General features: G+C 40.5%; 1 protein-coding gene across 1 annotated transcript; it reads right to left on the bottom strand.

Moving 5' to 3' along the window:
• Positions 1 to 75,334: 75,334 nt before the first annotated feature.
• LOC126273250 (ankyrin-1-like) lies at positions 75,335 to 119,804 on the bottom strand (the record flags this gene model as incomplete). Its single annotated transcript, XM_049976795.1, has 6 exons — positions 75,335 to 75,984; positions 82,241 to 82,390; positions 84,764 to 84,857; positions 97,761 to 97,808; positions 97,932 to 98,008; positions 119,746 to 119,804. Coding segments are annotated over 6 exons (1,008 nt in total), but the record flags the coding sequence as incomplete, so codon positions are not given.
• Positions 119,805 to 144,179: the final 24,375 nt, after the last annotated feature.

The following is a 144,179-nucleotide window of genomic DNA, read 5'->3' as shown; positions in this document are numbered from 1 at the left end:
ACACACACACACACACACACACACACACACACACACACACACAAATTTTCTCAAGGTCAAATGATATGTGTCACAGTTTTTGTCGGGGCACAAAATCCAGTGACAGGTTTCTTTCTGCTGGAATTACGACTTTCTCTGGTTGTCAACAATGTGCATCGCCAGTTCATTGACTGTTGCTCAGTTTGAGTTACCTCATGTAACGATGAGGTCCAAAAAATTTATTTTGTTCCTCATTTGGTGCAAAATTAAATGCTATGAAATACAGACCAGTCAGTAGCTCCCTGGTCACAAGTCTTGAAACCCCCCAAGAACAAAATTTTCTGTAATTCAGTTCCTTTGAAATGTTGTACAACCTGTGGAAATTCTGTTCATAATTTTGATCCACTTAAAGTTTGCTTACATCACAAACCAAATCTTGAGAAATCAGAGGTGGTTATCCAGGACAACTTTCTATTGCTGCCGAACACTCCATTATATTACAGATGGTATTTCGTAGATATAATAAACTCCTAAAACTTGGCACACAGATGTAGCAGCTGCAAATGGTGTCTAAACATGTTCAAAGCATGCTGGGAGTAGACATTTATTCACAATGAAGTGATTGTGTAAAGTTAAATTTTTACAAATGGACTTTATTTAAAAGATAGCCCCATAAAATAAAAATGAATTGATGGTTACTTTAATGCAGAAGATGGAATGTATTATCAAAATAAATTAATTAGTAGTAAGAAGTTAAATTTATTAAAACAATATGAGGCAAGGGATGGTCTCCTCCTTTCACAAGCATATTTTGCATGCACCTCATTGTGTGGACAACATTCTGAGACCTTTACCTTACTGAAAATGTATCTTAATTATCTTAGGTGATTACTGCAATGTAGCAAATGTACCCTAATCAGAGGACTGGCCAAACATTTCATGAAGTGTGAACTGTAACTGCGAAGTTAATTATTTCCAGGTGGAGAATCGCTCTAAAGATGCTGGCTGCAGCGGTATTTATACGCTGATGCCTAACAGATCTTACATGTGTCTGCCATGTCAACAAGGAAGTTGGTTTTGATCATCATTCGTGCAGAGGTGAGATGTAAGGAAGTTAAAAGACAACTTGTATGGTAGTTAAATCTGCAATTTTTAATTGCAGTGATACCACTGACAGCTTTAAGCTTGCAGTTAAACTAGCTTAGTGTGTGCTGCTTCACTTGTGCATGCTATACAGTCTGCACAGATTTAGTTTTTACATAATTGTATTTTTGTTTACAGATTGTAACTCCTTCTAAACTTCTCTCATTGATGAAGAACATAGAATCATAGTATTTTCTCAGTGTGCTTCTGACCTAAAGATTCTAGTAGCTGGAGTCAAAAGTTCTTGTTAATCATGCATTTTGCATTCTTGTAAAGATGTTTCCATAGAAACTTCAATCCCCAACACAGATTTCTATATATCTGAGAAGTGAAATAACATTTTCAATAGTATTAACTTTGAAAATTGTGCAATATAACAATTTTCTTGCAATGGAAAATCCACGATGGTATGTAACATTATGAAAAAGATAGTTGCTATTCGCCATGAGTGGATGTGTTGAGCTGCAGATAGGTACAACAAAAAGACTGTTATTTTTGCTGTGTCTATCTGCGACTCAACATCTCTGCTATATGGTGAGTAACAACTACCCTTTTCATGTTGTTAATTATTTTCTTAAATTTTTATCCCCTATGTAACCCTGTTAGGGGTTGAACTTCCAAAAACAGTGACACACATTTTTTATATCTAACAGAAGTCAAGTACCAGCTTCCATAGATGGAGATTTAATAACACTTAAATAGATTTTAATTGTGTGAAAACCTTTATCCACCATTACACTCACACAGGTATTAAATTTCAAAACAACTACATAAATACATTCTTAATTTCTGACTGAGAAACCAAATACAAATTTTCATAGGTCATCTTGAAAGCTGCCTAAATAGTGACATATTTTAAAAAATATTTCATCACTATTCCAACTTCTTAGGGGGTGGAATTTCACAACATCCCATCTTAGACACCTGCAGTGAAAAATAAACACCCTCTGCAAATTTAAAGTTTTTCCTTAGTGGTTTGGGCTGTGCAGTCAGTCAGGACATCACCTTCATATATAGATGGGATTGCCACAGTGTGAACAAGCCACTGTATACTACCTGGTGCCTACAACAGCTTGTAACTGTTTCAACTGTGCTAAAGGAGGAATTGGTGGTGGCAGTGGTTGGGAACCACATAATCCAAGTGGTGCGCTGGCTGCCAGGCTGGCAGGCCCAATCCGTCATGCTGGCCAGGAGTGTCCGCTATGCCCATGCAGCCGTCTACATCTCCATTCTTAAAAGATAATGTGTGGATACCAATATCCTAAAGCAGTATGGTAGAATTAAATACTTGACAAATTTTATTAAAATGAAATTTTTTATACTTAACAGCATCAAATGTTAAAATAAATTCTTACTGTACTTGAGTGGTGTCCACACACTGAATGTCAAAACCTGTATGAATGAATATGGGGCAAGTCCATAAAGTACCTTTCTTACAAGAAGAGGCCATGACATTGATTACCGATTTTCTTCACATTCTGTGCTCTTTTTATTAGTCAATTAGGACAACATAATGTGAAAGTAGAAGGGCATACTAATGGATGTGGTGGAGAAAATTGCAATAGAAGTTTTGTGTGTCAGTGATGTACTAGCACATGGCGACCGTGAGTGTGAGGTGGCAGTGGTTGTGTGGTTAGCATTAAAGCTCTGCAATCAGTTGATTGTTGATCAATTCCCACTCTCAGTTTTTATTTTTTCAACTCTAAGTCATATTATTTCATCCATACGACATTTGAAAGATACTACGACACATGTATTTGCGTGAACATACTACTGAATTTTCAATTTTATTTGGTCATTTGCTAATTTTTATCACAACAAACACAGATGTCACCATCATGATTCTGTATACAGATTCATCCAAAAAAAGGACGTTTTGCCATTCATGCACACAGGTTCGTCGTTGAGTACACCATTGCAGGTGCTCCTTTCTGTGATGCAGCATCAAGGGTAGCAATTTTAATGGCCAGTAGTGTATATTGAGAGGCCAATGTCAAAATACCCAGATTCGTGAACAGGAGTTGACAGGAGGTTTGTGAACTTACACAACTTATTGCCCAAACTGCCTATTTATGAACCAAAAATATCCTTTTAGAATGGAAAGAGTTACCCAAAAATATAATACCATATGATATAAACGAATGAAGATAACCAAAGTAGACCAATTTTCGTGTTGAACGATCAGTCACTTCTGATACCGTTCGAATAGTAAAAATGGCAGTATTAAGTCTTTGAACAAGATCCTGAATGTGGGCTTACCATATACAGCTTGCTATCTATCTGAACACCTAGGAGTTTGAACTATTCAGTTTCACTAATCATATTCCCATTCTGTGAAATTAAAACGTCAGGTTTTGTTGAATTATGCGTTAGAAACTGTAAAAACTGGGTCTTACTGGGATTTAGCATTAGTTTATTTTCTACAAGCCATGAACTTTGGTCATGTACTGCACTATTTGAAACCGAGCCAGTGTTGCACACAACATCCTTCACTATCAATCTGGTGTCATCAGCAAACAGAAATATTTTAGAGTTACCCGTAATACTAGAGGGCATATCATTTATATAAATAAGGAACAGGAGTGGCCGCAACACTGATCCCTCGGGCTCCCTCCACTTAAAAGTACCCCACTCAGACCCCACATCACAGCCGTTATCAACATTGTGAATAATGACCTTTTGCTGCCTGTTGCTAAAGTAAGAGGTGAAACAATTGTGAGCTACTTCCCATATTCCGTAATGGTCCAACTTCTGGAGCAGCCCATCCAGTACCTCACAGAGAAAAGAGAATACAGCATTTTCAGTTGTTAAACGACTTCTAAAGCCAAACTGTACATGTGATAGCAAATCGTGTGAAATAAAATGATCAATTAGCTTTACATACACAGCCTTTTCAATAACTTTTGCAAATACTGATGGCATAGAAATAGGTCTAAAATTGTCTACATTATCCCTTTCTCCCTTTTTATAAAGCGGCTTTACTACTGAGTACTTTAATCACTCGGGAAACTGATCTTTCCTAAAGGAAAAATATATCCCAAAAAGGAAAAAAAATCTCATCCACTGTTCATGTCTCATTTTAAATTCCTTCAGAATTGCCTAATTCAATTACTCAGTTATGCCAGTTTAAGTTTATTTTGTGTTCATTTTACAAATTGTTTCCAAGAGACTATCCATTCTGTTCAGTTCAGACTTCAGAACTGCAGAGTGTATTAAGGTAAATGTGATTCAAACATTTTATAACTTAAAAAATTTGTGCAGCTAGCTAATTTGTGTAATAATGCTAGTAATGAAGTTAACCTAAAGAGTTGCTCTTAATTGAAGTAAGTTAATATGTAATAGCACTGTATTCCAGTTTACCAACTTGAGTGAATGTTGGATGATGTAGTGCCAAGGATAAAGATTCTGGGTTTATAGACTACACTTTAGTTGGTGTACTGAGGCCAGGTACAGCCACTTTTTATGGTCCACATGAAATCCTGCTACTAAATGAACACAAATTTTCATTCAAATTACTCCACCTTCTTGGAGATGCTGCTTCATGGTGGGATTTATAGAACAAATCACGTACTTTAAATCAGGAGTGGCCACTATAGGGTAAGTCCATGAAACAATTACTAACCAGTTAGGCATATTGTTCATATCTTCAGGGGTAACAATGAAGATTATTTACAGATCACTTTATCTGTCTGTATATAAGGAGAAAAACAGCTAACTGAGAACAGAAAACCCTGCTGCTTGTCATCTCAGCATTTGTCTTGTATAAGTGGTATTTATCTATAGAAATTATCTTTGGTGGAAACACATTCTTCTAGTCCAAATTTTGAGTACTTTGAGGAGTAACAGGTAATAAAGTATCCCTTTCAGTTCTTCTGGATATCTGGGACTTTTGTCTGGTATCTTCTGGGAACCTTGTGCTCTTATGCACTCGGTTAGGAAGGTCCACTGCCAGTTCTAGTTTGGAGTGAAAAAGTTTTATGGGAATTACTTCTGCCTCTTAAAAGGGTTTCCGTTAACTGCTTTGTCAATGGCATTGAAACCTCTTGGAAGTTAATATTGAATAAGTGTGGAGGAATATATTTCTCACTGTCACTTTATTAATTGGGTAACAAAATTTAACACAGCCTTTTCCAATTGAATAGCAAGCATGTAATAGGACAAAGTGTGATTAACATCTCTTGCTACTTCAGAATCTAGCACCTCAGAAGCTCTTTGTTCATGGGAAACCCAGTAAAATGGAACCTCACACAGGAGGAACTCCATGCCAACACACATTTAGAGACACTGTCAGTGTTGTAAGCACATCAGGTAGCAGTCTTGTGGTGCTGCATAATATCCCTGCAGGATGTTCAGCATCAGAGAACACAAACCAAATGCAGAATAGCATTAAATACGTTACTTATTTATTCTAACAAAACCTATGTGCCACTGAGTGTGATTACTTAGTTATTTAAAATGTTGTTGGTACAGGCATTCTCCCTATCCATTCCAGAATTATAATTTTGTGCCCTTACACTACAGTTCATTGATTGTGAATAGGTGAGTTCATCACTAAGCCCCTTGTTTATCATATACCATTAGGGAGTACATATTAGCATTTAAGTTTAAGGAGGCTATTGCAAGATGCCTTGTTATCAACTTTCAGGAAATTAGGACTAATGAAATAACATTGCAAAACACAATTGGGAGGAGGTATGTGAAAATAATCTTGTCATGTATGATTGGCATTCTGGAGTAGTTCACAAAGTGTGAGAAGTTTTCTCCTAACTCCTTATATATTGTAAGAGTAAGCATTTTCATGAGATATTAATACAGAATGAATGCAACACTTTAAACATAACTGGCTTCTTTCTTTGACACTAAGACCAACATTTCCATTCTAACGTCTTGTCATATAATAACAGGATTTACTATATTGTTCCACAGATCAGTGTGAAAGAAGCCTTAACATCTTGCATGGTCAGTCACGATTCATGCTGCTAGTTTTCAACCCTTAGATATGATTAGTACATGTGATTGATAATGATTAGATTTTAAATTCAGAGGTTGTTTTCTTCCTTTTTCTATGTGGTAGTTCATAAAATTTTGTACCAGAAATGCCCAGATATTGCCTGATAATTTCTTAAAAGGTTCATTGTTTCAAAAGTGAAGGGTACATGCTCATTGTTAGTGTGCCCTGTCAGGTCTGTTGACTATCGATCCTGTTTCGCAACATTTAGCTTATTACATTAACCTAAAGCGTGGACCATACTTAAATTCAACTAAGCAGGTGCCAAGATGGAGTGTGTAGGTTCCTTATTGAATTTGTGTTGCGAGATATATTAACCCATAGCAAAGATATTGAAAGTGAATGCACAAAATTTAACCTTAGCATTACTGCTTCTAGAGGTTCTGATAATGACTGAAAGTGAAGAGAAGAAATTGTTCTCGATAGTGATGTCTACTAATCTAATTAGATCACTTCTTGAGAAAGGAATTGGGAAGATTATGAGCTTGTCATATGGTGAGTAGTGTGAACAGTTGCACTGTGGTGGTGTAAGTAAATGCCACATTATTCTAACAAGTGGCATTTACAGATCCATGTCATAACAAAGTATACTGGACAGATGCTGAGCTCACAGCAGTGAACGCAATGAGCATGAACAGCAAGACAATCGCTGTGTTGTTGAGAAGCATGGGGACCAAACAGCCACTGAGTGTAACAGTCATCCCAGATTAGTGGTATGTGCTAGCTGTGGGGCTGAAAAGATTAACCAGTCTTAGTATAAAGAGCTGTCCACAAGGCAGTTTGCTTTGTCTGCTTGTAAACATAAATGTGATTTAACACATGCATTGTTGGCCAGTACAAACCTTCATTTGAATAGTATGTGTTTGTATATATGGCTATGGGCAGTTCTGATTTTGCCTCCTTGAAGGCAATTTTTGGTCAGAAGTCCATAACTTTATACTTACCATGAGTGAATTTTTGTTTTTGTCATCTAGCAGTAGCAAGATCTTGTCATTGGCTGTTTGAATACTACTTTGCCACTTTGAATTCTGACTTAACAGGCCCTACCATCATAAAACCAGAATACTATAACTTAATCCTGTTTATAGATCATACAAGTACATATTCATAAGTTGCAGAGGTGTTTTGTGATGTTCTCAATGTTTACCACTTCATAAATTTAGACTTGTTCCAGGGATTGGTTTAATGATAGCAATGTATTACTCTAGTTGGGTATAGAAACTTCTGATCTAGAGGTCCCAAACGTTCTTAAAAGCTGGTATTAATTCAGCCTGGTGTGAATGTTCCACTTTACACTACATCATTTCTAAAGTGTCATCTCCATGTAACTTGTATCTTAAATGTTGCTCACTCACCATTGTAAAATTTTTCCCTAATTAATGCTATATACAGTACTATTAATGCTTGGCATTCTTTTAATTACTAGTTACTCCAGAGGTATGAATCAACATGATTTGTCTTACTGCCAGGACAGCCCTTTGTGGGAAAGGGCAGTCACAGCATTAAATCTGTTAATAGCTTTTAAGTGCTTGCAGTGACAATATTATGGTTTTCTCAATCATAAGTGCTATAATGGACTAACACACTAGTCTGCTATAGATTGCCATTTGAATTTATATGCTTCACAGTCACACAGGCAATTTAAAAAGCCACACTGTCTTTGTTTGTTCTTCAGCTGAGCATTGGAGTGTGTGATAGATTTTTTGTAGCCTGTATTCTTACCTCTGGGGTTTGTACAAGTTTTAAATACTGCAACTGTGGCTTTACTATGCCAGCTTTCCCCCACTGTGCAGAAATAAGTGGCACTTGGTGTGTAGTGCACACTAAAATAAAAATACTGTTGTTTCTCATGTACAACACATAAAAATAGAACGTAACACACTGCTATAGGTGTAGGGATATTATTCCCTCACCTGGCAGTTAATGTTTGAATAATTCGATAACTTCTTCTTGGTTAAAATAAGGTGTGTAAAATTCTGTGTACAGTCTTCATCTGACTTGAAATTACCATTTATGTTAGCAGTACACTGTTGGTTCCTATCGTATTAGCACTGCTATGGTCGGCCAACCACCGTCACACTCTGTGTGGTTTTACTTTGTTTTGTCTGTTCTTTGTCTGAGTATCTCTTGTCCTGTGTCGTCTGCCATCTTTCCTGTTGTTTGTTTTTCTTCTCTTTGGGTGGTTTTAGTTTTTTGGAAAAAGGGACCGATGACCATAGCAGTCTGGTCCATTTAATCCCCCAAACCAACCAATATTAGCACTGCTCATTCATGAATGTCCTTACGTCAGAAGTGTCTGTGTTAGTTGGTAACTACTATACTGGTTTGTTCAGTGAATCACTCCACATCTCGTGAATTAAGAGGGCTTATTAACAGACTGAGATTGGTTTCATTGACAAATGTTTGTTGCTCCATTTCAGGATTATTGTCTTTCTCTAAGTACTCCCCTCCTACTGAAATGGAGTTTTTATAGAAACCCTGACAGTACATAGTGCAGACCATTTATTTGTCACGTCCTTGAAAATCGTCACTTCTTGATCATTACTTAGAGTTCTAAAATCAGATGGTCCAAAGTTTTGCCTTTAGCGATAGGACTTTTTTTTTTTTTTTTTTTTAGAGAAGACTTGGTACAAGATTGCTGCTGTAAGGTGGCTGCAGTACACAGGTAATGTTGAACTGAACCAGAAACCAAAGACTTCATTTGTGACTTGAAGCTGCACATTGTCATGAAGTTTCCATCCAGTTTGAGAAACTTCTGGTCTTTTCTTGCAATGTGCTTAATCAGTTTAGCCAATACTGATGTTTAGTATGCTGCTGTAACATTAGTGTGAGGAACTGCATGCTAGTAAATCATTCCATGACTGTAAAAAAGGAATGTTATCATCACTTTTCCTGCAGATGGTAAAACTGCCATCTATCTTTTGGTGTGGGAAATTGGAGCAGTTTCCACACAGTGCTGTCTAGTATCCCTCCAGGATCATAATTATGCATCAGAGCCATGACTTATCACTGGTGATATTAGATTCCAGAGACAAAGCCTCTATATAAACAAAGAGATGCTGCACCTCATGGCTTGTCTACTGGCACAGCATTTTATTTGGAAGATGTGACACCCAACAGGAACAAGCATGGTTTATGGAAATATGATCCCGCATAATTGTAAAGACACTCCTGTATGAAACTTTGGTAACTGTAAGGTTAAAATGAACACAGAATTTTATTGCACCATACTGCTTCTCTTGTATCACCTCCAGTGTCCGGTGCATATGAAATGCAAAGAATAACAACAAAATAGAGTACTACTGTTTGCAATTATTTATGATACATATAGCAAACTGTCACAGAAGCAACAGGAAAGTCTTTGTTGATCAGCCCGTGTAGAACTCGTAACTGTTGGATGCTAAGTATGACAACTGATTTACCAATCTGTTAAAGGGAAACAGAAAGTGCTGGAAGTCTATAAGCATGTAGCACCAGGAACTGTCTTTACACTTTGATTGGGTTTGAGAGTGCTTGTTGAAAGAAACCCTGTATTTTGTGAAAATAGGGTTGCAGAGCTTTGTGGGTATATAGAACATGATACTAAACTTCAGCTTTAACCCATTACCTGATTTGAGTTATGTGGTTTCATCCACACAGACATATCCCTGGTGATAATTTTCCTCCTGTATTTTGTGAAATGAAAGTGGTGGTGAGAAATCTGTAGCATGGGCCTAGGTCTCCGTAATATTAATAGGTGACAATTTGGTTGGATTAGATTAGATTAGATTAATTATTCATTCCATAGACCAACAAAAGAGGGAATCCTTCTGGGTGTGGAACATGTCAGGTAAACACATTACAAAAATGAAATTAGAAAAACTTGGGTTTCATTAATTTTAATGATCGTCAGTCAATAAACAGTAAAATTATGTACATGAATTAAAATTAAACTTCTAATATTTACAGGTTTAATACTTACATCTGCTTTCATTAAATCCCTCATTCACACAGTTGTTAGTGACTTGGTTATTACAACCAAGTATTGCCAAAAATTAAAATATAATACATTTTCATTAAAATGGTATACAGCACTTGTTGAGAAATTCATGGATGGAATAAGAGATGGCCACCAAAAATTCTTTTAAATTATATTTAAATTGTGCCTTGTCTGAAACTAAACTCTTAATGGTTGCTGATAACTTATTGAAAATATGTGTTGCTGAATACTGGGCTCCTTTCTGGGCAAGAAAAAGTGATTTTAAATCTTTATGTATATTGTTCTTATTCCTAACACTGATACTGTGCACTAAGCAGTTAGTTGAAAAAAGAACTGTATTATTTACAACAAACCGCATTAAGGAATTAATATACTGAGAAGCTGTGTTTAGTATGCCCAATTCTTTGAATAGGTATCAACATGATGGTCTTGGATTTACACTACACATTACTCTTATTATACGCTTCTGTACTCTAAAAAGTTTTTCTCAGTTTGTGGAGTTACCCCAAAATATGATACCATATGATGTAATGGAGTGAAAATAAGCAAAATATTCCAGTTTTTTTATATTTATATCTTCTATGTCTGACATCATTCGCATTGCAAACACAAACTTGTTTAGGTGTTTTAGCAGTTCGTTAGTATGTTGCTCCCAACTGAATTTATTATCAAGTTGAAATCCTAAGAATTTCACTCTCTCAACTTCTCCTATTTCCATGCATTCATATTTTATACACACACTAGAAGTAAATCTCTTAAAAGTTCTGAACTGCATGAAGTGAGTCTTTTCAAAGTTTAATGACAGTGAATTGGCTGTGAACCACTTATTAATGTCAATAAAAATTTGATTAGCTGCTCTTTCTGAATTTATATTTGATTTACTATTTATTGCAATGTTTGTAACTGATTGTGTAAATAAAATGCAAAAGAGATGGCTGCAGACATTTTAATTTTGTAAGTTAATTATGTTGCAGTAGCAGTTGTTGTGTGGACTGATGAAGCACTGCATATTTAGACAGTCCTAAATCTCTGTACTGCTAAGTGAACAGCATAATGTATACTGCAATGGTTAGATAAAAATGCTGTACACGCAGTGGATCAGTGTGGTCACAACTGTGCCTTAGATACCTGTGCGTTGCCCTGTTATCCTAGAGAGCACATGTAAAATCTGTTATGCTCTGAAAGTCATACAGTTGTACAATTTTTGCAGTGATTTTAGGCTGTGTAGAACTTAATTGTTCCCCATAATGAGGTGTGCAATATGGCAGGGTCCAGACTTATAGTGTCAGTTTTAATGCAGCTAGAGAGTCAATCCATTGGCCTCAAAATTGTTCCGTGCAGAAACTCATGTACCTGAATAGTGAAGTGTGCTGATTTAACAGTGGCCCATCCATCCCTTGTCATTAGCCTGAGGTATCAACAATGTCTCGAGCATATCTGAATTAAAAAATTCCATTAATGTAGACTTCATAAGTGAAAGTATGGTGACATCCTGCTCTATATTATGAGAGGTGGGTTCCTTTCTGACTCTTGCTCATAATGATTGCCCTTGGGTCAAAAAACGTCATTCCTCCTGTGTGAATTGCAATAGGTCACACATAATGTATAATGTAAAATTAGTAACAGCTATACTTTTAAGAATATGTAAAATGTATTTTGATGATGTCAATTGCATGTTAAATATACTGAACAGTAAATAAATAAACATGAAACATTTGTCAGAAAATAACACTATTGAGCTAGGTTTGGAATTTGGAAATTATGCCAACAAAGCATTGCAGGCGACAACTTCCTGCTTGCAGGTAATTAAAACACATTTCAGTATCCTTAGATTTTCAAATATTTAATGTCACTTGCATTTCTGGCCTGAGTACTTGTTCAGCTGACATATTCCATTGGCAACTGCTCAGTCGGTTGAACAATGGTGGCATGTGTTTCCTCTCTTATGTATGCCATACAAGCTGTTTGACACTGCCTGTATCAAAAGGAAGTATATCCAAATTGAATAAGGGTGCTTTCATGTGGTTCTGAAAGAGCAGTATCTATAAAATTTACATCCTTTTGCCCTTTCTGTAGATACTTGTGCACCCAGACACATGGCATTAGTGACTACTGAAGAGTGCAAATGTATCAGCTCAGTGTAAATGTGTTGGCTTCATAACTGAAACAGTAAAATATCATGCATTACAATGAAGCCGGAAATGCTTTTTCTAGACTTTAGTGTGGGTATACCTGCAAAAGAGGTATTTATTTGCACATCTGTAAAAGGTCAGGAGGGGACAAGGACATCAGATATGCTTAAATTGATAATGTGTAAGTTGTGTGTGTTGCAGTAACCTGGAAGATTTCAGTGCACATTTCATGTGTGAACAGGTGGACAACTGTGGTAAAGACCCAATAGTATTAGACTCTGGGACTGTGGTTCATCTGTCTTAAGATTTCTCAGAGGCTTACATTCAGTGAGCACAAGTTTGCTAATACCAGGAAACTTGGACTCCTTGTACACAGAAAGCATGCAGAATTTGTGGTTCCTGCTGTGTTCAGAATTGCACCATGTATTAATGTTAATTTAGTACCTCATCTGCAGTGCTGTATTCCTAACAAAAATGGGACTTGCCAAAGATCCCATGACTTGAAGTATCACACACAGCTGCACATGTAGATTAGACTGTCTGAAATGGTTATCTTCAGCATGCCTCATTTCATCCCTACTCTGATGTAATTTTTGTGGTTCCATATATGTAGCAGAGGTGCCACAACTGAAATAAATATTACAGTAGATTGGAAAAAAAGTGAATTACAGTGTTGTCATAACTGTGTGGAAGTCTCTTTTTCTGACACACTATAGGGAGTGCATTACCACAAACAAACTGGTTTCAGGTTTTCAGGAATGTTCTCCACACTGTTCACATACTGTCTGAAACCTTCAGTTACATTTGAAACTTCTCACTTATTCTTAGATTTTCTTACTGTACAGAATATGGATACTTCATGAAGGATTTGAAGTTGTCACTTGAAATGAGCCTTTTCACTAATGCTCTGACAGTACTGTTTTCTATTCATTTGCGGAGTCGTTTTGCTTGATACTCTTCTAGGAAGTGCTCTTGTGAAATAGCTTTCTCTGCTCCCTTTATCTGAGCACATGACATTTTCTTAAATTGTTCAGTGGATCTTACTGATTTCATAATTGCTGGATGTGATGGAATTCAGCAACGTCTTTACAGAGGTACTGAGAAAATACCAATCTCCAAAAATGTTAGAAAGTGGTACCTTGTTGTACACAAACTTGGGGCTTCATAGTGTTTTCTGCAAGCTACCCTCATGCTTCATTTTTACTCAAGTCATTTGAGCATCTGTTAAAATAAGTGTTTAGAGCTCAGTAGGACTCCCTTACTGCTTGTAGCTCTCTAAAACTTGAGACCACTCAACACACTGACAGTACTTCAGATATCTTCTTATGATATGCACCTAACTCCTGTGGAACAGCTGGTAGTTCGTGTTGAGGTTTTGGAGACTGATGGTCCATTGCTTGTAGCTTGTTAAAAACCTGATTCATATCAGGAACTTAAATTGCATCACTCATCAACTCAATGCATTGGCACAATGCTATTCAAACAGCTTGTTGTACTTGTGGTTACATAGCTATAAAACACTAAAATTCCTACCTGGCATTACACTAAAACCATCACTGTGTGGTCCACTTAAGCTATCATACAAATTACTTGAGGAAAAACCTTAGAGAGAAATTTTAAAAGTTCAGCTTCTATTGTTTCTGCAGAGCTTCTTCTTCAGGAAGTCCAAATATGTTAAGTTTCTTGCTACAAAAGTGCTGTGTACACAACTACAGATATTTTGTCATACATTTTCCATCTAATGTTGTTACAACAAATGGGACAGTTCAATGTTTTCAGACTCCAAATAACAAGGAATTACTTAATATGGTTAGTTTGTATCTTGAACACCACATGTTCCTGTGATATTATTCATGTAAGCTGTAGGTGGGCTGCTGCCAGTTTCACATTGTTTTGAACCATGCTATCAATCTGGTGCAGTCAAGACCCTGAAACTTGGTGAAATAATCTGCTATACTGTTTCATACTGAAAAATGACACCTTTAAATTACTAAGACATTTTGCACACTTATCTCTTAATGTAATACGCCAAGTTTTCGGAAGTTACACACTGAACTACAGAAGTAAACAGAACTGTTTGCTACAGTGCCTATCTCTTCACTGAGAAGAAAATTGAAACACAGTACTTGTCCCATCCTGCCATGCCATGACTAATGATTAAAGCTATCAATTAGGCTGTAAATGCACAAATGAAAGGCACAATGGCTGAAGATAAATAGCTCTACTACTTACTACATAACTTCGTAGTAGAGTAAAGAATGCAACATCAGTGTAAGAAAGCACTGAGAAGGCAGTTGTCATGACATTTTCATGGATCATATTACACGATGAGTATCTAAAGTGACAATGTACATGAGTGCAGCATATACTCAATGCAGAAAATAGATGTCAAAGCCCGAATAGTACAATAGTACTGGCAGATGTAGTAGAAGACATAGGTACAACAAAAGGAAAGTTGCTGTAAGCATCAATGACTATCAACCAGTGGGTGTCCCAATATGAACACACTGCCAAGGCACAGTAGGAGTCAGCCACACAAAGAAACGCTGACAGGGAGCAGATTGATGCTCCGCACAAGAGCGACAATTATAAAACAAATTCTCAATTTGTTTATCAGTGCTGATCCAAGTGCAGTGACAACATGCTAATTGCTTCATCTGCACTATACCCAAATGACCAGCATGCGTTGTTTCTAAATTCTAATTTCCTTGTCCTGTTCCAGACCTCACGCCAGCCTGCGTGAGCTAAATCGCGTGCCTTTCGGCCTCCTCTAGTAACACGGTGTTGGCTCTCCTGCCAACCACAATACTGATGACCTCAGATGTTAAGTCCCATAGTGCTCAGAGCCATTTGAACCGTTTGGCATTGTAAAAGCCTAGTCTGATTCACAATGATACAAAAGCAATTTAATGTAAAAGACATAACATAAATGTTGCAATCACTAATAGATATCAGTAAATGGTAGAGTCAGCATTGAATGTATGACAAAAGGATTTCAGTAACTCATATATGGAAGTCTAAACTATAGTGGAAAAATATAATTGTATGTGTTATGAGTCAGAATAGTGCTGTTTAATATGGCACTGAACACCAAAATAAAAACATAAAAGAAGCTGCTGTAAAAGAAACGACATAACTTGGAAGAAATATCACACAATAAAGGAAAGTTTAATTTGCTAACAACTGGTAAAATTGGTATCTTATTGATACACAACCAGTTTCACAGCCTAAGGCCACTTCATCAGTTGCAAAGATGTTAAAAGGTCATAGGTGTACTCAGCACTGCTAGTCAAGATACATTATTCTGTGAATATTATCTACATTCCATTGACAAATGGGGTTGACAAAGATGTGATATTTCAATTGCATTAAAATTATTGCTGAATGGATCATGTAATTAAAGACCTTTGTATTAAGATTTGCCTTCATTGGTATGATGGCAGTGCAACCTAGTGTTGCGAAGAGAAGCAGCAGCCTGCACAAGTGATTAAGTTCGTCTAGATTGTAACCCGCTCCCCTTTCCAGAGGTCTTAGAATTAGTTACAGCTTTGAAGGAGGAAATAATTTCTGGATTTTGTCATAGCTGTAAGTAATTAATTCCTTGAACAGACTGCCACACTGCACTTATATGGGACCAATATGATAATCTTTTCAGAGAGTGACCTAAATTGATGCCTGATCCTCATGAGATGCAACTCTATTGTCACTTACATGGTAGCAGTAGTGACATATTTATGGCAGTTCTGGCCTCCCTATATGTGATATGGGAGATGCAATAACATTTTAAAAATGTGGATACACATTTTTGCTGCAATCAGCAGACCACAGATGTTTACACACTAACATAAAGCATTCCTTTATTTCTGCATACAGGTTTTTGGGTCAATATCTGGGTAATGTGTTAGATGAGGAGCAGTTTAGCTTTAGGAAAGGGAAAAGCACCAGAGAGGCAGTTCTGGTATTTCCATTGATAATGGAAGCAAGACTGAAAAGAAAGAGATGTTAATAGCATTTGTCACCCTGGAAAAAGCATTCAACAAGTCAGCTGGTGCAAGATGTTTGAAATTCTGACAGAAATAGGGGTAAGATATAGGGAAAGTTGAGTAACATAACAAGAGGGAACAATAAGGTTGGAAGATAAAGAATGAAGTGAAGTGTTCAGATGACAGGGGTGTAGTCTTTCACCTTTACTGCTCAATCTATACATCAAGGAAGCATTGACAGAAACAAAGAAATATTCATGAGTGGAATTAAAATTCAAGGTGAAAGGATATCAATCCTAAGATTCAATGACAACATTTCTATCCTCATTGTAAGTGAAGAATAATTGCAGTATTTGCTTAATGGAATGAGCACCCTAATGAGTATAGAATATGGACTGAGAAAGATGAATATAATGAGAAGAAGCAGATTTCAGAACAGTGAGAAACTTAACTTCAGGATTGGTGATCATTAAGTAGATCAAGTTAAGGAATTCTTCTACCTAGGCAGTATTATGGGTAGAGCATGGAGTACATAAAAAGCAGACTAGCACTGGAGGGCATTCCTGCTCTAAACCACCCTACTAGTGTCAAACATAAGCCTGAGTTTGAGGGAGAAATTTCTGAGAATGTACATATGGGGCACAGCATTGTGTCTCCATGTACATCTACACTCTGCAAACCAACATGAGGTGCACGGCAGAGCGTATGTCCTATTCTACTGGTTATTAAGGTCTCTTTGTGTTCCATTCATGTTTGGAGCATAGGAAGAATGATTGTTTGAATGCCTCTGTGCCTGCAGTAATGATTCTAATCTTATTCTCATTATCACCATATGAGTGATACCTCAAGAACTCTATATTCATAGAGTAAAACAAATACTAACAAAGAGATAGAGCGGCTGGCCAGTACTTACCTCAGTTCAGCTGATAGATACACAAAAAAGAACCGAAAATTTACGTTCCTAGCTTTCGGAATAAATGTTCCTTCATCAGGGAGGAGAGAGGGGAAAGAAAGGGAAGAAGGGAAAGTGGATCTAGTCACTCACAACCCAGGTTATGAAGCAACAGGGAAAGGAAAACAGGGAGGGTATCAAGGATGGAGGAATGGTTGTCAGAGAGAAGCCAAAGATATTCTATTGTAAGTACTGTGCCAGCTTCAAACCATAGAGGATGCATACAGAAGTAAAGAGGTATATAGTATAAAGATGTAGGATGAAAATATGTATGAATGGCTAAAGAGGATAGGGAAAGAGGAGAAGACTGAAGAGTAAATGGGAGTGAGGTTGTTTAACATAGGTTCAGTCCAGGGGAATGGCGGGACGAAAGGATGTGTTGGAGTGCAAGTTCCCATCTCCGCAGTTCAGAGGGACTGGTGTTGGGTGGGAGAAGCCAATTATTATGCTGGAGGGCATGCTCCGCTACTGGGTATTGGACGTCTCCTAGGCGGACAGTTCGTCTGTGTCCGTTCATGTGCTCAGCCAGTTTAGTTGTTGTCATACCAATGTAAAAGGCTGTGCAGTGCAGGCATGTCAGCTGATAAATGACATGTGTAGTTTCACATGTGGCCCTGCCTTGAATTGTGTATGTTTTACCAGTAGCGGGGCTGGAGTAGGTGGTTGTGGGGGGATGCATGGGGCAGGTTTTGCAGCAGGGTCGGTTACAGGGGTAGGAACCGCTGGGTAGAGAAGGTAGTCTGGGAATATTGTAGGGTTTAACAAGGATGTTACGGATGTTAGGGGGGTGACGAAAGGCAACTCTGGGTGGTGTGGGGAGAATTTTGTCAAGGGATCATCTCATTTCAGGGGTTGTCTTGAGAAAGTCATATCCCTTGCGGAGTAATTTATTGATGTATTCGAGGCCAGGATAATATTGGGTGACAATGGGGATGCTTCTGTGTGGTCTGAGGGTAGGAACATTGTTGTTGGACAGGGAGGAACATATTGCTCGGCAGATCTGTTTGTCGACAAGGTCTGCAGGATAGTTGCATGAGAGGAAAGCACTGGTCAGGTTATTGGTGTAATTGTTGAGGGATTTGTCACTGGAGCAGATATGTTTGCCATGAATACCTAGGCTGTAGGGAAGGGAGTGTTTGATGTGGAATGGATGGCAGCTATCAAAGTGAAGGTACTGTTGTTTGTTTGTGGGCTTGATATGGACCGAGATGTGGATGTGAGCTTCAACAAGATGAAGGTCAACATACAGGAAGGTGGCTTGGGTTTTGGAGAAGGACCAGGTGAAATTCAGATTCGAAAAGGAGTTGAGGTTATGGAGAAAATTAAGGAGTGTTTTTTCTCCATGAGTCCAGACCACAAAGATGTCATCTATAAATCTATACCAGGCCAGGGGAAGCAGCTGTTGGTTCTTCAGGAAAGCCTCCTCCATGCGGCCCATGAAGAGGTTGGCATAGGATGGAGCCATCCTGGTTCCCATGGTCGTTCCCCTGATTTGTTTGTAGGTCTGGTCTTCAAAAGTGAAGTAATTATGGGTGAGGATGAAGTTGGTAAGTGTGATAAGGAACAAGGTTTTTGGAAGATCTTCGGGTGGGCGTTGGGAGAGGTAGTGCTCAAGGGCAGAGAGACCATGGGTGTGTGGGATGTTTGTGTAAAGGGATGTAGCATCTATGGTGACAAGAAAGGTTGCAGGTGGGAGAGGAGTGGGAATGGATTTGAGGCGTTCTAGGAAGTGGTTTGTGTCCTTGATGTAGGATGGGAGTCTGCGGGTGATATGTTGGAGGTGTTGATCTACCAGAGCTGAGATACGTTCTGTTGGGGCTTTGAAGCCTGCTACAATGGGACGACCAGGATGGTTCTCTTTGTGGATTTTGGGTAATAGGTAGAAGGTAGGGGTACATGGCTCAGGTGGAGTGAGTAAGTCTATGGAAGCCATTGTGAGGCCTTATGAGGGACCTTGGATTTTTAGGATTTTCTACAGCTCAGTCTGGATGGAGGGAATGGGATCCTGGGTAACAGCTTTGTAGGTTGAGGTGTCGGAGAGTTGACACATTCCTTCTGCCACATACTCCACTTCCCCACTATTCTACCAACAAACCAAAGTCTAACACCTGCTATACCCATGACTGAACCTATGTGATAATTCCATTTTACATCTATATAAATTGATACATTCATGTATTTATATGAGTTGGCTGATTCTGTTAGTGACTCATTCCTTTTATTGCCATAGGTTACAGTGTTTTCTTTTTCATTTTTTGAAGTGCGAAATTTTACATCTCTGAACGTTTAGAGCAAGTTGCCAATCTCTGCACAACGTTGAAATTTTATCAAGACCTGACTGAATATGCAACTTGTTTCAGATAGTAACTTCATTATATACAACTGTAGTATCTGCAAAAAGCCTGATTTAATATTGCCTGCAAGTTTGTTAATATACAACATGAACAGCAAGGGCCCAAACACACTTCCCCAGGCCATATCCAGTGTTACTTCTACATCTGACGAGATAACTTACTGTGTCTTCCAGCCCTCAGTCCAGTCACAAATTTCACTTGATACCCCATATGATTGTACTTGTGACAGTAACCAGAGGCTTGATACTGAATCAATTGCTTTTTTGAAATTAAGAAATACTGCACTTACCTGGTGGCCTTTGTCCAAAGCTTTCAGTAAGTCATGTGAGAAATGTGTGAGTTGCCTTTTTCAAAATCCATCTTAGTTGGCATTGAGGAGGTCATTCTGTTCAAAACACCTCATTACATTTGAGCTCAGAATGTGTTCTAAGATTCTACAACAAATTGCTGTTAAAGATAATGGGCAGTAGTTTTGTGGCGCACTTCCTGTAGACAGGTGTGACCTGTGCCTTTTTCAAAGACCTGGGCACAGTATTTTGTTCAAGGGACCTGCAACAGATTACAGTTAGAAGAGGGGATAACTCTACTAACTGCAAATTCTGTACAGAATCTGACAGGGATTCCATCGGGTCCTGGAGCTTTGTTCACTTTTAACTATTTCAACTGTTTCTCATCACCACTGATACTAACAGTATTACTTATTTCATTCAAACAATGGAAAATCCAGGATGGAATGTAGCAAATGCAAACACAAACACAACTTGCACACGCGTCTGCAGTCTCTCTCTCTCTCTCTCTCTCTCTCTCTCTCTCTCTCTCTCTCTCTCTCTCTCTCTCTCTCTCTCTCTCTTTCATTCATCTTTTCAGTAATACGAGGATTAAATTTAGGCAATTATCATGGGTTTTCCTTTGTAGAGGAATGTTTGAAAAAGGAAGTAAGTAAGCATTTCGATTTTTGCTTTGCTACCCCCAATTTCAGTTCCTGTCTCGTTTGCTAGGATCTGATCACTAACTTTAGTGCTGCTAACAGCCTTTACATATGACCAGAATAACTTTGGGTTCTGTGAAAGATCAGTTGACGATATTCTGCTATGATAGTCACTGAAGAATTCATGCAGCCAAATGCGTTTCATTCATCATCTCTCTATCTACAGCCCTGCACTTTGTTTCACACCTATTATGCAGTAATCTCTGTTTCTTTAGAAGTTCCATTATGGTGACTGTAACCCATGGAGTTTCCCTCTCATTATGAACTGTTCTACTGGGTACATATCTATCTAGTGCATGGTCAACTTTTATTTTAAACATGAGCCAGAGTTCCTCTATATGCTCTTGCCCTGAGCTGAAAGTTTCAAGTTTCTCACTGAGATATGACACCACTGATTTTTTATCTAGTTTACTGAACATATATGTCTTTATGCTTGTTTTAATTGTTCTTTGTACTTTGGTAATCATTGTTGTAATAACTGCATCATGCTCATTGACACCAGTTTTGATGGGGACATCCTCAAAGAGGTCAGGTCTATTTGTTGCCATTACATCAAATAAATTTCCATCACGAGTGAGGCTCCTATCTGTTGCAGGTAGTTTTCAGAGAAGGTGCTTAGTAAAGTTGCACAGGATGTCTTATCATGTCCACCACTGACAAAACTGTAATTTTCGCAATTGTATGGTATTGAAACATGGATGGTGGGAAAATCTGAACAGAAGAGAACTGAAGCATTTGAGTCATGGTGCAATGGAAGATTGTTGAAAATTAGGTAGACTGAGAAGGTAAGGAATGAGAAGGTTTTTCAAAGAATTGGCAAGGATAGTAATACACAGGAAACACAAACAAGAAGAAAGGAGAAGACGGTGGGACATCTGGTAAGACATGACAGAATAATTTCCATGGTACTAGAGGGAGCTGTAGAAAATGAAACTATACAGGAAAACAAAGACTGGAATACATGCAGCAAATAATTGAGGAGTAGATTGCAAGCCTTACTCTAAGATGAAGTGGTGGGCACAGGAGAGGAATCTGTGGTGAGCGAGGTCAAACCACTCAGAAGACTGAAGACTGGTGCAGCAGGGAGGGGGGGGGGGGGGGGAGAAAATCCTGGCAACTAAATTTTCCCCAAATATTTTACTGCATACAGTATTTTATTTGCTTCATGGATGAAGTCTACTTTACATGGATAATATTGTACTGCTACAAAGATAGTAAACAGACCTTACAATGTGTCAGCTATTACATCAGGTCCTTTCATATAAATGTTTGCTGGTGCTCTGCCTTGCTGTATCCACATCTGATGATGCACGTGACATGGTGCATACTTCAACTTCAGAAGTTACTGAACTTATGGCACATGTATACTGATTTCCTTGTTCCTGACATTCTAAAAAAATAATTGGCTCATGATTACTACCAAGACCATAAGTATCTATTTCAAAGTTGTTCTACTTTGCCTTCTTCATCATCTTCTTCAATTTTTACGTAACCTCTTCAGTCACCCTATATATTCTTCTATTGTAGCCATCATCAACATGGAAGTAGTCAGGCTTAATACTGCTGTAACAGAGCCCATTAGGATCCTCTCACATCATTCCTTTGTGCTATGTAGTGCTGGAAAAGTGTGGAATCCTTGTTATTACCCCCCCCCCCTTTTTCCAGTTTCTGACCACCTTGTTCTCCACAACAAAACAGCACATCTTAGAGAACATCAGTTGTTAACTTAGTTTCTCTCCTATCATTTCATTACTGAAGCAACAGAAGACTGTCTTCAAACCATCTCACAGGTAAACTATGGTATGGAAATAGAAATTTATGGCATTTACCAGGCTCAGCACTTCTGATTTTGAAAACACTAAGTGTATCGTCATGTTTCAATCATAATACTTATTATTTCTATCAGTAATCATCTTGCAGGGCTCAAACACTCCTACTGCATCCCTATTAATCAGGTTTAGCACAGAAGGGAACAGTACAATTTCACACAGCTATAAATGATAACTCAGTCACATTATCCAGCTAGCATTTTCTGCACAATATGAGGGCATGCTCAGAAGTAGTACCTTGGAATTTTTATTGTGAAGACTCTTCAAGCTTTTTAAATGAAACAATTGTTAATCACATTCTACACCTTTATTCTTCACATCTACACATTTATTTCTCAACATAGTCACCCTGGAAATGAATACATTTCTTCCAATGAGATGGAGCCCCAACCACATCACTGCTTGCACCGCATCGTCACTATCAAAGTGAAGTCCTTGAAGGTGTTCTTTAAGTTCTCGAAACAGAATAAAATTGTATGGGGCCAAGTCAGGACTGTAAGGAGGATATTAAGTGACATTGAACCAAAGGTGATGGATTGCTGCAGACATTGCTGTGCTCATGTCTGACATTCTCTTTCTGAAAAAGAGGGTGTTCCATGTGGGGACAAACTCTTTGGATTCAGAAGTTGATTACAGCACGCTATTTCTCACACTCTGCCATAGTTATGTTACACACTGCCATATTACATGCTACTGTCTGGAACCCTTTATTTACAGAAGGCTGCAGATATATAGTCATGAAGAATACAGATTTAGAATATTAATAACATTTGTTTTGTTTAAAAGCTTTAAGAATTTTCACATAAAAACCTTGGAGCATGCTGTAGAAGGACTTAGTGAGGGGCACTTTATGAACTATTCGATATCACCCAAGATAGATTTTTTGGTATACCACTCAATCCACATTACACAGATCACATCATCATTACACAGAACACAGTATGTAATGAAACATCTTTTGTTTCATAATTTGTGATCATATGGTAATGCATACATTATGCATGTGATGTATTATAATTAATTAGCTTACCAGCATGCAGGGTAAAAATAATTAACCAGAATCTGCAATTACCAGAAATACATTATTTTGGAGTCAAACTTGATAATGGTATGGGAAATCTAATTATGTAACTCTTGAAAACAATAAGTGAAGATGTCGTGATCATGTTAGCATCAAATTCCAGCTTGTGACAAATCAGCAAAATAATCACTAAAATTCGATTATCTCATGTAGAGCCAAGTTAACAATTTGAAATTTTTGATGACACCAGATTAATTAAACTGACTCAGGACCTTAGGGAATCATGTTATGAAAGATGCCAGACTCAGAACGCCTGTAATTAGATTTGTAATTACACCTTTTAGAAATTTCCAATATAAACAAATGGCGATTTTGAGGTTATGACAAAACAAAATTTTTGCATAAAATGTAAAGCTTGTAACCTTATTCTGTAGCCTCTAAAGTTCAGCAATTTATGTTAGGATAAGCAGTTACTCAGTAATTAATAAGAAATCTGTAATTTTGTGATGACTATTGTTAACTGCATTTCATCACCTTACTAACTGTAACTTGGTAAAACCTTTATATCAACAATGAGACCAAAACAGCATGTGTTGTCAAGAAAGTATATAAGGAGTGCTGTATGTTGAAATAAGAAAGTGAAAAGAGAAAGAAAGAGTTCAGGTTGCATTGTTGTTCTGTGACAGAAGATCTGTGGAACTATGTTGTTTCAGAAAATATATGAACACTGGACCTTGCCGTTGGTGAGGAGGCTTGTATGTCTCAGCGATACAAATACCATAGGTGCAACCACAATGGAGGGGTATCTGTTGAGAGGCCAGACATACAAGTGGTTCCTGAAGAGCAGCCTTTTCAGTAGTTGCTGGGGCAACAGTCTGGATGATTGACTGATCTGGACTTGTAACATTAACCAAAAAGGCCTTTCCATGCTGGTACTGCTAACAGCTGAAAGCCAGGGCAAACTACAGCTGTAGTTTTCCCTGACAGCATGAAGCTACACTGTATGGTAAAATGATGACAGCATCTTCTTGGGCAAAATATTTTGGAGGTAAAATAGTCTCCCATTCAGATCTCCAGGCAGGGACTACTCAGGAGGACTTTGTTATCAGGAGAAAGAAAACTGGCATTGTACAGATAGGAGCATGGAATCTCAGGTCCCTTAATCAGGCAGGTAGGTTAGAAAATTAAAAAAGGGAATGGATAGGTTAAAGCTAGATATAGTGGGAATTAGTGAACTTCGGTGGCAGGAGGAACAACACTTCTGGTAAAGTAAATACAGGGTTACAAATACAAAATTGAATAGGGGCAATGCAGGAGTAGCTTTAATAATGAATAAAAAGAGTAGGAGCATTTGTAAGCTTCAATGAACAACATAGTGAACACATTACTGTAGCCAAGACAGACACAAAGCCCACACCTACCACAATAGTTAAAGTTTATATGCCAACTAGCTCCACAGATGAAGAGATTGAAGAAATGTATGATGAAATAAAAGTAATTTATTCAGATAGTTAAGGGAGATGAAAATGTAATAGTCATGGGGGACTGGAAATCAGTAGTAGGAAAAGTAGTAGATGAATACGGAATGGGCGTAAGGAATGAAAGAGGAAGCCACCTGGTAGAATTTTGCTTAGAGCATAACTTAATCATAGCTAACACTTGGTTTAAGAATCATGAAAGAAGATTGTATATGTGGATGAGGCCTGGAGACACTGGAAGTTTCAGATAGATTATGTAATGGTTAGAGAGAGATTTAGAAACCAGTTTTAAATTGCAAGACATTTCCAGGGGCAGATGTGAAATCTGACCACAATCTATTGATTATGAACTTTACTATTTTATCACACAATATGCACTTTGTAGACACTAAATACTCATAGTTTACTGAGCGATTTATTACTACATCAGCACGCGCCACCATCTTGATACGCTTCAGACACATTCAGATATATTTTCAAAATGCAAAAAAGGCAATATGCATAATATGTAATCTAAGACATAATGAATCATGCAGACAACATTTCAAAACAAATGGCATTATGACACTGCCCTCTGCTTACATTTATAATATTGTCTCATTTGTCAAGTCATACCTGTTAAACAATGACTGCCCACTAAAATTCAATGGAGATATTCATAACTATGCAACAAGGCAGCAATCTGACCTACATATGATTGAGTCCAGAACTACCTGCTACCAAAAAAGTGTTTTAAATGTTGGGATACAAGTGTATAATAATTTACCCAATGAAATCAAAGCAACAAAGAACCCAAGAGCCTTCACACAAAAGTTAAAAAAATATCTCTTGGACCATTGCTTTTATGCAGTTGATCAATTTTTCTAAAGGGGTTAAAAATGTAAACAATATGATAAATGTTCAATTAGGTCTGAAAATTATATACTGTGCAAGTCTATGAAATATACTGGATTATTATATACTGTGCATGTCTATGAAATACACTGGACTACTTTACATTTGTATTGGCTGTTTATATTTTACCACACAACATTTGTATTTACTGTTTTGTTAATGACAGCTAACTTCCTCATTGTAAAATAATGTAAAATCAATTTATTAAAAATTACTTGCAAATATGTTCTCTTGACCTGTCCAATATCGTATGTACAACCTTACAATTCTATGATTTGTATAAACTGTTTTGTTTAAGATAGGTAATTTCTCTGCTACAAAATAATGTAAAAATCAATTTGTAAAAATTACTTGTAAATAGCTCTCTTGACCTGTCCAGTATCATATGTACAGCTGTACAATACTATGATTGCCTGGATCAATAAAAATACAGGGTGATTCAAAAAGAATACCACAACTTTAGGAATTTAAAACTCTGCAACGACAAAAGGCAGAGCTAAGCACTATCTGTCAGCGAATTAAGGGAGCTATAAAGTTTCATTTAGTTGTAAATTTGTTCGCTTGAGGCGCTGTTGACTAGGCATCAGCATCAGTTGATGCTAAGATGGCGACTGCTCAACAGAAAGCTTTTTGTGTTATTGAGTACGGCAGAAGTGAATCAACGACAGTTGTTCAGCGTGCATTTTGAACTAAGTATGTTGTTAAACCTCCTGATAGGTGGTGTATTAAACGTTGGTATAAACAGTTTACAGAGAGTGGGTGTTTGTGCAAAGGGAAAAGTTCTGGACAGCCGAGAACGAGTAATGAAAATGTAGCATGCATCCAGCAAGCATTTGTTCGCAGCCCAGGAAAATCAACTCACAGAGCTAGCAGAGAACTGTAAATTCCACAATCAACTGTATGGAGAGTCCTACGAAAAAAGTTAGTTATGAAACCTTATCGTCTGAAATTGGTTCAAGCACTGTCTGCAGCTGTTAAGATTAAAAGAATCGATTTCTGTGATTTTATCCTTGCTCAAATGGAAACAGATGAATCTTTCGTTTCAAAGATTGTGTTTAGTGATGAAGCAACTTTCCACACTAACGGGAAAGTCAACCGTCACAATGTCTGTTTATGGGGCACTGAGAATCTGCGGGAAACAACTCAGTATGAACGTGATTCACCTAAGGTGAACGTTTTCTGTGCCATTTCAGCCAATAGTTTTTGGTCCCTTTTTCTTCGAAGGTGCTACTGTAACTGGAGATGTTAGAGAATTGGCTGTTCCCTCAGCTCGAACAAGAAGCACAACAATTCATATTTCAGCAGGATGGAGCGCCCCACATTGGCACTTATCTGTCCGTAACTACCTGAACGTCAACTACCCGAGGTGATGGATCGGCCGCCAGGCAGCCCATGACAGAGCACTTCACCACTGGCCTCCAAGAAGCCCTGATCGTACCCCCTGCGATTTTTTCTTATGGGGTATGTTAAGGATATGGTGTTTCGGCCACCTCTCCCAGCCACCATTGATGATTTGAAACGAGAAATAACAGCAGCTATCCAAACTGTTATGCCTCGTATGCTACAGAGAGTGTGGAACGAGTTGGAGTATCGGGTTGATATTGCTCGAGTGTCTGGAAGGGGCCATATTGAACATCTCTGAACTTGTTTTTGAGTGAAAAAAAACCTTTTTAAATACTCTTTGTAATGATGTATAACAGAAGGTTATATTATGTTTCTTTCATTAAATACACATTTTTAAAGTTGTGGTATTCGTTTTGAATCACCCTGTACAATACAATACAGTACAATACAATACATTAAAGCTGAAAAAATGGCAAAAAGGCGGGAATTTATGGCGATTTTTTAAATTTAATAATCAAGAGTTCTAGGCTAACACCCTCCAAGCAGCTATTTCAACAGCTAAATATTTCACCTTTACTATGAATCTACATATACAAAAGTATTACTGACACAAAAAGGTGCATTGAAAATTTCAAAACCAACTTAGATCAAAGTCATATATATATATTAAGAACAAAGATTCCAAGACTTACCAAGCGGGAAAGCGCCGGCAGACAGGCACATGAACAAAACACACAAACACACACACAGAATTACGAGCTTTCGCAACTGGCAGTTGCTTCGTCAGGAAAGAGGGAAGGAGAGGGAAAAATGAAAGGCTGTGGGTTTTAAGGGAGAGGGTAAGGAGTCATTCCAATCCCGGGAGCGGAAAGACTTCCCTTAGGGGAAAAAAAGGACAGGTGTACACACGCGCACACACACACACACACACACACACACACACACACACACACACACACACACACACACACATATATCCATCCGCACATACACAGACACAAGCAGACATAAATATGTCTGCTTGTGTCTGTGTATGTGCGGATGGATATGTGTGTGTGTGTGTGTGTGTGTGTGTGTGTGTGTGTGTGTGTGTGTGTGTGTGCGCGAGTGTACACCTCTCCTTTTTTCCCCCTAAGGGAAGTCTTTCCGCTCCCGGGATTGGAATGACTCCTTACCCTCTCCCTTAAAACCCACATCCTTTCATTTTTCCCTCTCCTTCCCTCTTTCCTGACGAAGCAACTGCCAGTTGCGAAAGCTCGTAATTCTGTGTGTGTGTTTTGTTCATGTGCCTCTCTGCCGGCGCTTTCCGGCTTGGTAAGTCTTGGAATCTTAGTTTTTAATATATATATATATATATATATATATATATATATATATATATATATATATATATATATATATATGTGTGTGTGTGTGTGTGTGTGTGTGTGTTGACAGTCATGTTGTTGTTATTGTTGTGGTCTTCAGTTTAGAGACTGGTTTGACACAGCTCTCCATGCTATTCTATCCTGTGCAAGCTACTTCATCTCTAAGTAACTACTGCAGTCTACATCCTTCTGAATCTGCTTAGTGTATTCATCTCTTGGCCTCCCTCTATCATTTTTCCCTTCCACACTGCCCTCCAATACTAAATTGGTGATCCCTTGATGCCTCAGAACATGTCCTAGCGACCATTTCCTTCTTCTAGTCAGGTTGTGCCACAAATTCCTGTTCCCCTCAATTCCATTCAGTAACTCGTCATTAGTTACATTATCTACCCATCTAATCTTCAGCATTCTTCTGTAGCACCACATTTCGAAAGCTGCTATTCTCTTTTTGTCTAAACTATTTATCATCCATGTTTCACTACCATACATGGCTACACTACAAACAAATACTTTCAGAAATGACTTCCTGACACTTAAATCTATACTTGATGTTAACAAATTTCTCTTCTTCAGAAATGCTTTCCTTCCCATCACCAGTCTACATTTTATATCGTCTCTACTTAGACCATCATCAGTTATTTTGTTCCCCAAATAGCAAAACTCCTTTACTACTTTAAGCGGCTCATTCCCTAATCTAATTCCCTCAGCATCACCCGACTTAATTCGACTACATTCCATTATCCTTGGTTTGCTTTTGTTGATGTTCATCTCATATTCTCCTTTCAAGACACTGTCCATTCCGTTCAACTGCTCTTCCAAGTCCTTTGCTGTCTCTGACAGAATTACAATGTCATTGGCAGACCTCAAAGTTTTTATTTCTTCTCCATGGATTTTAATACCTACTCCAAATTTTTCTTTTGTTTCCTTTACTGCTTGCTCAATATACAGATTGAATAACATTGGGGAGAGGCTACAAACCTGTTTCACTCCCTTCCCAACCACTGCTTCCTTTTCATGCCCCTCGACTCTTATAATTGCCATCTTGTTTCTGTACAAATTGTAAATAGACTTTTTCTCCCTGTATTTTATCCCTGCCACCTTTAGAATTTGAAAGAGAGTATTCCAGTCAACATTGTCAAATGTTTTCTCTAAGTGTAGAAATGTTAGAAACGTAGATCTGCCTTTCTTTAATGTTTCTTCTAAGATAAGTTGTAAGGTCAGTGTTGCCTCATGCATTTCCAACATTTCTATGGAATCCAAACTGATCTTTGGATTCTACCAATTATTCCACTTGTCTGTAAATAATTCGCGTTAGTATTTTGCAGCTGTGACTTATTAAACTGATAGTTCGGTAATTTTCACATCTGTCAACACCTGCCTTCTTTGGGATTGGAATTATTATATTCTTCTTCTAGTCTGATGGTATTTTGCCTGTCTCATACATCTTGCTCACTAGATGGTAGAGTTTTGTCAGGACTGGCTCCAATAGTTCTAATGGAATGTTGTCTACTCCCGGAGCCTTGTTTCGACTCAGGTCTTTCAGTGCCCTGTCAAACTCTTCATGCAGTATCATATCTCCCATTTCATCTTCATCTACATCCTGTCCCATTTCCATAATATTGTCCTCAAGTACATCACCCTGGTATAGATCCTATATACAGGGTGTTACAAAAAGATACGGCCAAACTTGGAGGAATCATTCCTCACTCACAAATAAAGAAAAGATGTTATGTGGACATATTTCTGGAAACACTTAATTTCAGTGTCAGAGCTCATTTTAGTTTTGTCGTCCACCTACGCTCAATGGAGCACGTTATCATGATTTCATACGGGATACTCTACCTGTGCTGCTAGAACATATGCCTTTACAACTACGACACAACATGTGGTTCATGCGCGATGGAGCTCCTGCACATTTCAGTCGAAGTGTTCGTACGCTTCTCAACAACAGATCCGGTGACCGATGGATTGGTAGAGGTGGACCAATTCCATGGCCTCCCTCCTCTCCTGACCTCAACCCTCTTGACTTTCATTTATGGGGGCATTTGAAAGCTCTTGTCTACGCAACCCCGGTACCAAATGTAGAGGCTCTTCATGCTCGTATTGTGGACGGCTGCGATACAATACGCCATTCTTCAGGGCTGCATCAGCGCATCAGGGATACCATGCGACGGAGGGTGGATGCATGTATCCTCGCTAACGGAGGACATTATGAACATTTCCTGTAACAAACTGTTTGAAGTCACGCTGGTACGTTCTGTTGCTGTGTGTTTCCATTCCATGATTAATGTGATTTGAAGAGAAGTAATAAAATGAGCTCTAACATAGAAAGTAAGCGTTTCCGGACACATGTCCACATAACATATTTTCTTTCTTTGTGTGTGAGGAATGTTTCCTGAAAATTTAGCCATACCTTTTTGTAACACCCTGTATACTCCTTCCACTTTTCTGCTTACCCTTTTTTGCTTAGAACTGGCTTTCCATCTGAGCTCTTGATATTCATACAAATGGTTCTTTTTTCTTCAAAGGTCTCTTTAATTTTCCTGTAGGCAGTATCTATATTGCCCCTAGTAGGATAAGCCTCTACATCCTTACATTTGTCCTCTAGCCATCCCTGCTTAGCCATTTTGCACTTCCTGTTGATCTCATTTTAAGACATTTGTATTCCTTTTTGCCTGCTTCTTTTACTGCATTTTTATATTTTCTCCTTCCATCAATTAAATTCAATATTTCTTCTGTTACCCAAGGATTTCTACTAGCCCTCATCTTTTCCCTGCTTGATTCTCTGCTGCCTTCACTACTTCATCCCTCAGAGCTACCCATTCTTCTTCTGCTGTATTTCTTTCCCCCATTTCTGTCAATTGTTCCCTTATGCTCTCCCTGAAACTCTGTACAACCTCTGGTTTAGTCAGTTTATCCAGGTCTCATCTCCTTAAATTCCCACCTCTTTGCAGTTTCTTCAGTTTTAATCTACAGTTCATAACCAATAGATTGTGGTCAGAATCCACATCTGCCCCTGGAAATGTCTTACAGTTTAAAACCTGGTTCCTAAATCTCTGTATTACCATTATATAACCTATCTGATACTGTATAGCATCTTCAGTATTCTTCCATGTATACACCTTTCTTTTATGATTCTTTAACAAAGTGTTAGCTATGATTAAGTTATGCTCTGTGCAAAATTCTACCAGACAGCTTTCTTTTTCATATTTTACCACCAATCCATATTCACCTACTATGTTTCCTTCTCTCTATGTTTCCTACTAGCCAAACTACACACATGTTACACAAGATTTATTGCTTCAGTCATACTATGCCTTCTTTCATTGCCATCTACAATATGGCATTCTTTTATGGGGTAACTCTCCAGGAGCCAAAAAAATTTTCACTTGGCAGAAGAAAGCAATTGGACATATTTACGGAATCACTGACAACAAGACCTCATGTAGACCTTATTTTAGAGACTTAAAAATTCTCATAGTCCCATCTCTTTACATATATTGTTGCCTATTAAACATAAAAGAAAACTTAAACCACTACACTATAAGGAAATTAGTTCATCAACACAATACTTGACAAACAAATATGATTGATATACCCACAACCAGGCTTAAGAAAACCCAATCTAGCTATGAATACATAGGCATAAAATTATTCAACACTTTACCCGTACAGGCTCAATTAGTTTCAACAGATATTTTCAAAACTAAAACCAAAGTGTGGATGAAGAAAAATACTTTCTACAGTGTAGAAGAATTTCAGAATAATTGTGAAGATGATCTAATTTATTGATAAACTAAGGCTTACTGTTATGTATAGTTATGGATGTAGAGGCAGCTAGCTATAAGCTAATAGGGTACAACACTGTCTTTTTTTTCTCCATGTAATATTTTTGTTATATAATGTACAAATAGCTATAATACTTCTGACAACATTGATTGCATGTTAATGCTGATAAATTATGGCTTACTGTTATGTATAGATCTAGGTGTAGAGGCTGTTGTAAGCTAATACTTTACAACATTGCTATATTTTTACTATGTAATATTTTGGTATGTAAAACATAATGTACAAATAGCTGTAACTCTTCTGACGACATCGATTGCATGTTAATGCTGAAAGATGGATAAAATAAATAAATAAAGAAATAAATACTCTCAAATTCCAGTCACCCCCCACTACCTGAATAATTTCTTATATCTCATCACATATTTCATCAATTTCTTCAACATCTGCAGAGCTAGTTGGCATATGAACTTGTACTACTGTAGTAGGCATGGGCTTTGTGTCTATCTTGGCCACAATAATGAATTCAATATGCTTTTTCGTAGTAGCTTACCAACACTCCTATTTTTTTATTCATTATTAAATCTACTCCTGCATTACCCCTATTTAATTTTGTATATATAACCCTGTATTCACCTGACCAAAAGTCTTGTTCTTCCTGCCATCGAACTTCACTAATTCCCACTATATCTAACTTTAACCTATCCATTTCCCTTTTCAAATTTTCTAACCTACTGATCTGATTAAGGGATCTGACATTCCACACTCCAATCCATAGAACACCAGTTTTCTTTCTCCTGATAATGACGTCCTCTTGAGGAGTCCCTGCCCGGATATCCAAATGGGGGACTATTTTACCTCCAGACTAACTTACCCAAGAGGTCGCCATCATCATTTAACCATACAGTAATGCTGCATGCCCCCGGGAAAAATTATGCCTGTAGTTTCCCCTTGCTTTCAGCCATTCGCAGTACCAGCACAGCAAGACCGTTTTGGGTACCATTACAAGGCCAGATCAGTCAATCATAGGAGACTGTTGCCCCTGCAGTTACTGAAAAGGCTGCTTTCCCTCTTCAGGAACCACACATTTGTCTGGCCTCTCAACAGATACCCCTCCGTTGTGGTGCACCTACGATATGGCCATCTGTATCGCTGAGGCACGCAAGCCTCCCCACCAATGGCACAAGGTTCATGGTTCATGGGGGGGGGGGGGGGGGGGGGCACCTTAACATAGCCTACCAAGTTCTTGTCTTTTTTTTTTTTTATTTGACTGAGATATTTTAGAGTTTGGCTAGATACTCTGATATCAGGTGATATCCACTGGCTGCTGTTCCCTGGCATGACACAGATTTTTGTAAGCTTTTTTGGAGTACAGATCTCAAATAGGGACATGAAAGTGGTAGAAAAGTATTGTATGAGTCATTGGTTGTTATTTCCGAAAATACAGGGCATTCCAAAATGAATGTATGGATCTGAAGGCTTTGTAGCATTTACTACATTCAACATACAGTTATAAATATTACATCAAATGAAAGAGCAGCTGAAACAGTTTTTCTTACAAATGTTCACTTAGGTGAAATGTCAGGTCATCACCGAAGACAACATGATCCATAATATCTTCGTCATGCAGCAACGTTTCGTTTGCAAGGGTGACACACAAACTGTATCTGTAGACTTTTTACAGCTTGTAACAACTGCAGACGGTAAGGATGTAGTTGCAAGATTCTACTTTAAGGTCTCCACAGAGACATCACTGGAAATACTAAATTACGACTAGTCATCAAAACTGATTTCTTGGTGCTATGTGTGAAAGGCTGCCACTCATTCAACACATTCTTCAATCACTCCAGTCTCTTCCCTTTGTGTACACATGAACAAACAAAACTGTTTGAGTTGCTCTTTCATTTGATGTATTATTTACATTTGTAATAAATGCTACAAAGCCTTAAAATCTGTATATTCATTTCGAAAGACCCTGTACATTTTGTCAGGACTCATTTGCTAATATCTGAATAAAAGTATTTACTTTTTCTATGCAAAAGTGTCTTTTATATTCCCACTTGCACTTTATTCCTTGAGTATAGAAGAATTTACACATGTGACAAATGTGTTGTAATCCGAAGGACTTAAGTTTCCATTTTGTGCCTCAGTGGTACCATTTTTCATGTCTGTGAAGATATTACTTAATAGGGAAGATGAGAAATCTGTTATTCAACTGAGGTCTGTAAAGAGCAATTTCATGTAAAGGCTGTTTAGGATACTGAGAAGCTGTCTTTTCTTCACTTATAGCCTTCCATTGGGTGCAGCTGTTCAAATCGATGCACGTCAATATTTTCTGTAAATTATTTGTTAACAATTGCATTACAGCACCTTCTCACTAGTAGCTTCCCTTCTCCAAATGCCTTCCATTGTTGTGTGCTTCAGTATCAATGCAATTGCTCTGTTGTTGAGATATTTGCTGACTGCTCAGTTTGGTACACGGTGCCCATTCCCATTACATTGCAGCAGGTAATTTATTTGATTATCAACATAATTTAGTAGTAAGTAGTAGAAAGCTAATTTAGAACGTAAAATGTACTTATATTCTTTTTGGAACATTTTGTCATCTTTTACAGTTGTCTGAATATCAAGTATGTAATAGGATTTTTATGATTTTAGGTGGGATATACTACATGATGGCAGGCTACAGTATGACATATAACCTCCTCGATGCAAATCATGTTGCAGAAATCTAAAAGATGCTATTCAAAGATTATAGTAATGAATTTCAAGAGGGTTTTGAAGACTAAATGGACACAGATGTTGATGTAGTTGAAGTCTGGTCCAGAGGATTCATAAACAGAGAAAGATGACGAGGAAGTACTTGAGGCAAATAGCCATTACTATATTGGAAAGGACAAATGTACAAAATGGAATAAAGTTCCACCATGGCAGAGAGTATGATTCAGGGGTCTCAATATTACTCAGAAGTTACCTGGACCTATAGGAGTGATAAAATCAGCAAGAATGCATTTGGAATGTTGTAATTACATCATAGATGACAATACTTTGTCTATTGTAGTTTTGTGTACAAATCAATATATTGAGAGTGTCAAAGCTTCATTCCAGAGACGTAAAACAAATAGACATTACTAAATTGAAAGCCTTCATCGGTCTCTTATTTTTAGCTGGAGTAAACAAAAGTAACAGACGAAACTTAGAGGATCTGTGGGGAACTGATGTGGATGGCACTGAGAAATTTCACCTTGTAATGAACATAAAATGTTTCAGAATCATTTTGATCTGTCTTAGATTTGACAATCGTGCAACTCATGATGAAAGGAGACAATTAGACAAGATAACAGTGATTCGGGAAATATTTTCTATATTTGTACAGAACTGCCAGAAATCCTATACTCTCAGAGAAAATGTTACAGTAGATGAGAAACTGGAAGGATTCTATGGAAGGTGCAGTTTTCGCCAATATATACCTAGAAAACCAAACAAATATGGGATTAAGATATATGCTCTTGTGGATTCCCAAGTATTTTACCTGTATAATTTGGAAGTATACATTGGGTTGCAACTAGAAGGATTATATCACATAAGCAATAAACCTCCCGATGTTGTTCTGTGACTATGTGAAACTATTTATCAGTGGGGTTGAAATGTGACCACAGACAACTGGTTTACTAGTATTAGCTTGATAGAAGAATTATGAAGGAAAAATCTGTCTTTTGTTGGAAATATGAAGAGAAACAAGTGCGAGATTCCTCCAGAGTTTCCTGCCAGTAAAAGAAGTGCTGCCAACAGTTCACTATTTGGCTTCAAGAAAGAACATTTCCTGTGTTCCTAGAAAGAGGAAGTGTGTGACATAGCATCAAGTTTGCATGATGATTATTCAATAGATGCTGACACTGGAGATATACCAAACCCATGAGACAGCAGCAAATTTATTTAAAGGTACTTCTAAACCTAACACTTAGTTCTTGAGGTGCTGTGTATTTTAATGCATTATCCTGAACATTATGGGAGTATTTTTATTTTTGCCATTACCTGTCAATGTGCTGCTTTTTTCCTGATGTTTTTCATTTATCTGAAAGTGTAGGCTTATTTCTCACAGTCTTTCCATTTTCTGGGTTTACAGCCAGAAAAAAGACACTTAAGTGGAGTTGATGTATGTTGCATTTGGCTCTTACTTAAGCAGTTCTATGCTCCTACAACTTTTGTTGTTGCTGTTGATTCTGATGCAGATATAATTCTTTGGACTGTAGCTGTCTTTGCTTCTGTTACTGATGCTGCTGGTACTGCTGAATTTGGATTTGCTGTTTTTGCTGATTTTGGTTTGTTGCCCATACTGGTGACTATTCCAGTATTTTTGTTGAATCTGCTGCTGCTGATGGTGTTGTTGTTGTTGTTGTTGTTGTTGTTGTTGTTGCTGCTGCTTCTGTTGTTGTTAGTGGTGGCTGTGGTGTGGTTGTATCAGGTTCTTGATACGGCAGATGCTTGTTTGTGCCTATTGATCTCTTCCAATAATTTCTACACTACAATTTGTTCCTTAGGTCATTCAACTGGATACAATGTTTAGTGTGAAATCTGTTCCCAATGATATTAAAGTCAATAACATACACATTTTGAACTGTTTGTATGTACTTGAAAAATGCTCATTAGCAGCACTAATCTCCTTGTTTACTCAAGCCCAATGCAGCAAACCATAGCTGTGTGGCATATTCATAAAGAGAATGTTTGTTTTAGACAAATGTGCTGGGTGCTTCTCTAATTCGGTGCAAGCTGTTGATGTTCCATTCTTGTATACATCAGATTGTCACATTTTGAGTTCTCAGGTCCATCTGGAAGTGGATGAAGCACGCAAATGTAGAATTTCTGTTGTGTGGTGGAGATTTCTGTTATAAAAGTTATGTAGTTAGCCTTCTAAAGTTTACTTGAATGGACAGAAACTTGTTATAAAGTTAATAAATTTACTTAAGTGGAAGTTTTCAGCAAAGTTTAACTGATTAATCAGAAGGTGGCAATGTTAGAAGTTCTGGGAACAGCTGGGATAAATGATAAATGTGTGTGGATCTGTTATTAATTTGAAACTGTTTCAGGTATAATTTTACCAAGCAGAGTTTGTAATTCTAAATGGAATCTGAGAATCAAGTGCACACAATTAAAAGTAAGCAAGTGGACCGAAAAGCAACTTGGCAAAAATATTATCCCACAATAAAGCTTTGGGGACTTGATTCTGGACTTCAGGTACTGTGCAAAGATATGTACTGTATTTTTTTACTATGTTATCAGAAACATTGTTTTATATTTCTAAAGAGTACCGAGTGTGTCTATTCAAAGTGAACAAACACGGAAGTGAGTAAATGTAGATTCGGGGTTCAATCAGAGTTTCAGTGATGGATCATCAACTGTAGACACTAGCTATCTGTTAGTAGAAGCAGAGGTTATTACTAGCTCTCTGATAGTAGGAGCAAATGTAGCCATGAATAATTTATAAACAGAAGCAGGTGGAGACATAGACACAGTATTTAAATAAATTTTCCAGCACTTAAATACAAAAGTCCAAAGTTTACATTCCCAATTAGGACAACAGATGACATGCGAAATGGAGGTAGCAAAAAACAACTAAAAACTGATACAGGAAATCAGATTAACAAGAAGATGAAATGGGCTATCTTGGAACTAAAGGTTCAGATAACAGCAAACTGAATTCATGTTGCAGAGATATGAGAGGAACTATTTGCACTTCAGTCCAGTCTGGGCATGAATAGCTTAGTACTCATGTGGAAACAGCAGAAGGTAGATTAGAAGCTGAAGAGGCAAATTTGGCACTTGAGATTTTGAAAACTTATGAAAAGTTAGAGAATATGATGACTTTTGTTAAATAAGGAAATTCTCAGTTGAGAGTAGAAGTAGTTCAGATGAAATGGTTTTTTGAGAAGAAATTCAAAAATTTTAAAGATAAATCCAACTAGTTGTTGTGTTAGTAACATCATAGAGCAGTTTTAGTTCATCACAGGCTATGATAGTACATACTGACCAGATTAGTGACTGTGGCAGGACTCTTACTGATGAGCTTGTGCAACAAAACGGACTCTATTGAACTTATGTAATAGCTTCCTGTTCTTGTAAATAAAGAATTGTATTAATCCACCAGTACATTTGTGTTGTGCAAAGGAGATACTGGCCACCCATAACAAGATCTTCCCCTTGCTTGCTTGTGGTAGAAAAAAACTGGTTCAAATGGCTCTGAGCACTACGGGACTTAACTTCTGAGGTCATCAGTCCCCTAGAACTTAGAACTACTTAAACATAACTAATCTAAGGGCATCACACATATCCATGCCCGAGGCAGGATTCGAACCTGCGACTGTAACGGTTGCGTGGTTCCCGACTGTAGGGCCTATAACTGCTCGGCCACTCCGGCCGGCTGTGGTAAAAGATTCTGCAGTAGCAAATGAGGGTAATTCAGTGCAATTGAAAATAATCAACTTGACCAGAGGTTTTACTTGCTTCTCTTGTGTTTTAGCTTGCAGGTGTGATTGTGTTTAACTGTTTTTATTTGCTAATTTTTTACTGTGCTATTGCTTATATTCCAGGAGAGGAGCCACAGTACTAATCAAATTTCTTTTTAGAGGCTTGGCTTGCTTCTTGATACAATGTATTTGGGTAAACCATGAATCCCCACTCTTTCCACCCCCTGCCCCCCATCCCTCAGCAGCAAATGACCAATGTGATGGATCTAACATAAATTTTTCGGTTTCAGAACCAACAAATTGCTACCTTACTGGCCACAGTACAACAACCACTGGCTGCACAAGCTGCATCAGCCACACAACCGCAGCCAACCAGCCCAACAAGTGCTGCCGACCAGTATACCAACATTCTGGCAATTTAAGAAAATTGAATACTTGACTCAATTCCAAGCACATTGTCAAGTTCGTCGTGTTCAAGATTCTGTGAAGTTACAATACTTCTTTTTGACTGTGGGATTGCCAGTGTTCAAGTTAATGCAAAAAACTATTGCCAACCACATCTCCTGATGAAGTCAGCTATGACCAAGTAATTGCTGCATTAACTCGATACTGTGACCAAAAAGTCCTAGGAGCTGCAGCTAGATATCAGTTCTTTTGCTTGCCAAAAAAGCCAGAACAGACATACCACCAGGGGTACACAGAACTAACAGGCATGACTAGGAAATGTAAATTTAAGTGTAGTTGGTAGCTACTTTTACAGTCGTTTAATGATACATGATGCAATAACATTCAGTGTCCCAGATAGTAGAATATGGGAACAGATTTTAAAGTAGTCTGATCCATCACTTCCTCAAGTATTGCCAATCTTAGAGCAATATGATTTGGGTGCCATAGCAGCCAATAAGATTGACCAGGCCTCAATTTTTCATGTCAAGTCACCAAGTCACACCTTGTTCATGACCACCCAAAGTAGCCACAACAATGAGTATGTACACAGCCATGCAGACATGTAAACAGGCCTGCGCATTAAGTGAAGTCTTGCCCTAGATGTTTTGCTTGCTATAAAAGACAGGATTGCCCATCACATAATACGACATGATACATGTGTGGAAAAATGCCATTTCCAAGCAGTTATACCCACTTCCAGAAAAAAAACAGGCCAGTGCACATGCAGTGAACACTGTGTTTTCAAAACCTACGACAGGTTCTGAAAACAGTAAGATTAAGGTTGTGCTGCCTCCTCACCCTCATGCTGTACAATGACATTCTAACAAACTATTTGTCTCACTATGAATTGCCGGCCATTGTGTAAACTTTTGGTTAGACACAGGTGCCTCATAACTTTATTTAATCATGCCGTGTATGAACAGTTAGGCTCACCACAGCTTTCTAAATCTAGCAAGCACCTCATTGCTGAAACAGGACAGGCAATTCCAGTGCTTAGATTGTGTAGTTTGTCTGCACTTACAAATCTCACACTAGGATGGTGAATTTTACTGTACTGAAATCAAGAGACAGTGAGAAAATACTCTTAGATGCTTTTAATTTGTTTGGACTTAGCATCTAAGACATTATACTTTCAATGACTGCTTTTAATCTGAAATACAATGTAACTAGATTGCTTAAAGAATTTCCTGAACTATTGTCAGATGGAATGGGAGAAGCCAATAACTTTGTAGAACACATGCTACATTGAAAGACAATGCACAGCCTAAGTTTTTCCGGGCCCACCCCATTCCAATTGCTTTAAGAGACATAGTAGCCAGTGAATTGAAAGAACCGCAAGATAATGGTGTAATTCCTCTTGTTCAAACTAGTCATTGGGCAAGTCCTCTTGCTTGTTGCGTCTTCAAACCAATCTTCAAATGTTGTTCAATTCACTCTTACATGGAAATGGGAATTTGCTGTCTACATAAACTGTTCTGTAAGGCCAACATTCATCACTTAATTTAAATAATAGGAGTAAAAATATAACACCGGCCCCCATACTAAAAATGCGGGTAATGATATATTCAAAAACAACAAACGGTTCAATCCAAATGGATTACTATTTAATTTTGACAAGACTCAGTACATACAGTTCATTACTCACAGAACTTCCTAAGCTACAGAAAGTAAGTTCCTCAAGCAAGGGAATAAAGCAAAAAGTTCAGCTTTTGAGACATCAAATAGTTCACAGCCTAAGCTGGAAGATCCATTACCTAGAATGACTGAAATACATTGTTTCAGCTGTGTTATAAAAAATCCATAACATTTATAGTGGCAAGGTGGTGGTCCTAGGGAAGGAGTCTGATAAAAAATGACAAAGATTTTTTTCATGTGCTATAATTAAAAATTCAACAATTTTGTATTTTTTCCTCTTTACTTCTACAGTGAAGCCTTGCTTCTTGGAAAATTTAACAAGTCTAGCTCAACAGGAATGATCCTACACATTTTGATGAGAGTTTTTGAGTACCACAATATGTGACATACAGTAAATGGCCATCTCTTTTAACTGCATTACTTATTATCTTAAAATTCTTGCAAACCCCCCCCCCCCTCCCCCCCCCCCCCCAAGGGATTGAGTAGTGCTTGAGTTGTGCAGAGATAATTTTCCATTATTGAGAAAAAACTACATTCAACTTGAGACATGATCGGTAGTGTGTTTACCTACCTGCTTGAGATGTTGCTTTAATAGTTTGGTCTGAAAGTGATGTTAATAACTTTAGTTTAAAGATATGTTATGAATTTCATTGTTAATTTACTGTGTAGTAGATGCAGGTGTAGACTTCTAAAAACTGTGCTTTGTTCTGGTGAATGCTCTTTGCTATTTTGTACCATTCTTTAAACTTCCTGATAATTTAGTCATTGTTTTATCTGCAACAAATGTTCTTGTCTCTCTTAACCTTCTCATAATTGTCTTTCCTATTTATCTTTTAATATATTGATTTCTTAAATTGACAAGTTGTCCATTTTTAATTTCTGAATGTTAAAGCCATTTTAAATGTCCATTGCAGGCTGTAAAATTCTGTACACACCTGAAATTTATTCTTAATGTATCCCATTATATAAGTGGTCTTTTTCAAGTGCCTGCAATAACAAAATCAACAATGTTAAAATGTAAAAAGCTTTTTATATGGTTACATTCTGCAAATTTCTGTAGATTACCAGTGAAGATATGATAAATGAATGAGTGTAAAATCCTTGTCTCCAGCTGGAAAAGTGGGAGTAAACACATAGGAAATCTAATGAAGATGCTCAGTTTAGCACATTTTGCTCATCTTGGAGGTTAGAATCATTTCATTATGTTGGTATAAAAAAAGTCACCTTAATTTGTATGATATCATTTCCTTGTCCTCCAGAATTTTCTTCTGGTGGATTGCATCTAAAGTAAGTAGTGTTTATTCAGCAGAATCCAGCAGTCAGAAAATTTTGTAAACCAGATATTCTTTTTTAAGGAATGTGAAATGTTCATTCAATTAGAAACACGTTTATTTCTTTGCAGTTTTTCTTGCTGTCAATAACAGTAAGTTTGAGCTGAAAAGTGAGTTGATCAAAAACAATAATGTGTAAAAATAATTTCAGGTTGACTTTGTGTTCTTCAGTGGGGTTGTGGGTGGATTTCTATATACCAGTGCTAAGATAATCAATGAGTTCCCATCCAAAATAAAGCAAAAAACTGGAAACCCCTAGCAACAAGGAAATTAAACATGTAGCTCATTAGTCATAATGTTAAATAAATGAATTGTCTAGACTGAAGGATTAAAAATATATCAGCCTAGTAACTACTCTCTCATGCTTCAGTGATTCATGGAGTATAGATGTAGATACTTAAACCTAAAATATCACTTCTCCAACTCTCAACCAGGCACCTTTAAACCCCACATAGGCCTTGGGCTATGCACATAGTGGTCTTGTCCCATTAGTCTATAGCCCAACAAATATATTGATAAAGTGTGTGCATACTCTTCTCTTACTGTTTGTCCATGAATGTCACACATCATGGCATGTGACAAAGCCATCAGTGAGTATCAGTAGGTTTAGTTGACTTATTCAGCACATAATGTTAAATCATACGAAAATGAAAATATTCTACTTTAGAAACTGTAAGTGCAAAAAATACCACTTCATGTATGCTATAAACAGGTAGTATTTGTAATGTCACAGTGTCATGAAGCAAGCTGGAATCTTTTTACTTCCTCTCTTGTTTTGTCATTTGCCTCCTTACAGTCATTTTATTTTCATGTTTGCCTATTTATGATTAACATATGTGAGTATAATCTTCATTTCGATAAAAGAGTAAGGTTGGCCCTCAGTCTTAAGGAATATAGTACCAGTTCTAATTTTGTGCTTAGTTTTGTGTATGTAATTAATCTCCTAGCTTATTCTGACCATTCCTAGTTAATAGCTTTTGTTAGGGTGAAATCAGTAATTGTTTCGTGACTTAGATTCTATTGTTGATTTATAAACAAATTTAAATTCTGTAATATTTATAAACATTTGGAAGAAGAACTACTAGGATTCTTAAAGTATTTATTTGGCTCCATTTGAAAACATATTAGCAAAGCCAGCCCTTAATTAACTCCAAAATAATTACAAGGTCCATCAAAAGCATTGTTTGCCTAACTAAATCTGTTAATTTTGTTATTTAAATAAATAATTTGGCCTAACATTTGTGACAGAAGGATCTGTTAAAGAGGAGGTATTTGTCGATGTATTGAGTTAATTGAATGAGTTACATTTTAATTGTAATTTCTGTAACTTAAACATCAAAAATTGTATAGTTTCAGTGCCTGTTATAGTGAGGATACATAAAGGATGGAGTTTTGGTCCTGAGACAGTCATTCCATGCCCAATTTTCAGATGGGAAGTCTGTATTGAATAGAGTAACAATAGTGCAGTAGAATTAGCATAACACCAACAGGCCATGTGTTAAAACAATGACAGTTTCTGTTCAATTTATTTGAGAAATAGTGAACTGTGTAGTTAGGTATTTACTGATCATAGATATTCAACAGCAAACTATTGCAGCAGTATGCTGATATTTGCCTGCAAACTATTAATGAGTCTTGTCAAAAGTTAACCAAAATTGAACTGGCCATATAACTGTGAAATAAAGCAGGCAAATGTCACAACAGGTTTTCTTGGTATGATTAGTAGCATACTGTTAGGTGTTTAGAAATTGTTGTTCCATTTGTCTGCACAGTATGAGGCTGCAAGTACACATACACCATGTCCTGGCACCTGAATATGACTAATGGGTCGGTCTTTGAAATGTTGTGCAGATAAATGCAGTTAACTAGACTGAATACTTGAAACCATATTATTAATACAAGTTGTGTAAAAGTTGGTCTGGATTACTACAAAAATTTGTTCAGTACAAGCCTGTTCTTGTACAATAGGTGTAATATGTCATTTTCTCAACAAGTGCAAAATTCTTATAGTTTTAGCTAACTGCCATGTTTCATATTGACCACCTAGTATGGCAGTAGACTTAAAAAAAAATAGGCACAGGAATTGCTTATTAAATGTTTAGCACCCCCCCACTCTTCACACCTTGTACACGTCATCCGGCCTCTGGCGATTCTTGCGCCACTGCATGAGCGCTTTCCGGGTTTCGGCTAGTTGGGCCATGTTCACTCTCAGCTTGAATGTTATTTTCTGATATGTTTACATGGCCCTAATTCCACTGTTTGTTCATGTTAATGTTCCGCTATTCGTTGTTCACGTTTAGGGGTGTTTTATCAGCATTGAATTTTATTTTTATTTTCTAGGTCATTGCCACTCCCATCATTAAATTTTCTTTAAAAATGACATTTAAATTATAACTACCACTTTCACTAGAATGCAGTATATTGGACATGAATTGTGGGGAGTGGCTACAGGGCAATGTTCAACATTACTATGTTATAAGTAGCGTATGTGAGTACTTTCTTGTCTCTTTAAAAAAAAACTGGTTGTTTAAAAGTTTAATTTATACCTCAGAATTGGGGGATTGAATAGTTTATGAGCTCTTATTATATTATTTTTTGTACAGTTTGCCTGAGGATGCACTGATAAGTGGTGCAAAACTGGTTGCAGATTTAATAAAAATCATTCATACAGGCAGAGTGGAATTTTCTTTGGAAAAAAGTGCAAAATCCAAATAAAGTAGCTTGAATTTTGAGCAGCAAGAGGGAGCAAAATGTTTTCAACTTTAAAATTGTTATTATTATTATTATTTCTTTCTTATCTCAGACGTTATGTCTGGTCAAAAGTAGAAAGTGATGTGGACCTTGATCAAGCGTGACTCCTTTTAACTTTACGGTATATGTTATATTGCATTTAGGAACTTTCGGGCAATTGAACATGTATCAATAATTATGGATTTCTGTAGTTGTATATATAAGTTTGGATGTAGCTGTATTGCATTGATGTACTGGTGGATATTGTGTGGTATGACTCCTTTAGTTGATAGTATAATTGATATAATGTCAACTTTATCCTGATGCCACATATCCTTGACTTCCTCAGCCAGTTGGATGTATTTTTCAATTTTTTTCTCCTGTTTTCTTTTGTATATTTGTTGTATTGGGTATGGATATTTCAATTAGTTGTGTTAATTTCTTCTTTTTATTGGTGAATATGATGTCAGGTTTGTTATGTGGTGTTGTTTTATCTGTTATAATGATTCTGTTCCAGTATAATTTGTATTCATCATTCTCCAGTACATTTTGTGGTGCATACTTGTATGTGGGAACGTGTTGTTTTATAAGTTTATGTTGTAAGGCAAGCTTGATGTATTATTTTTGATACATTGTCATGCCTTTTGGGGTATTCTGTATTTGCTAGTATTGTACATCCGCTTGTGATGTGATCTACTGTTTCTATCTGTTGTTTGCAAAGTCTGCATTTATCTGTTGTGGTATTGGGATCTTTAATAACATGCTTGCTGTAATATCTGGTGTTTATTGTTTGATCCTGTATTGCAATCATGAATCCTTCCGTCTCACTGTATATATTGCCTTTTCTTAGCCATGTGTTGGATGCGTCTTGATCGATGTGTGGCTGTGTTAGATGATACAGGTGCTTGCCATGTAGTGTTTTCTTTTCCCAATTTACTTTCTTCGTATCTGTTGATGTTATGTGATCTAAAGGGTTGTAGAAGTGGTTATGAAATTTGAGTGGTGTAGCCGATGTATTTATATGAGTGATTGCTTTGTGTATTTTGCTAGTTTCTGCTCGTTCTAGAAAGAATTTTCTTAAATTGTCTACCTGTCCATAATGTAGGTTTTTTATGTCAATAAATCGCCTTCCTCCTCCTTTTCTGCTTAATGTGAATCTTTCTGTTGCTGAATGTATGTGATGTATTCTATATTTGTGGCATTGTGATCGTGTAAGTGTATTGAGTGCTTCTAGGTCTGTGTTACTCCATTTCACTACTCCAAATGAATGGGTCAATATTGGTATAGCATAAGTATTTATAGCTTTTGTTTTGTTTCTTGCTGTCAATTCTGTTTTCAGTATTTTTGTTAGTCTTTGTCTATATTTTTCTTTTAGTTCTTCTTTAATATTTGTATTATCTATTCCTATTTTTTGTCTGTATCCTAGATATTTATAGGCATCTGTTTTTTCCATTGGTTCTATGCAGTCACTGTGGTCATCCAATATGTAATCTTATTGTTTAGTGTGTTTTCCCCATGACTATGCTATTTTTCTTACATATGTCTGTTCCAAAAGCCATATTTATATCATTGCTGAATACTTCTGTTACCTTTAGTAATTGGTTGAGTTGTTGATTTGTTGCTGTCAGTAGTTTTAGATCATCCATGTATAGCAAATGTGTGATTTTGTGTGGGTATGTTCCAGTAATATTGTATCCATACTTTGTATTATTTAGCATGTTGGATAGTGGGTTCAGAGCAAGGCAGAACCAGAAAGGACTTAATGAGTCTCCTTGGTATATTCCACACTTAATCTGTATTGGCTGTGATGTGATATTATTTGAATTTGTTTGGATATTAAGTGTGGTTTTCCAATTTTTCATTACTATGTTTAGGAACTGTATCAATTTAGGATCTACTTTGTATATTTCCAATATTTGTAGTAACCATGAGTGGGGTACACTATCAAAAGCTTTTTGGGAATCAGTGTATGCGTAGTGTAGCGACCTTTGTTTAGTTTTAGCTTGATATGTTACCTCTGCATCTATTATCAGTTGCTCTTTACATCCTCGTGCTCCTTTGCAACAGCCTTTTTGTTCTTCATTTATAATTTTGTTCTGTGTTGTATGTGTCATTAATTTCTGTGTAATGACTGAAGTTAATATTTTGTATATTGTTGGTAGGCATGTTATGGGGCGGTATTTAGCTGGGTTTGCTGTGTCTGCTTGATCTTTAGGTTTCATATAAGTTATTCCATGTGTAAGTGTATCAGGGAATGTGTATGGGTCTGCAATGCAACTGTTAAATAATTTAGTTAGATGTGGATGTGTTGAGGTGAACTTCTTTAGCCAGAAATTTGCTATTTTATCTTTTCCAGGGGCTTTCCATTTGTGAGTAGAATTAATTGCTTTGGTGACTTCAAGTTGCAAAATTATCATTTCAGGCATTTGTGGTATAATATTGTATGTGTCTGTTTCTGCTTCTATCCACCGTGCATGCCTGTTATGTTGACCATATGTTGCACCAGAAGTGTTCCATGTCTGTTATGTTTGGTGGATTGTCTATTTTAATGTGTGTGTTATCTGTTGTCTGGTAAAATTTCTTTTGGTTTGTGTTGAATGTTTGGTTTTGTTTCCTCCTATTTTCACTTTTTTTTATCTTCTAAGTCGTTTGGCCAATGCTTGTAATTTCTGCTTCTTTTCATCTAATTGCTCTATCGCTTCTTGTGAGATTTTACCTAACCTTTTTCGTTTTTTGTCTGATATTTCTTTTCTTATAAATTGTGTTAGCTGTCCAACGTCTTTTCTCAGTTTTTCTGTTCTGATCTGTAGCCTGTGTTGCCATGCTGGTTTTGTGGGTTTCTTCTGTGTGTTGGTTGGTTCTGATCTCTGCCTAGTATGTATATTTAGTGTAGTGAGTGCTCCTATATAAACCAGTAGTTGTAACTCTTCCATAGTTGTGTTTTCATTTATTTTGTTGTGTATGATTGTGTTGATAGTTTTTATTGTTGTTTCGACTTGTGGGTTATTTGGCGGTCTATGCAAGAATGGTCTAATGTCTGTATTTGGGTCTTTGTATTCTATCTATGTCAGCTGAAAATTTTCTTCTATATCTAGCATGTGTGCCACTTCGTGTTCTATTTGTACTTGTTCTGGTGGCAGTCTTAAGATTTCGTTTTCCTCTGATTGGTTAATTGATGTGTGTTGTTCTTTGTTTGTTTGCTCTGGCATATTTGAGTCCATTACTGTATTTTCTTCTTCTTCTGATTAAACAAGAAGTACAACAAATACTGGAACAAAATAATGTGCAATGTTTTCTTATTCTGAGTGGGGTATCCTGTTATTTTTTATTATTACACGGATCTGATCAGCTAGTCACTGTTCTGTTAAAAATTTTAATTCTGGGTATCTGGTACTAAATGTTGTGTATACTTGTGATCTGTATCCAGTTGTGTTGGTTTCTAGGTTTGTTGCTTGGTAATAACAGAACATGAGGTGTCGATTAACTTCATCTGACCATCTCATCCTCTGTCTTTGTTTTCCTTCTAGGGCAGTTGTGGGAAGCATATCCTGCAGAACACCTCTATTTGGATTTAAATCATTTTCCAGTTGGCTAGCAGTGTCGTTACCATTGTGGGCTGGCATAGGGTTCAAGCTTTCCTCCCCTAGTATTGTAGCTGGAATGTTGAAATTCCATGATGATATAGTTTGAAGTTTTCGCTACAGAGAGAATTTTGTTTCCGTGTGCAGCTTTAGTGAGAGAAGCCTGAACTATGAAACAAGCTTGGCATGCAAGTTACTGTCAGCAACTTGTGAAGATTAGTGAAGTGTAGTTTGATATTTGTGGACCAAAGGCATAAACAGAGAGAAATTCACATTTACTTGGGTGGCATGTATGGGGATGATTGTATGGACTGTAACAATGTCTTCAGGTGGTGTGCATTCCTCCGAGAGGGCTGTATGTTCCTTAGTGATTTGCCACATTCATGGCAGCTGGTAACAGCCGCAACCCTGCAGCATGTCGAAGCCATTTTGTACTCACTAGGTACCTAAGAACCTGACAGACAATTACAAGTGCCAACAAACAATGACAAACTTGGATCACTTAACATGTTACGTCATGGAATATGCATGGTGGATTGAACTTGAGACCACTGTGAATGCAGCATCCTGCATTAAAGCTCTGGTTAAGTTGCATCATGCCCTTCATGATGTATGCCGCAGTATTAATGGTGTCTAACTACTTCATGACAATGCTTGCCCCCATGTTGCAGCTCCTGTTCATGAGAATATTGCCTACTCTTGGTGGAGGTGCTCCAGCATTCATCATAATCAGTCTTGCATCTTCAGACTTTCATCTGTTTAATCCCCTGACAAAATGCCTGGCCGGCCAATGCCTCGCGATGCATGTGGAAGTGAAATCAGCATTTTGCAGATGGTTGTACTCCAACCAAATGGACTTTTACAAACAGTGCGTATTGAAACTTGTACCACAATGGTAAAAGATGCAAGTTAATTTGTGATTTTTTAATTTTGTTTTACCTACAAAACATTTTGGTGATATCATTATTGCACATTACTTTCTGATCTTCTTTCATATTATTTTTGCTACGAAATTAGTAAACTGCATTACACTACCACTGGTATCTCAGTAGACATAGATATCCAGAACTTTGTACATGGACTATAGATCGTAACATCTAAGTACAGTAATTGATGATAGGTGAAAATAAAAGGAGATCTTTCTTTGATGATAAGTGAAATTAAAAGGATCTTTCAGAGAAAGGAAGGGATTTTTCTTGGCAAAACCAGTTGGGTAAGTTTAGACAATATGTGTTCAATGAAGATTGTGAGACAGTTTAGATGCACTCATCATACATTTTGAATAAGATCATATACACAGGAATTTCTTCCCTGCTCAGCACACGATATACTGTGGCCTGCTGTATGTATATGAAGATGTAAGGGTAGGTTAATGGATTTATATATATCTAAAGACTGGATTGTGCTAGTCCCTAGGCTTTACCATAATTAGGTTTATAACTGTTTCACCCCCCCCCCCCCCCCCCCCATGAACCATGGACCTTGCCATTGCTGGGGAGGCTTGGATGCCTCAGCGATACAGATAGTCGCTAGGGCAACAGTCTGAATGATTGACTGATCTGGCCTTGTAACACTAACCAAAATGGCCTTGCTGTGCTGGCTGGTACTGCGAACGGCTGAAGGCAAGGGGAAACTATGGCCATAATTTTTCCCGAGGGCATGCAGCTTTACTGTATGGTTAAATGATGATGGCGTCCTCTTGGGTAATATATTCTAGAGGTAAAATAGTGCCCCATTCAGATCTCTGGGCAGGGACTACTCAAGAGGATGTTGTTATCAGGAGAAAGAAAACTGGCGTTCTACGGATCGGAATGTGGAATGTCACATCCCTTAAATGGGCAGGTAGGTTAGAAAATTTAAAAAGGGGAATGGATAGGTAAAAGTTAGATATGGTGGGAATTAGTGAAGTTAGGTGGAAGGAGGAACAAGACTTCTGGTCAGGTGACTACAGGGTTATAAACACAAAATCAAATTGGGGTAATGCAGGAGGAGATTTAATAACGAATAGGAAAATAGGAATGTGAGTAAGCTACTACAAACAGCATAGTGAACGCATTATTGTGGCCAAGATAGATACGAAGCCCACACCTGCTATAGTAGTACAAGTTTACATGCCAACTAGCTCTGCAGATGACGAAGAAACTGAAGAAATGCGTGACGAAATAAAAGAAATTATTCAGATTGTGAAGGGAGACGAAAATTTAATAGTCATGGGTGACTGGAATTCGGCAGTAGGAAAAGGGAGAGATGGAAACGTAGTAGGTGAATATGGATTGGGGGTAAGAAATGAAAGAGGAAGCCGCCTAGTAGAATTTTGCACAGAGCACAACTTAATCATAGCTAACACTTGGTTTAAGAATCATAATTGAAGGTTGTATATGTGGAAGAAGCCTGGAGGTACTGACAGTTTTCAGGTAGATTATGTAATTGTAAGACAAAGATTTAGGAACCAGGTTTTAAATTGTAAGACATTTCCAGGGGCAGATATGGATTCTGACCACAATCTATTGGTTATGACCTGTAGATTAAAATTGAAGAAACTGCAAAAAGGTGGGAATTTAAGGAGATGGGACCTGGATAAACTGAAAGAACCAGAGGTCATACAGAGTTTCAGGGAGAGAATAAGGGAACAATTGATAGGAATGGGGGAAAGAAATACAATAGAAGAAGAATGGGTAGCTTTGAGAGATGAAGTAGTGAAGGCAGCAGAGGATCAAGTAGGTAAAAAGACGAGGACTAGTGGAAATCCTTGGGTGAGAGAAGAAATACTGAATTTAATTGATGAAAGGAGAAAATATGAAAATGCAGTAAATGAAGCAGGCAAAATGGAATACAAACATCACAAAAATGAGATTGACAGGAAGTGCAAAATGGCTAAGCAGGCATGGCTAGAGAACAAATGTAAGGATGTAGATGCTTATCTCACTAGGGGCAAGATAGATACAGCCTACAGGAAAATTAAAGAGACCTTCATAGAAAAGAGAACCACTTGTATGAACATCAGAAGCTCAGATGGAAACCCAGTTCTAAGCAAAGAAGGGAAAGCAGAAAGGTGGAAGGAGTATATAGAGGGTCTACACAAGGGCAATGTACTTGAGGACAATATTATGGAAATGGAATGGGATGTAGATGAAGATGAAATGGGAGATATAATACTGCATGAAGAGTTTGACAGAGCACTGAAAGACCTGAATCGAAAGAAGGGCCCAGGAGTAGACAACATTCCATTAGAACTACTGACAGCCTTGGGAGAGTCAGTCCTGGTGAAAATCTACCATCTGGTGAGCAAGATGTATGAAACAGGCAAAATACCCTCAGACTTGAAGAAGAATATAATAATTCCAATCCCAAAGAAATCAGGTGTTGACAAATGTGAAAATTACTGAACTATCAGTGTAATAAGTCACGGCTGCAAATTACTAATGCAGATTCTTTACAGACGAATGGAAAAACTAGTAGAAGCCGACCTCAGGGAAGATTAGTTTGGATTCCGTAGAAATGTTGGGACACGTGAGGCAATACTGACCCTACGACTTATCTCAGAATCTAGATTAAGGAAAGGCAAACCTACAGTTCTAGCATTTGTAGACTTACAGTAAGCTGTTGACCATGTTGACTGGAATACTCTCTATCATATTCTGAAGGTGGCAGGAGTAAAATACAGGGAGCAAATGGTTATTTACAATTTGTACAGAAACCAGGTGGCAGTTATAAGAGTCGAGGGACATGAAAGGGAAGCATGGTTGGGAAGGGAGTGAGACAGGTTTGTAGCCTCTCCCTGACGTTATTCAATCTGTATATTGAACAAGCAGTGAAGGAAACAAAAGAAAAATTCAGAGTAAGTATTAAAATCCGTGGAGAAGAAATAAAAGCTTTGAGGTTGCCGATGACATTGTAATTCTGTCAGAGACAGCAAAGGACTTGGAAGAGCAATTGAATGGAATGGATAGTATCATGAAAGAAGGATATAAGATGAACATAAAAAAAAGAAAAATGAAGATAAGGTAATGTAGCCGAATTAAGTCAGGTGATGCCGAGGGTGTTGGATTGGGAAATGAGACACTTAAAAGTAGTAAAGGAGTTGTGCTATTTGGGGAGCAAAATAACTGATGATAGTTGAAGTAGAGAGGATATAAAATGTAGACTGGCAATGGCAAGGTTAGCGTTTCTGAAGAAGAGAAATTTGTTAACATAAAGTTTAGATTTAAGTGTCAGGAAGTCGTTTGTGAAAGTATTTGAATGGAGTGTAGCCATGTATGGATGTGAAACATGGACGATAAATATTTTGGACAAGAAGAGAATAGAAGCTTTCAAAATTTGGTGCTACAGAAGAATGCTGAAGATTAGATGGGTAGATCACATAACTAATGAAGAAGTATTGAATAGGATTTGGGAGAAGAGAAGTTTGTGGCACAACTTGACTACAAGATGGGATTGGATGGTAGGACATGTGTTGAGGCATCAAGCGATCACCAATTTAGTATTGGAGAGCAGTGTGGAGGGTAAAATCATAGAGGGAGACCAAGAGATGAATACACTAAGCAGATTCAGTAGGATATACGTTGCAGTAGTTACTTGGAGATGATGAAACTTGCACAGGATAGAGTAGCATGGAGAGCTGCATCAAACCAATCTCAGGACTAAAGACCACAACAACAACAACTGTTTCTCTGGGAATAATGTTAACTTTGCACACATTCCTCCAGAACAGATGTAGTTAAATTTGCATTGCAGTAAATAGCTGTGGTAGCAGTTTTGTCTCCTTTAGTGGTCCATGTTAACGTAAGCAATGTGTGTGCATGATAGTGTGCAATGTCCCCTGCCCTCCCCCTGAGGGCTCAAATCTCTTTTGTGACTATGTGCTTGAGCAGCAGGGAGCCGTGACCTGTGCAGTGCTACATCCCTTTCTGTGCTGCAAGTCCACCCTTCTACTATTCTGCCTGCCCCACTGTACCTCCCCACCCCTCTGTCTTTCCAGTGGATGGTCTTGATGCTAACCTTATTAGAACATAAAAGGTAGTCAGAAAGCTTCTTTCTGTGATTCCTAGGAAAATGTGTGATTATAGATGATGTATGCTCAACAATAATGAAACTCCTCAACTTTCAGTTATCTATCTATCTATCTATCTCATCAATTATGAGCTACTTGCAAACAATGCGTTTTGGGTTTTGAGCGACTAACTGGGGAGGGGGGTGGGGGGTTTATTTAAAATATCAAAACATCTTAATCCAACAATGGAAAATCCAGGATGGAATGTAACAATATTATGAGAAGGGAAGTTGCTACTCACCATACAGTGGAGATGGTGAGTCACAGATAGCCACAACAAAAAGACTCTCACAATTATAGTTTTTGGTCATTAAGGCCCTCGTCAACAATAGACACACATATGCACATGCACACACACAGTCACACAACTGCAGTCTTAGGCAACTGAAACCACGCTGATGGTTCATTTGCCTGAGACTGCAGTTGTACGTGTGCGTGCATGCATGTGTGTGTCTGTTGTTGATGAAGGCCTTAATGGCTGAAAGCTATAATTGTGAGAGTCTTTTTGTTGTGCCTATCTGCGACTCAGCATCTCTACTATACGGTGAGTAGCAACTTTCTTTCCCATAATATTGTTACAAAATACCTTAATTTTTCATTTTTGGTTCTACATGAGCAACCTGTCAAATGAACCAAATTTGTTGGCCATATTTGAGTTCTTGCTTTGATGCTCATGCTTGGTGATTGGGGATCTAAAGGATGCACCTGGATTGGCCTGACACATTGGTGTTATTTTTTCTGCTGACTCAGTTCAACTGGTTTTTTCAATGGCAGTTAATTACAGAACCCAAAAGTCAGTGACCTAAGTTGTGCAAGATGAAAACTGATCTGCAACTCATTTTACTTTTCTGCTTTCACCTCAGATGTGACATGCTGATCTTAGTGCACAAGTCTACAATTCTTCAAAATTCCAGTTCAGAGAGATAGTGTGACACTTCATTCTTTGTCAGTCAGATTCATTTGATCACAATGGAAATCTTTGTCCACCCAGCCATTGTGTCGTATGACAGTAGTGTTTGTTGCAGCATTGTACCCCTTTAAATACTTCATTTTATCAATGGATTGCGCCATTCTGCTTTGTCTACAGTAGCAGTGCTGGTATATGGAGATTTCAGTGTGCGCTAGCATTTGTACATCCATAGTTTAAATGAGACAAAAAAAGGCTGTGAACTTTTTATTAAGATGATTATTAAAACTCTGACATATGCCTGATGTGAGGGTAATGCTTGCAAACACATGAAGCTGAGAACTGCAGAAAAGGTCATCACAGCAGCAGATAAAACTGCATGTCTTCAACATACTGAACTACATAAACTGGGCAGTAAAGAGCTGTAGGCATGTAATGTTGTAATGTTATCAGAGAGAATCAAGATTTAGCCTTTTCTTTTTCTTAATGATGTGGTGAGCCAAGTGCACCGGTGGTCCAATGAGATCTTTAACTTGATCATCACCCAGTACAATTCATTTGAGTTTCACGTAATGTCGAGATCTGACTGTCAGAGCACCGGAATGTAAATAGAGCAATGATGCAACTTGAGTATGTGCGTAAGAGGTGATATAAAGCCACAGAGCCTTCAATTCATTACAAAGAATAAAGTGTTTAGTTCTTAAATGGGGAAGTGATAAGTGATTTGGCTAGAAGACTATATGTGATATCACTGTATTTATCCCAGATATGTCATCAAGTCAAAAGTATACTGTATATTAAAAACAAAGATTCCAAGACTTACCAAGCGGGAAAGCGCCGGTAGATAGGCACATTGAATAAAACACACACACAGAATTTCGAGCTTTCGCAACCGGCGGCTGCTTTGTCAGGAAAGAGGGAAGGATGTGTGTGTGTGTGTGTGTGTGTGTGTGTGTGTGTGTGTGTGTGTGTGTGTGGTGTGTGTGTGTGTGTGTGTGTTTGCGCTAGTATATACCTATCCTTTTTCCCCCTAAGGTAAGTCTTTCCGCTCCCGGGATTGGAATGACTCCTTACCCTCTCCCTTAAAACCCACATCCTTTCATCTTTCCTTTTCCTTCCCTCTTTCCTGACAAAGCAGCCGCCAGTTGCGAAAGCTCAAAATTCTGTGTGTGTGTTTGTGTGTTTTATTCATTGTGCCTATCTACTGGCGCTTTCCCGCTTGGTAAGTCTTGGAATCTTTGTTTTTAATATATTTTTCCCATGTGGAAGTTTCTTTCTATTTTATTTAGAAAAGTATACTGTGTTTGATAAGCATGTCAGTAACCTTCATATCCTCAAAATGTTCGTTGAATGGCATAAAAGAATAACTGAAAGTGAGGAGAGTACTGATGACAAAAGTGTGTTTTAGACGAAAACAGAATTTCAAAGAGTTCAAACCCCAATACAGAGGAATGAAAGAAAAGTGAAGAACTTGATGACATGTTGGATGAACTTGCTGCAGACAGAGAAGAAGAACTGAACTCTGTTGATGATTCATTGGACAGTGTCCAGTGGAATTAATTCACTAACAGGCAACAGTCATTTCCATCCACTGAAAAAGGTGGGCTTCTGATAGATTTGCCATGTGGTATTATTGTAGAGTAAATTATTTCACTATTCTTAGATGAAAAAGTGATAAACCTGTTAGTCATAGAGACTAATAGATATGCTGAGCAATAACTGCATCAACTGACTGTATGACTGGACTTTCTCAACTGAACAAATGGAAACCCACCTCATCTGACAAACTTACAAACTTTATCACACTGATTTGGATGAGTGAAGTGAAGACGCCACTTGTCACATGTCGAGTGAATCTTCCACATAGCAAGATATCCCATAATTGTTTTGTATTACTGTTAGCAACTGTGCAACCTTGCTGTTCCTTATCTCCCTTTGCTATTCCTTATCTATATAAACAATTTTGGAGACAATCTGAGCAGCCATCTTCAGTTGTTTGGAGATGACGCTGTTGTTTGTCGACTAATAGTCATCAGAAGATAAAAACAAACTGCAAAACGACTTAGAAAAGATATATGAATGATGTGAAAAGTGGCAGTTGACCCTAAATAATGAAAATTCTGAGGTCATCCACATGAGTGCTAAAAGGAACTCGTTAAACTTTGGTTACACAATAAATCAGTCTAATCTAAAAGTCATAAATTCAACTACAACCTAGGTATTACAATTATGAACAGTTTAAATTGGAAGGAACACATAGAAAATATTGTGGGGAAGGCTAACCAAAGACTGTGTTTTATTGGCAGGACACTTAGAAAATGTAACAGCCTTACAAAGGATACTGCCTATACTATGCTTCTCCGTCCTCTTTTAGTACTGCTGTGTGGTGTGGGAACCTTACCAGGTGGGACTGACGGAGTACACTGAAAAAGTTCAAAGAAAGGCAGCATGCTTTGTATTATCTCGAAATATGGGAGAGAGTGTCAAAAAAATGATATAGGATTTTGGCTGGAAATCATTAAAAGAAAGGCATTTTTCATTGTGACAGAATCTTTTCACAAAATTACGATCACCTCCGAATGCAAAAATATTTTGTTGACACTATCCTACATAGGTAGGAACAATCACCACAATAAAATAAGGGAAATCGAAGCTCGTACGGAGAGATATAGGTGTTCATTCTTTCTGCGCGCTATACGGATTGTGAAGGTGGTTTGATGAACCCTCTGCCAGGCACTTGAATGTGATTTGCAGAGTATCCATGTAGCTGTAGATGTAGATTTCACAAATAAAGGAATGATAGACCAGAGTAGCAGATTTCAAAAAATTTTACCACTCCCAGACAGATTGGTAGACAATTATGAAAAAGTCTTTTTACCAGGCGAAGATACTGTGCTCAACGAGATAATGTTTCCTTGGAGGGGAATGACTTAGGTTCAGATAGTACATAATAATGAAATTGCATAAGTATGGTATAAAACTTTTCAAACTGTGCGCCACTAAAGGGTATACATGGTCTGAGAAAGTGTATTCTGGATGCAATATCAGCAGAAGAAAGCAAGTTGGCATAGCCAATAATGCCTGCACTGAACTTTTAGCTAAATTGCTAAATGAAGGGTGAACTTTTTTTGCCAACAACATTACATGAGTTATGAATTATCAGTCAGATGTCTAAAATTCAAATTGCATGTTGTTGGAGCTGTACAGTACAAATAAAAATCTATGCCATGTCTTGTAATGTTGTACCCATTGAATAGAAGTGAAATTATAGCACATGAAGATAATGGCATTGTGGTGCTAAAATAGAGAGATCTTCATGATGTTAGGATGTTAACAAAATATGCACCTATTACGACATCTAGCTTGGATTCTACACATTAGTCATCCTCCAAAACAGAAGCCTTTGCTGATACTGGCATACAATAATGGAAAAACTAAATATGACAGAAGCAAGCAAATGGTGTCATGTGCCACAATACAGAAGGGTATCAAGTGGTATTGGAAATTAGAACTACATTTGCTTTTAGGGGCAAGTATATATGATGCACGAACACCTGGACTTGTTCTGGCCGCAGAAATGTACCCACAGATCAGCCTAACTGATCGAACAGTTGTATTGAATGTGTCAATAGTTAACATCATCCCTTCCAGACAATTCTTCTCTATATTTTGTTGGTGCTTATTTTCAAAAAGGATGAACGAGCTCCAATATCTTTTACCCTCATAAAGATTCATGATGTAAACATCAATTTCAAGCTACTTTTTGAATTCGGATATATTGCAGTTAGTTTCTGTTGTCAAGACAACCAGAGTTGCTCAGGTGTATTACTAATCAGTCAAGCATGCAATAGTGTTCAGAATATCTCTGATTTGCGTAATGTAACTGTCAAAATATTTTACTTTTAACTATTAACTTTCAATAAACTTTCAAAACTGTCAAGAGTTTCAGATTAACTTTAACTATTCACACTGTTTTCACAAAAAAGACCTCTTTATCAATTATGAGGAGAAATTATTCACACCTTAAACCAAAAAAGTGCAATATTCACTCAAGCATACCAGTGTATGTAGATACTGACATCATGTGACAGAGAATGCCACGAGTACAAAAAATAGAGATCAGACAATTTTGGAAACATTTCATTACCAAATGGTTGTCAGCTGGAAATGCTATGCTTGACAGTAATAAAAACAAAAAAACTAAGAATATGTCCCACCATTTAGAGTGTCATAAGAATCAGCAGGGCCAGCTGATACACAGGAAGGAGGGAAAAAAGTTATGACCTATTGTTATCATTGTCCAAAATAATCTCAAATGAGTTTTGTGTGTTATAATAAACACCATGTGACACAGTACAATGTAATATGTAATCCTAAAAATAAATGAATGAAATATATAGTATTGTCTGTATATTGTTTGTAGCCTACAGTTACATTTCAGTGCTTATTCCATTAAATTCCTTTAAAAATTCCAACTGCAAGTCCTGTTGACTTTTAACAAAAAGAGCATCATCCATACTTCAGTGATAGGCACCCCACAGAAGCTTACCCATTGCCACTTATGAGTGACACAGCAATGAATGTGTTAACCTTCAGTGTGTGGAGGTGTAGTTCAGCACCGAATTGATTTGTAATGGTTTCTGGGTGTTCCTTGAACTGTGACTTGGGCCCATTCATACAGGTTGCTCTGATGTAAACCAGGATATTGTTTCCAGCATTCCTGGTGAGAGTGTTGCCCTTCCCCTGTAGACATTCGGATCTTACAAGATGTCAACATAAATGTTCACAGGGGTGCAAGGATACAAAACTTTCTCGACAAAACTATAGGCGCCCTATTGCACCTCTGCTAGCCTGCTAAATAAACCAATTTTAATCTTGTAGAAAAGGTGTGGGACAATTTGAAGAATATGCTCATCGAAACTGCTACATTTTAGTGGATCTATGGGATGTAATCAGCAATGACAATTTATGCACACGGAAATAAATACAAGTTGTGAACAAAGACATTGTGTAAGTGCTTCAATTTTTGCTTGTATAGAGGCAGAAATACGCCTTCACTCGTAGGAGCTAAAAACTGGGTGGGGGGGGGGGGGGGGGGAGATTATGACATTAAGAAATTATTATTTATACCATTTACAGATATTGTTCTACAGTCATCATTTCTTTTATATGTCTGTACCAAAAAGATATAACTGAAAAGTGATGACTAACCATTTTGGTCAGTTCTGGTAGGTCATTCTGTGTCAAATCAATGCACTGAAGAAGTTTGGCATTCTAAAATTTTGATGAAAATTGGTGTACCTAGTGTCCTTACATAATTATGAATGAACAAAATAAAAAAAAATGTTTTTCTGACTTAAAATAATTATTAAGCCGTAAATTTTCAAATTTTCATTAGAAAATTGCTACACCCTGTAGTAGTAAATTGCCATTTTCTCTGGAACCAGATGAGATACAGACCTGAAGAAAGTATCACTTTAGAGCTCTTAAGATGGGCTTTCATTTGGTATGTTGCAAAGTTTTCAAGATCAGTGTGCTGTGTGAAAAATGAATTTCATATAGGTTCTACATTAAGGAATCACCATATGCATTTAAAAACTTACTAGATGACATTTATGAATAGCTGTATCTAGCACAACTTCTTACAAACAGAAATTAACTGTAAAGACTCTTTTGGTTTTGACCATGTCATTTTTAGGCAAGGTGTATATTGGCCTGTGGGAGATACTAGGTTCACCTTACATAGAACACCCCCCTCATGAATTCACATAACATCTGTCTTCTTTGGGCATGTAGAAGGAGGAGATAGACAAGATGCATGAAGAAAAATCACCTTTAGTTCATCTGCTTCTTCATCTTTCCCCAAAATGTATGCAAGCTACCACTAGTTGTATATACTGTAGTTATATCTGTCAATGACAGGATTTATTGGTGTTTGGTCTTGAAAAAGATTTTTACCATATCTGAAACTACAGAAATGAATGCGTAAAATATTTGAATCCATAGAATTGTTAATGCTTTGCTGAAGCAACTGTTTAGAAATGTGGTTGTCTCTATGTATTCGTCCTGAGTTACAAATTTAAAATGTACGCCAGAAATGTTTTCCACTGCCCAGTTGAAAAGCTACAGAGCTCTAAGAATTTGTTTGTCATATGGATGTTCCCAAACTTTCTCGTGCTCCCAACCTCTTTACTGTGCCACTAACTCCATTGGAAGACCCTTTTTGTGAGCTGTTGCTGTAAAATGCCATTCATCCTCTGCCATAATCAGCTATATGAAAATATAGATCTAAAAAGTTAGTCTTGTTTTTCTACTGACAAGTGAGCAGCAGCACCATCTGAAAAGTAGCTATTTTTTAGGTTCAAAGTGCTTTCTAAAGAATCCAATGAGCTCTTTCTGGACAGCTGTAGACAGCCACAGTGGTATGTTCAAGGCAGTCCGAACTAATATTATGAGATGCTCTGTTTCTGTTTCTCCTTGCTAGTACACAACAAATGGGTGAACAGTGGCTTGCTGACTTGTCCAGTGATAGCTCTGGATCTCATTCTGCATCAGAAATGATCAATTCTTTGAAAAATCACAGTGCCCAGCCAACCGTGAATCTCACAGGCTTTCTCTAATGTGTTTCACAAATTAACTTTGTTGTTTTGCAATAAAGTCATGATGGACCAACATAGACAGCTTCTTGTAAAATAAATAGATGAACTCAGTAATTGATGTTTGTAATGTTTCCAATTCACACTCGTCCACAGGAATCCACTGTTGGAACGTGACATTGTCTGTCAGCTTTTCTGTGAATGCCTTCTGATGTATGGTCTCAATTTCCTTATTCCCAGGGTATGAATTGCAGTCTCCCAACTGACAATCTGTTGACGGTACATTGCACAGAAACTTCACAAGACAATGTTTGTATGTCTGTATTTCTCCACTCGTTACTGAGTTCAACCTTGCACTATCAATCATCAGTTACAAGTTTTGGTGAATGGCTCATACACACTGTAGAGTTTGTACCGCAGGTTAGCAAGGGGGAGGATATTGTCAGCAGTGGACAGTATTTGATTTCTGTAATAAAAATGCACACATGGATTAATATGGCCCTTTATTTACATGAACATTTATTTAACTGGAATAGAGCCTGTGTTCTATGGCACAAGCTCATTAATGCAAAATAATGGTAAAAATATCTTACTTTAATTTTGACGACATCCGCAGGATAGGAGTTTCAATGGACAGCCAGGCCTCATCCCCTTTCATCCATCTGTGACTGAGACAGTTACGTAGTTACGTTGGCTGCTATCACAGCCTTAACAATGCATCACACCTGACACAAGTCAAACCAAACATCAACAAAATTGTGTGGCGTTCTGTATGCAATTAGAGTTCCTCCTCCAGACCGACGCTCTCTCACAAACATGGCAGGCAGCCAGCGGCAGCAACGCCACAGTGGCCTCTGGCTAGGGTAAGCAAACAACAGAGCATGAAACGGAAATTAAAAAAGGAATGCACTACGGTGAAGGGGAAAATGCAGAGATCCAACTGTGACATTTGGCCACGGTTCAACCTCGCCCACCAAAACCACACAACAGGCGGTAACAAGAGTTTACCCAACTTAAGGCTTATCGTGATTTACATGAACCTTAAGCACTTTACCAGTATGAGAGTCTTTAAGCAAGATGTTGACAGGACTTAAAATATTCTGTATACAATACAGACTGGTGAAGGGTGATGCAAACTTCTCACCAGCCTGGGCTTGGAAGCACTTTCCAAGATAAAAATTCTTAACAAAAACTGTATCCCCAACCTTTCTCTGAAATGAGTGTCCACCACAATTATAACAGAGTGCCTCACAACAATGAGCGCGATGAATATTGGCTTTAGCACTCTCCCAGTTGTTATTGATTGAGTGGGAGCCTATGACTTCAGACGAGATCGTTGATATGCCATAAGCTGGTGAGCGGACAATTCAAAGGACAGGTTAACATAAATGAGTCAGAAGAAGCCCTAGAAGACTCATGGCAGACAGAATTAAAAGCAAAGTTTAGCCATGGCAAAGACTAATCCCACTTAATGGAGAATGGGAATGATAAGTAACAAGAATCACCTTCAAATTACAGTTAACCATTCCGCAAAAAAAAAGCTGCAGGTAATAATGTTTGGTGGTGAAATGACAAACCCCGTTACTAAAACAAAATCATTAAACTGGCGAGATGTAAAGGCGGGAGCATTATCACTGACTAATGCTTTAGGTGCCCCAAAGATCCCAAAAACTCTGGTGATATGCTGGACATTAAGGTTAGTTGTAACCCCTGACTCGGAAGAAGCCAAAGAAAACGACTAAAAGCATCAAGAACCACAAATATATACTTATTCCCACGGAAGTGTTCAGGGAAGGGTGCCCACCTAATTAACAAACAATTTGGCCATGGGATTTTCTTCCCTTTCAGACTGAAAAAGCCCTGGCCCATAACCTATTATTAGGTCAATTTAGCTGTTGACTAACCTTGGGAAATGGTTTTAGCAACCCCCAAGTGAGCTCCCACAAGTGAATCATGGAAATAAGCAAAAGCCGGATGTACCAACTGTTGAGGGAGACAGATCTTAAACTGACCAGTCTTCCCAATTCACTTACACAAGATGCCTCTATTTATAACGTACCCAGGCTTCTGATTTCTGGAAAGAATAACTTCCCTAAAGGCACTCCATATGGGATCCTCTTCCTACTTCTCCCTGATGTCGTTAAATAATTCCGGGATCTCTGAGAGGACATTGGCCAAAATAACTTCGTCAGAACAGAGGAGTTCCTGTTTCTCCTCAGAAAACATCTGACTGATGGCATCAGCGACCTGATTGTCAACGCCAGATATATGGTGAACTTTGAAATGAAAGGCCGATATATGGACCGTCCAGCGAGCCACTCTACCATATTTCCTGGGTTTGGCCAAAACCCAACTCAGCGCCTGGTAATCAGTCTCCAGTAAGAATTCCTGATGTTCTAGATAAAATTTGAACTTTTCAAGGGCAAATAAAACAGCTAAAGCTTCACATTCATAAACTGAATACTTTATTTTTACAAAGGTGTGAAGCTACTCTACAATACATTACTTCCACCTTCTAACTGCCTTATCCAAAATTCTTGAAAATGTAAAGTTTTCACAAAATGTCAGTTTGGTTTCCAGAAAGGTTTTTCAACGGAAAATGCTATATATACTTTCACTAATGAAATATTAAATGTTCTGAGTAACTGGAAGTCACCCGTTGGTATTTTTTTTGGTGATCTATCAAAGGCTTTTGATTGTGTAAATCATGGAATACTTCTAGATAAGCTCAAGCACTATGGTATGAATGGGACAGTGCTCAAATGGTTTAAACCATACCTAACTGGAAGAGTGCAGAAAGTTGAAATAAACAGTTCACATAATATACAAAAAACTGGTGATTTCTCAAACTGGGGAACAATCAAGAATGGGGTGCCGCAGGGTTCGGTCTTGTGTCCTGTGCTGTTCTTAATATATATTAATGATTTGCCATTCTATATTCACGAAGATGCAAAGCTGGTACTTTTTGCCGATAATACAAGTATAGCTATCACACCCAACAGACAAGAATTAACTGGTGAAATTGTAAACGATGTTCTTCAGAATATCATTAAGTGGTTCTCTGCAAATGGGCTCTCATTAAACTTTGACAAAACACAGTATATGCAGTTCTACACAGTAAATGGAATGACACCATTAATAAATATAGACTTCAATCAGAAATCGGTAGCTAAGGTAGAATATTGAAAATTTCTAGGTGTATGCATTGATGAGGGATTGAACTGGAAAAAAAAACTGAGGATCTTCTGAAACATTTGAGTTCAGCTACTTATGCTATTAGGGCCATTGCAAAGTTTGGCGATACACATCTGAGTAAATTAGCTTACCACGCCTATTTTCATTCTCTGCTTTCGTATGGCATCATATTATGGGGTAACTCATCATTTAGTAAAAGAGTGTCCATTGCGCAAAAGCGTGTAATCAGATTGTCATTAACAATCCGAACGAATTCAAAAGTAATAGCAGTGTACATGGCTACAACACCAGGAGAAAGGATGATATTCACCATTGAAGGTTAAATCTAACTTTAGCTCAGAAGGGGGTAAATTGTGCTGCCACAAAAGTCTTTGGTCACTTACCTAATAGCATCAATAGTCTGACAGATAGCCATATAGCATTTAAAAGGAAATTAAAAGAATTTCTTAATGGCAACTCCATCTACTCATTAGATGAATTTTTGGATATAGTACGTGAGTAATTTCCCATCCCCCACAAAAAAAAAAAAAAAAAAAAAAAAAAAAATTAAAAAAAAATATTGAGTGTCATCTAATATTTTGTGTAATGTAATATCTTGTACAAACACCTTTTATTAACCTGACACGTTCCACATCACTACGAAGTGTCGTATTCATGATCTATGGAACAAGTACTAATCTAATCTAAAAACCTTGAGGCATAAGCAACCGGCCACCTATAACCACTGAATTCCTGCATAAGAACGGCGGCAATCCCACCTCTGGATGCATCGGTTTGGACAATAAAACTTTAAAGTCAGAAACAAAAATAACCAGAGGATTGGTTAGAGCAGTTTCAATTGCTTCGAAAGCTGGCTGCTCAATTTCACCCCATTGAAACACTTGGTTCTTGCGACACAGACAGTTAAGGGGAGCGGCTAATTCAGCAAAATTAGGTACAAATTTACAAAAATAATTGGCCCTTCCAACAAATATAGCACTCTATTTCTTATTACGTGGCGGGCGAAAACGTGTTAAGCTGACAGTACGCTCCTGATCGATCCTAATGCCAGCAGCCGAGACCAAGTGCGCAAGGAAGAAAATCTCTCCACGACATAATTTAATTTTATCGGGTTTGACAGTCAATCACTCCTCACTCAAGAGATCTAAAATCAACGCCAGAAGTTGTAAGTGTTGATCAAAGCTACGACTGCAGACTACAATGTCGTCTAAATAATTATAAACACAGTTAAAATTTAGATCACCCAACACATTATCCAAAGACGGGAGAGCACTGCTGCCCCAGTAACAAGTTCAAAGGGAATGCGATTGAAATCAAAGAGATTCCAATCTGTTGAAAATGCGGTAACAGAATCCTCAGTAAGTGGTATATGGTGACAGGCCTGATTTTAATCCAAAACGGAAAAAACAGAGTGCTCCAGAGAACTAAGTGAAACAATTGTAAAGATGGGGCATTGGTACCGACTCCAATATGACCTTCTGGTTAAGGCGGCGGTAATCGACGACAGGTCGATAGCCTTTACCACGCTCCTTGGAGACTAAGAATACAGGCGAAGCATATGGGGAAGTAGACGGTCCGATAACCCCATTATTCAACCTCTCATCGATTTTATGACGTAATATCCGCATCTTGGGAGGTGACAGGCAGTAAGGGGCCTGCCGGACCAGAACATCATCCACCAAACGAATTTTGTAACAAATACCATCCGTAACCCTCAATCGAGTAGTCGAGACTTGAGGATAACTTGTAATAATTGGAGCAAACGAGATGCCTGCACAACAGACAGAGGAAAGCCCTTGGGTGGACTGTCCATCCAACTGTTGCCCCTTCTCGTGTGACCTTATTTACTAGATCGAGCTGCTCGCTGATGTGGACAGTCACGAACCAAATGACCGGTAACCCCACACCTAAAACATCGACGCTGGGCAGGAAAAGGAACAAGAACTCGCTTAGACTCCATTACTACAGATGTTGACCTTTCATCTGATGAGCTTGCATCGGCAAAACTAAGCGCGTCAATAGAACTAACAAGTTAACTGAACTCAGTATAAGAGATCAGCTCACGAGCAAACTGAGTCCGTGATCGATCCTTGGGTCTCATCCCTTGGACTGTGACTAGGGTGGAGTCACGTTCAGTAACTTTCATATCAAGAGCCCTTACCGCCATTTGAAACCATTCTACAGGGTGGTCCATTGATGGTGACTGGGCCAAATATCTCACGAAATAAGCATCAAACGAAAAAACTACGAAGAACGAAACTCGTCTAGCTTGAAGGGGGAAACCAGATGGCGCTGTGGTTGGCCTGCTAGATGGCGCTGCCTTAGGTCAAACGGATATCAACTGCGTTTTTATAAAATAGGAACCCCAATTTATTATTACATATTCGTGTAGTACGTAACGAAATATGAATGTTTTAGTTGGACCAAGTTTTTCGCTTTGTGATAGATGGTGCTGTAATAGTCACAAACGTATAAGTACGTAGTATCACATAACATTCGGCCAGTGCGGACGGTATTTGCTTCGTGATACATTACCCGTGTTAAATTGGACCATTTACCAATTGCGGAAAAGGTCGATATCATGTTGATGTATGGCTATTGTGATCAAAATACCGTGCTATGTATGCTGCTCGGTATCTTGGACGACATCATCCAAGTGTCCGGACCGTTTGCCGGATAGCTAAGTTATTTAAGGAAACAGGACGTGTTCAGCCACATGTGAAACGTCAACCACGACCTGCAACAAATGATGATGCCCGAGTAGGTGTTTTAGTTGCTGTCGCGGCTATTCCGCACATCAGTAGCAGACAAACTGCGCGAGAATCGGGAATCTCAAAAACGTCGACGACTTTGAACGTCGTGTACAGTTCTGGCACCGGGCAGAAGAGAAATTACGGGACGATGACAGATTTTTTGCACGCGTTCTATTTAACGACGAACCGTCATTCACCAACAGCGGTAACTTAAACCGGCATAATATGCACTATTGGGCAACGGAAAATCCACGATGGCTGCGACAAGTGGAACATCAGCGAACTTGGCGGGTTAATGTATGGTGCGGCATTATGAGAGGAAGGTAAATTGTCCCCCACTTTATCGATGGCAATCTAAATGGTGAAGTGTATGCTGATTTCCTGACAACGTACGTCAGCGCATTGTCAGTGCATGTGTGAACATTACGGAAGGCGAACTATTCGCTGTTGACAGGGATGTCGTTACACATATTGCCAAAAGCATTGAGGTTGACGGACATCATTTTGAGCATTTATTGCATTAATGTGGTACTTACAGGAAATCACGCTGTAACAGCATGCGTTCTCAGAAATGATAAGTTCTCAAAGGTACATGTATCGCATTGCAACAAGCTAAATAAAATGTTCAAACGTACCTATGTTCTGTATCTTAATTTACAAAACCTACCTGTTACCAAGTGTTCGTCTAAAATTGTGAGCCATATGTTTGTGACTATTACAGCGCCGTCTATCACAAAGCGAAAAAAATGGTCCAACTAAACATTCCTTTTCTTTACGTACTACATGAATATGTAATAGAAAATAAGGGTTCCTATTTTTAAAAAAAATCGCAGTTGATATGCGTTTGACCTACAGCAGTGCCATCTACCTGGCCAACCATAGCGCCATCTGGTTTCTCCCTCAAAGCTAGACAAGTTTCGTTCTTTGTAGTTTTTTCGTTTGATCCTTATTTCGTGAGATATTTGGCCCGGTCGCGATCAATGGACCACCCTGTATACATTCGGAGAGTTTCTCATCTAAATCCTACACTCGCCAATAGTATTGGCTCTCTAAATGCTGCCGAACCCTCGCTGAAAGTTTAGACCTAGTGATCGAGTCTCTTAATTCACCTAAGGTAGCCCGTCCGTGCAAGACCTTACGTTCTTCTATCAGATTTACTACCCTCGTTACACACGTGCTGTCTTTTACCCTTACCAGAGCTCCTCGTACACAGACTCCAGATCTTAACTTCTTGCTCATGAGTGATCACTATCGACACATTCATTATGTCTACTTGCATTCTCAAAATTCGTTCTTCTCTGGGACCCATGGTTAATCATTGTTTTTATCTCTTCTTTCATGAGTTTCCTACTACACTGTCATTTTCTTCATCCATGGCTCCAACCATAACCAAATTATCACTCTGCCATCGAACTAGCACCGACTACTGTATGTTCGACAAAACTCTTCTCATATACTTCATATGGATATGTCCGAAAGAACAGACACCATTATGACCTGCAAATGTCCAGAACGAAATTAGAATTATATTAATACCTTCAGCTGCCAATGGGCGGTGAAAATGTGTGCCCCAACAGGGACTCCTCGAACCCGGGATCTTTTGCTTACATGGCAGACGCTCTATCCATTTGAGCCACCGAGGACACAGAGGACAGGGCGACTGCAGGGACTATCTCACTCTCGCCTCCCGCGAGACCCACATTTTCACCTTTTATGTCCACACACTATATTCGTAGTGTCCCATCCCAACACACTCATTACTCTTGGAAGACATTCTTACCAAGTACCGGAAGAGTTAGGGGAATATGTGTGCATCCGCACAGAAGAAGGACGTCATGGTCAGTATTGCCACACTTTATATGGATATTATGTCCATATCCCTGTAAAGTGTAGCTCTGTCCTCCTGATCTCTACTCCTCCCAGAACCTTCTCTACAGCCAGTCACATAATCTCCTTCTTCCCAGCACCCTTTTGGACGTTAGGTTACCCTACTACATCCACAGACTGCTCGTTTTATAACTCTGGCTATTCACTCTTGATATCTCATGCAACTCGTTCATGACTTATTTGCTCCAAACCGGAACTTTATCAGTACTCGCTGACACGAGATAACGTCAGTTAAATATGATGTACGAAGTCTACTCGTGTGTCAAGTACTAAGGAACGGCTCATATGGTTTCGTTAAGATAAACAGACTGGTAAGTTTATAATTAACCTATTATTAATTATTCTGATCTACCTACTTATTTTTCACCCCCAAAAAGGAAAGGTGTTTCACTGTCCACAGTTGAGAGCAGTGGGCACTAAGCGGTGGAGGATCGCCACTTAAAAGATATCGATGGCTAAAAAGACAGTGCCCAATCTGGAGTCTAGTTAAAATTACCTCCTCCCGACGACAAGGTTTGGGAGGAAGAGGTCCAAGCACAGGGAAGAGGTCTTATGTCCCGCAATTTATTATCGAGAAGTGCAGACCAATGTGTGTGCCATAAAAGAGCAACACGATGACATAAAACACTCTGTAGGCCGGAAAAGGGAATCATGCGAACAGCGGGCCGAGAAATAGAGACTGCAGCCTTTGCCGCTATATCGGCTGCCTCGTTCACATGAATACCAACCTGCCCTGGGATCCAGAGGAATGCCACACAGACGCCCCCTCCCCCCAAATGGAGCACTTAGAGGCAGTTCCGAAACCGGTGGACCGGAGAGTGGACAGGATGAAGAGCTTGAGGAGAGAGCTGAGCGAAGCCGAGCTTATAATATACTGTATCCGCTAATGGCGACGGAAGGATTGAACGGCCTTGAGAACAGCGTAAAGCACTGCAGTAAAAACCGAACACGGGTTGAGAAGCCGAAATCTAATAGGGATGTCGCTAACGATATAGACACTCCCAATACCAAAGGCGGTCTTTGAGCCACCAGTGTAAATAAATGTGGCATCGGCCATTTGTGCGTACAGAGCAGCAACTGCCCGACGATAAACTACAGGCGGAGCACTGTCCCTGGGAAGCTGGCGAAGGTCACGGAGAAGGCAGGTCCGGGGGCGAAGCCAAGTTGGAGCCGTAACCCTTTCTCAAGAAAGTTGTAGGAAAGTGGAAGGAAAGGGAATGTAGCAGTTGACGGAAGTGGACTCGCAGGGGTAGTAGATATGAAGGGCGACCTGAATACTCTAATTCCAATGAGGCGTTAAAGAAAAGGGCATGGGCTGGACGATCAGGCATGGAAGACAGATGGCTAGTGTAACGACTCAGGACAGCTCACCGAATGGGCAGCGGGGGTTCATCATTCTCGGCGTAAAGGCTCTCTATGAGGCTGGTGTAAAATCGCTACACGCAATCCACAGTGGTGGACAGAGTCTAGACGCCGCAGAATAGACGGCTTGCATCGTCCAAAGTCCAGTGCACTAAAGGGCGATACAGACATAGGAGGACCACTCGGTCCGCTTCCCAGGAGGAACCACTCAGAACATGGAGGGTGCTGAGGGATCGTAGACAGCCAGCCGAAAGATATGAAATGTGGGAAGACAAGCACAGTTTTCTGTGAAACCCAAATTCCAAGAATTTGGCGACGTCCGCGAACGGAAAGTCGACAGGGCTTATATGTGGGGAAGACAGGTAAAACTTCGTACAACGTTAAAAATTTACACAGATGGTCTTACAGGGAGAAAATCGGAAGCCGGTTTAGATGCTCCATGAGTGGAGGTGATCGAGACGTCCTTGAAAACTTCTTTCAAGAAGGCTCGTCCGTTGAGAGCTGTAGTAGATTGCAAAATCGTCACAAAGAGGGAGCCCGAGACACCAGGAAGGAGAAAAAATGGCTCTGAGCACTATGGGACTTAACAGCAGAGGTCATCAGTTCCCTAGACTTAGAACTACTTAAACCTAACTAACCTAAGGACATCACACACATCCATGCCCGAGACATGACTCGAACCTGCGATCGTAGCAGTAGCGCGGATCCGGACTGAAGCGCCTAGAACGGCTCGACCACAGCGGCCGGTGGGAAGGAGAAAATCGATAATTGTAATAATGGCGATAGAAAACAGTACAACACTTAGCACGGAGCCCTGGGGCACACCGTTTTCTTGGGAGGAAGTAAGCGATAGGGTAGTGTTCACGTGCACCTTAAATGTGCTCTCTGCCATAAATTGAAGTATGAAAAGTGGTAGCCAACCTCGAAAGCCCCAAGAGAACAGTGTGCGGAACATGTCTGTCCTCCAACAGTTATTGTATGCTCTCTCCAGATCAAAAAATACAGTTACCGTTTGGCATTTCCCGAGGAAACTGTTTATGATATAAGTGGAGAGAGCAACAAGATGATCAACTGCGGAACGGTGCTTTCGGAAAGCGCATTGGACAGGTTTTTAAAGATTTCGGGACTCCAGCCACCAGCCTAAACGGCAACTTACCATACGCTCCAAAACCTTACATACACTACTCGTGTGAGAGATGGGGTGATAGCTACAGGGGAGATCTTTGGCTTTTCCAGGTTTCGTAATAGGATTGACGACAGCTACCCGCCATTTTCTGGGAAAGGTACTGTCACTCCAAATTCGATTTTAAAGGTGAAGGAGGTAACGCAGACTACGGTTTGATAAATGCAGCAACATTTGGACGTGAATGCCATCTGGTCCTGGGGCAGAAGAGCGAGAGGAAGAGAGTTCATGTTGGAGTTCCCGCATAGAAAAAACGGTACTATAGCGTCTGCGATTTTGAGAGGAGAAAGCAGGATGTTGCACTTCCGCTGCTAGTTTCTTCAGGAAAAAGGTTGGCGAGTAATTTGAGGAATTCGAAATCTCAATGAGTTAGAAATTGCGACTGGGTCCACAAAGGTATCTTGCACGACGGTTAGCCCAAAGATCAGGGAGAAACTAGACGTGCCAGATAACTTTGGAATTGGATTCCAAACTACAGATGAGGGAGTGAAGGTGTTAGAGAAGCTGGTAAATAAGTCTCAGCTTGCCTTCTTGCTATCACGGATGATGGGACGACATCGCGCACATATAGAGGATACAGCTGGCCAACGTAGGATGATGGTGAAAAACACATATTGCGTCAAGGCAATTCTCGTTCCACCAAGGAACTTGTTGGAAGGGGGGGGGGGGGCGCCGGGGCAAAGGGGAGGTACGAGGTATTGAACATTCTGCGGCTGTAAGAATAACTTCCGTACTGTGAGAGACCTGATCGTCGATGCAAGGAAATTGACGGTCATTAAATGTTGCTAGAGAGGAGAAAAGTGTCCAATCGGCTTGGGAAAACTGCCAGCGTCTTGGGCACTTAGATGTCAGTTGTGGCTGTAATCGAAGGACACATGGGAAATGGTCACTTGAGTGTGTATCAGCTAGAGCAAACCATTCAAAGCGCTGAGCTAGCTGAACAGTAGGTCGATTTGGAGGCAGAGAAAATAGTAGTTTCCCCAGTGCTGAGGCAGACAAGATCCGCTTGGGGGAAGGGCTCAATCAATAGGGAGCCTCTCAGACAAGGACGCGGATATCCCAAGAGCGCGTGGTGGGCGTTGAAGTCCCCAACCAGCAAATAGGTGGGACCTGACCAAGGAGATGAAGGCGATCGGCTCTTGCCATTGGTGTGGACGATGGAATGTATATGGTACAAAGAGAGAAGGTGTATCCACAAAGGGAAAGACGAACAGCGACAGTTTGAAAGAAAGTGTGTAAGGGGATTGGGTGATAATGGATAGCATCATGGTGAAGAATCATGTCTCTCGTGTGCCAGAGCACCATAAACAGAGGATAGATCAAACTGGACTTATTGGAAATGAGGGAAGACGAAGCGATCATGGGGATGTAGCTTAGTTTCCTGAAGACATAAGACGACTGGGGAGTAGGATCGTAAGGGGATCGACAATTCATCCCGATTGGAGTGAATTCCGCAGATATTCCAATAGATAACTGATTTAAGGTTGATAGAAAAGGAAAATGTCACCACAGTTGCCGCCATCTCAACGACAGCTGAGAGCCGAGAGCCGATGGCGCGGAACAGCATTCAGCCAAATGCAGAATCCTGACCCATAGGCTGCTCAGGAGCAGCTCCTGCCGCCAGTGATCGGCTGCTTGATAGGCCGCCAGCCAGTGTGTCTCGGCGACATGGGAGACGGCCATCGGCGGCTACTGCTGGGTGGCGCTGTAGAAAAGATACACTATTGTGAAGAAGGATAGGAACTTAGTCTTATAAGCCTTCTTGGAAGAAGGACGCTGAGATGATGGAGAGGTCGAAGGTTCTGACGTCTAGGTATGTAAAAAATCTTCACTAGGCTCTTTCTTGGAGCCCGTGATTTAGCGGGAGCCGATGAAGACTGAGCCTTAGAGTGAACACGTAGTAGTGGGTTGAACGGGCGATTTTTGGGCTGGCCGATCTGACGACGGTATCGCTGAAGGTGAGATCGCAAGTCTGTTGGCTACCTGATTAGTGGTCGAGGAGAGGTGAGGACAGTGCTATATTTACCCGCTGGGAGTACAGTGGGCTTTCTACTGGCGAATAACATACGAGCAGCAGAGTTAGACACTTTCTCCTTCACTCGGATTTCCTGAATAACTCGTTCATCTCTAAAAATAAGGAAATCTCTAGAGAAGCAGCATGCGCGCTCATACAGTTGGTGCAACGAGGGGATGTAATGGCGAACTGAATTATCTCAGACCCCGCTTTAATGTTCGATGTAAGTTTAGCTCTGTCAAACATCAAGAAGAGAGTGCGGTTTGATACCAGTTCCTCTTCAACCCTTTTCAGGACTCGATGTACAGCCTTTACGCCCTAATCAGACAGGTAATTTTGAATGTCCTCATTGGATAATGTGTCAAGCCATCTTGTATAAATCACCCCACAAATGAATTTAAGGTGCGAGGTACTGCCACCCAGACAGAGAAGGTGTGTAGCAGTGTAATTTGAAGCAATTTATGTGCGTGCAGGGCACTCTCTGTTTCTAACAACAAGGTGCCATATCGTAATCGGGAACAAGACTTTACAGGACCTGCAGTTGCGTCAACACCTTTCTGAGCAATGGAAGGGTTGACTATGGAGAAGTCTTGACCTTCGTCAGACCGAGAAACAACTGAAAACTTTGGCACTGACGGAAGAATTGTCTGTGGCTGAGACTCATCTAGCTTTCTCTTGTGAGCAGAAGTTGTAGAAGAAACCATTGCGAAAGTATCCCGCATGATTAGTGGCGTCTCCGATGGTGCGCTCCTTCCTAGTGGGGGCCTTCTCTTAGGGCACTCCCGCCTTAAGTGATTGTTCACTCCTCACGTCACACCTCCCGAGAAACACGGAGGGACTAATCGGCACTTTCGGGAGGTACTAGCTCGGGTAATCACCTCTCCCTGGGCATGGCCTTTGCCAGGGGGTACATACATTTCCTACTTGTCTACCCGGGGCGGGGAATTACGCGTTACCCCGTCACTGGCAACGCTTGGGAACACGTGGTTCGGCCTTCAAGCACGCACAGGGAGGAAAGAAAGAGAAAGGGAGGAGCAAAGAAAAGGAAAGAAGAATTCCCAAACGCCGCAGCGGAGAAGGAGGCTCAAAATGGTTCTGAGCACTATGGGACTTAACTGCTGAGGTCATCAGTCCCCAAGAACTTAGAACTACTTAAACGTAACTAATCAAAGGACATCACACACATCCATGCCCGTGGCAGGATTCGAACCTGCGACCGTAGCGGTCGCGCGGTTCCAGACTGAAGCGCCTAGAACCGCTCGGCCACACCGGCCGGCTGGAGAAGAAGGTAAAGAGAAGATTGGATTTGGATTTCATAGAGGTAGAAGGAATGGATCTGGGTTGGGTTGGGCCTGATTTGGGGGAAGAGACCACACAGCAAGGTCATCAGTCTCATCGAAATAGGGAAGGATGAGGAAGGAAGTCGGCCATGCCCTGTCAAAGGAAGAAGAATCAAGACAAAGAGAAGAAGAGAAGGACAAAGTAAGGACAGAGGATTTCCAGTAAAGAGGTAAAAGGAGAGAAACCACGTCTTACAGAGTCAAGCGTCCATCTCCAGGTGTAGGTACAAAACAATACTCCCAAAGAGAGGGAAGAGGTAGGGAAGGGGAGGGGGAAGGATGGGGACCAGGGAGGGATGTGAAAGGGAAGGTACGCAGCCCGGAAAGGAAAGCTGCACGAGCTCGAGGTCCCGTGCTCGCCAAGCTCGTATCCACTAAAGAGTTGTGGACCCCCTGGGAGAATTTTCAAGTCATGAACAGCAGGAACTGCCAGAAGTAAATTGTTAGTCAGGTATATGACATGGCCTGGTGCACGCGCTATATTAATGAATATAACGCTTCTAATCTCACATCAGACTATTACACCTGTGAACTGTTTGCGAGTAGAAGAGAACACAGTGAAAACGTTGCATAGTGCCGTTCATTCATTGACTGCTGATTGATAGAAGGAATAACGTCCGGATTAACTTCTTTGTTATTTATTTTAAAAATAACTCCATTTTATTCCACAAATGTCCGTTGGACTGCTAGCTTCATTTTAGCATGTCTACCAGCTGCTGTTTGTCCTGCTCCCTGGCGAGGTCCAGCGGTGTGTTCCCCAGGTTGCTTCTGACCCCCTTGTCGGCCCCAGCCTCCAGCAGCGCGGCTGCTGTCTCAGCGAGGCCATTATATGCCGCTAAGTGGAGCGGCGTCCACCCTTCGTGATCCGTGGCGCTGTGGTTGGCGGAAAACGCCAACAGCAGCCGCACCACGGCTGTGTGTCCCTGCTCTGCTGCAGAGTGAAGTGGGGTCCTCCCATACGGAGTCCTGGCGTTGGGGTCGGCAGAAGCAGCCAGTAGCAGCCGCACCACAGCCGTATGGCCTCTCTCTGCGGCCAGGTGCAGAGGTGTGCTCTGCCCATCGCTTCTGGCGTCAACCTCTGCGCCGGCCTCCAGCAGACACTTCACCGAGTCAGTGTGTCCCCACTGTGCTGCCCAGTGTAGGGCGGTCTCCCCGATCTCGTCCCTCGCCCCCACGTTTGCTCCAGCCTCGAGCAGCGCTTGCAGATCCTCCACCGCCCCCTCCTCAGCCGCATAGATCAGTCTCGTGCCCTTCTCTTCTGAAGAAAGGTTCCTGCACAAAACACAGAAATATTCGCACTTTACTGCAAACGCACACACACCTGATAAATGGAAATATCATAAAAACAGACATATGGCAAATTCTCTGTAAGTAAATGTACCTTTCGATCACATCACTAGACAGTCATTTCCCCCTATTGAAGGAGATGCTTCATGCAGGTAATTCTAGCTTTCTGCGTAGAGTAATGGCTTCTGACTGTTGCAAACAGGACACACAAAGCTAATCACAAAGTGGTTCAAATGCCTCTGAGCACTATGGGACTTAACATCTGAGGTCATGAGTCCCATAGAACTTAGACCTACTAAAACCTAAATAACCTAAGGACATCACACACATCCATGCCCGAGGCAGGATTCGAACCTGCGACCGTAGCAGTCGCGCGGTTCCGGGCTGAAGCGCCTAGAACCGCTCGGCCACCGCTGCGGGCAAGCTAATCACATCTGGATGTGTTAAACAAATCTTCTGTAACAGCAACAGAAAATTTCAGTCCAGTTTTTCGATAATTTCTAGTCACAGCTTCGGAAAACAGAGAAACGTATCTGTTTGTCAGGAAACCGTTTATTCGAAATATTTCAGGTGTAGCAATGACACTAACTAGACTCCCCATTCCCTACACACAAACACATTTGCTAGTGAATAGATACGTGCTCACTGGTGCAGATAATTGTGCTTGCACAATACTAAGCATGTCCATGTACTACACACACAAAAACACTCTCTCTCTCTCTCTCTCTCTCTCTCTCTCTCTCTCTCTCTCTCTCTCTCTGTCTCTCTCTCTCTCTCACACACACACACACACACACACGAACAACACACACAGACGTTCTTGACCGAAATTTTTGTGGTTGCAATGTGTCTGACGACAAGTGCAAGACTTGGAGTTTGTGAAAATATACACTACTGGCTATTAAAATTGCTACACCAAGAAGAAATGCAGGTGATAAACGGGTATTCATTGGACAAATATATGATACTAGAACTGACATGTCATTACATTTTCACGCAAATTGGGTGCATAGATCCTGAGACATCAGTACCCAGAACCTATTTTGCGTGTGTTCTTGTCTTCCATGATTTTCAGCGGCATTGCTTGAGGTCCAGTGTTTGCGACTCCCCGCCGGTACTAGTGTCTGCTGTGGCGTTGTGGGACTTTAACCAGTCTTGAACATGTTGTCACGTCATATAAACCGACGTACCACTGTCTGCGTTTCGTTAGCGAATGCGAGGAGTTCTGCTAAATTATTTATTTTACAGATTACATATAGCTTTAGGAACTTATTAGATGTTACCTGGTCATTCTATTTTATTTTTTGAAGCATTAATTGAGGTTCACACTGCCACTTAACTTAAATCATGTTTTCCAGCGTGGGAACGTATGAGATCACAGTAACACCCTCTCCTCGGTTACGCTAAGCCGGTTCGTTCCATGAGCTGTGATTTTTCTATAGTTAATTTCCAATCCAACTGCTTAGACATACGATGATATAATTTGTTAGATTCTGCAAATGTTCTTTCTTACTGATCAGCAAACTGATATCATAAACATATTCCTGACACGTTATCTTCTCACTGGAGACCAGGAGAGAGGTGGTTCTGTGTCGTGTCTGCACTGTTTTTCGGCTTCTTCTTCCCACAGTCACAGTTATACAACTTTTAAAGCTTAAATATCGTCTTTTTCGACTGCAATGAAAGTCTTACTAATGCCAAAAGCGTTTCGCTTAATTTTAAAGCATCTTCACTGGTTATAATTTGTGTTAATTACTACACCATTCCTGTTGATCTACATATACGTGTTATATTTTAGCTCAATTCATTTCTGCTAACACAAAATATGTTCCCGTTTTTTGTTGTTGTGAAAAACTACTGCAATCTCGTCATTTCATGTGCTCTGTTTAGCTAGCATTTAGTTTTTATCGGTTTGTTCTTCATGTAAGAAAATTGTTTCTAATTGTGCTGCGTAAATATAGTTTTCCAGAACTCGTATTTTATGCTATTAATAAATTACAATTCTTTTGGTAGCCAATGATTTATTCGTCACTTCCCACTTCTCATGACGCGGTTCAGGACCGACATAAATCTGTGGTATAAAATTGCAGCTTTAGACGCAGTAGAGTTATTTCATTACAAAAATACAGTGAAGCTGAGATACATTCGTTGCATCGATATAAAGTATGTTGCCGTTTATAAACATTCCTTCATAACATCCGTACCCAAACTGACTAGTGCCATAAAAAGCATGTTAAAAGGAGCTGCACCAGGTGACATTACAAACATTGCGAAAATGCTAACTTTAAACGTAAACTGTATACATCCACAAGTAAAGTAGTTGCTTTAGTCATCTATGGTCTGTGATTTTTGATGTAACAGCTTTTATTCGTCGCCACAATCGTCTAACGTCCCCTAAGGAGCAAAATCCTCACATTCTTCGCCCTGCATACGATTTTTGCAATTAGTACCATGCCTGCGAAGTGAACACACGTTCTGCTCTACTGCCCGGTTTTATAAACCTCTAGAGATAGAGAACCAGTTTTTTGCTCTCTTTTTCAAATATTGTAGTAGTTCGTTTTATTTTCTGCTCTCACTCTTTTACTTCCTTCCCCGGTTACTGCCTTAACAATTTTCGGTTTTTAATAACGTTTTGGGTACTTCGTGCAAGTTCACTCTACTCTCTATATTGCTGTTTTTGCACTGTGATGTTTCCCTGTCTTGTTTATCGAGTCTAGACCTCTAATTTGTTTTCTACTTTTTTCTCTGTGCTAGTCTCTAATGAGGTATTATTAACTTCACATTTTAGTATCCGTTACGTAATAGAAATACTTCATCTACCTAACATATTTGATTGTGTTTTGGGGTATGCATGTTCCTGTGCCATTTTACATTCACAGGACTCATCCTTTTTTCGAACGCATTCCTCGATGTGTTCTGTATCTTTAATTTCTTCCCCGATATTTTCTTGTCGCTGATGATTAGAATATAATTTTTTTTGTCCACGATCTCACGTTACTTGTATGAGTAAGTATGGCAAATATCTGTGGGGATGTACTACGATGATAATAATATATAATATAGTATAATAATATAATATAGTATTTCTATTAAAATGATTTCAGCATAGGTGTCTGTGCCATATGATTGTGATAAACACTGGGTGAAATTCTGTCTACCTATGTAGGTTGTTGGGTTGTTTTGGGAAAGGAGACCAGACAGCGAGGTCATCGGTATCATCGGATTAGAGAAGGACGGGGAAGGGAGTTGGCCGCATCCTTTCAAAGGAACCATCCCGGCATTTGCCTGGAGCGATTTAGGGAAATCACGGAAAACCTAAATCAGGATGGCCGGACGCGGGATTGAACCGTCGTCCTCCTCCAGTGTTTAACCACTGCGCCATCACGAAATGTTCATTAGTCTAAAGGCCGCTAAACTTGACCATCCTAATTAATCAGCGCCTGCGCTCCTTAAATTACTCAAATCGAGAGACACGTTTTCCTAAGCTGACTGTAGTCTTACTTAACCCATTTTCGATGTTAAAATGCTTGTTTTACTCAGATATTTCCCCTTCTGTACTCTGCTATCCTTAATTACAAAGGCAGGTTGAATACACTCACAATTGCTGGTTCTGGGCCTGTCTTGTTCAGGTAGTAACTACATTGCTTAGAACACTAACTGCATTGGTAACGAAATGCAGTTGCAACTGCAACCCTATAAATACACTACCAAACGACGTTAATTATTTTGAAATGTTAAATATGGACGTCCATATGAGTCACTGATTTTCAAGTAGAAAAGTGAATTTTAACCTAGATTTCCGAAGCAGGTGCTCCGTGATAAATAAAAGAAAGCTGCACAGGGGATGCCTGCAAAACACTTCGACTCGACTACGCCCACAACACGATTTTCCGGACTTACTGCGAGCAGCGGTCATAACAGTCAGGCATCCTGAGCACACCTGCACACCAGATTCAACGTTGCACTGAGGCTCATGTATCTGTGGATGATTTCTGAGCGCTACCACCGAATGTTCTCACATACAGCTCTCCCAGTAAAGAAAACCACCACCTTCTACACACTCCATTCCAATAGTGCTGCTCTTCCTATAGACGCCGTTTGGAAAATAAAACATGTAAATGTAAGCGACGATGGAAGTTCGTTCCACGGATGGTCGTTTGGTGATCTATCTTATGGTTAAGACGACTGCTTGTCATAGGCAAGAAATGCTCGTTTGAGGCCCAGTATTGCACAATTTATAATGGTTACTATGTATGGAAGTGTCCAAAAAAGGAGTTTAAAGAAACGTATACAGAATTTACAAAACATTCAAACAGCCGCACCACAGCATGTCGTACTCATATTCCGGAATTGCGTATTACTTTTATTACAAATTTCTCACTTGTTATTCTTATTGATTCCTTGTTTCCCACTTATTATTGCATCATCATTTCTTTTTTGGTACCACCACAGACGTACACTGAAACTGTTTATTCACGTAAAATTTACATTTTGGAGAGCTGTAGTGCATGAATAACCGCTTTCCCACCCTTTTTCAGGAGGATTAATTTGGAAAATAGAACAGCATAATTGAAAGCTTAAATTGTGTCCAACACAACAGTACATTCACTATCTTTCGAAAAGGATTTCCTTTTATAGTATGTTCCCATATCATAGCATTGAGACTATCATCAATGTTTTGAACTGAATTTACACTGAGGCGACGAAAATCATGGGAAAGCGAAATGCACATATACAGATAGTGTTAGTATCGAGTGCACAGGGTATAAAACGGCAATGCAGTGGCGGACTTGTCATTTGTTCTTAGGTTATTCATGTGAAAAGGTTTCCCACGTGATTATGTCCACACGACGGAAATTAACAGACATTGAACGCGGAGGTAGAGGGGTGGAAACCTTTAGAGAATTCAATATTCCGAGATGTAAGGTGTTACGAGCTTGCAGAGAACACGAAATTTCATGACTTATCCTTCATCACGGGAAACGCATTGGCCGACGGCCTTCACTTCGAGGGTCCGCCTCGATAGCTGAATGGTCAGTGCCTTGGAAGGGGGCCCGAGTTCGATTCCCGGCTGGGTGTCGTGTTGTCTTCATCATCATCATCATCATCATCATCATCACCATTATCATATCATCCCCATCGACGGGCAAGTCACCGAAGTGGCGTCAACTCAAAAAACTTCCACCAGGCGACCGATCTACCCGATGGGAGGCCCTAGCCACACGACATTTCGTTTTCAACGGCCAATAGAAGCGGCATTTGTGTATAGTTGTCAGTGCTAACAGACAAGCAACGCTGCGTACACTTAACTGTATAAATGTGGGAGGTACGACGAACGAATTCGTTAGCACAGAGCAGCGAAATTGGGCGTTAACGGTTTGAAACAGCAGACGACCGACGCAAGTGCCTTTGCTAACTGCAGGACATCGCCTGCAGCGCCTCCCTTGGGCTGGTGAAGGTATCGTTTGGGCCTTAGACGACTGGAAAACCGTGGCCTGGTCAGATGAGTCTTCATTTCTATTGATAAGAGCTGATGGTAAGGTTCTAGTGAGGCGCTGACCCCACGAAACCGTGGTTCCACGTTATCGCCAAGGCACTGTGCAAGGTCATAGTGGCTTCATAATTGTGTGGGATTTGTTTCATCCAAGGGACTGGGTCCGCTGGTCCAAGTGAACAGATCATTGACTGTAAATGGTAATGTTAGGATAACTGGAGATCATGCGCATTCATTCATGGCCTTCATGTTCTCTAACAACAATGACATTTCTGCGGATGACAATGCGCCATACCAGAAAATTCTGCACAAGTCAACGGTTTGGTAACCCAGATCGCTAGACAGCAGTCCTATGGACTATTTATAGGACATAATGGAGAGGTCAGTTCGGGTAAAAAATTCTGCACCCATACTGTCGCAATTATGGACGGCTATGGAGGTAGCACCGCTCAGTATTTCTTTGGGGCAGTTCCAGCGACTTGTTGAGTTCATGCCACATAGAACTGCTGCACTACCGTGAGTGAAAGTAGGTCCGACGTGATGTTAGGAGGTATCCCATGACATCTGTAAGCTCAGTGTAAGTCACACTGTGAATTCAAAAAAAGGATGTTGAGAATCACTTTGATGCACTGCTACTCGAGCAACATAATTTATAAAAGGAACAACTTTTCCTAAAAACTAAGGTTCACACCATCCGTAAGTCTCGTATGAATGTTAAAAATTTGCTCATATAGTGGCAGAACTCACCGCAGGAGAGACACGGCAGTGGCATTAAGCGGACGGCTGCTGCAGGGAGCTGCGGGTGTGGCAACCGATGCAGGAGTCCGACTGTGGTCACCATGGTCGCTGTGCGACTGAGCGCTGGGGGTGGGCGTGCTGTCTCCAGTCGCTGGCGTGCTACACAGGGAGAGAGACAACGTGGGAATGCATATTCACACTGATACCAGGGGACAACCTACTACGGACAGTACCGCTTGTAAGTAGGCTGTTTAGGTTTTTATGTTGGTAACGCCACGTAGCGCTCTATATGAAAATCACTGACTGTGCTGTGTGAAGGCTGTGGCTCGTTTGCATTGTTGTTTACTATTGTAGTGTTGTGCAGCTGGATGTTAACAGCGCGTAGCATTGCGCAGTTGGAGGTGAGCCGCCAGCAGTGGTGGATGTGTAGCGTTGGGCAGCTGGATGTTAACAGCGCGTAGCGTTACGCAGATGGAGGTGAGCCGCCAGCAGTGATGGATGTGGGGAGAGAAATGGCGGAGTTTTGAGAGCGGATGATCTGGACGTGTGTCCATCAGAGACAGTAAATTTGTAAGACTGAATTCATGAACAGCTATATATATTATGACTTTTGAACACTATTAAGGTAAATACATTGTTTGTTCTCTATCAAAATCTTTCATTTGCTAACTATGCCTATCAGTACTTAGTGCCTTCAGTAGTTTGAATCTTTCATTTAGCTGGCAGTAGTGGCGCTCACTGTATTGCAGTAGTTCGAGTAACGAAGATTTTTGTGAGGTAAGTGATTTGTGAAAGGTATAGGATAATGTTAGTCAGGGCCATTCTTTTGTAGGGACTATTGAAAGTCAGATTGCGTTGCGTTAAAATATTGTGTGTCAGTTTAGTTTTGATCAGAATAGGTAAAGAGCGAAATGTCTGAGTACGTTCAGTTCTGCTTAGCTGTTTGAAAATCAAATAATGTAAGAGGTGTATCAGCACAGTAATTCATTAAGTTTCCTAAAGGGGACGTTACAGTGCTGGTGGTCGGGTTTGAACTGGCCAGCCGTAGCACCGCAGCCAGAGACGCTAACCACTATGTCACGCTACTTGCTACACAGTTTGTGGCCAATCACACAAATTGAAACACTGCTCGATAAACCGGTTTGATTTACATTGGCCAACGAGCATTCTTTGTGAATTGGCGGGCACTGAATATCACCTACTGCGCAGTGAAATGAATTTGTGAGTAAGGTCAGTAAAGTAGGCCAAGATTTTGTACATATACCTATACGCCAGGAAAGAATCTGAGATTGTCATTTCAGTAAAATTAAAAATTCTCTTTCTTTATTGCGCTTAGTGTTACCAAATATATCACGCTGCGATTAGAGTTCTTGGAACATGATTGAATCAATGCGACTGGAATTAAAGAAAAAGAAGCTGAAAAGACAATGGACAAAATATTTATCTGTAAAGACTCTTGAAATCGTGATTGCACGACTGTGAGCTGTGACAACTGCCCCTGAGGAGAAGGTGCAGGCTGATACCTGGTAACTAAAAGATAATCATTGGAAGGGTTCATCTGTTTGAAGAAAACCTTGACCAACTAGAGATATTCGCATGACACGCACCTTAGAATGCAGAAATGGTTAGCATTTGAATCATGTCGGTGCACGGGTTGAAGCTCGACACCGATATCACGGCGCAACACAACTTACTGCTGAAATGTGCTTGCGGCACTTTTTGTCGCCATGAACCGAAGGTAATGAATCAGTGTGACTTGAACAGATGTGCAGGTTGCCTGGCAGCCGCATACGCGAACAGTACTATCAAATCAGTGAATTTGAAAGAGGGCGAATAATTAGCACCAGAGAATGTGATGCAACCATCCGGGAAGTTGCTGCTCGTGTGGGACGAAGTGTTTCGGCAGTGCAAAGGGCGTGTGTGCCGGATGGTTCATGAGAGGCCATGGAACACGACGATATGGGTCAGGTCGCACCACCAGACCACCACCCGAGAAGATCGACACCCCATCCGAATGACATTGCAGGACTGATGTACTTCCTTATCGTCTCTGGCGCAGCAGTGAAACAGTATAACACAACGTACACAATCACGGGTGACAGTCTGCCGCGGTTTATTACGGTATGAGCTACGTGTGCGTCATCCACTTCTCCGTGTATCTCTGACGAATGAGCAGAAACATGATAGACGGCAATGGTGTATGGAACGACGCCGCTGGGGACAGGAGTGGCATCAGACAGTGTTTTCGGACGAATCCAGGTTCTTTTCATTTGGAAATGATGGCCGTATTTTGGTTGGCTAAAGACAGGGGCAGCGGCATCACAGTGACTGCATTAGCATAAGATAGACACAGTTAAATCTGAAGATTAGATGAAATGAGAATTCAACGAAATCATCGTGAGATCTCAGTAAATAGCTATCAGTGATGGTGTACCTTACAACACCGACACGTAAAGTGACGAACACTGTAGTCTTGGAAATACGCACTCGTAGAATTTGGCAACAGAGATGAGCGGCTTGCGTCGTGCTTACCTGGTTTCTGCTGGTGCCTGAGACAGCAGGGGGTTGCCTATGTCCAAAGATGAGGTCTGCCTGGTCCCCTGAATTGGCTCCGCTGTAAACGATTCTGAAACACAGTGCCACTGAGCAGACGTTTTCCATGACACAGTATCCTCTATACATGTTTTAACAACATGCACATCTGTGTCAAGCAAGAGTTGTTGTAAGTTATATTGAAGTAATATGATAATTATGGTTTGACAGTTCAGTTCTTACGACGCTATATGTTTACAAAGATTGTGCACATCTATCTAGACGTACTTGACAATGACGACAAATGCTAAAATAGTATGTCGTGAATGAAGACAGTTATTATAAACAGTTATTCTGGTGCATCTATCTGATAATTAGCTGTGTTCCTTTCCGAATAGTAATATTCTGACTTTTTTGGTTTGTAACATGTGTAAACTAATATACTTTCTTTAAGGAAACCAATCTTCGCTGACATCACGTGCCCAGTAATCAGTCTGGCCACTTTTCAGGCAGGTGCCTTAAGGTTCCCATTTCGGCTCGAATTCTGTCTGTCGTATGTACTTTAGTGAATGGCAAAGGTTGAAAATACCGCTTCAGTTGTAAAGTTCTTTTTATTTAGAACACGACCAGTTTTGGGCTCTTATATGACCGTCATCAGGTGTTGTACTAAAAATAAACAAGAGACCGGAGCGACTAGTCCGTCTGTTCACAACCTGAATTAGTGATTTACATTTGAAATGAATTAAAAAAAATACATGGAGAGTTACATGAAAAAGTTAAAAGTACATTTAAAGAAACACATTGAACAGAGACAGTAGAATTTCTGACTGTAAGCCAGCGACATAAAATTTGTGTATAAACCGTAAGGCACTACGAAGATTTTTCCCCTTCTACGAGTGGCATGTAAGTTTTTAGTTTGGTGGGGATATACATGGTGACGTGGAACAACACGCCACAGTCACGAGTTAACAGAACATACATATGTGCCACTCTTATTGAAAAGCATCTCGCTACTGGACAAAATGGAATGTAGCCAAACCTTACAGTCCACACTGTCACAAACTACTGTGCCAATTAATAGCTATCGGCGTTTTAAACATTTCCCTGAAAAATAAAAAAGGGCATCAGGTAATGGCACCCCTTTGACATTTGATACCCGAGAAATTGCTGTCGGAGCATGTGCTCTCTCTCTCTCTCTCTCTCTCTCTCTCTCTCTCTCTCAAGGAGCCACGTCCTGTCGTTTGTCACTGCTGGGTCTGTACGCACCATCAGTCACCGTCGGATCGAACCGCAGACAAATCCGCGTTTAGCTGGGAAACCTCCAAGCATCTCACTGCAGTATACTGGCGCACGTATGAACACCTTCCAAGCCAAATGGCTGAGAATCGATTCAGAAATACTACTGAAGTCAATAAATAATTGAGTAATTAATTTCTGGTCACGTGATGGTGATGTAGGGAGTATGAGGTGGGTACAGTAGCTCATCGGTCCCAGTTGCAGTCTGTCTCTGGAAGAAGAAGAAGAACCATGAAGCATCGCCAGCAGCAGTCGAGAGCGTCAGCTGCCTCTCCATCACAGAAGAAATATTAAAGTACGTATTAAGAAAAGGAATGTTGCTACTCAGCATATAGCGGAGATGCTGGATCCTTCCCACCAACACCAGCTTTCCTGAATGGCGCAGGTGGGAACATTCCCTGCAATGCACCCTACGTTCCCATAGCCCTACTGGCCTCAACCTTCGTTAGTCACTGTCCTCACCCATCCAACCCCCTCCCTGTTCCCATTCCAGTACTACACAGCCACACCCAGTCTTTTAATCTCGTTTTATTTCTCTGTTTTGCGCTACTTACTCCCTCCCCCCTCCGCACCCTCTCTCCTGCCCTCCGTCTAAACTGCAACACTTCACTGTCCACCACTCCCATCATACTATCCTTCCCCCTCCCCGCCCCAGCCCCCTTCATACCTCCACCCAGTCGCCACTCCCATAATGCACTGGTGCTGCTGCTCACAGTGTAGTTTCGCTCTCTGAGACCGCAGACGTGTGTGCAAGTTGAATCTTTTTATTGTTCATATCGTGACTTAACATCTCCGCTATATGGTGAGTAGCAACTTTCTTTCTCTCGTATTGTTACATTCCATCCTGGATTTTCCATTGTTTGATTAAAGTATGTATTCGTTACATATCGTTGCTACTATTACTGTATTGTGGTTCCTCCTCCTCCTCTTCTTTGTCATGTTTCATTTCTTTGTTCAACTGCACGTCATTGTCTGTGGTATCTTATTGTTTCTTCTTCATTGTTCAGCGACCTCTAGTGTCTAGTCCAGCAGCCACCACCACCAGCTTGTCGAAACTTGCAGCGAACTCTGGCCTATCAGGATCAGCAGCCGTAGCACCACCGTGGGATCCTGTTGTGCATCTGATCAGCGTGTTGGAGCAGGACAACGAACCGCCGTTATCCATCCCACTCATTGATTTAGGTACCCAGCAACTCCCCGACTCTTAGAAAAACTGTGCCGGGGTCCTAGACCACACGGTGTGATTCAGTACTCGTTTCCGACATATGCACTATCCCAGAACATTCCAGTGTTAGTGCAAGAACAGAGTGTTGATGTTGTGGATGAGAAGCTGCCAGTTCTTCCCGGTGCTCTACTGCTTTTCACTACAACTTATAATTTAACAGCTAATGGTTCAAAACGCTTAAATAAGGTATAGAAGCATCAGTGGACGGTAGGTGTTAATTTTAGCCTTTGACTATGCCTATTTAGGCAAGCTGTTATATATTTGTTGTAAAGAAGGCGTGGTTACTCACGCTGAAACCTAGGTAAACACCAGGTAGTTTGTGCAACCGAGGCGGATTTTTCATAATTATTTCAATGGATAGTGTCTGGTATCTTATGTAGAGATTGAAAATGCGTAGTGAAGTGTTTAAGTCCGGTTTACAGAGCTGAAATGGGTCGAAATGTGTTGTGAAGATGGCTGCATCAATCAACATATGACCTCCGTGTATTCTCCCGACATTTGCTGTGCTGGTCTAACGCTTTCCATAACATCGTTGTAGGATGGCGTTACACTCATGGTGAGATCTGGAGGTTGATACATTTTTCTGCAACGCACCACTACCACAAACTTAGTCTGTCTATGGACGGAGCTATCCCTTATGCTGGAAAGACTGAACCGTGGGTTGCCGTGTGTTCAAACTGTGTATAAGGAAATCGTGACGTGTCTCGATTCGTATAGTGTGAATGGAGACGATTTACAATAGTGTATCAAGACGGTGTCGAAAGAAGCAGCTAAAGGAACACCCATCAATTTGAGAGAAATACATGCTGAATTTAGTGCATACAAAAAACTATTATTTAGAAAATAACTTAAAAATATATCAGCTGTTTATATTCTTTACGTAATGCAGCCTATGTATCACTGGTGAAATGCAAATAAAATATATATAATTCCAAATCTTTTTTTTGTTTTTTCTTGTTTAATTACGCTGTCATCTTATAACGTAAGGTGTAGCCATTGTAGCTCACTCGGTAAAATGACTGTACTACACTGACTACACATATTGTTATTACAAGCGTCCATTTTTCTATAAAAGCCTACGGCACCACAAAACCTTACATAGTCCGTGTCATCGCCGGGTGGGTGAAGTATCAGGAATTTTTTGTAAGTGACTGGTCCTGTGATGGTTCGGAAGAAGTCCAGAAGAAAAAGAAGTATAATGAGGCACTCCTACTCGATAACACAAGAGCGATAATTGTAGGTCTGTCCAGCTGTGGTAAGGCAAATGTTCTCATGTCACTTTTAACACACTAAGATGGAATCTGCTTTGAGAATGTATGTATATTTTCAAAAACGCTGTTTCAACGCAAGTACCAACACCTGCAAAAGTTACTGCAGCGTGTTGATGGTGCAACATACATGACATTCAGTCAAAGAAGTCGCGTTCCCCCACCAGGAAGAGTAAAGCCAAACATAGTGTTCATGTCTGACGATGTCGTTATCGAAAATGAAGGTCAAATTCTACGATATTTATGTTTTGGTCGTCATATGGGCACTGAAGTATTTGATTTGAGTCAGAAATATTACAGAATACGGAAACAGTTGGTGAGGGATAATGCAAATCTCATTATAGCTTTGAAACATGACAATTCGAATCCAAAACACATTTACCAGGCACATGTAGGAACCGACATGTCATTCAGCGGTTTTGTAAAGATATGTGAGATTGTTGGAATCACGAACAGTATGGGTTTCTTGTTACTGGTAAGTCAAGGAAACTGAATGACGATACGTATAGTTGGAACTTCCAGAAGTATCTGTCTATGTAGCTATGAAAGAAGTGATGAGCATATCGGTATACATCACACCATGGACAAGTTCGCATCTATGTCAGAACATGAAGTTAAGGAGACGTATGCCCAGACAATTCTGAGACTGATCAACGAATTAGATGCTAGGCTTAAGAAACTAGATACGTACACTCACATCATTCTGAGAAAGAAAGTAAACGACTTAGCTGTAAAAGTTGATGAAACTGAAAAGAAAATACATGGCTTAAACTGTAAAGCATGGGCGAAAGCTATATAACATGCAATCTGTGAAGCACTACACTTAGTATATAAAAAGCAAAATGTCACTAAGTGCAAAATTATCGCTGCACGGAAGGCAGTTTGTTAGAAGTTACGGTTGCTGAGGTTAGGATAGTTGGATTGAGAGATGACACTGCGAGAAACATTGCAACCGGTCACTGAATCGAAGAACTCACTGCGACATTAAACAACGACGACGATGACGCTATTGCCAGATTCGTTAACCGTTATAGCAATGCTAAGACAGACAAAACATTCAGTGTCAGTGGCGAAAACCCATACATGTTGGGCACACAGCGTATAACTTTAAATGAAGTAACAATAAATTTGTAAAACATTCTCGGTTTACTTGCTGCGTCAGATCTGGAAAAAAATCTCAAGATTTCGACGATTACCTCCATCGTCATCGTCAGGAGCAACTGACTGTCTCCACTGCTGCTGTGGTAGCCTTTTTTAAAGCTCGTGGGCGGCTTCTGAGTGGTCGGCTTATGACTGGTCAGCGATTACGTACTGCTGTCGCTGACGGTCTCAACGTGTGCGCCGGTGGCGGCACCGCTTCCGTTGGAACGTAAACCTTGGAAGGAACGTCTCTGCTGCTTCTCTGCATCAAGCGCTCGTTTCCATGCACAGCTCAGATGGTATCCGCTATTGCGGTTGAAGATCTCTTGGCTCATTCTTATTTCAACAGCCTCCTTAATAACAGAATCCCAGTATGTGGAGGCATGAGACAGAATTTTTGTTTCCTCGAACAATGTTTTATGTTTTTTCGTGAGGCTGTACTTCGCAATTGGCAATTACTCCAGTTCTCTATTTTTAATATGGCGTTGGTGTTCTGCACAGCGGTCGGAAGCGGTACGAATCGTCTGACCTATATTATTGCTTCCACATTCCAGGGATCCTGAGGCCGAGATTGTCCTTAACAGGGCGCATCATCTTCTTAATTTTCTTAGGAGGACGAAAAATCGGTCTTTTCCTAATCTTCTGGAAATCGCGCCACATAAAGGAAGAACCGCAATCAGTGTTTCATCCTGTGAGTGTTCAGCATTTTCACTTTTTTAATTTTTTTTTTTATTTTTGAGGACGCTGACTTTATATCGCGTGCACTATAGCCATTAGCCATTCTTTCGGAACACGTACATCAGATGGTTAATCTCGGACCTTAAATGGTCCTCGTCAGAAAAAGTATTTGCTCTATATACCAACGTGTTCAAAACGGATCTCTTCTGGGCAGGATGATGGAAACTGTGTGCATTCAGGTATAAATCGGTGTGCGTCGGCTTACGGTGTACAGAGTGGCCAAGACGCCCGTGAGACGCCCATGAGACCTATTGTCAGTGCAATTGGTTCTTCAGGTGGCAAGAAGATATAAACGCATGATGGAAGTAGCAGCCATTGGAAGTACATGAAAAGGCTTGGTCTGTTCATAAACATAAACAAAAACAGGCCGTTAGCTATTCTATCGGACAGACCACATACAAGTACATTTCCGCTCAAATTTGTCAGGAAAAAAATTCTACATTGCAAAATTCCGTGGTGTGCTTATGCGGGATACATTACCAAAGACTACGTGGAAATCCGGAGAATGTGGAATCGCGAATTCAGATGTTGCTGGGGGACGAGGAACACACTGGGTGGCGTATGTTATCAAAAGTGCTAATACCGCCTACTATTTTGACTCATTTGGTGACCTGCAACCGCCAGAAGAGTTAACAACGATACTTCACCGACAGAAGACATGTGTTCTACAATTTTCGGCGCTTTAATACACGCCTCTGCGGACACCTATGCATCGTGTTCCTCGGAAAGTTTACGAAGAAGAATACATACATATATAAGGGCCGGCCGCGGTGGTCTCGCGGTTCTAGGCGTGCAGTCTAGAACCGACCGACTGCTACGGTCGCAGGTTCGAATCCTGCCTCGGGCATGGATGTGTGTGATGTTCTTAGGATAGTTAGGTTTAAGTAGTTCTAAGTTCTAGGGGACTGATGACCACAGCAGTTGAGTCCCATAGTGCTCAGAGCCATTTGAACCATTTGAACATATATAAGGAGATGCATCAAGCATCCACTCGTCAGTTGAGGTTCAGACATATGCAATGTCGTACAGTCTCGTATGACTTAAAAAAAAAAAAAACTATCGTCAGTATTACGTGCGAATTACGTCCCACCGATTGATTTAAGCAACAGGGATTGGAGTACTGCGCCGATTGGACTGGATACTTAACAACAGAATTCCGAATATCACAGACGCTAGTAATAAACTTCATCTGGAAATTAATAGTGAAAAATAAATTGTGGAATTAGAATCTGGCATTGACGACATAAACGAATTGTTGCAACAGTCTTTAAAAGGGAATGCGATGCGTGAAATCATCAATACACTTAAATCAGAAATAAAGACAAACTCGCACAAACAACGCCAACTTAGTATGGTGCAATTCGGAATATTCCGTTAAAAACACACACAGGGTTGGACTGCTCTCTTCACAATTAACATTATTCCACAATTGACGTAATCTTAATTTTGTATTACAATCGCGAATCCCTTGTGACGTACTAAGGTTATCCAATTCGCATACGTGCAACACAGAACACACATGTACGAGTAATACACTGTTCAAAGGGTGCTGCATAAGTTGATGAAAGCTGCAGTTCTTGCAGTCAGTACTGGCAAGCTATATTCTTCGCTACAAGAGCGTGCGCGTGACCGAACCGCGACGCGGGTGCTTCAGAACGTCGGGGTGCGATGTCCCAAACGAGAAAGTAGCCACGCTCGTGATGCTCTAGCAGTCCAACCATACACGTTTCTTTCACTTAGAACGTGTCATCTGAGTCAAAACAGTCCGTGTTATCATCCTGTAACCGTCCACAGAAATTCTATTATTGATCTCCCGACGCGACACACGAGGTCTAAATCGTAATCTTTGAGATAAGCATTAACATTGAGCCGTGAACGTTCATGTGAAATGTACAACGTGAATGGCAAACTTTTTTAATCATCTAACAATAAGTTGAGAAACATGTGCTACAGCTACGGCATTAACACAGCGCTATACGCACGCCCTACTCTTGCGCCATACACTTGCCAGAGATAAGCAACACAAAAGTGCGCTTACAAGTATACTGAACGAGGTTGGAACCACCAACCGGAGCTGACGCCGAGGCAAATTTTGAGAATCGATTTGTTCCTTTTGCAAATGATGTTAATTAGTTTGGAGTTAATGCTCAGCTACAGACACTATTTCCATGTTCACCGTTCGGATTATAGGTGGAAAAAAGGAGAGAACAACATTTCATAGGAGGTTTCTGAAGCACGCCACTTCTATGTTTTAAACTTGTACGAATCGATTAAAACCTTGCACTTGCGTAGGAAAAATAATCTCAAAACTAATACTCTTTAGCCAGGAATTTTTATCCTTTATCGAGATACTATGGTTCAAAATGGAGCTAATTGTAGCACGTAAAATTCATTCTTACGTGAACTGAGTGCACGAAAATGGTTTAAAGTGATTCAGATATACAAAAAACAAAAATTAATTTTACAAGGACACGGAAAACTCACTTTCAAAAGTCTAGTGTCATTCAGATTTTACACACAAAAAACAAGTGACTTAATTTCTTTCGCTTGCCATTTATGGTTCCAAACATGTGCAAAACGGTTCAAATGTTGTAAGATTGCAGTCACATATATATCATTAATGATCGACCTGTTCTTTTGTGAAAGCTTTACCCGTTGACACGATGTAGAAAATATGGTTCAAAACACAATAAAAAAAGACCTCTATCGAATCAGTCGTCTCCCGAATCAACAAAACTCTACATGATACGTGAATTGGAGTGGCAATCATTAAGACAAAGGCGTTTTTCGTTGCGACGGGACCTTCTCATGAAATTCCAAACACCAGTTTCCTCCTCCGATTGCCAAGAAGTTCTGTTGGCACCTACCTACATAGGGAGAAATGATCATCACGATAAAATAACAGAAATGAGGGTTCGCACAGAGAAATTTAAGTGCTCGTTTTTCCCGACCGTCTTTCGAGAGTAGAACGGTAGAGAGCCAGCTTGAAGGCTGTTCATTCAACCCTCCGCCAGGCACTTTATTGTGAACAGAAGAGAAATCACGTTGAAGTAGACGCAGGCTGTCAAATTGTTGTTGTTGTCGTCGTTGTCGTTGTTGTTGTCGTTGTTGTTGTTGTCTTCAGTCCTGAGACTGGTTTGATGCAGCTCTCCATGCTATTCTATCCTGTGCAAGCTGCTTCATCTCCCAGTACGTACAGCAGCCTACATCCTTCTGAATCTGGTCAGTGTATTCATCTCTTGGTCTCCCTCTACGATTTTTACCCTCCATGCTGCCCTCCAATACTAAATTGGTGATCCCTTGATGCCACAGCACATCTCCTACCAACCGATCCCTTCTTCTGGTCAAGTCGTGCCACAAACTCCTACCCAATTCTATTCAATACCTCCTCATTAGTTATGTGATCTACCCATCTAATCTTCAGCATTCTTTTGTAGCACTACATTTCGAAAGATTCTATCCTCTTCTTGTCCAAACTATTTATCGTCCATGTTTCACTTCCATACATGGCTACACATCATACAAATACTTTCAGAGAAGCCTTTCTGACACTTAAATCTATATTCGGTGTTAGCAAATTTCTCTTCTTCAACGCTTTCCTTGCCACTGCGAGTCTACATTTTATATCCTCTCTACTTCGAACATCGTCAGTTATTTTGCTCCCCAAATAGCTGAACTTAATTGCTGCTTTAAGTGTCTCATTTCCTAATCTAATTCCCTCTGTATCGCCTGATTACATTCTATTATCCTCGTTTTGATTTTGTTGTTGTTCATCTTATACCCTCCTTTCAAGACACTGTCCATTCCGTTCAACTGCTCTTCCAAGTTCTTTGCTATCTCTGACAGAATTACAATGTTACCGACGAACCTCAAAGTTTTTATTTCTTCTCCATGGATTTTCATACCTACTCAGAACTTTTCTTTTGTTTCCTGTATTGCTTGCTCAATATACAGATTGAATAACATCGGGGAGAGGCTACAACCCTGTCTCACTCCCTTACCAACCACTGCTTCCCTTTCATGCCCCTTGACTCTTATAACTGCTATCTGGGTTCCGTACAAATTGTAAATAGCCGTTCATTCCCTGTATTTTACCCCTGGCACTTTTAGAATTTGAAAGAGTGTATTCCAGTCAACATTGTCAAAAGCTTTCTCTACGCTATGTCCATCTAATCGCAAAATTAATATTTTTTTTTAAAATGTCGGTAGTCCCATATATCGATATTTAGAAAATATTACTATCGGCCATCGATGTACCGAAAATTATTATCAGTAGACCAATATATCGACGTACCTGCCTATATAAGAGATCGGCTACACGTTGTAAATATACTGCCAGTTCTAGAGGTGTTTGTTTAAGTATTGATTTATTATTAGATGTTCTGTAGATCAACAAGCTAGCACCCTGTCTACCCCCATTGGAACAAGAATTGAAAGGAAAATGATGCATGTTCACTAATTGCAATAAACACTTATTTAACAGTCGTCATGGAATGTAAATGGCACAATAAAAGCTATTCGGCAGGTCTGTCAGTCGGTTCCGTCACATAACGGATTTGTGCGTCGTACTTTTTGCCGGCTTTCCTATTTTTTCATTTCTGCCAACGTTCCGACCTAGTCAGAACTGCATGACTAAGCTGAGCGTTGCAGTTTCCGCTGGTAGGGCCAAGGACTGATTACGTCAGCATTTTCCCTCACACGCCTCCGCCCAACACGAAGACCAGTCCTGTCATTTAGATTTTTTTTTTTCATCGTTTTCAGCAATTATTTTTGAAAAATGCCGATGTAAAAAATAGCGTACTAGTTGCGTTAAAATGTTTATTTAACGCTACTAGTGTGATATTTCTTGACATCGGAAACCTTGTTATTCCATCCCCCCTCCCCCCCCCCCCCTCTCCGCAGTGCAATCAGAATACTTCTTTGTTCCTCCTATACTTGCTTCACACAGTCGAAGAGGAACACTGGACATGATGAAAGCTCAAAAAATAGTAAGACTCCTTCAGACAGTGAAAGTAAAATTATGTTCTACTACACCTTCAAAACAACAACTTCAAATATTTCCCGCAAATTGGCAAAAATATTATATAAATAAATATATCGGCACTCTAAAATGCATTTTGATATCGATATTTTATCACTAGCCCTAGTGAAAATTATGGCATAATAAAAGTTGGGAGCACAATGAAACATGTTCCCATGAAGCACACAATAGGCGAGTTACGGATGTATACGAGTGGAACTAGTTTTCGGCTTATCTGGCTGCTTCAAAGACTTTTAAATGAAACAATCTTGACATATCCGCAACGTTTTATTAGTTAAACGTACTTCCCAAAGTAGTGAACTATCACAGGCGGTAGATCTTGGCACACCAGCATCTTGCAAATTATAGGCTACAGTCCCTGATCCTGCGCAAAAAATTTACAAGATTTACCAGCCGTACTAAAGAATATACACTCCTGGAAATGGAAAAAAGAACACATTGACACCGGTGTGTCAGACCCACCATACTTGCTCCGGACACTGCGAGAGGGCTGTACAAGCAATGATCACACGCACGGCACAGCGGACACACCAGGAACCGCGGTGTTGGCCGTCGAATGGCGCTAGCTGCGGAGCATTTGTGCACCGTCGCCGTCAGTGTCAGCCAGTTTGCCGTGGCATACGGAGCTCCATCGCAGTCTTTAACACTGGTAGCATGCCGCGACAGCGTGGACGTGAACCGTATGTGCAGTTGACGGACTTTGAGCGAGGGCGTATAGTGGGCATGCGGGAGGCCGGGTGGACGTACCGCCGAATTGCTCAACACGTGGGGCGTGAGGTCTCCACAGTACATCGATGTTGTCGCCAGTGCACGGCGGAAGGTGCACGTGCCCGTCGACCTGGGACCGGACCGCAGCGACGCACGGATGCACGCCAAGACCGTAGGATCCTACGCAGTGCCGTAGGGGACCGCACCGCCACTTCCCAGCAAATTAGGGACACTGTTGCTCCTGGGGTATCGGCGAGGACCATTCGCAATCGTCTCCATGAAGCTGGGCTACGGTCCCGCACACCGTTAGGCCGTCTTCCGCTCACGCCCCAACATCGTGCAGCCCGCCTCCAGTGGTGTCACGACAGGCGTGAATGGAGGGACGAATGGAGACGTGTCGTCTTCAGAGATGAGAGTCGCTTCTGCCTTGGTGTCAATGATGGTCGTATGCGTGTTTGGCGCCGTTCAGGTGAGCGCCACATCAGGACTGTATACGACCGAGGCACACAGGGCGAACACCCGGCATCATGGTGTGGGGAGCGATCTCCTACACTGGCCGTACACCTCTGGTGATCGTCGAGGGGACACTGAATAGTGCACGGTACATCCAAACCGTCATCGAACCCATCGTTCTACCATTCCTAGACCGGCAAGGGAACTTGCTGTTCCAACAAGACAATGCACGTCCGCATGTATCCCGTGCCACCCAACGTGCTCTAGAAGGAGTAAGTCAACTACCCTGGCCAGCAAGATCTCCGGATCTGTCCCCCATTGAGCATGTTTGGGACTGGATGAAGCGTCGTCTCACGCGGTCTGCACGTCCAGCACGAACGCTGGTCCAACTGAGGCGCCAGGTGGAAATGGCATGGCAAGCCGTTCCACAGGACTACATCCAGCATCTCTACGATCGTCTCCATGGGAGAATAGCAGCCTGCATTGCTGCGGAAGGTGGATATACACTGTACGAGTGCCGACATTGTGCATGCTCTGTTGCCTGTGTCTATATGCCTGTGGTTCTGTCAGTGTGATCAAGTGATGTATCTGACCCCAGGAATGTGTCAATAAAGTTTCCCCTTCCTGGGACAATGAATTCATGGTGTTCTTATTTCAATTTCCAGGAGTGTATAAGACCATACGGCCGATGAGCATACGCATAAAAGCTAGGAAAACTTTTCCTGCTAATACAGAACTTCTGGGTGTGGATTTGTTACTCGAGGGATGACATCATGTATCATGTTATTTTTCTTGACACCATTCTTTGTATTACATGACATGGGTGCCAATACTAATAAGCAAGAAAGAGCAAAAATGTCAAGATTTTTTTTTTTTTTTTATTTCAATGGCTTCGAAGGTGCCAGGTAAGTTGAAAATGTAGTTCCCATCCTTTACATCCCTATGTACGGGACATATTCTTTTTCTGTACTGTGATAGGAACAATTTTCCATTCTGGTGATAATATGAGTAGACTACAACTGCAGACAGCAATTAAATCACGAAATAACGCTGCCACAATAAGTTAGCACTGATTTAATTTCTTGAACCATGATTTGCCTTTAGGAATATTAGAAAATATATACTCACCTGGACTGTTGTTTCTTGAACGGTTGACTGTGACTCCAGGATCGGAGCCTGAAAAAGAAATTCGTACAAATCTCAATGCAAAAATTGAATATGTATTTCATTACTTGGGGTAAAACTATTATTCACTATCGTACTCAGAATTATATCAATTAAAGGAAGCTAAACTTTTACCTTTAAAGGAATCTGTGCCGCTGTAGTCGGGAGCTATGACTACTACCACAAAAATGCTGATGAGCCAGCTGATGCTTCTACAGAACATAATGGAAAAACAAAGGTCTACGCTCAAGTTAAAGACTTCACAATATCTCCAACTCTTACACACTGTTGATCAACCTGTAATTTGATGAAAAAAATTCAGTTACAAATGCCATTTTCTTCCAACAAGTTATAAAGGAAATTTGCTCCTATGAATTTAGTTTGCCGGCCAGTGTATCCGAGAGGTTCTAGGCGCTTCAGTCTGGAACCGCGCGACCGCTACGGTCGCAGGTTCGAATCCTGCCTCGGCCATGGATGTGTGTGGTGTCCTTAGGTTAGTTAGGTTTAAGTACGTCTAAGTTCTAGGGGACTGATGACCTCAGAAGTTTAGTCCCATAGTGCTCAGAGCGAATTGAATTTTTTTTAAATGTAGTTTAGTCCTAACTTGGTTTGTATCAGCTTTCAAGATGAATAATCGCTTCGCTCTACCGAATACATAGTGACTACTTTAATTTAGCCATTTGCCTCAAATATTTCGGAAATTGTTTAAGATACCGTAGTTCTGTTTACATTTGATAACTTGTGAGAAAGTGTATAAATATCTGAATCAACTTTGATTTTTCAAATGAAACTGTATCATGCTGAAAAGTAACGCATAAAATTATTATTCTGCTCTCATTATGAGTTGAGATATTTCATGTCATGCACATTACTCGGTCGACTTTCTCTCTTAGATAACGCAAGCTGCAGCCCTATGGCAATAAAGGGTTCCGAATCGTAGCGTGTAACACTGCAGTGTGTGACGTGGCTATATCGGTGAGTGAGAAACAGAGTGCTATACCCGCAGAAAACTTAGTCCACACACGGAGTACCCTGTCCTCATGACGAAGCCAGGCCACACATGAGCGCTGCGTCATCAGCGACTATCCAGTGTCTTAACTGTCATCGATCATCCTCCATACAGTCCCGACTTGAACCACATCCGATTTTCATCCTTTTCCAAAACTTACAGAAGGCCCTCGAGGAGTTCGCTTTCATAGTCACGAAGCAGTGAAAGCAGAGGTGATGTTGTGGCTCCGTCAGGAAAACCAAACACTGTACGGAGAGGGTACCAACAATTTGGTCTCTCGGTCAAAAAACTTCACCAGTGTGACTACGTTGAGATGTAAGGACGTAGAGATCAAGAACAAATATGTAGAATGTTAATAAAATTTGTTTTACTTTATTTAAAAAGCTTTAAGAGCTTTCGAATAAAAAATTCGGAGACTTTACTTTTCAGCACAACCTTATATGCCACCACTTGGCAGTTCTTTCCAATTGCTAAAAATGTATGATAATTGGATATAAAATTTAAATTATTTCTCCCTCCTCCCCCCCCCCCCCCCTCTGGTCCATCGCCTCCTCCCATCTCTCTTTTTCCATCTCTTTCTCCTTGCCCCTTCCTCTTTTGCATCACTTCCTCCCTCTGTCTATGTCCATCTCCTCCTTTTTCCATACACTCTCCATCTACTCCTCCCCCCTCTCTCTGTCCACCCCTCCTTCCCCTCTCTATGACTATTCCCTACCTCCCTCTCTGTCCATCTCCTCTTCTTCCCCTTGAGTGACAATGGCGCTTGTTCATTGTTGCTGTGAACGAAATCCTGATAGGGATCTGAAGTCACTTTAAATGAGTGGGTTAATCGTTTTGGATCAGCGATGTACAGCGTACGAGAAACAGACGTCTCCAGATGCTGGATGTGTGGCTTCAATGACCACGTTTCGCATAGTTTTAATCCAGAATAGTGTTCTGCCCATAAGCCGGTAAACCTTAACTACAACATTCCTATTTCCTATAAAAGAACACAAAACAGCTCTTTTTGCGTAAACAAATTTTTGTTTAATATTATGTATAAAGAGAGAAAATGTATATGTGAGAAACAATCTGCGTTATTGTTTACATGTTCTGGTACCGTGGTTAAAACTGACTGTGAGAAAGACAACGAAACTCCAAATTTTCAAACATAGCTGTTTCTTTCTCTTAATCGCTTTTCAAGAGAAAACCTATATGTTGTCTCCAGAATGAGATTTTGACTCGACAGCGGAGTGTTCGCTGATATGAAGCTTCTTGATAGATAAAATCTGTGTGCCCGACCGAACCTCTAACTCGCGGCCTTTGCCCTTCTCTGGCAAGTGCTTCATCAACAAAGCAACCCAAGCACGACTCGCGCCCTTCCCCCCCCCCCCCCCCCCCCCCCTCCCGCATCCCACGGCCACAACTCCGCCCCAGTAGCCCGCCACCCACCCTACAAACCTTACAGAAGCTCTCCTGCGAACCTTGCAGTAGCACTCCTGAAGAAAGGATATTGCGGAAACGTGGATTAGCCACAGCCTGGGGAATGTTTCCAGAATGAGGCTTTCACCCTGCAGCGGAGTGTGCGCTGATATGAAACTTTCTAGCAGCTTAAACTCTGTGCTGGACCGAGACTCGAACTCGGGACCTTTACCCTCCATAGGCAAGTTTGGAAGGTAGGAGACGAGGTACTGGCGGAAGTAAAGCTATGAGGAGGGGGCGTGAGTCGTACTTGGGTAGCTCAGATGGTAGAGCAATTGCCGTTTGAAAAATATTTAACCCATACCTGTCTAAATTTTTGTTACTGTGTCAAGTAAAAATCGAAAGTAAATCAGTGAAACACTTTACAAGTTTATGAGAAGTAATGTTCCTCATTAATATTTTATATATAATTAAGAGTAAGAATGGCCGCCAATTACATTTTATATGTACATGATTTAAAAAGTATCAGTGCAGATGTCTTTGTATGTGGTACCTTAACGTGTACACGCATCCGTGTGTTGGTTGTTTTTTCGAATAACCTTTCCACAGTTACATCACATAAACCCCTCTCAGACGTTTCTTGCACTGCTGTAATTGCTCCACTAAGTGGACTATGCCTGTCCATGCATCACACTTCGACACCTGACCTGCTGCCCAGTGAAAATTAAGCATTAATTACTAGGTGTCCCTGGAGCTACTAAGCAACCTAAAAACGTACTACTCCTAACAGTTATAATTATCGGTCTGCAAATGACTTTGATACCCATGTAATGTTGGTCAGTACACCTTTCCCACTCACCAGTAGAACTATCTGCACATATACCCATTACAGCCTGCATATTTATAGATAATATTAAAAAGTGTGAGGCCTATGTATGTCCAAACGTTTAACAACGCTTCGTGTAAAAATTTGAAGTCAATCAGTCAATTTCTTTTTACAATTTTTGTTAAACATGTTAAATAAGAACTGGTCTTCATATTGTAGTGTAGATTGTGAGCCGATGACAGGAGATAGGGTTTGTTTAGCCCACGGCTGCGGCATTAGCCGGCTAAGCGAGCCCCAGGTACGTACGGAGAGGCCAGCTGGTTCCTTCTGGCGTGTTGGTCGGGGGAACCATCGTTCTTAGGAATACAACGGTGTTTGTTGACTGCAGACTATGACAGGCAGTAGAAATTTAATAACTACAAACACTATGAGCTATCACAGCATGTTGTTCTTGTTGTGGTCCTCAGTACAGAGACTGGTTTGATGCAGCTCTCCATGCTACTCTATCCTGTGCAAACTTCTTCATCTCCCAGTACCTAGTGCCACCCACATCCTTCTGAATCTGTTTAGTGTATTCATCTCTTGGTCTCCCTCTAGAATTTTTACCCTCCACGCTGTCCTCCAATACTAAATTGGTGATCCCATGATGCTTCAGAATATGTCCTACCAACCGATCCCTTCTTCTAGTTAAGTTGTGCCACAAACTCCTCTTCTCCCCAATTCTATTCAATACCTCTTCATTAGTTATGTGATCTAGCCATCTAATCTTCAGCATTCTTCTGTAGCACCACATTTCGCAAGCTTCTATTCTCTTCTTGTCTAAACTATTTATCGTTCACGTTTCACTTCCATACATGGCTACACTCCACACAAATACTTTCAAAAACGACTTCCTGACACTTAAATCTATACTAGATGTTAACAAATTGCTCTTCTTCCTTGCCAGTGCCAGTCTACATATTATATCCTCTCTACTTCGACCATCATCAGTTATTTTGCTTCCCAAATAGCAAAACTCATTTACTACTTTAAGCCGCTCATTTTCGAATCTAATTCCCTCAGCATCATCCGATTTAATTCGACTACATTCCATGATCCTCTTTTTTCCTTTGTTGATGTTCATCTTACATCTTCCTTTTAAGACACTGTCCATTCCGTTCAGCTGCTCTTCCAGGTCCTTTGCTATCTCTGACAGAATTACAATGTCATCGTGAACCTCAAAGTTGTTATTTCTTCTCGATGGATTTTAATTCCAACTCCGAATTTTTCTTTTGTTTCCTTTACTGCTTGCTCAGTATACAGATTGAATAACATAGGGGATAGGCTACAACCCTGTCTCACTCCCTTCCCAACCACTGCTTCCTTTTCGTGCCCCTCGACTCTTATAACTGCCATCTGGTTTCTCACAGCATATGAGTTACCAAATGAAATCTGAAGATGTCAGTAAACACTACATAAGCCACATTTCATTTATTTTACTTGTTCTAAAATTTTCAGACAATTTTACAACAAGTAAAATTCACGGTATAACAAGTGCAGGTATAAGAGCAGATATTTTTATTAGTGGCACCTTAAACTAAAGGGTGTAACAGGTATAAGCGCAGATATTTTTAGATGTGGGTCCTGCGTGTTTGTTGTTTTATCTATCTGCGGAACAGGCTTCCTGCACTGTCATAACTACACCACTATGTCGAGTATGTCTGTCAATATAGACTAAACATTTTAGCTCGACGTGTCTCCAGTTAACACCTGAGCCGCTGCTCAGGGGAAAAATAAATATTAATAGCTTCCTCTTGCCAGGCGTACGTGGAGGCATTACCAAATCTAGAATCACAAGACTCGTAACTGCTATAAAGTTAGGAGCAAATGACTAAATACTAATGTGGTTTTGTTCAGTACCCCGGTCTGAGTCACCAATAGATATATCAGCACTTACGACAGTTACACCCTTTATAAATAGCGCAGGCTAGCTAAAATCTGAAAGGATATGTAAAATCTAAAAGCACGAGTGAGCAGAAGGCAGAAGTATACTCCTTCTGAGCTGGTCGCGTTTATTCGTATTACTGTTATAAGCACACATTTAGTGTGTGTAGGAAATATGTGAGCCTGATTTAGAATTGTATTAACGTATTCTGTAATCCCCCCCCATGAACCATGGACCTTGCCGTTGGAGGGGAGGCTTGCGTGCCTCAGCGATACAGATGGCCGTACCGTAGGTGCAACCACAACGGAGGGATATCTGTTGAGAGGCCAGACAAACACGTGGTTCCTGAAGAGGGGCAGCAGCCTTTTCAGTAGTTGCAGGGGCAACAGTCTGGATGATTGACGGATCTGGCCTTGCAACATTAACCAAAATGGCCTTGCAGTGCTGGTACTGCGAACGGCTGAAAGCAAGGGGAAACTACAGCCGTAATTTTTCCCGAGGACATGCAGCTTTACTGTATGATTAAATGATGATGGCGTCCTCTTGGGTAAAATATTCCGGAGGTAAAATAGTCCCCCATTCGGATCTCCGGGCGGGGATTACTCAGGAGGACGTCGTTATCTGGAGAAAGAAAACTGGTGTTCTACGGATCGGAGCGTGGAATGTCAGATCCCTTAATCGGGCAGGTAGGTTAGAAAATTTAAAAAGGGAAATGGATAGGTTAAAGTTAGATAAAGTGGGAATTAGTGACGTTCGGTGGCAGGAGGAACAAGACTTTTGGTCAGGTGAATACAGGGTTATAAATACAAAATCAAATAGGGGTAATGCAGGAGTAGGTTTAATAATGAATAAAAAAAATAGGAGTGCGGGTAAGCTACTACAAACAGCATAGTGAACGCATTATTGTGGCCAAGATAGACACAAAGCCCATGCCTACTACAGTAGTACAAGTTTATATGCCAACTAGCTCTGCAGCTGATGAAGAAATTGATGAAATGTATGATGAGATAAAAGAAATTATTCAAGTTCTGAAGGGAGACGAAAATTTAATAGTCATGGGTGACTGGAATTCGTCAGTAGGAAAAGGGAGAGAAGGAAACATAGTAGGTGATTATGGATTGGGGCTAAGAAATGAAAGAGGAAGCCGTCTGGTAGAATTTTGCACAGAGCACAACTTAATCATAGCTAACACTTGGTTCAAGAATCATAAAAGAAGGTTGTATACATGGAAGAATCCTGGAGATATTAAAAACGTATCAGATAGATTGTATAATGGTAAGACAGAGATTTAGGAATCAGGTTTTAAATTGTAGGACATTTCCAGGGGCAGATGTGGACCCTGACCACAATCTATTGGTTATGACCTGTAGATTAAAACTGAAGAAACTGCAAAAAGGTGGGAATTTAAGGACATGGGATCTGGATAAGCTGAAAGAACCAGAGGTTGTACAGAGTTTCAAGGAGAGTATAAGGGAACAATTGGGAGGAATGGGGGAAAGAAGCACAGTAGAAGAAGAATGGGTAGCTCCGAGGGATGAAGTAGTGAAGGCAACAGAGGATCAAATAGGTAAAAAGACGAGGGCTGCTAGAAATCCTTGGGTAACAGAAGAAATATTGAATTTAATTGATGAAAGGAGAAAATATAAAAATGCAGTAAATGAAGCAGGCAAAAAGGAATACAAACGTCTTAAAAATGAGATCGACAGGAAGTGCAAAATGGCTAAGCAGGTATGGCTAGAGGACAACAGGGATGGCTAGAGGACAAATGTAAAGATGTAGAAGCTTATCTCACTAGGGGTAAGATAGATACTGCCTACAGGAAAATTAAAGAGACCTTTGGAGAGAAGAGAACCACGTGTATGAATATCAAGAGCTCAGGTGGCAACCCAGTTCTAAGCAAAGAAGGGAAGGCAGAAAGGTGGAAGGAGTATATAGAAGGTTTATACAAGGGCGACGTACTTGAGGACAATATTATGGAAATGGAAGAGGATGTAGATGAAGAGAAAATGGGAGATACGATACTGCGTGAAGAGTTTGACAGAGCACTGAAAGACCTGAGTCGAAACAAGGCCCCGGGAATAGTCAACATTCCAATAGAACTACTGCCGGCCTTGGGAGAGCCAGTCATGACAAAACTCTACCAGCCGGTGAGCAAGATGTATGAGACAGGCGAAATACCCTCAGACTTCAAGAAGAATATAATAATTCCAATCCCAAAGAAAGCAGGTGTTGACAGATGTGAAAATTACCGAACTATCAGTTTAATAAGTCACAGCTGCAAAATACTAACGCGAATTCTTTACAGACGAATGGAAAAACTGGTAGATGCGGACCTCGGGGAGGATCAGTTTGGATTCCGTAGAAATGTTGGAACACGTGAGGCAATACTGACCTTACGACTTATCTTAGAAGAAAGATTAAGAAAAGGCAAACATACGTTTCTAGCATTTTAAACTTAGAGAAAGCTTTTGACAATGTTGACTGGAATACCCTCTTTCAAATTCTAAAGGTGGCAGGGGTAAAATACAGAGAGCGAAAGGCTATTTACAATTTGTACAGAAACCAGATGGCAGTCATAAGAGTCGAGGAGCATGAAAGGGAAGCAGTGGTTGGGAAAGGAGTGAGACAGGGCTGTAGCCTCTCCCCGATGTTATTCAATCTGTATATTAAGCAAGCAGTAAAGGAAACAAAAGAAAAATTTGGAGTAGGTATTAAAATTCATGGAGAAGAAGTAAAAACTTTGAGGTTCGCCGATGACATTGTAATTCTGTCAGAGACGGCAAAGGACTTGGAAGAGCAGTTGAACGGAATGGACAGTATCGTGAAAGGAGGATTTAAGATGAACATCAACAAAAGCAAAACTAGGATAATGGAATGTAGCGAAATTAAATCGGGTGATGCTGAGGGAATTAGATTAGGAAATGAGACACTTAAAGTAGTAAAAGAGTTTTGCTATTTAGGAAGTAAAATAACTGATGATGGTCGAAGTTGAGAAGATATAAAATGTAGACTGGCAATGGCAAGGAAAGCGTTTTTGAAGAAATTTTTTAACATCGAATATAGATTTATGTATCAGAAAGTCGTTTCTGAAAGTATTTGTATGGAGTGTAGCCATGTATGGAAGTGAAACATGGACGATAACTAGTTTGGACAAGAAGAGAATAGAAGCTTTCGAAATGTGGTGCTACAGAAGAATACTGAAGATAAGGTGGATAGATCACGTAACTAATGAGGAAGTGTTGAATAGGATTGGCGAGAAGAGAAGTTTGTGGCACAACTTGACTAGAAGAAGGGATCGATTGGTAGGACATGTTTTGAGGCATCAAGGGATCACAAATTTAGCACTGGAGGGTAGCGTGGAGGGTAAAAATCATAGAGGGAGACCAAGAGATGAATACACTAAGCAGATTCAGAAGGATGTAGGTTGCAGTAGGTACTGGGAGATGAAGAAGCTTGCACAGGATAGAGTAGCATGGAGAGCTGCATCAACCCAGTCTCAGGACTGAAGACAACAACTACAACATATTCTGTAATATTGTATGGTTTATTTCTTGTGAGACCACAAAGCAACGAGGATGGTTCGCAACGTTATTTTAATGTGATATATACACGCGGAAATTTCATAATTTTGAATGTTGCTCAGTAGTATGTGACGTCACAGGGAGCATTTGAGGGCTTAAACTGGCGCCTATGTGGCCTTTGCACCTACGCGTGTCTTTCGGCTGTGGGTGTATTGTAGTCCTGGATTTCGACAAACGCGTGAGCAGTTCCGTAGAGCAAACTAGAAGCTGTTCGGTAATCACTATCAGAGCGACGAAACGCACGGACGAGCTGACACTGACTTATTCCGAGAGCAGGATGCTGGACTTGGCGTAATTCAACTGAGTTCAAGCCGGGAAATCGGGATCTGAAATATTCTAAACGAATCCTGATGCTGAAGGTCTTTTGTCTGTGTTTGCTTTAACAATAAAATTTATTTTCCAGTGGGGTTCACCTTTAACAAAACACAATTTTGTTCACGGTCCCAGACATGATTCACTGCAGTTGTACCATCATCAATTGGTTTTTTTATTGTTGTGGCTGTTAAACTTAAGGAATGCTAGTATCACGAATGTACTGAGAATATCAAATTTCACGCATTGCCTCTCACCACAACGCAGTAGCCGACGGCCTTCATTTAACGACCGAGAGCAGCGGCGTTTGCGTGTTGTCAGTGCTAAGAAACAAGCAATACTGCTTGAAATAAACTCACAATCTATGTGGCTCCTACGACGAAAGTATCTGTTAGGACCGCCTGCAGTGACTGTCCTGGGCTCGTGACCGTATTGTTTGGACTCTAATCGAGTGGGAAACTGTGGATCTGGTCAGATGGCCGGCCGCAGTGGACGAGCGGTTCTAGGCGCTACAGTCTGGAACCGCGCGACCGCTACGGTCGCAGGTTCGAATCCTGTCTCGGGCATGGATCTGTGTGATGTCCTTAGGTTAGTTAGGTTTAAGTAGTTCAAAGTTCTAGGGGACTGATGACCTCAGATGTTAAGTCCCATAGTGCTCAGAGCCATTTGAACCTGGTCAGATGCGTCCCCGGTTTAGCAGGTAAGAGCTGACTGCAGCGTTCGAATGTGGCGCAGACCCCACAAAGCCATGGACCCAAGTTGTCAACAAGGCACTATGCAAGCTGGTGGTGGCTCCATACTGATGTGTGCTGTGTTTACATGAAATGAACTGGGTCTCTGGTCCAAGAAACGATCATTGACTGGAAATGGTTATGTTTGGCTGTTTCGAGACGATTTGTAGTATTTTCATGGACTTCATGGACAACGATGTCATGTCACCAGACCACAATTGTTCGTGATTGGTTTGTGGAACATTCTGGACAATTAGATCGGACGATCTCGCCACCCACATCGCACGACGTGAATCCCATCGAACATTTTTGGGACTTAATCGAGAGGTCGGTTCCTCGCACAACATCCTTCATCGGCAACGCTTTCGCATTTATGGAAGCCTATAAAGACAGTATGCCAACGGCCTTGCCGCAGTGGTAACACCGGTTCCCGTCAGATCACTGGTTAAGCGCTGTCGGGCTGGGCTAACGCTTTGATAGGTAACCATCCGGACTGCCGAGCGCTGTTGGCAAGTGGGGTGCACTCAGCCCTTGTGAGGCAAACTGAGGAACTACTTGATTGAGAAGTAGCGGTTCTGGTCTCGGAAACTGACGTACGGCCGGGAGAGCAGTGTGCTCATCACATGCCCCTCCATATCCGCATCCAGTGACGCCTATGGGCTGAGGATGACACAGCGCCCGGTCGGTCCCGTGGACCTTCATGGCCTGTTCGCGAAGAGTTTAGTTTTAGTTTTTTTTATATAAAGGCAGTATGGCTCAATATTTCTGCAGGGTACTTCCAATGCCTTGCTGAGTTCATCCCATGTCGAGCTGCTCCACTATGCCCAGCAAAAGGAGGCTCAAATTGCTTTGAGTACTATAGGACTTAAATTCTGAGGTCATCAGTCCCCTGCAACTTAGAACTACTTAAACCTAACTAACCTACGGACATCACACACATGCCCGAGGCAGGATTTGAACCTCGGACCATAGCAGCAGCGAGGTTCCAGACTGTAGCGCCTAGAACCTCTCGGCCACCCCGGACGGCCAAAAGGAGGTCCAACTCGATATTAGTAGGCATCCCATGACTTGTCACCTCACTGTATGAGGATACCGTTTGCAAACTATGTTCGAATGGAGTTAACAGTGAAGAAATAATGAATTAATTCGTTTTTCACGCTGAGGTTTTTCATGATGATCAACGAGGATGTAGCAAGTGGAAAACTTCTTTCTTTTTTATCATTTTGTTCGGCTGGTAACAAGAAACAGATCCGAAAAAATTTGAAATTATGTACCAAAGTTTGCAAGTCACTAAGTGCTCTGTGTCTCAAACACTGGATTAACGTAGTCTGGGTGTTTGCCTACCGTTTGCTGTAATGCCTCAAGACGTATACACAGCTTTCCTAACTGTATTCCTTGTCGTGTTTAACACAGTATTGAAACTCACATTTTTGTTGCCCCTGGAAACGGTCAGATAAGCAACTAGTAAATGGACTTTGCGTCATGGACCATGAACCAGCTTAGGCGTTTAGTGGTATAGATAATTAGTCCTACGATATGCGTTCATTCAAATTCTAGTCGGAATACGGATTTCTCAGTCTACGTTTTAAAGTAGCCTTGTGTCTTCAAGGATGTCAGGATTGGCTAGAAACGACTCGCCGTTAGGAATCCGTGTTAAACTGTAAAGCCTAGTTTACACGACGACACTAGGTTTCAGGCAACTGCGCTACTGGCCACTGCGCATGTGCGCCGCGTGTTTGCGCAACTCGTCGGTGAAACTAAACAGTTTCGGCGTGTTCCAACTTTGGCGACACTAGTTGCGTGAGTTTTGAGTTTATGTGTGTTCTTAGAGTGTAGACAAACTGAAATATGAAGTGAAAACGGAGAATAATATTCGCTTTTTGGATGTCTATGCTTGACATAGGTGTTTGTGGGTTTTCGGTGATGCTGATTACAAAAATAAGCAACATATTGCTGCTCCTGAGACCTTCACGTGCGATCAGAACATAGATAGTTTGACAATATCTGAGCTTCAGGGCAAAATTTATTGAATTAGGAGCACATATACAACTGAATTAAGAAAAATACAAGCAAATGTAATTCTAGCTGTAGAAATTCTCATGTCTACAATGCCAAAGTCACATCGTTCGAGTTGGCCGACTCCCTTTTTCTTTTTTTTAAGGTATATTTTTGTCAGGAGGGAAGGCTACACAAATCAACAAGCTACATTCTTTATTCAATATTCATCTATCTAAAACGTCGCAGCAGTGCTCCCAATTCACACATGTTTGGATTTTGAAATATTGCCTCTGTACAGATCTGTCTTTAAGAGAGTAGCATGCCGAGTGTTCGCGATTGTAATGCATGTAATGTGATATCAAATTTCAGTTCTGGCGACAGTGATTCATGCATTACAGTATCTCTATTCCTTATCGTGTAATTAACTCTATTTAGAAGAAACTTTTACAGTTCTGGTGACATTCTAAGATAAAAGAACTTCTTGGGTCTTACATTACAAATTATTTCAGCAAGGATGCTGAGCAACAGAGCTGACGTCTTTTCTTCGTCTAGTCAAGAATCGAAACACGTTTCTTATTTTTTTCCTTATGAAGCGATTGCTCGCAACAATCTTTAAATCCATCACAACTCGTGCGACGTGCAGCTGCCAAAACTTTCATTTCAGACACGACTCAGGAACCCACAAAACGACGAAATTGAAGTGTATTCTGGTTTCGCCGTGTCTACAGTCGAATATGAAATCATTTGCGTGCAGCACATTCCACGCAACGAGTGGCTAAACTCAGTTCGTCGTGTAGTGTCCATTCCCCAGCTGGATATGTGGGGCAGGTACGGTAGACGACAGTCGCCAAAGTAGCATTGAATTTAGAGACTTGCACTTGGCTTTAGACTAACACGAAATTATTGTAATCCATTCAGTCATTTTTTAAATAATTCGCCAACCAGCACAAATTTTTTTTAGACCGAAACATAATATCGTATGTGCACACAAAGCATTTAAAGCACTGGTGTACGAGCCAGCTTGTGGTGTGTTTACCCACCCCGTCTGTGATATCAAGCTCTCACTTTGTCAAGAGTTATTTCCAGAAGACAGTGCAGAAGTTAGCTTGAAGACAATATTTGCAGCTTATGGCTTATCTATTTTGAACCTCAAGCCCATGTTTTCTTATTCGTGAATTCTTGATTTCATTCGAAGAAACGAAAATGAGAATTTTTTGTCGGTATAGAGTTGAATAGTTTGAACAAAAAATCATGAATCAGGAGAAATTAAATATATAATTTCTCTAAATGAGCTGTACATAAAAGTGAATAAGGTGTATGATTCAATGAACTCAGCTAATTCGGGAGTAAAATTTTATCTGCCGTCAGAAAATCCTAAGACGGTTCGGTCTTATGTTGAAGTAGTAAATGCCCGAAAGCCATCTGTCTAATGTACCCAAGGGGAGAATATTCAAGAGCAGGCCGAAATATTAATCTTTCTTTTCCTTACCACGTTGCTTCACTGAGGAAGTTCGTACTGCGGTGCCTCGTCTAAATCGTCGCATCACCGTCTAAAAGACTGATATCGAAATAAGCGACTACGGGGCAGAAAAGCAACTGAAACCCCTCACCCGAGAAAAAGCCACGGGATATGACGGGCTACCAAAAATGTTCTACGCAGAGTATGCGAATAAACCTCCTCCTCTTCTGGATGCTGTGTACCGTCACCCACAGGAGAAGCTAACCGTTCCGTAGAATTCGAAGATATTCTTCAAAATTTTGATGATTTTAGGGGTATTTTGTGTACTGGCCGGAATCTTTGAGTGTGTGGATCACGTAATTCTAATTGGCAAACTAGTAAATTGTGACATTAATGGCATTTATCCTCCAGAGTTGGAATCTCACCTTCCTGGTGGAAATTATATGCAGTCACAGGCATGGGTTAGGAGGGCGGGAGGCACATGACATGTGAAATCCCACAGATATCGATGCTGAACCCAGTCTCTTTCTTAACATACATTAATGACGTTCCAAAGACTTAAAAGTGCGGAACTAATACGTTCACTGCTGCCACAAGCAAACTAATCAAAGGTACAATCTCAGCCCTAAAAAACAATCTCAGTTGATAGCTGAACAAGATTACATGTGATTCACAGTTGACATTTTGAGTCTTAATCTGAGAATGATTCATATTATGCAACATGAAACATGCAATAATGATCAAGTGCCAATAGAAACAGGCACTCATGGCCACAAACGAAGTGAAGCGGAATGCGTAAAATGCATTCGGATCCAAATGGAAAACAAGATAAAACTGAATGAACACTTAAATAAACGAATCAAGAAGCTCAGTTTAGCGTGTTATGCCGAGTATTTCCCACAGTGTTCATCTCCAGACTAGAGTATTAGCTTATTCTGCGTATTTTCACTCCGAGTTTGCTTACGGAATTACAGTTATGGGTCATTGCACCTAAAGGAAACCCTAACTCACAAGGTGAGGCTTGAAAGACCACACTAGAGTTTTCGAAATCGCTCTCCAAGGTAACTTCTAGCGGAGTGCTTCTGTATTTCCACCTACCCTCCTCAAATCGCGAACTCGGTAATGTTCTACTGTTCGTGGAGTTATCGTCTTCTTTTGTTTCTGAACGTGTTCTTGATACATTTTGCGTCCCCTAGACCACGCCTCGTCTATTGCGTGCCTGTTTTCTTACTAGCAAAAAATGTATCAGTTTTAACGATCCTAAGTTTGATGAATTTGCTTTTCGGTGAACAGAGGAACATTCTAGTGACACAGATTAAGAATTAGAGGAAAAACAGGACGATTTGTCAATAACCCGTGATCACAATTCTGCTGGTGAACAAGATTATGATTCACGGGAAGAAATTCTGGACAATGTTGTTGGACGCCTTCCTGTTTCTTCAACAAACTATTTAAGTAAGTGTCCTGAGTTACGGTACGGGAGAATACAGATCCCTGGGGTGATGTCGCTTTGCAGACTTTCTTTTCGTCCCATCGAATGCAATTTTCATTTGCAAGTTTAAACGCTAGAATTTAGTTTTATGTGAAAATTTACGCGCTTCAAAGATAATATAATTTCTCAGAATGTAAAATTCAATGCTCCAACAGTTTGTTTACGTGTACTACTTAAAAAACCGCACGACGGTAAGTAATTTTATGCGATAAAAAGTGAAATATCACATGTTTTATTTAGTGCAATAAAAACGACGAAGAACATTTAAACAACACTGAAATAATAGTAAAAATAAACTTCATATAACTGAAATGAAACTTTTCAAATGATTTTTCCCCTAAATCTCAGTTTTAACATAGAGGCTCCAGAGACAATACGTCGTAGCATACGTTACAGAAAAGTCACCTCGTGACTTCAGGTTTTATGAAGGCATTATTGAGTAACAGCGAACAGTAGAGACACTGTGTCAAATAGAGAACACTGCATAATACTTTTTAAGGATTTTGGGATTGTTGTTGTTGTTGTTGTGGTCTTCAGTCCTGTGACTGGTTTGATGCAGCTCTCCATGCTACTCTATCCTGTGCAAGTTGCTTCATCTCCCAGTACCTACTGCAACCTACATCCTTCTGAATCTGCTTAGTGTATTCATCTCTTGGTCTCCCTCTACGATTTTTACCCTCCACACTGCCCTCCAATATTAAATTGGTGATCCCTTGATGCCTCAGAACAGGTCCTACCAACCGATCCCTTCTTCTTGTCAAGTTGTGCCACAAACTTCTCTTCTCCCCAATTCTATTCAATACTTCCTCATTAGTTATGTGATCTACCCATCTAATCTTCAGCATTGTTCTGTAGCACCACATTTCGAAAGCTTCTATTCTCTTCTTGTCCAAACTATTTATCGCCCATGTTTCACTTCCATACACGGCTACACTCCATACAAATACTTTCAGAAAAGACTTCCTGACATTTAAATCTACACTCGATGTTAACAAATTTCTCTTCTTCAGAAACACTTTCATTGCCATTGCCAGTCTACATTTTATATCCTCTCTTCTTCGACCATCATCAGTTATTTTGCTCCCCAAATAGCAAAACTCCTTTACTACTTTAAGTGTCTCATTTCCTAATCTAATTCCCTCAGCATCACCCGACTTAATTCGACTACATTCCATTATCCTCGTTTTGCTTTTGTTGATGTTCATCTTATATACTCCTCTCAAGGCATTGTCCATTCCATTCAACTGCTCTTCCAAGTCCCTTGCTGTCTCTGACAGAATGACAATGTCATCAGCAAACCTCAGAGTTTTTATTTCTTCTCCATGGACTTTAATACCTACTCCGAAATTTTCTTTTGTTTCCTTTATTGCTTGCTCAATATACAGATTGAATAACATCGGGGAGAGGCTACAACCCTGTCTCACTCCTTTCCCAACCACTGCTTCCCTTTCATGCCCCTCGACTCTTATAACTGCCATCTGGTTTCTGTACAAATTGTAAATAGCCTTTCGCTCCCTGTATTTTACCCCTGCCACCTTTAGAATTTGAAAGAGAGTATTCCAGTCAACATTGTCAAAAGCTTTCTCTAAGTCTACAAATGCTAGAAACGTAGGTTTGTCTTTACTTAATCTTTCTTCTAAGGTAAGTCGTAAGGTCAGTATTGCCTCACGTGTTCCAACATTTCTACGGAATCCAAACTGATCTTCCCCGAGGTCGGCTTCTACTAGTTTTTCCATTCGTCTGTAAAGAATTCGTGTTAGTATTTTGCAGCTATGGCTTATTAAACTTATTGTACGGTAATTTTCACATCTGTCAACACCTGCTTTCTTTGGGATTGGAATTATTATATTCTTCTTGAAGTCTGAGGGTATTTCGCCTGTTTCATACATCTTGCTCACCAGATGGTAGAGTTTTGTCAGGACTGGCTCTCCCAAGGCCGTCAGTAGTTCCTATGGAATGTTGTCTACTCCGGGGGCCTTGTTTCGACTCAGGTCTTTCAGTGCTCTGTCAAACTCTTCACGCAGTATCGTACTCCCATTTCATCTTCATCTACATCCTCTTCCATTTCCATAATATTGTCCTCAAGTACATCGCCCCTGTATAGACCCTCTATATACTCCTTCCACCTTTCTGCTTTCCCCCTCTTTGCTTAGAACTGGGTTTCCATCTGAGCTGTTGATGTTCATACAAGAGGTTCTCTTATCTCCAAAGGTTTCTTTAATTTTCCTGTAGGCAGTATCTATCTTACCCCTAGTGAGAGAACCCTCCACATCCTTACATTTGTCCTCTAGCCATCCCTGCTAAGCCATTTTGCACTTCCTGTTGATCTCATTTTTGAGACGTTTGTATTCCTTTTTGCCTGCTTTATTTACTGCATTTTTATATTTTCTCCTTTCATCAATTAAATTCAGTATTTCTTCTGTTACCCAAGGATTTCTACTACCCCTCGTCTTTTTACCTACTTGATCCTCTGCTGCCTTCACTACTTCATCCCTCAGAGCTACCCATTCTTCTTCTACTGTATTTATTTCCCCCATTTCTAGCAATTGTTCCCTTATGTTCTCCCTGAAACTCTGTACAACCTCTGGTTCTTTCAGTTTATCCAGGTCCCATCTCCTTAAATTCCCACCTTTTTGCAGTTTCTTCAGTTTTAGTCTACAGGTCATAACCAATAGATTGTGGTCAGAGTCCACATCTGCCCCTGGAAATGTCTTACAATTTAAAACCTGGTTCCTAAATCTCTGCCTTACCATTATATAATCTATCTGATTCTTTTTAGTATCTCCAGGGTTCTTCCATGTATACAACCTTCTTTCATGATTCTTAAACCAAGTGTTAGCTATGACTAAGTTGTGCTCTGTGCAAAATTCTACCAGGCGGCTTCCTCTTTCATTTCTTAGCCCCAATCCATATCCACCTACTACGTTTCCTTTTCTCCCTTTTCCTACACTCGAATTCCAGTCACCCATGACTATTAAATTTTCATCTCCCTTCACTATCTGAATAATTTCTTTTATTTCATCATACATTTCAATAATTTCTTCATCATCTGCACAGCTAGTTGGCATATAAACTTGTACTACTGTAGTAGGTGTGGGCTTCGTATCTATCTTGGCCAAAATAATGCGTTCACTATGCTGTTTGTAGTAGCTTACCCGCGTTCCTGTTTTCCTATTCATTATTAAACCTACTCCTGCATTACCCCTATTTGATTTTGTGTTTATAACCCTGTAGTCACCTGACCAGAGGTCTTGCTCCTCCTGCCACGGGACTTCACTAATTCCCACTATATCTAACTTTAACCTGTCCATTTCCCTTTTTAAATTTTCTAACCTACATGCCCGATTAAGAGATCTGACATTCCACGCTCCGATCCGTAGAACGCCAGTTTTCTTTCTCCTGATAACGACATCCTCCTGAGTAGTCCCCGCCCGGAGATTCGAATGGGGGACTATTTTACCTCCGGAATATTTTACCCAAGAGGACGCCATCATCATTTAATCATACAGTAAAGCTGCATGCCCTCGGGAAAATTACGGCCGTAGTTTCCCCTTGCTTTCAGCCGTTCGCAGTACCAGCACAGCAAGGCCGTTTTGGTTATTGTTACAAGGCCAGATCAGTCAATCATCCAGACTGTTGCCCTTGCAACTACTGAAAAGGCTGCTGCCCCTCTTCAGGAACCACACGTTTGTCTGGCCTCTCAACAGATACCCCTTCGTTGTGGTTGTACCTACGGTACGGCTATCTGTATCGTTGAGTCACGCAAGCCTCCCCACCAACGGCAAGGTCCATGGTTCGGGGGAGGGGGGGGGGGGGGATTTTGGGATTGTTACACATATTTCCTAACATATTTACTATTTAATGGGTTTTGTCACTGGCAATAAAAATCATTTCTAAGTAAGTGAGGTTTAGACAGTCACAATACATTACACCGAAATAGATTCATTTGAACTTTGACTCTTAGTCCACGTGTCAGAATGAAATTACGTACTCTAGTGGCAAAGATATTCAAAAAGCTTCTATCTACAATTTAGCAGAAAATTCGGCCTGCCTAACAGTTCAAAGGTCAATAAAATAATTCCTTAGTAGCTACACTTTCCACATGTTATCGGAATTTCTGTATTCAAGAAGTGTTAAGTTGGATTGGCCAGAAAGAATAGTAGTAAAACTGCGTGATAAGTAGCGAAGCGCTGCAAAGAGGACTCAGTGTTTACAAATGGTAGTCAACATCCTCTTTCTAGAGAAAACGGTCGTAGTGAAGTAAAAGGTAAAAGTGGCATGAACAACTGTGTTGAGTATCTGCGGAGATTGCAGCTCCTTCCGAAATAGCATCTTTCCATATGATTTACTCGATTTATTTTTGGTATCATAGGCACATTAAATAGTGCAGAGACAGGTTATAGCTGAACTGGTAGAGATATGAAGTTCCTGCTACCCACTTGTCTTTTGATAATGTCTACGAGTACCTTGGCTCGTTCGCCATCCGTGGAGGAAGTTCTCGAGTTGCTGGCGGAGTGTGCAGAACACGGTTAACGAATAACTAGGAACAATTTGTTTAAGAATCATCGTTATGAATGTGAACCAGCAACAGGTCTACAGACACTGGAAGGCAGACAGATAGCTACTTAGTACTGAGACAGAGAGAAAATAAATAGTACGTACTATTTTCTGTTAGGCGTGTGACATTCTTTTAGACGCGACTACTTCCCATGTTCTGATTTTACTAGTTTTGACTGGCTTGATAGCTGATGATTTACCGTCAATACCGTAATAAATCAAACATCCAAGTTACCTCTTACTTAGTTTAGAGAAAAAGTTGATCACACATAGCCATCACGGATTTAGAAAACATCGTTCTTGTGAAACACAACTAGCTGTTTACTCATACGAAGTGTTGAGTGCTATCGACAAGGGGTTTCAGATTGATTCATTGATTGCGTGGTTCTAGATTTCCAGAAGACTCTTGGCACCGTACGTCAAAAACGACTTGTAATCAAATTGCGTGCTTATGGAACACCGTCTCAGTTACTCGACTAGAATCGTGATTTCCTGTCAGAGAGGACACAGTTCGTAGTAACTGATCTAGTCATCGAGTAAAGGACAAGTAATATCTGCTGTTCCTTAAGGTAGTGTTACAGGACCTCCGCTGTTTCTTATTTATATAAACGATTTAGGAGACGAACAGCCAACTTAGGTTATTTGCGGATGATGATGTCGTTTATCGTCTAGTAAAGTCATCAGAAGATCAGACAAATTGTAAAACTATTTAGAAAAGATATCTGTATGGTGTGGAAATTGGGAATCGACCCTGTAAGTGAAAAGTGTAACATCAACATGAGTGCTAAAATGAATCCGTTAAATGTCGGTTAGACGGCCGGTGTGACCGAGCGGTTCTAGACATTTCAGTCTGGAACCGCGTGACCGCTACGGTCGCAGGTTCGAATCCTGACTCGGGCATGGATGTGTGTGATGTCCTTAGGTTTGTTACGTTTAAGTAGTTCTAAGTCTTAAGGGGCTCATGACCTCAGATGTTAAGTCCCATAGTGCTCAGAGCACGGTTACACGATAAATCAATCAAATCGAAAGATCGTAAATTAAACTAAATATCTAGGAATTACAATTACGAACAACATTAACTGAAAAACACACACACACGCACACACACACACACACACAGGAAATGCCGCAGGGAAGGCGAACAAAGGACTGTGTTTTATTGGCAAAACAGAAGATGCCCCAGATCTACTAAAGAGACTGACTACATTACGCTTGTCAATTTCTTTTGGAGTACTGCGGCACGCTATGGGGATCTTACCAGATAGGATTAACAGAGTACACCGAGAAAGTTTAAAGAAGGATAGCACTGTAATTAGGCTGTTTAGGTTTTTCTATTGGTAACGCCACGTAGCGCTCTGTATGAAAATCACTGGATGTGCTGTGTGCAGTCTGTGGCTGGTTTGCATTGTTGTCTGCCATTGTAGTGTTGGGCAGCTGGATGTTAACAGCGCGTAGCGTTGTGCAGTTGGAGATGAGCTGCCAGTGGTGGTGGATGTGGGGAGAGAGATGGCGGAGTTTTGAAATTTGTAAGACTGGATGTCATGAACTGCTATATACATTATGACTTTTGAACACTATTAAGGTAAATACATTGTTTGTTCTCTATTAAAATCTTTCATTTGCCAACTATCCCTATCAGTAGTTAGTGCCTTCAGTAGTTTGAATCTTTTATTTAGCTGGCAGTAGTGGCGCTCGCGGTATTGCAGTAGTTCGAGTAACTAAGATTTTTGTGAGGTAAGTGATTTGTGACAGGTATTGGTTAATGTTAGTCAGGGCCATTTTCTTGTAGGTATTACTGAAAGTCAGATTGCGTTGCGCAAAAAATATTGTGTGTCAGTTTAAGCACAGTCTTGTATAATTGTTCTAAGGCGACGTTTCAGCACGTTTTGCATTATCGAGAAATGGGAGAGGAAATGCCAGGGACATGATATGGCAGTTGGAGAGGACATCATTAAAACAAAGGTGTTTCTCGTTGCGGTGAAATCTTCTGACGAAATCCCCCGTATGTGAAAATATCTTGCTGAGGTCGACCTATATTGTCCTGCTAAAATAAGGGAAATCAGAACTGGCGCAGAAAGATATAGGTGTTCGCTTTTTCCGCGCGCTTTCCGAGAGTGGAACAACGGAGAATTATTGTGGAGGTGGTTCGGTGAACCATGTGTCAGGCACTTAAGTGTAGTTTTCAGTGTCGCCATGTAGATGTAGATATCTAATACTTTTTTTGTAAGTTCTGCGAGACGTTAAATACAGTTGAAATACATTATCGTTAAGTTTCTACCGTTTCTATTTTCATTCTGATGCGGCAAGCTTATACAAAAAGAAACATCCGTCCAGATACATGTTAGAAAACTTGCGACAAGAACAGTATTAGCGCCATTATTTGAATTATGCTGCTAAAGTGTGTAGCTGACGCGAATTGGTAAAGGAATGAATCAGTAGAACTCTGCTAAACTGGTCTTGCAGAAACTAGAGTAAAATAGAAAAGAAAGCCTCGCTTCTATCTTTTAGTGTCCCTCATTTTCACGGTCACCTCTTTAGAGAATGAGTGACACCTGGTAGAGGAGACTGCGAAGCTGAGTGGAGTGAGACGCACAGCACACTACACCATATCGCACCATATCACACCATACACCGCACCACACGCGTCGCGCAGACTCACCGGATACGGCCCGTCCCGTGCCGAAACAGCCAGTGCAGTGGTTGCCTGCCGGCCGAGACTCATCCCCCCCCCCTCCCCCCCCCCCCCCACTCTGCCTGACGCTGCCGTGGCTGCATCTTCCCACCCACTTTGCCCTCAGTCAGGCCTCTGCTCCCGACCTCCCGTCACCATCACAGCGATAACCTCTTCACACGTCTGACGTCCGTTACATTTCTGTGCAACGCCTCACACCGTAGGCGCCAAGGGCGCGCGATAACAATTAGGCTGCGGTCAGAGTGCCTCCGCCAACGGTCATCAGAGGTCGTCGCCAGAGGTCGCACGGTAGTATCTGCCGACAGCTGGGTCAGAGTGCGTGCTATCTCAGTTGTCAGTTTTTGACCTGATCGAGGTGGTTAGGTTAGGTTAGAATCTATTTTATATATGAAGTACGCTATATTTTAACCTCCAAGGACAGGACAGACACCACGACACCTCTGTGCTCGAAGACGTACTGCAGTGCGGCTTTTGCTATTATAAGACGCATGTAAATGAGCTGTGTCTGTCTCGAAACGGACGTAGTGAGTACTGCGTACTCTGTCCTCAGTTTTGGAATTACCAGACGTTTCACGAATATACTAGATGGAGGAAAAAACACCCTGCCACAAAACTTAAAAACGCTTTAACTTTGTGACAGCCGTCCTCTCACCAGCTACTAGCGCCAGAAGCGACCACCATCCTACAAACTAGCAGGCTGTAATAGATGTGTTAGTGTCCTGCGGTCAGCAGGAAAGAACTAACGATCAAGCTTGAACACACTTTATTTAAAATGGCTTCTTGGCGTGCATTAATTTCCAAATAACAATAAGAAACACAATAATTCTTGTGGTAGCAAAGCCAGATAAGAATTACAAAGTAATGAAAAGAAATAATAACAACCAAAATACTACGCTAAGCAATTCGAAAGTGGCGTTATGCCCAACAAGATACAAATTTGTACAGAAGACTACGGTGAGTATCTACTGGGCAAGAGCCAACTTAGGTACTGGCCAGAGCTATAGTAGCTGTAGGTACATACTGCCCGACTGCCGCTGCTGACGAGCTTATACCACCGATTCTGCGGAGTGCTACACTTAGTCACATTAGTTCCAGTTGTTGGATCTCTGTCACACGACTTTTCACGAAATGGTGTCGTGTTGATGTGGAAAGTCTGCTGATGTTTACATTCACTGGCGATGTTTTGATATGAGCTCTTGAAGGTTGGTCGGCAACCCACCTTGCTTGTCTGTTGTGCAGGCCCTCTAACTGATAAGGGTCAGCTACGAGAGATGTTCTTTATATTTATACGCGCGCATTACGAAAATACGTAGTTTCAGTGATCCAGTGCACTAATGATCTCTCCAAAACACGTTTTTCTGGTTTATTATGCCACAGTGGCAGGATGTGCAACTTCGGTCTGTAAAGTTTTTGCCAATGAGGTTATGAGCACATACAGATTAATTTACGTGGTGCAAGTACATAATTCAGTTATATGATGCGTGAACCAGATTTGTATGTGAGGAAGCAAGTATGGCCTAGTTAATAAAAGACGGATCTGTAATTCCACAGCAACTCATATTTGTTCTGAAAATGGTGAAAATTAATGCAGCACTGGCTGGGTATTCCGATAATAAGATTATAGTACACTTCACTGCTCTCTAAACACTGACCCAGTTGATCTGAGAAAGGAAGTAAAGAGTGCTGATTTTAATAAAGAAAATCAGTATTTCAGTGCCTTTTAGTGCATTTGAACAGCTTCAAAATACGGTTTAGAAAAAATTAAAAATTTCGTGCAACAGGTACTTGGTGTGCAAGAGTAAAAATATTAGATTTTAAACTAGTATTTAGAGCATCGCAAATAACATCTAATGTATCACACACAAATAAATTTGAAACTGTACTTTTACAACCTGGTATAGGCACAATTATTAGAAAGATGTATTCGTCAGATGTCAAATATCAGAGTGACACTTCTTGTTTCACTTGAACCAGAACTGCATCTTTAATGTGAGAACTGGATTTTTAATAGACCTCAAATCACATTTCTACAAGCAGGGGTGTACTAGAAATCTTTTTCGATGAATTTATTTAACGTTGTGCACGCATACGTCAATGACTGTCATTCAGTATACGAGTGAATGACAAACATAAAGTTTAGTGTAAGATACTCTTAACACCCAAAGAACTGAGAAGTGAGAACACATACTTACACCAGATTTGCAAACCACGTAACAGAATCACTACCCTACTGCCATAAAAACAACGCCAGTAAACAGTAATAATAATCTGTAGACAACTAATGTCCACCTACCACAACCCTAAAAGATCCATTACAGTAATTTTAAGCAAAAGATAAGCCATCCTTATCACTTGAGCAAATTATTTTTCCAAGTTATAGTAGCACACCAAAAAAAAACTTTCCTGCCTCGTAAAGAACATGACGAGCACTATTAACTCTGTTCTCAGTTATCGGAATAACCTGACAAGTTTTACGACTATAGGAGATCGGGAAATACGTTCTGTCACATATTCGAGATAATTCGTGGTGACCTTGAAATGCAAGTTATAAACAGTCTGTTTCGCTGTATGTATTTAAAGTTGTGCTGACGCACGTCATTTAACCTTCAGTGACTGTCATTTAGCACACGAGAAAAAGATAAACTGTAGCAGAAGGCACTCTGAAAACCTAAAGCACTTAATACATATCGTGCACCACATTTGCAAATCACTCCATATTAATAATATCACTACCCTATTGACATAAAACTCTAGTAAGCAGTAATATTAATTTGTACACAACTAATGACAACCTACCACAAAAAAGATCCAATACATTTGCTATAAGCATGTAAGATACGCCACCCTCTTTATCTGAACAAATTAATTTTTAAGGCTATTATCTATGACTAAATTTCCAGTTAAGATTTTGCCTATTGAAATTTCCAGTAAACCTGTGATTTCAGTCCATAGATACCGAACTATAGCCCGATTATGATATTTTCGTCCCCACGATGCCACAGACTCAGTCTTTCTTGGAGAAAATGGCTCTGAGCACTATGCGACTTAACTTCTGAGCTCATCAGTCCCCTAGAACTTAGAACTGCTTAAACCTAACTAACCTAAGGATATCACACACATCCATGCCGGAGGCAGTACTCGAACCTGCTACCGTAGCGGTCACGCAGTTCCATACTATAGCGCCTAGAACCGGTCGGCCACCCTGGCCGGCTTTCTTGGACTAAACTTACCAGTTTCTCAATCTCCATATTTAGCATATGAGAACGTCGGTCGATTTCACGGTAGAAGACTGATTTGAATTTCATCGATTGTCGTCTGAGGTATTTGTGTTTGGGAGATGGGATGGGCTATAGTGTGACTACGCCCATGATGGAGTACTGATTTGAAAAAATAGCCCGTCTCCGGCCGATTTCGGTCGTCGGCGGAATCCATCGATATCGAAGCCACTGTGACCGCAGCCCTATAGTTACTGCTCTGCCGATCAAGTTCTGTTAGCACCCTCTACCGACTCGCTTCCGTGGCTACCACATTCCTGCCCACTGCATCGCGTTAGTTTCAGTAACCATTCTATCGGCACAAACAATTTTTTTTTAACCTCAAGAGACGTCACGTATCTACCGTCACACTAACCTTGTCAGCGGTACCGATTCGCTGACGGAGAGGGTCCACAAGTTCTTCTTGCATGTCATTTAATGGATAATTAGATCCAAAAGTCTTCCGGCGGTTTTCGTATGATTAGGATCTATCAGTTTAGTTGGGCAGTCGCGGTGACCTGGGTGCCTGATTGTTGAGTCAACGCCTAATTTCTCTTGGAACGGTGATGCGACACCTCCCACGGAGTTGGTTTTTAATTCACTGGACTGGAACAAGGCAGCACCGGAGACTTACAATAGTATACGAGCATTAAGTCGAAATGTACTGTACAATAAGGTGACAAAAGTCATGGAATACCTCCTAATATCGTGTCGGACATTCTTTTGCTCGGCGTAGTGCAGCAACTCGGCGTGGCATGCACTCAACAAGTCGTTAGAATGAGATTTTCACTCTGCAGCGGAGTGTGCGCTGATATGAAACTTCCTGGCAGATTAAAACAGTGTGCCGGACCGAGACTCGAACTGGCGGAAGTAGTGAGGACGGGGCGTGAGTCGTGCTAGGGTAGCTCAGTTGGTAGAGCCCTTGCCCGCAAAAGGCAAAGGTTCCGAGTTCGAGTATCGGTCCGGCACACAGTTTTAATCAGCCAGGAAGTTTCATATCAGCGCACACTCCGCTGCATAGTGAAAATCTCATTCTGGAAACATGCCCCAGGCTGTGGCTAAGCCGTGTCTCCGCAATATCTTTTCTTCCAGGAGCGCTAGTTCTGTACAGTTCGCAGAAGAGCTTCTGTGAAGTTTGCAAAGTAGGAGACGGTTTACTGGCGGGAGTAAAGCTGTGAGAACGGGGCGTGAGTCGTCCTAGGGAAGTTTAGTTGGTAGAGCACTTTCCCGCGAAAGGCAAAGGTCTCGAGTTCGAGTCTCGGTCCGGCACACAGTTTTGATCTGCCAGGAAGTTTGAAGTCGTTGGAAGTACCCTGCAGATATAATGAACCATGCTGCTTCTATAGCCGTCCGTAACTGCGGAAGTGTTGCCAGCGGAGGATTTTGTGCACAAACAGACCTCTCGATTATGTTCCATAAATGTTCGCAGGGCTTCATGTCGTGCGATCTAGATGGCCAAATCGTGCTCTTGAACTGTCAAGAATGTTCTTCAAACCAATCGCGAACATTTATAGCCCGGTGATATTGTGCATTGTCATCCATATAAATTCCACCGTACTTTAGGAACATGACAGCCATGAGTGACTGCAAATGGTCTTCTAGTAGTCTAACATCCAGACGACCAATTCCATACAAACACAGCGTGCACCGTAAAGGAACCGCCACCAGCTTGCACACTGCCTCGTTGACAACTTGGTAGGGTTCGAGTGTGCCACAGATCCCACGAAACCATGGATCCATCTACTCTTACGAAATGAAATCGGGACTCAGCTGACCAAGGCCACGGTTTCCCAGTTGTCTAGGGTCCAAACGAAACGGCCACGAGCCCAGAAGAGACGTTGCAGGCGATATCGTACTAGTGGAACATCACTAGCGTCGGTCGTCTGCTGCTATAGTGCATTAACGCCAAATTTAGCTGCACGGGTACTTTTATCATATGAGCCACACTGATTTCTGCGGTTATTTCACGCAGTGTTGCTTGTCTGTTAGCACTGACAACTCTACACAAACGCCGCTTTTCTCGATCGTCACATGAAGACCGTCGGCTACTGGGTGGTCCACAGTGAGTGGTAATGTCTGAAATTGTGTATTTTTAGCACATTATTGACACTGTAAATCTCGGAATATTGAAATCCCTAACGATTTACGAAATGGAATATCCAATGTGTCTAGCTCCAACTACCGTTCAAAGTCTGTTCATCACTGTCGTGCGGCCATAATCACATCGGAAACCTTCACACGTGAATCACCTGCACACGTATGACGGCTCTGCCAAAGCACCGCCCTTTTATACAGTCTGTACGGGATTCTACCGCCATCTGTATATGCACGTATCGTTATCGCACGACTTTCGTCACCTCACTGTATTGCCCATCATCAGTTGCTCGCTGCCCAGACAGCAGAACATATCTGCAAATTTTACTGGTTCATTTCCCGATTTAGTCACCCCAGCATCACCACATTTAATTCGACAGCAATCCGTTATCCTAGTTTTCGTTTTATTACTTTTAGTCTTTTTGTCTTATTTCAAGATACTAAGGGGTAATGGAGGAGTAGGTTTAATAATGAATAGGAAAATAGGAATGCAGGTAAGCTACTACAAACAGCATAGTGAACGCATTATTGTGGCCAAGATAGACACAAAGCCCATGCCTACTACAGTAGTACAAGTTTATATGCCAACTAGCTCTGCAGATGATGAAGAAATTGATGAAATGTATGATGAGATAAAAGAAATTATTCAGGTAGTGAAGGGAGACGAAAATTTAATAGTCACGGGTGACTGGAATTCGTCAGTAGGACAAGGGAGAGACGGAAACATAGTAGGTGATTATGGATTGGGGCTAAGAAATGAAAGAGGAAGCCGTCTGGTAGAATTTTGCACAGAGCATAACTTAATCATAGCTAACACTTGGTTTAAGAATCATAAAAGAAGGTTGTATACATGGAAGAATCCTGGAGATACTAAAAGGTATCAGATAGATTATATAATGGTAAGACAGAGATTTAGGAATCAGGTTTTAAATTGTAGGACATTTCCAGGGGCAGATGTGGACTCTGACCACAATCTATTGGTTATGACCTGTAGGTTAAAACTGAAGAAACTTCAAAAAGGTGGGAATTTAAGGACATGGGATCTGGATAAGCTGAAAGAACCAGAGGTTGTACAGAGTTTCAAGGAGAGCATAAGGGAACAATTGGCAGCAATGGGGGAAAGAAACACAGTAGAAGAAGAATGGGTAGCTCTGAGGGATGAAGTAGTGAAGGCAGCAGAGGATAAAGTAGGTACAAAGACGAGGGCTGCTAGAAATCCTTGGGTAACAGAAGAAATATTGAATTTAATTGATGAAAGGAGAAAATATAAAAATACAGTAAATGAAGCAGGCAAAAAGGAATACAGACGTCTGAAAAATGAGATCGACAGGAAGTGCAAAATGGCTAAACAGGGATGGCTAGAGGACAAATGTAAGGATGTAGAAGCTTATCTCTCTAGGGGTAAGATAGATACTGCCTACAGGAAAATTAGAGAGACCTTTGGAGAGAAGAGAACCACGTGTATGAATATCAAGAGCTCAGATGGAAACCCAGTTCTAAGCAAATAAGGGAAGGCAGAAAGGTGGAAGGAGTATATAGAAAGTTTATACAAGGGCGATGTACTTGAGGACAATATTATGGAAATGGAAGAGGATGTAGATGAAGACGAAATGGGAGGTAAGATACTGCGTGAAGAGTTTGACAGAGCACTGAAAGACCTGAGTCGAAACAAGGCCCCCGGAGTAGACAACATTCCATTAGAACTACCGACGGCCTTGGGAGAGCCAGTCATGACAAAACTCTACCAGCTGGTGAGCAAGATGTATGAGACAGGTGAAATACCTTCAGACTTCAAGAAGAATATAATAATTCCAATCCCAAAGAAAGCAGGTGCTGACAGATGTGAAAATTATCGAACTATCAGTTTAATAAGTCACAGCTGCAAAATACTAACACGAATTCTTTACAGACGAATTGAAAAACTGGTAGATGCGGACCTCGGGGAGGATCAGTTTGGATTCCGTAGAAATGTTGAAACACGTGAGGCAATACTGACCTTACGACTTATCTTAGAAGAAAGATTAAGAAAAGGCAAACCTACGTTTCTAGCATTTGTAGACATAGAGAAAGCTTTTGACAATGTTGACTGGAATACTCTTTTTCAAATTCTAAAGGTGGCAGGGGTAAAATACAGGGAGCGAAAGGCTATTTATAATTTGTACAGAAACCAGATGGTAGTAATAAGATGTTATTCAATCTGTATATTGAGCAAGCAGTAAAGGAAACAAAAGAAAAATTTGGAGTAGGTATTAAAATTCATGGAGACGAAGTAAAAACTTTGAGGTTCGCCGATGACATTGTAATTCTGTCAGAGACGGCAAAGGACTTGGAAGAGCAGTTGAACGGAATGGACAGTGTCTTGAAAGGAGGATATAAGATGAACATTAACAAAAGCAAAACGAGGATAATGGAATGTAGTCAAGTTAAATCGGGTGATGCTGAGGGAATTAGATTAGGAAATGAGACACTTAAAGTAGTAGAGGAGTTTTGCTATTTAGGAAGTAAAATAACTGATGATGGTCGAAGTAGAGAGGATATAAAATGTAGACTGGCAATGGCAAGGAAAGCGTTTCTCAAGAAGAGAAATTTGTTAACATCGAATATAGATTTATGTATCAGGAAGTCGTTTATGAAAGTATTTGTATGGAGTGTAGCCATGTATGGAAGTGAAACATGGACGATAACTAGTTTGGACAAGAAGAGAATAGAAGCTTTCGAAATGTGGTGCTACAGAAGAATGCTGAAGATTAGATGGGTAGATCACGTAACTAATGAGGAGGTATTGAATAGGATTGGGGAGAAGAGAAGTTTGTGGCACAACTTGACTAGAAGAAGGGATCGGTTGGTAGGACATGTTTTGAGGCATCAAGGGATCACAAATTTAGCATTGGAGGGCAGCGTGGAGGGTAAAAATCGTAGAGGGAGACCAATAGATGAATACACTAAGCAGGTTCAAAAGGATGTAGGTTGCAGTAGGTACTGGGAGATGAAGCAGCTTGCACAGGATAGAGTAGCATGGAGAGCTGCATCAAACCAGTCTCAGGACTGAAGACAACAACAACAACATACATTTAGTTCAGTTACTCTTCCAAGTCCTTTGGTGGCTGTGACCTAACTGAAATTTCATCAGGGAAACGGGAAGTTTTTAATCTTTCTCTGGAAACTTTTATTGCTTCGTCAAATTTCTCTTTGGTTACTTTCCAACTTGCGGAATGTACTGACTCAATGGTATCAGGAATAGACAGCAACCCTGTCTCACTCCCTTCTCGAACACGGCTTCCTTTTCATATCTTTCGATTCTGATAACTATAGTCTGGTTTCTGTACAAGTTTAAATATCATTCGCTTGCTGTATTTTATCCATACCACATTCAAAACTGGGAGTGTGTAGTCCATTCAACATCTCCAAAAGCTTTCTATCAGTCGGCGAATGTTATAAAAGTATATTTGCCTTTCTTAAATGTGCCTTGCGTGCTCGTAAATTTCTCTGGCATCACAACTCATCTTCCCCGAAGTTGACTTCTATCAATTGTTTTCCATCCTCCTTTCAATACTCGTGTCAATATTTTGTTCTAATGACTTGGTAGTAGTCACAAATCTCAGCACATGCCTTACTTGGAACGAGAAATATTGCCTTCTTCCTGAGGTCTGGTGATATTTCATCACACCCGTGCACCTTGCACAGCAGTCTGGCTCTGTCATTAGTGTCAATAACTCTTACGGGGCGTCTTTTGCTCGACTTAAGGCTCCGCCACAGTAGTATCGTAGTATCACATTTCTCATTTCATCTTCTCCTACTTCTTCTCGTATTTCCTCAATACCGATCGCAGTTCTTTTTCCTTTATGGTCGTCTAATTACCTACCACATATTCACTTAGAAAGGTGTCATTCTACCTCCATTGTGCTCTCAGCATAGCCGTATTCTCAGCTTCCACTCACGTCTACTCTCAGATCATTTATAGAGCGAGGTGGCGCTGTGGTTAGGATACTGGATTCACATTCGGGTGGACGACGGCTAAAATACGCATTCGACCACTAACATTTCGCATTTCCGCGATTTCCCTAAATCACGCCATGCAAATACCGGGGTTGTTCCTCTGAAAGGGCAGGCCGATTTCCTTGCCCATCCTTGAAACAATCCGAACTTGTGCAGAGTTTCTAATGATGTCGATGTCGACGGACGTTAAACCCTAGTCTATTTAAGGAGATAGGGCCTGGATAAGCTGAAAGAACCAGAGGCTGTAGAGAGTTTCAGAGAGAACATTTCTAGCGTTCGTACACTTAGAGAAAGCATTTGACAATAATGACGGGAATAGTCCATTTCAGATTCTGAAGGTGGCAATGGTCAAATATAGGGAGCGAAAGACTATTTACAAAGTGTATAGAAACCAGATGGCAGTTATAACAGTCTAGGGTCATGAAAGGGAAGCAGTGGTTGTGAAGGGAGTGAGACAGCCTATCCACGATGTTATTTATTATGTGTACTAAGTAAGCAGTAAAGGAAACAAAAGAAAAATTTGGAGGAAGAATAAAAATCATTGGAGAAGAAATAAAAACATTGAAGTTTGCCGAAGATATTGTAATTCTGTCAGAGACACCAAAGGACCTGGAAGAGCAGTTGAACGGAATGGATGGTGTCTTGAAAGGAGGATATAAGATGAAGATCAACCAAAACGAGCATAATGGAAATTAGTGTAATGAAATCAAGTGATGCCGAGGGAATTACACTCCTGGAAATGGAAAAAAGAACACATTGACACCGGTGTGTCAGACCCACCATACTTGCTCCGGTCACTGCGAGAGGGCTATACAAGCAATGATCACACGCACGGCACAGCGGACACACCAGAAACCGCGGTGTTGGCCGCCGAATGGCGCTAGCTGCGCAGCATTTGTGCACCGCCGCCGTCACTGTCAGCCAGTTTGCCGTGGCATACGGAGCTCCATCGCAGTCTTTAACACTGGTAGCATGCCGCGACAGCGTGGACGTGAACCGTATGTGCATTTGACGGACTTTGAGCGAGGGCGTATAGTGGGCATGCGGGAGGCCGGGTGGACGTACCGCCGAATTGCTCAACACGTGGGGCGTGAGATCTCCACAGTACATCGATGTTGTCGCCAGTGGTCGGCGGAAGGTGCACGTGCCCGTCGACCTGGTACCGGACTGTAGCGACGCACGGATGCACGCCAAGACCGTAGGATCCTACGCAGTGCCGTAGGGGACCGCACCGCCACTTCCCAGCAAATTAGGGACACTGTTGCTCCTGGGGTATCGGCGAGGACCATTCGCAACCGTCTCCATGAAGCTGGGCTAGGGTCCCGCACACCGTTAAGGCCGTCTTCCGCTCACGCCCCAACATCGTGCAGCCCGCCTCCAGTGGTGTCGCGACAGGCGTGAATGGAGGGACGAATGGAGACGTGTCGTTTTCAGCGATGAGAGTCGCTTCTGCCTTGGTGCCAATGATGTTCGTATGCGTGTTTGGCGCCGTGCACGGTACATCCGAACCGTCATCGAAACCATCGATCTACCATTCCTAGACCGGCAAGGGAACTTGCTGTTCCAAGATCTCTGGATCTGTCCCCCATTGAGCATGTTTGGGACTGGATGAAGCGTCGTCTCACGCGGTCTGCACGTCCAGCACGAACGCTGGTCCAACTGAGGCGCCAGGTGGAAATGGCATGGCAAGCCGTTCCACAGGACTACATCCAGCATCTCTACGATCGTCTCCATGGGAGAATAGCAGCCTGCATTGCTGCGAAAGGTGGATATACACTGTACTAGTGCCGACATTGTGCATGCTCTGTTGCCTGTGTCTATGTGCCTGTGGTTCTGTCAGTGTGATCATATGATGTATCTGACCCCAGGAATGTGTCAATAAAGTTTCCCCTTCCTGGGACAATGATTTCACGGTGTTCTTATTTCAATTTCCAGGAGTGTAGATAAGGAAATGACGCACTTAAAGTAGTAGATGAGTTTTGCTACTTGGGGAACAAAATAACTGGTGCTGGTAGAAATAGAGAGGATATAAAATGTAGACTGGCAATGGCAATGAACTCGTTTCTGAAGAAGAGAAACTTGGTAACAACGAGTATAGATTTAAGTGTCGGAAAGTCTTTTCTGAAAGTATTTGCATGGAATGTAGCGATGTTTGGAAGTGAAACATGGACGATAAACAGTTTAGACAAGGAGAGAATAGAAACTTTCAAAATGTGGTGCTTCAGAAGAATGCTGAATGTTAGATGGGTAGATCAGGTAACAAATGAGGAGGTACTGAATAGAATTTGGGAGTAAAGTAATTTGCGGCACAACTTGACTAGAAGTAGGGATCGGTTGGTAGGACGTGTTCTGAAGCATCAAGGGATCACCAATTTAGTATTGGAGGGCGGCATGGAGAGTAAAAATCGTAGAGGGAGACCAAGAGGTGAATACACTAAGCAAATCCAGAAGGATGTAGGTTGCAGTAGTTATTCGGAGATGAAGAAGCTTGCACAGGATACAGTAGCATGGAGAGCTGCATCAAACCAGTCTCTAGACGGAAGGCCACAACAACAAGTGATCGAATAACACCTATTGACCAGCAGTCCCCTTCTGTAGTACTTCGGCTGCCTGATGCAAATATTTCTATTCGGCGACACTTGCGCGTCTTTGTTTTTGTTGTTCTAATCATCTTCTTGATACTCAGCCCCTGAGCGGAAATAATATAGTCCCGGATGGTACTATAAGCCGCAGTATAGGGCCGGCGACGATCACGTCTACACTAGAAAGCGTTTCTTTATTTTTATTATGTTATCTGTCTCAAACTCTCTGGTGTACCCGGGCCTTTTCCGCGAATACGACATTCTTTCATGATTACGGCGGAATAGGCAACCGTTAAAATAGTTTTCCCGTTGGTCAACAGATGTCGCAGGCGACGCTACAATGCTAACTGACCGGTCCATGTCGCGGAATTGGTAACGCTGTACCTTCGGTGAAGTGAATGACGCTGATTTGCGTTCGGCTAGAGCGCTGCGCGCGAAATGCATTCGTCACACAGCTGACTGTAGCTCATGATCGGCTGTGGTTTTTCCCAAGAATCGAAGAATGTAGATTGTCTCCTGTAATTCTACAAACCAAGTTTATTTCTTCTGTAGGGGTACTTCTCACAATCATATGCGAAATGAAATAAATAAAAAGTAACACACAAACATTTCTCGCGAGTTACTGTTTAAATGCAGACTGTATTGCAGTCGCATAGTTTTTACACTCGCCTTCCATGCCGTCTACTTCCTCTTTGCTATACAACTTTTCTGATATGGATTATGGTGGGAAAAAAGATCTCCATGTGCAAGTTAACACTACAAAGTTTTAAAAATCCGCACTTGGTTATGATGCGAATTAAGGCTGGACATATTTCAAAGACAGTCATTTCATATTTAAATTCTTTTACTTTGCCTGTAAATTATATTTTGTGGCACAAAACGATGAATTTTGGATTGTTGTTGAAAGGGGGCTGCAAACGCGGTAATATACAAGTGAAAGCGTGTTTTTCGAGCTTATTTTGGCGGTGTCAACTTTGAAGAGCCACAGACGGCAAACCATAATTATGTTAAAATTTACTTTGTAGAGTTTGAAGATAACCCGCAAATATTCGCAACAGACGTATGCTTTTATCTGCCACACAGTTTTTACTGGGGATATCCACACTCGCGCAGACCTGTTACTATAAGTAGTGTTGTTTTCGAGTGAAATCTGTGTGAAGATCAGTAGTGCACAGATAAAAAAAAATTAAATAGGAAGCGTCTGTAGTTTGAATGCTATGCTCGTTCTCTTCTATTCTCCTCCCTTCATTCCAGTATAAAAGCTTGTTCACAAGTATAAACGAATAGCAGTGAACATTGGCGAATTATCTATGAATACTCGTTCGCTGCAGTGTAAACGAGATTTTACACTCGTTCGCTCTAGTATATACCAGTATTTAGAGGGACCGATGACCTAGCAGTTAGATGACGACTATTATTGATTTATTTGACTGTTGCGATTTCAGCTCTAGAACCATTTTCAAATACCAATGGAAAGGTCTTGTAAGGTAACGCTTCTTAAATTGTTTACCAAATGTTACCACGCTACACTTTGCATTTTGTTATCCATATCTTATATTTGTTTCAGTTTTCACATTACAAACAAAAATGCCTCTACAGCCAGAATTACGATAGTGAAGTGAATAAACAGTTTAAAAAAGTCCAAATGGCAGCAAAGATTTCATTTAAAATTTATATGATATGATTCTTATACAGGAAGGGCTGCCATGTTATATCAGAATATAAGATCGACAAAATTTAGATAGGATCGAATGCTCAGGGCTCTTTATTAATTCTTACTCGTAACTAATTTATTGATTTACCTGAACTTAAAATCCACTCCCGTGACCTTTCTTTATCTTTGACGCGAAACCTGAACATTTTTAATTCAGGATTTGTCCGTCTACTCCTTCCACAGTTGATATACTCACAGGCCCTCAGCATGACGACTTGATCCGCTACCACTGGTATGTCAGAAACAGGTGTACTTCACAGACGCCAAATGGTGGAAAGCTGCACGTGTTCGGACCATGTTGCCACATATTTCACAGAACCGAGTGCCATCTAGTGGTTGGTGCCACAAGTAAGGGTGTGACGCTGTTGCCGCCTGGTGGCCGTTCCCTGACAAGGGTTGCCTGCTAGACCAAGCGATTGGGCAATCTGTTTCTTACGTGATCTGGGGTTGTACTGATAGGATGTTACTGATGTCTCGTAAGAGAGACGTCTGTAAAAAACTGTATTATGTTGCTTATTTAATATTTGAAAAATAAGGTTTATGTGTCATTGAAACGAATCTACTTTGGAGTTTTATTTCATTGTGATTATCGTATTATATAAAATTTAACTTTTCGGATCACCTACAAAGGAGTGCAGCTTTTAGTTCTATTCATCTACAGTGAGGTTTATTGGTAAATGCTGAACAATAAGCGATTAACATTGAGAAATATTTTCTAATGTTAATGCATATAGTAAAGGTACAAAATGATTTAACACATATTATTTGTTAGTAGTAAAACAGGAGTTGAAGCGGAATCGATAAGTGATTGTCTCATGTTAGCCGCCATCTTAGTGAAATAGTGCAGCTACAGTTTTAAATTGATTTTCTATACAGACATTAATGTTGTTGGTCATAATTGTGACAATAAATGTGTGTTGGTGGCCCAGAATCCAATATGAGGTAATAAATTCCAATTAGACTGTGAGTAACGTCTAAATATAGTGAACCTCTATGGACGTAAACAGCATCTTACGCGATACAAATTCTTATATGCTGATGTATGAAGCCTGGTGTTTCGTAACAACTTTTATGAAATATTTTCACAGCAAAAACTACATTAGTGTTGTGTGCACGTAGTATTTTGTGCCAAATCTGTCCATTAGGCCTAAAGAAAAGTGTTGCCACCTCGAAGAACAGTAGCGTTAAATTCGATAAACGATCTGCAACTAGTAAAAAAGACTATTATGCAACAGCACTGAAAATTACAAAAAATCGTTACTCTTGTTCAGTTCAGATTATTTATCACATATATAGCATGTTTGCTGGTTATATATGATTACTTTTGTGCATGAACTTAGTGCAATTTACACTGCTTGACAGACAAAATCGCTACACCTTCCCAGGTGGAGATATCTTCAACAAAATAGCAATCATTAGCCGGGAAAAGCAATGATTAAATAAAACATCATGTTACATTAATAATAAGTAACTAGTTTTATTGAAATCTTGCTGTAGATGTAGAACACGCAATCAAACAACACAGCACGCCACGAACTGTATGTAATGGACACGAGAAAACTGAACTTTAACATAACATTTACGCCATAGTCTATGATTGCGAGCAATTCGTAAGGGAAAAGCAGCAGGTGATATACTATACGGCACGCAGGTTCCAAATTTTCCCTGTGTACCTTTGAATTTCGATGCTTACACTACAATATACAGTTGAGGATGTAGCACAAAAGTCAGAGCAGGAAGCTGGGGAAGAAGTAGTGAAAGACAATGATGACAAGCGTGACCTCACAGTAGCTTCTGATGACTCGTGGCTAAAAACGAGTCACACTTTCAACAATGGTTTTGTCACAGCAACTAGTATTGTCGCTGTCGAGGTTATTGATGTTGCAATAATATCAAAATACTGTAAATGCATAGATAGGCTGGAAAATGAACATGCTGATGACTGTGTTGCTAATTATTATGGCAATACTGATGGCATGGAGGTTGCTGAGGAGAAAAAAATTTTTCATCGCTCTTCTGAATATTATAATGTTCGCTGTGTCCAGTACTTGATAGTTACCCTATTCAGAGAAATTTTGGAAAGATAACCATAGGGGGACGGCGTACATATGAGCAAACGTGAATGCATAAGATATGTGCAGAATAGAATGGGTGCCAGACTGGGTAGCTTGAAATAAATCATGAAAGGAAAAAAAAAAAAAAACTAGATGATTGGAAAACCATGGGTGGTAATGGAAGATTGACTGATTCCATGATAGACCACACTGAGAATTACTATAGTCTAAGAATTAGGTAAAATATAGGCAAACTTTAAGAAATGGAGAAAGCGACATGGGCTCTGCATTACTACACCGCATCCACAGATGAGCATCCAGTACACGGTTTGTGCCACAAAAGTGAAAAGAGTTGGTGTGAATTCAATAGGAGCTAATAACTGGAGAAAATTACAGTCATCTCCACAGTCTACCACTAGCGATCATGGAAATAATAAAACCCATTGCAGAAATCTGGCTGACAGAAGTCTTCTAATGAAATATCTTCATGGAAGAGCGCAAAACACCGAGTACTTCCATTGTGTGATATGCCTCCCAGAAACAGTGTTTGGTGGAATTAATACACTTCACTTTGGAGTGTATGATACTGTGGCAACCTTAAACCTTGGGAACATTACTAAATGCCAGGTCCTTGAAAAGTTGGATTTACTTGTTGGTTCCTCCACAGCAAGTGCTATGTTGGCTTTAGTTCGGCATAGACTAAGGGATGCAGACAATAGACTCAAGACATTAGTGAAAAAAGCAAGGCTGGTGCAAATGGGTTCCAAAGCAGACTTGAAGGTGATTATGAGGACTGAAGGAATGTTAAAATTTTCTTTATGTGCTTCCCAAAAGTTTATAGGAACATCATACCAGCTTCTGTGGAACCTACACGTTTGAAATTTGTATTACGTAGTCTCATGAGTTTCTTGTACACACTGAAACAATGGTTTTCGAATTACTTGATTTACAAAAGATTCAGTGGTAATAATGTAGTGAAAAATGATAAAGAGATATTTTATGTTTACCTTGCAGTAAATTATTTCTAAACAATTCCCTTTATGAAAACCGTTTTTCAGTATTATTATATGTCAACGTATATACAGTAAAAAAAATTTCTCTATAGCTACAGTAGTTTGTGAGAGAACGTACCCTAGAGTACACATAATTTAACACTGCGGGGATAACCGATTGCGTACCCCTTAAATAGATTCTACAATACGGAACAAAGTTCAGACAATACTATATGTAACTATATTACAGTCTCCGTATTGCTTCTCCCATACTTAATTACTTGGTTGTTCAATACGTAATGCAACACTTTTATCGATCGACCCATCTTGGTGTAGGGGTAGTGTCGTTGATTACCACACAAAACGTTCTAGGTCCAGGGTTCGAAACCCGACACCTCTTAAATTTTGATTATGCATTGGCGGCCGAGGACTTCCGGCATAAGAAGTCACCCTCATTCTGCCAATGGCCTTGTTAAAGAAGGCGAAGGGCAGACAGAGGTTCAGAGCACTCTCTTGCCCTTGGGCTGGGAAACTGCCCATAAAGGAGTAAGAATCAGCAATATCAACGGCATGGGGATGGAGAAGGATGAAGACCACTACATTAAGGACACATATCGTGTTTCCACAGGACATGTGACCTGTAACTGAAAAAAGTGTCATGGCGATCCCTCCATTAGCAAAAGATTCCGGAATAGTCCCCATTCGGATCTCCGGAAGGAGACTGCGAAAGTAGAGGTGACGATGAGAAAAATATTGAATAACCAACGGAAGGATAACGTTCTATGAGTGGGCGCGTCGAATGTCAGAAGTTTAAACGTGGTAGGGGAGCTAGAAAATCTGTAAAGGGAAATGCAAAGGATTAATCTAGATACGGTAGGGGTCAGTGAAGCTAAATGGGAAGAAGACAAAGACTTATGGTCAGATGAATATAGGGCTAATATGAACAGCAGTAGAAAATGGTGTAACGAGAATAGAATTCGTTTGAATAGGAAGTTAGAACAGAGAGTGTGTTACTGCGAACAGTTAAGTAATTAATACGGTTATTCTTATCAGAATCAACAGCAAACCAATACCGACAACGACAGTTCAAGTGTACATGCCGACGTCGCAAGAGTAATACAGAATGTATAGGCAGATGAAAATCTAATAGTGATGGGGGACTGCAATGCAGTGACAGGGCAAGGAGTAGAAGGAAAGGTACAGGAGAATATGGACAACTGATGAGAGAGGAGAAAGACTAATTGAATTCTATAATGAACGTCAGTCAGTAACAGCGAATACTCTGTTCAAGAATTACAAGAGGCGGAGGTATACTTGGAAAAGGGCGGGTGATAAGGGAAGATTTCAGTTAAATTACGTCATGGTCAGACAGAGATTCCGAAATCGGATACTGGATTGTAATGGGGTACTCAGGAGCACATGCGAACTCAGATCACAACCTAGTAGGCATGAAGTTTACGGCATTGATAAGGAATGATCAATACGCAAGGCAGTAGGATAGGGAGTACTAAGGGATGAAGAGATGCGCTTGAAGTTCTCTAAGGCTACAGATACAGCAACAAGGAACAGCTCAGTAGGCAGTACAGTTGAAGCGGGATGGACATCTCTAAAAACAGCAACCACAGAATTTGGAAAGAAAATAACATGGTAACTGCAAAGAAGCACATGAGTAACACATGAAATACTTCAGCTGATCAATGAAAGAAGGAAGTACAAAAATGTTTAACGAAATTCAGGAATACAGAAATACAAATCGCCGAGGAACGAAATAAATAGGACGTCCAGGGAAGGTAAGACAAAACGGCTCGATGACAAATGTGAAGAAATCGAAAAAGAAATTAAAAGCTAACATTAAGAGTGAAACGAGAATTCCACTGTTAAATGCAGAGGAGAGAGCGGATAGGTGGTAAAATACAACGGAGGCCTGTATAACGGGTAAGATTTTTTTGATATGATAGAAGGAGGAGTCGATTTGGAAGGGATATGGGATCCAGTATTAGAATCAGAATTTAAAAGAGGATTGGAGGACTTAAAATCAAATAAGGGAGAAGGGATCGATAACATTCCATTAGAATTTGTAAGATGATTGGGGGAAGTCACTACAAAACGACTATTCACGCTGATGTATAGAATGTATGAGTCTGGCGACATGTCAGCCTTTGCAGTCTTCAGAACTGTGTGGATGATAAGTGCGACAACTTTCGCACAATCAGCTTAACACCTCATGCATCCAAGTTGCTGTCAAGAATAATATACAGAAGAATGGAAAAGAAAATGGAAGATCCGTTAGTTGACGATCAGCCCGGCTTCAGGAAAGGTAAACGCACCAGAGAGGCAATTCTGACGTTGCGGTTGAGGTTGATAATAGAAATAAAGACTAAAGAAAAATCACGACACGTTCATAGGATTTGTAGAACTTAAAAAAGCGTTCGACAATGTCAAATGGTGCTAGATTTTCAAAATTCTGAGAAAAATAGATGTAAGCTATAGGGAGAGACGAGCAATATACAATATGTAGGAAAGCCAAGAGGGAATAATAAGAGTCGATGAACAAGAACGAAGTGCTCATATTAAAAAGTATGTAAGACAGCGATGTAGTCATTCGCCTACACTGTTCAATCTGTACATCGAAAAAGCAAAGATGGAAATAAAAGAAAGGCTCAATAGTAGCATTAAGATTCAAGGTGAAAGGATATCAATGATACGATTCGCTGATGACATTGCTATCCTGAGTGAAAGTGAAGAAGAATTACGTGATTTGCTAAATAGAGTTAACAGACTTATGGCCGGCTGGTATGGCCGAGCGGTTCTAGGCGCTTCTGTCTGGAACCGCACGATCGCCACGGCCACAGGTTCAAATCCTGCCTCGGGCATGGAAGTGTGTGATGTCCTTAGGTTAGTTAGGTTTAAGTACTTCTAAGTTCTAGTTCTCAGATGTTGAGTCCCATAGTGCTCAGAGCCATTTGAACCATTTTACAACAGACTAATGCCGGCCGGAGTGTCCGAGCGGTTCTAGGCGCTACAGTCTGGAACCGCGCGACCGCCATGGTCACAGGTTCGAATCCTGCTTCGGATATGGATGTGTGTGATGTCCTTAGGTTAGTTAGGTTTAAGAAGTTCTAAGTTCTATGGGACTAATGACCTCCGTAGTTAAGTCCCATAGTGCTCAGAGCCATTTGAATCATTTGAAAAGACTAATGGGCACAGAATATGGATTAAGAGTAAATCGAAAAAGAATGAAAGTAATGAGAAGTAGCAGAAATGAGAAGGGCGAGAAACTTAACATTCGGATTGATACTCACGAAGGAATTCTGCTACCTAGGCAGCAAAATAACCAATGATGGGTGGGCAAGAACATCAAAGGCAGAGTACAAGTGTCACAAAAAGGGCTTTCTGTCCAAGAAACCTACTAGTATCAAACATAGGTGTTAATTTTAGGAAGAAGTTTCTGAGAATGTACGTTTGAGCACAGCATTGTATGGTAGTAAAACTTCGACTGTGGGAAAGTCGAAACAGAGGAGAAGCGATGTATATGATTTGTGGTCTAACAGACGTATGTTGAAAATTAGGTGGACTGATGAGATAAGGAGTGAGGAGAGGAAAGGAGAGGAAAGGAATATTTGGAAAACGCTGATAAGAAGAAGAGACAGGAAGATATGGTCTCTGTTAGGACTTGAGGGAATGACTTCCATGGTACCAGAGGGAAATTTAGTGTGCAAAAACTGTAGAGGAAGACAGACATTGGAATATATCCAGGAAATAATTGAGGACGTAGGTTGCAAGTGCTACTCTGAGATGAAGAGGTTGGTGTAGGAGAGGAATTCGTGGCGGGCCGCATCAGTCCAGAGAGGAGACTGATGACTCAAAAGAAAAAAAATAATATAAAATGTGGAATTTGTCGTGCAATATTCTTGCTTCAACCCCTACAAAGTCATTACGTTCTGATGGGCGGCTGCGCTATGTGTAGCCTTCAGAATGGTGTCTGTGGTGGAGGTGCGTTCCAGGTAGACAGCTGTCATTGAGTTCTCTCTGTCGGAAAAGCAGACATCGTAGATATTCATAGGCTCTTGCAGAAGTTCGCTAGTACCTGGCAGTGAACAAAAGCACTGTGAGTCGGTGGGCGAGGCGGCTATGATCATCGCATCAAGGTCGCTCAGATCTGTCTGATCTCCCACGTGCCAGCCTGCCGTACACAGCTGTAATTCCAGGAATGTTGGAACGTGCGGACATACACTATTCGAGGTGATCGACGGATCACATTGAACACTTCACTGTACAATTGGACGTCTCTCTTGTTAGTGGTGACACACTTGTCGACAACTTGGGGCACTCAAAGGTATGTGTCCGCTTGGTTCCTTCCCTGTTAACAAGAGATCATTAAGAGCAGCGAAGGACAATCCGTGCGGACTTCCTTGAGCGTTTGAGGCTTATCGTGACAATTTTTGTCGAACATCGTCACAGGCGATGGAACATGGGTTCAGCACTTCGAACCGAGAACAAAACAGCAACCCAAGGAGTAGCGCCACGCCACCTCTCTTCCGAGCCACACCCTTAGCTGGTAAAGCCAAGGTCTCTGATGGGGTAATTCTGTTTGATGCCCCCCCCCCCCCCCTCACTGTGCAACGATCAATTCAGAAATGTGTTGTGCTATGCTGAGGTAAATGTAGAACTGTATGATACACACAGTGCGTCTTCCAATCCATTTAGTGGCTGTTCGCTTTCTCATCTTACAGGTTTAGTGTTATCAGCATTGTTACATGCTTGGGTGAGCCTGTATTTTGGTGTCAAGTATCTATTTTTTCGTTCTCAAGTAAGCAGTGTCCTACAGTCTGTGGTGTTTTTTTTTTTTTTAAGATGTTTATGTTTTGATCAAATTATTATTCTCTTGTGAAGATTCAGAAATCTGTTGTGAGTTTTGCACCACTTATTGGCGGGAAGAGCAAAGACTTTTCAAAAAACTTAAGTACTGTAAGTGATAGTTTATATTTCACCTGAAATTGATGGCGTAGCGCTCTCTAGATCAAGAACAGAGTTCGCATTGACAATTTATTTGTGTCGTGATCATGTTCGATCACGACCGGATATGAGACATAGCAGCTACAAACAGAGAAAACTAAGGGACCAGACAGAGCTGGAAATTTTCTTTGCTATACTACACCACACATTAAAAGAAGTTGGATTTAAATTATAAATAAGGTAAATAGCAAGGCGCCTTCTGACTTAACTACGACGTTTGCCGACATGCAGTCGGTCCCTGGTAGCTGTATGAAAACTATAAAAACTCCGTTATTTCTGTTGCTATTAATAGGAGATGGATAGCATAGAAATACTTTAAGTAATAAGCAGGTAATACTGCATGTGAGAGCACAATAACTTATTTAATTACCTTAGTATTGCTAACAATAGGCTCCCTACAATTCAATTTTCTATCTTTCTGTCTGTTTCCTTAAATGAAGTCCTTTAACATCTTCTATATTTCATCTTAGATGCACACATGAATTCTTACATAGCACTGAACAATAGTAATATTTTATAATAACTAATTAGTGATTGCGGTCCACGCCATATACACGTCAGCCATCTTTAAAAAATATCGCGACTGTGGCAACAGAAGAGGATTACAATTCTTCAGCTGCCAAAAAATAAGGAACACAAAATATCTCTATCGATACATGATATTGTGTCATGGCGGCTGCAGTGTAACACGTGTTAAGTTCGGCTCGCGAAATTTAGTTGAATTCGAAGGTGTTCTCACAGGTGGTGTTGTCTAGTACAAGTGGAAATCGTGTAAACAACAGTGTTCTGTGCAGTAGTGCTATTTTTTTCTGTGCTCCGCCAATATCTTAGAGAAAATGGTAAACAGAAGAGTCAACAGCAGCGCGTCCAGCAGCGGGGAAGCAGCAGGTGCGGCGGGGAAGCAGCAGGTGCGGCGGGCCTGCTCCTGGCGGAAGGTGTGGCCGCGGCTCCCGGTATAACGGACATGGTCCGCTCTGAGGTAAACGCTGCGCTTCGCGATAAAAACAATCTCGACCTGATAGCAGGCACTATATCAGATACTGTAACAGCAGCAGTATTGGCCAAAATGCGTGAAACTGTTGAGGCCAATACTGCCGAAATTACAGCACTAAAAAAGTCTGTGTCTGAATACGAGAAAAAGGCACGAGAGTTGGAAGTGAAACTATCTGCCGTAACAAAGGCGAAATAGTCTAAGACTGTTTGGAGTAGTAGAAAATAAGGAAGAAGACACAGACAACCTGCTTATACAGGTTGCGCGTGAAAAATTAGGCGCTGAAGTGACCAAGGCAGACATTGACAGGAGCCATCGGGTGGGACGAAAACTACCAGGTGCTACCAAACCTCGTCCAATAATAATTAAATTTGTCTCGTACCGAAAAAGGGCTAAGATCTTTACCCAGAAGAAGAAGTTAGCAAGGACAGGGCTTACAATAAGGGAAGATCTGACACACGAACGGCTAAAGAATTTAAACAGTGCCATATCCCATTTCGGTCTTCAGAATGTGTGGACCCAGGATGGCAGAGTAATCAAATTGGTTCAAATGGCTCTGAGCACTATGGGACTCAACTGCTGTGGTCATTAGTCCCCTAGAACTTAGAACTACTTAAACCTAACTAACCTAAGGAGATCACACACATCCATGCCCGAGGCAGGATTCGAACCTGCGACCGCAGAGTAATCATTAAGACAGCAGCTGGAAAGAAGGCATGACAGAACTGAATAGTATTAAGTGAAGCTACTCGAGCCGAAAGTGCAAACTTAACACCATTTGCAAATTGTAACAGTCATATACTCAGATATAGTCTTGTAATTGTATTAACTTTTTAATTATACCCATATTTGTACCTTCAACTAATTTTTTTGTAACTGTATTAACTTTTTACTATTTTTTGTGTCTGTAGCTCTAACCATTGCTTAATTTTAGTTACTGCTAATACTTTTTTCATTTTCTCAGTTTATTCTCTTCCATTCTGTAATAGTACTATTGCAATTATTAGTCTCTCCTTTAGTTCATTAGTCACCCATCTCTTCGGTTTAAATTGTTCATAACAAAAATCACTATCAGTATCACTTTAGCAAATTTAAATCTAATTGTAGCTTCCTACGATAATCACTAAGAGTATCACTTTAGTAAATTTCAATTTAGTTCTAGCTTCCTACGATAATCTATTAAATATTAAGCTTACTTCTCTCTGCTGGCAGCATCGGCCTCTTAAATCACTCCCCTTTCCCTTATTTCCACCTTAAGCTGTTTCAAATACGCTAATTACATTTCTCCTCTTACGACATAGGATACTCAGTGACACACAGCCGTCATTATTTTGGTCATATTCTCCTTGCACCGAATACCACTAATCCATTTTCTATACTCTCGCAACCTCAGGAAATCTCTTGCAGTCGCCTTTCTTTCGGCGCTCGCGGAGTCACAAACAGGGCGCGCAAAATCTCGGACACCCCTGTGTTACGTCACTTGGCGGAAACACCGGCCAGTGCCCCTCGCGGCAGGTAGTGCCTAACAAAGGGACAAACCAGTCTGCCACCCTACTCCAGGCTGCTCATCGGAACGCGTCAGAGCTTTTAGCAGCTCACTGCAACATCCAGTCTTTACATGTGCATCCAACTAAACTACCACGTAATCCTCTTATCCGAAACGTGGTTGAAACCACACATATCCTCTGCATCTATTTATCTCCCAGGG

This window comes from Schistocerca gregaria, chromosome 5 (assembly GCF_023897955.1).
Source record: "Schistocerca gregaria isolate iqSchGreg1 chromosome 5, iqSchGreg1.2, whole genome shotgun sequence".
In the NCBI taxonomy this organism is placed as follows: Eukaryota; Metazoa; Arthropoda; class Insecta; order Orthoptera; family Acrididae; genus Schistocerca; species Schistocerca gregaria.
The sequence above is the reverse complement of the archived record's forward strand: the minus strand, read 5'-3'. Positions and strand labels throughout refer to the sequence as shown.